Genomic DNA, 117,856 nt, shown 5'->3' on the forward strand with positions numbered 1-117,856 from the left:
TGTGAAAGAACAACACAAGAGAAATGTATTAGAAAGATATTAGATATGTATTAAAAATATTTGCACCATCTCAACACAGAATACCCATAAAACAATCAGTCAATTAGCTGCAAGTAACACTGTACCTAAACAAAATATCAAAGGGAAATCAAGAGAAAAGTGTCGAATTTGAAGTGCATTTCAGAACACACACACACACACACACACACACACACACACACGTATCAAGATAAAGTGTTTCACTTTTAGTTCATACGTAATGATTGATAAAAGTCTAATCATAAAATAAATGCAGGCTATAACAAACTGAACACATGCCTGCATTGCAACATCCTGTATGTATCAAGTAGATTGCAAAACATTTGCAACATTGCTACAATCCCAAACTGCTACTTTGTTTTGTAACACTCACCATCCGTTGTTACCTCTGTCCCACACTGAACTCACTGCCTCACAGCCAGCAAGGAGACAGAACATTAGAGACTCTCATCAGAAACTCATCACTAGAAGTTTTCCTTGACTCAACAACATCAAGATGATCGATAGAGAAGTTGCACTTGAAGCTTTGTCCGTGCTCTTCAATGCCAATGTAACATCTGTTCAGAAACAGTCGTCACAGGCTAGCTTTGCAAAAGATGACTCTGTTGGACATGGTGCTGCCGGAGCTGCAGCAGCACCTCAACTGCTGTCCGTCAAGCAGCTCATCCCTACTCTCCTGGATGCCGATGAAACCAGGTAATTATGGAAGAAGGGATTTTTGGTAAAATGTATCCAGAGACAATGTTTCTGAGAATGCATTCTATCTATTCTAACCTTCCTTAATAACTTGATATCCTCAAAGACATTATGGTGTCGTTCACACTGGGGTTGTAAAACAGATTTTCTTTTTCTGCAATAGTTGTCAGACAATTTGTATGTTAGATTTTCCCATTGCCATTTGCAACACTCACAATTCTTTACATTTCCAATCTTTCAAACGAAGACTATATTCAAAAGAAACTATATTCAACATGACGAAACAACCAATTATCCGGTTTGCTTCCTCACAGCAAGGTTTCAAGATCCAACTATACCCGCATCAAAAGTGTCCTCCAAAGTGGTAGGCCGGCATCAGACGTCTCCACCTTGGACTTCCAGGACACCATTGAAATAGAAGGACCAACAAAGAAGTGTCACATCATTGATGAGGATGAATTCTTCCACCCCAAATTCGACTATGATTTCACCCATCTGAAAGACACCGAGACATATTACAGAGGTGGGGAGGTGTATGAACGCCCATGCGGTTGGACCCGTTTCGCCATCAAGGTTCATGTTCCTTTTACTATATTACTATTTGAATTTTTATTTTAAATCAGCATCAGTCATATTCTTCAGAGCATCTGTTAGGCTACATTATAATCTGGCTACTTAAAGTGATTCCTCTTTAAAGAATGCATTCATACTCTGAAAAAGTTCCACAAAATGTGTGTTTTCAGCTGAAAGTTAATACATTTAGCCACAAAAAAAGAAAGACAAATTTAAAATCCTAGCATTAATGTAGACAGGTGATTCATTTTGTATTGTTGTAGACATTCACAAATGTTGTGTTCAAGATAAGATGAAACTTTACTGTCCTCCAGGAGAAACCGGATCATTGCAGCAGCAGATAGTAACAGGATACAGCAAATAAAAATAGAATATAAAGAGAAAAATGCAATAAAAACAAGAATATAGCAAATTGGGGTTATATAAACATCTGAGCAATTTCAATACTAAAACATGTTAAAGGATAATACCTTAAGTCAGTAGCAGCGGTCCAGGTTCCCCTCCCCCTTCTGCACAGAGTCAGCATAGTTACAGATATCAGCGCTCGTTTTCCTGCTTCAGAAGAAGCCATTTGCTGCCATTCATTCTTGTCCAGTATGAAAAACAACTTCCACAGAGCGAGAGAATCCATCACAGGAAACATGAAGCCTTCATTTGGTTTGGCCAAGCTTTCTGTTTTCTCCTTATTTCATTGTGCTGAGTTGAGTGTTTTCATATCAGCGCTGCGTTACGGGCCAAAGGTGTACAGAATGCTCTAATATGCACCAACAAACCCCTTAACTGCACTGCTGCATCTTTTAGTATGACAGGGGGGCGGAGAACAGCCAAAACTCCAGGTGACGTCACATTTACATGTTGGCATCTGTCACATTATTGACTAATGCTTATTGTTTCATCTCAGGTTCTGGATAAATACTCGGGTGGAAATGCCTGGCTGGGAAAATCATGGCGTAGCACACAGTCAGAGCCAGGGGAGTGGCCTGTGTCCTACCATGGGACGTCCCAGAAAGGTGCTGAAGGCATCATCGAAGGACACTACGAGGTTCATTTTTATCTCCACTATTAAATGCATAAAAAGTGCTGTAACAATTGTGAAGAAACATATTTGTGTGTGTATTGCAATTATTTGTGCATTACATTATATCTATAAACTCTTGTGAAATTGGTTTAAAGCAATATTCATCTTAGTTTTATGGGGGTTAGGGTATTTGGCACTTGGCCACCATGAAAACCATTATACCATGAATTGAATATGTTCACCAAAGTGTTAAATGTAAGTTTTCAGGCTATTTTCGTGGCCTCATTCAAATGAATGGGAAGTAAAAATCCAGAATGCTATAAACTCGTCCAGCTGCATCCAATCTTAGTGTGTAGTTTGTGTAGTTTATATGTTAAAATGTTAAAATATATAATAAATGTTAAAATATATAATAAACATAAAATATGGAAAATTGCTTTTTTAGTAGTATAGTTTTTTAGATATATCTGATTAGTTGATTGAAAGTTTATAAATACTAATTTAATTGCATTTAACAGGCAGGTTCAGGTCAGGTGTATGGCAGGGGGATTTATTCCACTCCACTCATCTCTGAGGCGATCTACTACGCCAAAATCTTCACCTCTAAGAAGAATGGCAAGAGGTACAAAGTGATCCTGCAGAATCGAATCAACCCCCAGTACAGGGAGAAACACAACAAGGATAAGTACTGGCTGGTTCCCGTCCCTCATGGAACATCGGATGAAGAAGAGCAGAAGTTGGTAGAAAGAGCCATTCGTCCTTATGGCCTCCTACTGAAAGAAGTCTGACCAGGCAAGAAAGTTCAGGAGAAAAAATAAAGAAATTCCTCCCCTCCTCTTCTCTCTGTGATTAATGTTGATCTAAAATCTCTGGCTACTTGGCTCACTTGTAATCACTAAGGTGTGAATATTTAGACTTAGACTAGTCATATTTTCACCAGAATACAGCTTGTACTTCATGTTATTAATGATATACTGCTCAATAAAAAATACCTTTGACCACACCATGATGAAGTTTCATATGTGTCCAGCTATAGAGTGAAGTGTCTCTGTTCCAGATGATTGTGGCTCTTGTTGACCGTATGGCACTGTGGTGAAAACAACCAAGTTTAATTCTCAGTTTCTTTGCTGGTTCACCTTGTCTGGAACTGATGTGGCAGTGATGTAGGAGGGCTATGGCACTAATATGAAAGCAGGTTGTTTCAAACAGTCAGAGGAAATAGCTAACTTTTCTCTAAGAGCGACGTCAAACACCGGCAACTGTCATGCAAAGAGAACCTAACAATGATGAATTTGACAGGATATGGTTATTCAACATAATGTTATCTCACCAGACATTATATTTTACTATAGCAACATACCGGGACACCTTCCTCGTCAGCTTGAATCTCCTTCGCCTCCGCCCCTTCATCCTGAATCCCCTCCTCCACCGCCCCCCCAGCCTGAATGGCCGCAACCACCGTCACCTTAGTCTGAATCACCACCTCCTCTCTCCCCCTACTATCCTAACTGTCTCAGTCCCTTCTCACCACCTGATTCACCTGATACCACCGAGACTGACGTGGAATGAGGCCTTCAGTCTTTAAGCAACATGGCTTCCTTCTGTTCTGTTCTCTGGGCCGGCTAAGGCCTGGTGCAAGCTCTCTAAGCCAGAGGTTCTCAATTGTTTTACAGCCAAGGTACAAGATAGAGAATATACCGGGGAGCCCCTCATTCTGATTTGTGATTTTGGGCTATATAAATAAAAATTGACTTGACATGTACAGTATGTCCCTTGGAATAATCTGACGTAGCCTATTTTTTACACTTCTATAGTCTTAGTCATGTGAAAGAACAACACAAGAGAAATGTATTAGAAAGATATTAGATGTGTATTAAAAATATTTGCACCATCTCAACACAGAATACCCATAAAACAATCAGTCAATTAGCTGCAAGTAACACTGTACCTAAACAAAATATCAAAGGGAAATCAAGAGAAAAGTGTCTAATTTGAAGTGCATTTCAGAACACACACACACACACACACACACACACACACACACACGTATCAAGATAAAGTGTTTCACTTTTAGTTCATACGTAATGATTGATAAAAGTCTAATCATAAAATAAATGCAGGCTATAACAAACTGAATACATGCCTGCATTGCAACATCCTGTATGTATCAAGTAGATTGCAAAACATCTGCAACATTGCTACAATCCCAAACTGCTACTTTGTTTTGTAACACTCACCATCCGTTGTTACCTCTGTCCCACACTGAACTCACTGCCTCACAGCCAGCAAGGAGACAGAACATTAGAGACTCTCATCAGAAACTCATCATTAGAAGTTTTCCTTGACTCAACAACATCAAGATGATCGATAGAGAAGTTGCACTTGAAGCTTTGTCCGTGCTCTTCAATGCCAATGTAACATCTGTTCAGAAACAGTCGTCACAGGCTAGCTTTGCAAAAGATGACTCTGTTAGACATGGTGCTGCCGGAGCTGCAGCAGCACCTCAACTGCTGTCCGTCAAGCAGCTCATCCCTACTCTCCTGGATGCCGATGAAACCAGGTAATTATGGAAGAAGGGATTTTTGGTAAAATGTATCCAGAGACAATGTTTCTGAGAATGCATTCTATCTATTCTAACCTTCCTTAATAACTTGATATCCTCAAAGACATTATGGTGTCGTTCACACTGGGGTTGTAAAACAGATTTTCTTTTTCTGCAATAGTTGTGAGACAATTTGTATGTTAGATTTTCCCATTGCCATTTGCAACACTCACAATTCTTTACATTTCCAATCTTTCAAACGAAGACTATATTCAAAAGAAACTATATTCAACATGACGAAACAACCAATTATCCGGTTTGCTTCCTCACAGCAAGGTTTCAAGATCCAACTATACCCGCATCAAAAGTGTCCTCCAAAGTGGTAGGCCGGCATCAGACGTCTCCACCTTGGACTTCCAGGACACCATTGAAATAGAAGGACCAACAAAGAAGTGTCACATCATTGATGAGGATGAATTCTTCCACCCCAAATTCGACTATGATTTCACCCATCTGAAAGACACCGAGACATATTACAGAGGTGGGGAGGTGTATGAACGCCCATGCGGTTGGACCCGTTTCGCCATCAAGGTTCATGTTCCTTTTACTATATTACTATTTGAATTTTTGTTTTAAATCAGCATCAGTCATATTCTTCAGAGCATCTGTTAGGCTACATTATAATCTGGCTACTTAAAGTGATTCCTCTTTAAAGAATGCATTCATACTCTGAAAAAGTTCCACAAAATGTGTGTTTTCAGCTGAAAGTTAATACATTTAGCCACAAAAAAAGAAAGACAAATTTAAAATCCTAGCATTAATGTAGACAGGTGATTCATTTTGTATTGTTGTAGACATTCACAAATGTTGTGTTCAAGATAAGATGAAACTTTACTGTCCTCCAGGAGACAAGGGCGGATATTTCATTTCACTGTTGGGGGGGACAATAAACAGAAACATTTCTCAAGAGCAATTCCTGAAGGGGACACCAAAGGTGCCACCAAAAGTATTGTTGTATTATATGTATATAGAGGTCCATTATGAAACATTTCCATAAGCACTTCATTCCTTTCTTATGAAGATTTTATCAAATTGCCTTTGATATTACTGGGGTCTTTCTACTTGGCGTTTCGGTGCACTGAAAAATGATCGGATGTCTGTTTTTCTTTTCTCTGCCATTTTAACTGACCTGGCTGGCTGACAAATAGACACACACACACACACACACACACACACACACACACGCACACACAGCATGCAGGTTATTTACAGTAGTAGGTGAGATGCAACACCCATTAAATGAACTAAAGCTAATATATGCCTAATTAGATTTAGTTTTCCCGAAAAAGCAGATCTCTAATGTTTTGCTGTCAATGTGTAAAAGTCCAGAACACTATGAAGCCTGCCAGAAACTTACTTCAGGGTCTTTTTTAAGAATTAAGTCTTCATTTATTTCCAAAATTTTAAACAAAATTACATAGTGGCAGCCATTTTACATGCAGTAAGAAAAAAAGAATATACTTAGAACCTAATTACGTAGGGTAAGTTAATCTTAAATATTATATTATAGAAATATTACTGTTACCATCTACAAAAGATCATTTTGGTATGAAAACCCGCATTTTCATTTAACCAAGTATCCTGTATCATAAATACATGTCTGGCATTTGTAACAAACCAAACCGCTTGAAAATCGGTCGAAAATTCAGCGAGTTATGAGGATTTTAATTGTGGATAGACCTCCTGCCTCCATACACACACATGCATTAGGAGACGCGGCTGCTCCGTACCAACACGCTGACGCACGAGATTCAACCGCGAGGTAACGGAACAAAATGTAGTCTGGTTACAATTGTGAATGTGTTTTATTCTATTGAGTGGTAGAAGTAAAGAAAAATGTCTGACACATCCTTTGTTTTATGTTAACCTTTGCGAAGCAGCTACTTACTGGAGGTCAGCCATCACTGACACACTCCCAGAGATCCTCCACAGACACTCGTACCGAGGACTAATGTGTGTGAGGGTTCGGGGAGGCAGGTAGGCAGTGGACCAAACCACTGTGAGGCATATGAGAGGGGGGGCGCAATCTTTAGAAACTTAAAAACGCATTGTTTTGTGTCTATAATTAGCACAAGTACTTTCAATGCATATTATTATATTATTTAAAATGATATAGTTATGTTTACAATGATATATTGAGGGGGACAACTCTCTGTTTTTCCCAGGAAGTGGGGGTCCGGACCCCCCTGTCCCCCCCGTAATTTCCGCCCATGCCAGGAGAAACCGGATCATTGCAGCAGCAGATAGTAACAGGATACAGCAAATAAAAATAGAATATAAAGAGAAAAATGCAATAAAAACAAGAATATAGCAAATTGGGGTTATATAAACATCTGAGCAATTTCAATACTAAAACATGTTAAAGGATAATACCTTAAGTCAGTAGCAGCGGTCCAGGTTCCTCTCTGTTTCTGCACACAGTCAGCATAGTTACAGATATCAGCGCTCGTTTTCCTGCTTCAGAAGAAGCCATTTGCTGCCATTCATTCTTGTCCAGTATGAAAAACAACTTCCACACAGCGAGAGAATCCATCACAGGAAACATGAAGCCTTCATTTGGTTTGGTCAAGCTTTCTGTTTTCTCCTTATTTCATTGTGCTGAGTTGAGTGTTTTCATATCAGCGCTGCGTTACGGGCCAAAGGTGTACAGAATGCTCTAATATGCACCAACAAACCCCTTAACTGCACTGCTGCATCTTTTAGTATGACGGGGGGCGGAGAACAGCCAAAACTCCAGGTGACGTCACATTTACATGTTGGCATCTGTCACATTATTGACTAATGCTTATTGTTTCATCTCAGGTTCTGGATAAATACTCGGGTGGAAATGCCTGGCTGGGAAAATCATGGCGTAGCACACAGTCAGAGCCAGGGGAGTGGCCTGTATCCTACCATGGGACGTCCCAGAAAGGTGCTGAAGGCATCATCGAAGGACACTACGAGGTTCATTTTTATCTCCACTATTAAATGCATAAAAAGTGCTGTAACAATTGTGAAGAAACATATTTGTGTGTGTATTGCAATTATTTGTGCATTACATTATATCTATAAACTCTTGTGAAATTGGTTTAAAGCAATATTCCACTTAGTTTTATGGGGGTTAGGGTATTTGGCACTTGGCCACCATGAAAACCATTATACCATGAATTGAATATGTTCACCAAAGTGTTAAATGTAAGTTTTCAGGCTATTTTCGTGGCCTCATTCAAATGAATGGGAAGTAAAAATCCAGAATGCTATAAACTCGTCCAGCTGCATCCAATCTTAGTGTGTAGTTTGTGTAGTTTATATGTTAAAATGTTAAAATATATAATAAATGTTAAAATATATAATAAACATAAAATATGGAAAATTGCTTTTTTAGTAGTATAGTTTTTTAGATATATCTGATTAGTTGATTGAAAGTTTATAAATACTAATTTAATTGCATTTAACAGGCAGGTTCAGGTCAGGTGTATGGCAGGGGGATTTATTCCACTCCACTCATCTCTGAGGCGATCTACTACGCCAAAATCTTCACCTCTAAGAAGAATGGCAAGAGGTACAAAGTGATCCTGCAGAATCGAATCAACCCCCAGTACAGGGAGAAACACAACAAGGATAAGTACTGGCTGGTTCCCGTCCCTCATGGAACATCGGATGAAGAAGAGCAGAAGTTGGTAGAAAGAGCCATTCGTCCTTATGGCCTCCTACTGAAAGAAGTCTGACCAGGCAAGAAAGTTCAGGAGAAAAAATAAAGAAATTCCTCCCCTCCTCTTCTCTCTGTGATTAATGTTGATCTAAAATCTCTGGCTACTTGGCTCATTTGTAATCACTAAGGTGTGAATATTTAGACTTAGACTAGTCATATTTTCACCAGAATACAGCTTGTACTTCATGTTATTAATGATATACTGCTCAATAAAAAATACCTTTGACCACACCATGATGAAGTTTCATATGTGTCCAGCTATGGAGTGAAGTGTCTCTGTTCCAGATGATTGTGGCTCTTGTTGACCGTATGGCACTGTGGTGAAAACAACCAAGTTTAATTCTCAGTTTCTTTGCTGGTTCACCTTGTCTGGAACTGATGTGGCAGTGATGTAGGAGGGCTATGGCACTAATATGAAAGCAGGTTGTTTCAAACAGTCAGAGGAAATAGCTAACTTTTCTCTAAGAGCGACGTCAAACACCGGCAACTGTCATGCAAAGAGAACCTAACAATGATGAATTTGACAGGATATGGTTATTCAACATAATGTTATCTCACCAGACATTATATTTTACTATAGCAACATACCGGGACACCTTCCTCGTCAGCTTGAATCTCCTTCGCCTCCGCCCCTTCATCCTGAATCCCCTCCTCCACCGCCCCCCCAGCCTGAATGGCCGCAACCACCGTCACCTTAGTCTGAATCACCACCTCCACCGCTCCCCCTACTATCCTAACTGTCTCAGTCCCTTCTCACCACCTGATTCACCTGATACCACCGAGACTGACGTGGAATGAGGCCTTCAGTCTTTAAGCAACATGGCTTCCTTCTGTTCTGTTCTCTGGGCCGGCTAAGGCCTGGTGCAAGCTCTCTAAGCCAGAGGTTCTCAATTGTTTTACAGCCAAGGACCCCTTACAAGATGGAATATACCGGGGACCCCCTTATTCTGATTTGTGATTTTGGGCTATAAAAATAAAAATTGACTTGACATGTACAGTATGTCCCTTGGAATAATCTGACGTAGCCTATTTTTTACACTTCTATAGTTTTAGTCATGTGAAAGAACAACACAAGAGAAATGTATTAGAAAGATATTAGATATGTATTAAAAATATTTGCACCATCTCAACACAGAATACCCATAAAACAATCAGTCAATTAGCTGCAAGTAACACTGTACCTAAACAAAATATCAAAAGGAAATCAAGAGAAAAGTGTCGAATTTGAAGTGCATTTCAGAACACACACACACACACACAAACACACACACACACACACATATCAAGATAAAGTGTTTCACTTTTAGTTCATACGTAATGATTGATAAAAGTCTAATCATAAAATAAATGCAGGCTATAACAAACTGAATACATGCCTGCATTGCAACATCCTGTATGTATCAAGTAGATTGCAAAACATCTGCAACATTGCTACAATCCCAAACTGCTACTTTGTTTTGTAACACTCACCATCCGTTGTTACCTCTATCCCACACTGAACTCACTGCCTCACAGCCAGCAAGGAGACAGAACATTAGAGACTCTCATCAGAAACTCATCACTAGAAGTTTTCCTTGACTCAACAACATCAAGATGATCGATAGAGAAGTTGCACTTGAAGCTTTGTCCGTGCTCTTCAATGCCAATGTAACATCTGTTCAGAAACAGTCGTCACAGGCTAGCTTTGCAAAAGATGACTCTGTTGGACATGGTGCTGCCGGAGCTGCAGCAGCACCTCAACTGCTGTCCGTCAAGCAGCTCATCCCTACTCTCCTGGATGCCGATGAAACCAGGTAATTATGGAAGAAGGGATTTTTGGTAAAATGTATCCAGAGACAATGTTTCTGAGAATGCATTCTATCTATTCTAACCTTCCTTAATAACTTGATATCCTCAAAGACATTATGGTGTCGTTCACACTGGGGTTGTAAAACAGATTTTCTTTTTCTGCAATAGTTGTCAGACAATTTGTATGTTAGATTTTCCCATTGCCATTTGCAACACTCACAATTCTTTACATTTCCAATCTTTCAAACGAAGACTATATTCAAAAGAAACTATATTCAACATGACGAAACAACCAATTATCCGGTTTGCTTCCTCACAGCAAGGTTTCAAGATCCAACTATACCCGCATCAAAAGTGTCCTCCAAAGTGGTAGGCCGGCATCAGACGTCTCCACCTTGGACTTCCAGGACACCATTGAAATAGAAGGACCAACAAAGAAGTGTCACATCATTGATGAGGATGAATTCTTCCACCCCAAATTCGACTATGATTTCACCCATCTGAAAGACACCGAGACATATTACAGAGGTGGGGAGGTGTATGAACGCCCATGCGGTTGGACCCGTTTCGCCATCAAGGTTCATGTTCCTTTTACTATATTACTATTTGAATTTTTGTTTTAAATCAGCATCAGTCATATTCTTCAGAGCATCTGTTAGGCTACATTATAATCTGGCTACTTAAAGTGATTCCTCTTTAAAGAATGCATTCATACTCTGAAAAAGTTCCACAAAATGTGTGTTTTCAGCTGAAAGTTAATACATTTAGCCACAAAAAAAGAAAGACAAATTTAAAATCCTAGCATTAATGTAGACAGGTGATTCATTTTGTATTGTTGTAGACATTCACAAATGTTGTGTTCAAGATAAGATGAAACTTTACTGTCCTCCAGGAGACAAGGGCGGATATTTCATTTCACTGTTGGGGGGGACAATAAACAGAAACATTTCTCAAGAGCAATTCCTGAAGGGGACACCAAAGGTGCCACCAAAAGTATTGTTGTATTAAATGTATATAGAGGTCCATTATGAAACATTTCCATAAGCACTTCATTCCTTTCTTATGAAGATTTTATCAAATTGCCTTTGATATTACTGGGGTCTTTCTACTTGGCGTTTCGGTGCACTGAAAAATGATCGGATGTCTGTTTTTCTTTTCTCTGCCATTTTAACTGACCTGGCTGGCTGACAAATAGACACACACACACACACACACACACACACACACGCACACACAGCATGCAGGTTATTTACAGTAGTAGGTGAGATGCAACACCCATTAAATGAACTAAAGCTAATATATGCCTAATTAGATTTAGTTTTCCCGAAAAAGCAGATCTCTAATGTTTTGCTGTCAATGTGTAAAAGTCCAGAACACTATGAAGCCTGCCAGAAACTTACTTCAGGGTCTTTTTTAAGAATTAAGTCTTCATTTATTTCCAAAATTTTAAACAAAATTACATAGTGGCAGCCATTTTACATGCAGTAAGAAAAAAAGAATATACTTAGAACCTAATTACGTAGGGTAAGTTAATCTTAAATATTATATTATAGAAATATTACTGTTACCATCTACAAAAGATCATTTTGGTATGAAAACCCGCATTTTCATTTAACCAAGTATCCTGTATCATAAATACATGTCTGGCATTTGTAACAAACCAAACCGCTTGAAAATCGGTCGAAAATTCAGCGAGTTATGATGATTTTAATTGTGGATAGACCTCCTGCCTCCATACACACACATGCATTAGGAGACGCGGCTCCGTACCAACACGCTGACGCACGAGATTCAACCGCGAGGTAATGGAACAAAATGTAGTCTGGTTACAATTGTGAATGTGTTTTATTCTATTGAGTGGTAGAAGTAAAGAAAAATGTCTGACACATCCTTTGTTTTATGTTAACCTTTGCGAAGCAGCTACTTACTGGAGGTCAGCCATCACTGACACACTTCCAGAGATCCTCCACAGACACTCGTACCGAGGACTAATGTGTGTGAGGGTTCGGGGAGGCAGGTAGGCAGTGGACCAAACCACTGTGAGGCATATGAGAGGGGGGGCGCAATCTTTAGAAACTTAAAAACGCATTGTTTTGTGTCTATAATTAGCACAAGTACTTTCAATGCATATTATTATATTATTTAAAATGATATAGTTATGTTTACAATGATATATTGAGGGGGACAACTCTCTGTTTTTCCCAGGAAGTGGGGGTCCGGACCCCCCTGTCCCCCCCGTAATTTCCGCCCATGCCAGGAGAAACCGGATCATTGCAGCAGCAGATAGTAACAGGATACAGCAAATAAAAATAGAATATAAAGAGAAAAATGCAATAAAAACAAGAATATAGCAAATTGGGGTTATATAAACATCTGAGCAATTTCAATACTAAAACATGTTAAAGGATAATACCTTAAGTCAGTAGCAGCGGTCCAGGTTCCTCTCTGTTTCTGCACACAGTCAGCATAGTTACAGATATCAGCGCTCGTTTTCCTGCTTCAGAAGAAGCCATTTGCTGCCATTCATTCTTGTCCAGTATGAAAAACAACTTCCACAGAGCGAGAGAATCCATCACAGGAAACATGAAGCCTTCATTTGGTTTGGTCAAGCTTTCTGTTTTGTCTTTATTTCATTGTGCTGAGTTGAGTGTTTTCATATCAGCGCTGTGTTACGGGCCAAAGGCTACATGTGTACAGAATGCTCTAATGTGCACCAACAAACCCCTTAACTGCACTGCTGCATCTTTTAGTATGACGGGGGGCGGAGAACAGCCAAAACTCCAGGTGACGTCACATTTACATGTTGGCATCTGTCACATTATTGACTAATGCTTATTGTTTCATCTCAGGTTCTGGATAAATACTCGGGTGGAAATGCCTGGCTGGGAAAATCATGGCGTAGCACACAGTCAGAGCCAGGGGAGTGGCCTGTGTCCTACCATGGGACGTCCCAGAAAGGTGCTGAAGGCATCATCGAAGGACACTACGAGGTTCATTTTTATCTCCATTATTAAATGCATAAAAAGTGCTGTAACAATTGTGAAGAAACATATTTGTGTGTGTATTGTGATTATTTGTGCATTACATTATATCTATAAACTCTTGTGAAATTGGTTTAAAGCAATATTCAAATTAGTTTTATGGGGGGTAGGGTATTTGGCACTTGGCCACCATGAAAACCATTATACCATGAATTGAATATGTTCACCAAAGTGTTAAATGTAAGTTTTCAGGCTATTTTCGTGGCCTCATTCAAATGAATGGGAAGTAAAAATCCAGAATGCTATAAACTCGTCCAGCTGCATCCAATCTTAGTATGTAGTTTATATGTTAAAATGTTAAAATATATAATAAATGTTAAAATATATAATAAACATAAAATATGGAATATTGCTTCAAGTTTTTTAGATATATCTGATTAATTGGTTGAAAGTTTATAAATACTAATTTAATTGCATTTAACAGGCAGGTTCAGGTCAGGTGTATGGCAGAGGGATTTATTCCACTCCACTCATCTCTGAGGCGATCTACTACGCCAAAACCTTCACCTCTAAGAAGAATGGCAAGAGGTACAAAGTGATCCTGCAGAATCGAATCAACCCCCAGTACAGGGAGAAACACAACAAGGATAAGTACTGGCTGGTTCCCGTCCCTCATGGAACATCGGATGAAGAAGAGCAGAAGTTGGTAGAAAGAGCCATTCGTCCTTATGGCCTCCTACTGAAAGAAGTCTGACCAGGCAAGAAAGTTCAGGAGAAAAAATAAAGAAATTCCTCCCCTCCTCTTCTCTCTGTGATTAATGTTGATCTAAAATCTCTGGCTACTTGGCTCACTTGTAATCACTAAGGTGTGAATATTTAGACTTAGACTAGTCATATTTTCACCAGAATACAGCTTGTACTTCATGTTATTAATGATATACTGCTCAATAAAAAATACCTTTGACCACACCATGATGAAGTTTCATATGTGTCCAGCTATGGAGTGAAGTGTCTCTGTTCCAGATGATTGTGGCTCTTGTTGACCGTATGGCACTGTGGTGAAAACAACCAAGTTTAATTCTCAGTTTCTTTGCTGGTTCACCTTGTCTGGAACTGATGTGGCAGTGATGTAGGAGGGCTATGGCACTAATATGAAAGCAGGTCGTTTCAAACAGTCAGAGGAAATAGCTAACTTTTCTCTAAGAGCGACGTCAAACACCGGCAACTGTCATGCAAAGAGAACCTAACAATGATGAATTTGACAGGATATGGTTATTCAACATAATGTTATCTCACCAGACATTATATTTTACTATAGCAACATACCGGGACACCTTCCTCGTCAGCTTGAATCTCCTTCGCCTCCGCCCCTTCATCCTGAATCCCCTCCTCCACCGCCCCCCCAGCCTGAATGGCCGCAACCACCGTCACCTTAGTCTGAATCACCACCTCCTCTCTCCCCCTACTATCCTAACTGTCTCAGTCCCTTCTCACCACCTGATTCACCTGATACCACCGAGCCTGACGTGGAATGAGGCCTTCAGTCTTTAAGCAACATGGCTTCCTTCTGTTCTGTTCTCTGGGCCGGCTAAGGCCTGGTGCAAGCTCTCTAAGCCAGAGGTTCTCAATTGTTTTACAGCCAAGGTACAAGATAGAGAATATACCGGGGACCCCCTCATTCTGATTTGTGATTTTGGGCTATATAAATAAAAATTGACTTGACATGTACAGTATGTCCCTTGGAATAATCTGACGTAGCCTATTTTTTACACTTCTATAGTCTTAGTTATGTGAAAGAACAACACAAGAGAAATGTATTAGAAAGATATTAGATGTGTATTAAAAATATTTACACCATCTCAACACAGAATACCCATAAAACAATCAATCAATTAGCTGCAAGTAACACTGTACCTAAACAAAATATCAAAGGGAAATCAAGAGAAAAGTGCTAATTTGAAGTGCAACACACACACACACACACACACACACACACACACAGACACATCAAGATAAAGTGTTTCACTTTTAGTTCATACGTAATGATTGATAAAAGTCTAATCAATGCAGGCTATAACAAACTGAACACATGTCTACATTACAACATCCTGTATGTATCAAGTAGATTGCAAAACATCTGCAACATTGCTACAATCCCAAACTGCTACTTTGTTTTGTAACACTCACCATCCGTTGTTGCTGGTAGTCCTCGCCCTTCCTCTCAGAAAAAGACCGGCCTTTTTTTTACATAATCTGGATGCTTGGTCTCGAGGTGCCTCTTCAATTTGGCAGGCTTCATCGGCTCATTGGCAAGACACTGCAGGCATATAAGGCCTCCCTTTCACTTCACTTCACTCATCATATTTCCTTACTTTTGTTTTTTGTTTTTCATTTACTTCATCTGTAGCCGTAACCGGTCGTTTTAAAAATCTGTCCATCTTCGTAGCATGCTAGCTGCCGGAGGCGCTCTCTGACTGACGTACCAGTTATTGTTGTTTCCACGGTAACGGGTGACGTGCTTGACTTTTAAATTATACATTGAACTGAACTGTCATTAATAAAAAGACTGAACTGGGACTATCATAGACAAGAGATTGAACTGTAATGAACATGAACACGCTGTGGGAGAAAACACACACTGGTGTTAATGTGAGGTGATGTGTGTGTGCAAAGCCCATGACCCTAGGGGCCTGTTTGTGTGTAACTCATGCACAAATTCAATGCAAGGTAATGTGTATGTGCGATTTAAATCTCAACATGAAGAGACCACCAATGTGCATTATCTGGTTTGCTTCCTCACAGCAAGGCTTCAAGATCCAACTACGACCTAATTGGTGGGATGGCATCAAACGTCTCCACCATGAACCTCCTTGAAATAGAAGGACCAACAAAGAAGTGTCACATCATTGATGAGGATGACTTCTTCGACCCCCAATTCAACTATGATTTCACCCGTCTGAAACACACCGAGACATATTACAGGTGGGGAGGCGTATGAACGCCCATACGGTTGGATCCGTTTCGCCATCAAGGTTCATGTTCCTTTTACTATATTACTATTTTAATTTTTATTTTAAATCAGCATCTAGACATTCATAAATTTAAAATTCAAGATAAGATGAAACTCTGTTTACCCCCATGGAACAATTGGGTCATTTAAAAAAGACAAGTAAATGTTAAAAAATGTAATTACATTTTGCATTGATTCCAAAATAACTGGGGGAAGTTAATGGGCTGTAACTATAAACTAGAAAAGGCAACATTTTCTGAAGAAAATTTAAGTGTGCTTGCTTTCCTAGCAACAGTCCCTTTGACTTGGTGTTTGTACATGCACTAGGTGGTGGTAGTAGTAACAGTAGTAACAGTAGTATTAGCAGTAGTAGTAGTAGTAGTGGCAGTAGTAGTAGCAGTAGTAGTGGCAGTAGCAGTAGTAGTAGTAATAGTAGCAGTAGTAGTGGCAGTAGTAGTAGTAATAGTAGCAGTAGTAATAGTAGTAGTAAATAGTAATAGTAAATTGGAAGTGTTCCAGAGTTACAGTCCACTCTTCTAACTCTCTCTCCCTGAATCCCCCGCAGCAGACGAGCCATAGCCGCGGCGTCAGTGCTGCATGCATCGGTTAAACGGCGATATGATATAAATGTATAGATTTCACTTTTCACGCTTTAGTTTAATACAATGCATGATACTGGTCACTCTGCTCTGGAAAATACTTATTGGACAAACCGTGGGACAAAATGAGTGCGCTGCTGTCCCGGTGTGTAGATAAACGTCAATGGTGGAAAAACCGGATCTTCTCTGTCACAAACTCCTTCCTATAGCAGAACTTGTGCTGCCATTAAGGGTTGCCAGATCAGATATAAGTATCAGCTTAGATTTATAGTTCATATCTCCGAAACCTCGAGACAGATCTCTTAGAAAAATACAAGCACACTCGCCCGACGTGGAACGCACATTTTGATGTATGATATGTCTATGTAACGTAAAAACTGTAGAGGAAGAAAGGTGCCAAAAAAAGTCTGCCAGAAAAAAGACAATAGTAATAGTGTGCTTTGCTTGCAGCAAGCACACTAATGACACCGCTATTCTCCTTCAAGTAGAATGCATTCATGGAAAGTATGGGGAAAATATGGATTGCAGCATTATTGTGTGCAAAATAACAGCAGAATATGTTTGATATGAAAATATACCAAACATACGAAATATATGCACATTAACAAGTCTACAAAAGGCCATACATGTGTACAGCATGTGCTAATGTTTGGCTGCCCACCTCCCCCAGGGGCGGAAAACAGCCAAGACTCTAGGTGACATCACATTATTGACTATTGATTATTGTTTAATCTCAGGTCTTGGATAAATACCCGGATGGAAATGCCTGGCTGGGAAATTTACAGCGTAGCACTGATCCACAGTCAGTGGATGAGGAGTGGCCTGTGTCCTACCATGCGACATCACACTCAGGCGCTGATAGCATCACCAAAGGGCACTACAAGGTTCATTTTTATCTCCATTATTAAATCTATAAAAAGTGCTGTAATAAATGTGAAGAAGCAATGTTTAACTGGCCCCATTCAGTAAATACCCTTTTAATTGATTTGCAAAACATCATAAAGAATATTATTCTTGTCCTGAGCCATAAAATATGGGACCTTTAAATTTACAAACTTTAATTAAAAACATATTCAAAAGGCAAATCTGAAAAAGAAGAGACTGCAAATGAGCATGTGGTTCACATTTCTTGTACTAACACAAAGCAGTGTCTGTATGTATGTGTATATTGTGATTGTGTGTGCATTACATAGAAATGCATCTCTCTTTTCTGACATTGGTTCAGTTGCAGTGATTAAATCTCATTATAGGGTTGAAAGTTGATAAATTAATTTGCATTTAACAGCCAGGTTCAGGTCAGGCGTATGGCAGAGGGATTTATTCCACCCCATTCATCTCTGAGGCGATCGTCTACACCAAAACGTTCACCGCTAAGAAGACAGGCAAGGAGTACCAAGTGATCATGCAGAATCGAATCAACCCCGAGTACAGGGAGAAACACAACGATGATAAGTACTGGCTGGTTCCCATTCCTGATGGAACATCGAATGAAGAAGAGAAGAAGATGATAGAAAGAGCCATTCGTCCTTATGGCCTCCTACTGAAAGAAGTCTGAAAGTTCAGGAGCAAACATCAAGAAATTCCTTCACTTCTCTGTTTCTTATCTCTGTTGCCATGGTTACACCTTCAAAAGACCAGAGTCACAGTTGTGTGTGTGTGGAAGAAAAATTAACATACATGTTTGAACAGCTGAACTGGGGTCCCCTCAGAGAATGTACGGTTGCATGATGAATGTTCACCTCACTGATAACCCTTGTGCCATAACTTACTAGGCCAGAGGTCTCTTGACACAAGTGGCTCCTGTCCCAGACTATCTGTAGATTCTCTAAACTAAGACATAACATATGTTGTTGTAACTCTTTTCTGTGACCTGTTCCCATGTCAGCACACTCTGTGCGTCCTTGAAAGATACATAAAGACCAGCTCAAATCTATTCTCCTTCGAAGAAGTGTATGTAGCCTCCATGCTGTGTGCATCTCTTCCTCTCGAGACTCCTTTTAATAAATATATACTCAAGTAAGACGAATCTCTGACTCCAGAACTTTTTCTTCAACAAATTGGCGTTGTCGGCAGGATCCCAATACAGCACAAACGGGTAAGTAGGAATTTTATTCGTCTTGCCCGGGAGATGCTTGACGGGATCCAAAAAGAACTGAGCACTAGAGTGAGCACTTATGTGGGGGCGCCCCTCAGGAAAACTCTTCTCGCCCAGGGCTAGGACGCTCGGGGAGCTAGAATGATACAGGATACCTTTGTCTGACATGATACAGGTAACCCTTGTCTGATATCGGTCCATGGGATGGACGTAGTTTTATGACCAAAATCCTAGACCTGCTTGGAGCAAACAGGATTGAAGGGAAGACACGATATAGGCAGGAGGATATTAAATACACATATGGGTTCACTCACAAAGTGCAATTGGAAATAAGAAAATAAGAGTCAAAACAAAAGAGGTGTCGCATTGAATATATACACCCTCCCTTTGCATGTAGTGCAAGTACTGTTAACATCTCTGTTTTAAGCTTTTAAACCTTTCAGATTGGACAGAAGGAGAGGAGAGTGGGTTATCAGTAAGTGAAACAACCACAGCTGCAAATCGTAAGTCTCATTATTTGATTATTTTAATTGGAATAAGAACAATAACGTCTCTCACTGCCCTGAGCCGGAAAGGGCCCTGCAGGGAGTGAGAGTTACCTTGACATTCCTTAAAAGATAAAGACGAAAACTTTCTGAGAAGGCATTTCATAGTGCACAGGAGTTTGTGTGTGAGAATATACTTGATACACTGTGCGGTGTTCATCTTGTTGAATAACTCCGAGAACTGGCGAGTGAGTTTTTAATGTCTTGATGCAATAATGTTTTCATTCTTTCTGACAAATGCAATGTTTTGATGCTGTATTTAATGCAATGTTTTAATGCTGTATTTAATGCGATGTTTTAATGCTGGATCTGATGCAATGTCGTTGCTGTGTTATGTTGCTGAGTTCCAAGCTGTGATTTATGCTGGGGTTTTAGCGTAAGGTTTTCAACACTAGATTTAAAATAAGGTTTTATATGGGATTTTAAACTGTGTTCTACTGCTGAGTTCCTGAGGCCGTTTGATATAAAATTTTGATTGACGTAGCAGTTGGTGTGTCGGTATAGTTTCAAAATGGGTAAGGGGCAGTCAAAGTTAAAGCAGGAGTTGAAGTTGGAGTTGCCAAAGGCAGAGAAACGGAGAGCAAAAGATATTCTGAGGACCCACCGAAAAGAACAACTTCTTGTTTTCTCACCAGGGTCACCAGCAGATATTGTAAGCAAAGAATTGGGACAGAATTACGTGATCCCATTCACACATGATTTAAACAGATGTACAAAAGGCAAGTGGCCAAGCGATGGGTCTTTTGCCCCAGAAAAGCTAGAATTTATGGAAGCTGTGACAGCTCGATCAAAACAGATGGGCTGGGACCATGATTATGTACAAGCATGTGTTGTAGGATGGAGAAAAGTAGCAAAAAAACATCCCATCTCAAAGCCTAACACAACCACAACTCCAAAGGTTCCTGAGGCAAAAGGAAAACAAACAGTAGAGATAAACAAGGAAAAGGAAGAGAATAAGGCCATTGGGCCAGAATTGATTGAAATAATTGATAAAATCGTTCGCACCACGGCACCAGAATCACTGTCTCATATCGTGTCTGCTCTCGGGGTAAGAAATGCAGAGGTTACTAGGATACAAGACAGATATCCAGATAATCTGTATAAACAGGCTTCTGTAATATTGCGTGTCTGGGCGCAGAGACAGAATAAAGCAACCCCTGAAAGCCTTTTGAGGCACTTGAGAAATGGTGGAATAAATTGTGATCGGTACTCAGAGAAACCAACAGTAGAAGTGGACAGTGTCAAACTCTGTCCCAAACAACGCGTAGAAACACCAGTAGTGTCTGATGATTTTATAGAACTACTCGCATGCGCAGAGGCTATAAGGCAGCAGAGATCAGCACAGGCAGGAGGACAGAATCAAAATGAAGAAGGGGAGGTCAGTCCAGAGGTGGCCATTCAGGAGGGCAGAGCTGAGGGCGGAGCTGGGTTGAACGTCAGCCCAGCACAGGCCTATAGTTACACTAGAAGAGGACCTAGCCGCACACACCGCATCCTTAGAAGACAACACAGGCCATGTTGTAAGACTGACACTGAAACTGACACTGAGGAAGACAGTGAAGCCGATCAGATTAGAAGACATAGATCGGGTCATCAATACACGTCAGAAAAGGATCTTAGAACAGAAACTAGATCAAAAAGAAATAAAACCAAAGGTTTCCCTCCCAAAGGCATTCCACCAAGAGAGATCAGAAGCAGTAAAACACGTAAGAATAAAACACCTACATTACTCCCTCCTCGGGACCTTTCTCAAGAATCACTTGCAGAATCAGCAAACACACAACCAAAACATGAGGAAGCTCCTACACCAAAACATGAGGAGGCTCCTAAACAAAAACAAGACGAGACTTCTGTATTGCTAGCTCCTAAATTAATGGTAGGTGAAACATCAATTCTAAAGCCGTGGACTCCGATGGAGGTACGGCAAATGCTACAGGAAGCTCCAAATGCACTAATTAGGCCAGCGGCATTTCATGGCTGGCTAGTCCAGATAGTCAACCTCTACAATGCCCTGATCCCTGATGTGCGTCAACTGTTAGCATTGGTGTACACCAAAAACTGGAGAGCTGTCCAGAAAAATTTCCATTTTCCTACTGGGGACAGTAAAGGGGATTGGCTACCACAAACGATAGGAGACAACTTCTCCAGGGATGAATGGATGGAAGGGACATGCCTTCAGGCTGTAAAAGACAGTTCTAGGACTCTTGGGGACTTTAGCAAAGTAACAACTTGCGTACAGGGAAAACAGGAAGATACCATGGACTTTATGCAGAGATTCACATCAGTGTGGGAAAACAGTGCAGGTATAAGTATAACAGAGCATAGCCATCTAGCAATCCAAACACTGATGAACTGTTTGCTTCCTGAAGTAGCAGCCGCCTATAAATTGTCCCTCAAAATGTGGCAAAATGAAGACTTCAACACGACATTAACAGCCCTTGCCAACATGACTAGGGACGGCATTTTCGATAGAGGAAGTAAACCTGGGGTACTACAGACCATGGTTCAGCAACCATGGGCTCCTGAGAATCAAAACACACAGACTTATCAAAACACACAGTTCACACCGTGCCCCGCTCCACCCATACAGTATATACAATACACACCAAACAGACCTTTCAAGTCAAATCGAAAGAAAGATAAGTGCAGAAGTTGTGGTAAACCTGGACACTGGGCTAGGGATTGTAGATCTAAAAATAGAGTGGTGCAACAACAACAGCGTGCTTCTCCCAACCATGAGCCCCAGGAGTTAGGACCAATGGTAAAACGTCTAGAAACACTTCCTAACACTCCATGCGGGCAGCTAGAGTTTGGATCGCTGGGTCAACACTGTTACACACTTACACCTCCTCCCCAGACGGACATAGATTCGAAACTTCTTCATGTGTCACCAGTACCATCGCACCGTCACAAACCTCACCTGGCACTTTCAAAAGTCCCTGAAGAACTGTGGGCTAAACACAGTAATCACGTGGGTTTTCTCAAATCCGCACCACCTCATAAAGTCTCACTGCGTGAAGGTGTCCAATTGCCGTGTCAAAAACAATACAATTTGCCTCATGAAGCTGTACATGGAATTAAACCAGTTCTTGATTCGTTGCTAGCACAAGGCGTCCTGGTAGAGACTGTAAGTCCATGTAACAGCCCGATTCTACCTATTCCGGAACCTGGCAGACCGGATGCGTGGAGATTTGTGCAGGACTTAAAAAAGCTTAACGCCGTGGTAATTCCCATTCCACCCATCGTGGCAGATTCCAACACCATTTTGTCTTCATTGCCGGCAGATTCCAAATTCTATACTGTGGTGGACTTATGCTCTGCTTTCTTTTCCATTCCATTACATGCTGACAGCCAATATTTGTTTGCTTTCACATTTCAAAACAAGCAATACACCTGGACAAGGCTCCCCCAGGGCTACACGGAGAGTCCTGCAGTGTATGCGGCGGCATTAAGACGTGATTTAGAGCATCTCCAACTGCCTCGTGGAAGTACGTTGTTGCAGTACGTGGATAACCTGCTGATAGCCTCTCCCACCAAAGAGGCTTGCGAAACAGACTCTGTCGTCCTCTTGCAATGTCTAGCAGAAAAAGGTCATCGAGCCGCCCTAGCCAAGTTGCAGTTTTGCTTGCCCACTGTTTTGTATTTGGGCCTTGTGCTGAGCGAGGGACAAAGACTGTTGTCCCCTGAGAGGGTGAGAGCTTTGTGCTCACTTCCACCCCCTGAAACGAAAGCACAGATGTCGTCGTTCCTGGGAATGGCTAATTACTGCAGACAATGGATTTATGACTACGCTCGTCTCGATTCCATTCTCCGTGCGGCAACACTGAAAGCACAGCCAGAAATCATCCAGTGGTCTCCAGCCATGAATGACACGTTCAATGCTCTGAAACAAGCACTCACTAGTGCTCCGGCTCTTGGACTGCCTGATTACACTCTGCCTTTCCATCTATATGTCCATGAGAGAGATGGTTTTGCAACGGGGATTCTCACTCAGAAACATGGCACCAGCTACAGGCCCGTAGCATACTACTCAGCTAAACTCTGTGCTGTGGCTTCTAGGTGGCCGTCTTGTCTTAGGTCCATTGCTGCTGTAGCTTTGATGATTGAGAAGTCATCGCCCATTGTTTTGGCTCATGACTGCATTGTATTTGCTCCACACGCAGTAGTGCACCTCCTCACCACATCCGCAACACAACATATTACTGCAATGCGCCGCTCGGGTTATGAAACCGCGATACTAGCCAGCTCCAATATCACGGTTAAGCGAGCTCCACCTCTGAACCCGGCCACATTTGTTCCTACGGTTGACGGTTCTGATGATATGCTGACACATGATTGCGCTCACGTTGTTGATACATGCACTTCACCGCGTCCTGATTTGTTACAGACCCCGATAGATAATTGTGATTTGATTCTCTATACTGACGGTTCTGCATCCAGACCCTCAGACAGCAACCACATTGCTGGATATGCCATTGCTGATGATTTCAACATTCTTGAAGCTCAGGGGTTACCTGCAGGTACATCTGCACAGGCAGCCGAGGTTTTTGCTTTAACTCGGGCGTGTGTATTGGCTAAAGGTAAAACTGCAACGATATACACTGACTCTAGGTACGCTTTTGGAGCAGCACATGACTTTGGCATGTTATGGAAAATGCAAGGGTTTGTAACTTCTTCAGGGAAACCAATACAACACGGAACGTTGATTCATAATCTGCTTGACGCAATTTTGTTGCCAACCCAATTGGCAATTGTGAAATGTGAAGCTCACACAGGTGCTTCTGATCCAGTTTCAAAGGGTAATGCGGCGGCAGACGCTGCCGCTAAACAAGCCGCCCTTTCGGCCACCTCCGTGGTGAAACAACTGTCTCTACTACTCCTCCCCTGATACCCATCCCTTCTTTAAATGATGTAGCTGGTGCCCAATCCAGTGCTGATGACAAAGAGAAGGAGTTATGGATTAGGAAAGGTTGTAGTTTCAAAAGGATGTCTAGCTTGTGGCTCCGCCCTGATGGTAGGGTTGTCTGTCCCCGTTCTCTCCTCCATGTGTTGGCCAGGATTGCCCATGGACCCACACATGTAGGAAAAGGGGGGATGAATCATATCCTTCAGTCTCAATGGTTTGCACCAGGAATAACAGCAGCAACCCAGTCTGTAGTATCACGATGTATGATCTGTCTACAGAATAACAGAGGTAAAGAGACGATAAAACATGACCACTTGCCACCACCATCAGGTCCGTTTGTAAATATGCAAATAGATTTTTCACACATGCCACCAGTTCAGGGTTTCAAATACCTTTTAGTATGTGTGGATAGGTTTTCCAAATGGGTAGAAGCTTTCCCCACTAAGAAGGAAGATGCCTCATGAAAGACATCGTGCCAAGATTTGGTATTCCAAAAAGTATAGATAGTGACAGAGGCACCCCATTCACCTCCAAAATAACACAACAGATGTGTCAGGTGTTAGGGATAGATTGGAAACTGCATATCCCTTACCACCCACCAAGCTCTGGCCAGGTAGAGAGGATGAATGGAGTTTTAAAAGAAAGACTGACTAAAACTGTCCAGGCAACAGGATTAAAATGGCCAGATGCATTGCCGCTTGTGCTTTATTCAATCAGGAGCACAGCCAACAGAACTACAGGTTTGAGTCCAAATGAAGTTCTGATGGGATGGCCAATGACCACAGGTGCAAGCCCGCCATTAACACCTCACAGAGCTACCCTGTTATGGACAGATGAGTTCATGAGAGAGTATCTATTCTCTCTAACTAACATCTTGAGAAAACATCATTTGCAGGTTTCTTCTAGGTTACCGGAACCCGGGGAAGAGCCGACGCATCCCTTCCAGCCAGGGGACTTTGTTCTTGTGAAAACACTTAATAAAGTCTCTCTCTCACCTAGGTGGAAAGGACCGTATCAGGTGCTGTTAACCACCAGGACAGCAGTTAAAGTGGAAGGCAAAGCTGAGTGGATTCATGCCACGCGATGCCGAAAAGCAGCGTCCAGCGAGCAGACACCAGAAGGGCCCGGGACTGCAGAGCAACCATCTGCTGCATCCTCTTCAGGATCCTCAGTGCAGGATGATGACATCCTGGGGGTAGTTTCTCCAAAGCTACACCCGACACCGCACTCAAAGGCGCTTCCTGAGAAGATTCAAGAACCTAACACTGTTCTGAATAAACTGAACAGGTCATGTCGTGCACCTCTAGGAGAATCGGTATCATCACAGAGAAATGCCAACGGTGTTCCACACACTAATATGTACATGAGATTGATGCATGACTTTGCCAACACACTCAACAGGTCAGGGTGTTATGTTTGTGCTCATATTCCACATACAACAGGAGAAGGGATGCCTTTAATTCCAAGCCCATTGTCAGGACAGGATATGGTAGGATGGGTTTGAGCAATGCAGAAAAGTCCTTATTTCGGAGGTCAGGTTGCCTGTGCAGAATTCAAACAGTATCAGAACTTACTGAAGTGACCGCTACTGACTATTGTGGCCATAATGTGCGACAGGTTAATTTCGCTGAATTAGCCCTCTGGAGATATAGTTTCCATTCATTACAATCGCCGGTGTTGACTTTAAACCCTTCTTATGTGCCAACTGGGCAGTACTGTATTTCTCGGTATAGGCAAGGAGAAACATCCCAAGTTTTCCTAGGTAACAGTACATGTGACTATTACATCCCATCTAGTTGTGGGACATATGAGAGTATCCCTAAGTGGTGCCCTCAAATGCGTATGTGGTAGTAAAGCGTATGCTTTTCTCCCAACCAATTGGACAAGTTCCTGTTATGTTGCATATCTACTACCTCATATGTATGTTAACGAAACTCTGATCCACAGGCACTCGTATTATCCCCACCGTGTGAGGCGAGAGGATAGGATCAGTGAGGGCAGGAGATTCATGACAGGGCTACTACCATGGTACGGTGCTGTAAGTAATGCTCATGAAATAGACAGACTGGCAGCAGATTTGGAGAACCTCACGGGACAGGCCGAGGCGGGTTTTGAATCTCTGAATGAGGAACAAAAAGCTAACAGACTAGTGTCATTACAAACTAGAATGGCCCTTGATTATGTTCTGGCTTCCACTGGCGGAGTATGTCACTTAATAGGACAAGAGTGTTGTACTTACATACCAGATCCCTCTGATAATGTTACCCATGTGGTCCATCACCTAAATTCTCTGTTGAAAGACATGAAGGCGCATGATTCTCCCAGTGCAACGGTCTGGGATCTCATTGACTGGCTTAAACTGACTCTCGGCCCCAAATTGTGGTTGATATTTCAGCCCCTGATCATAGGGTTTGTGGTCCTGGTCAGTCTGGTGGTGGTTATCAAATGTAGTATCTCTCTCCTGTTGTCTCTAATGCAGAAACCAGCTCGTCAATTTGTTGTTCAAAATGCTCAGTGCACCTCTACTGACAGCAGTAAAGATGCCTCTCTGGCTACAGGGTCGGCCTCAGAAATGGACTGGGCTCCATTTTATCATGATGATTCTGATTCAGATGCTGAATTGCTACTCTGGAATGAGGTCCATACTACTGCAGTGTGATTGTGATGAAAAGGGCCACAACAGGCCAGGTCTCTGAAGGAAAAGTCGAAACCACTCTGCATCGTATGTGCTAGCACCTCTCCACAGTGGTGACCCTCTACTGAGTGTAAAGCTCATGGGTTGAAGACGACGTACCTTTATTGTATTCCTGTTATGATTTCTATCCATATTAATTGAGGCTTGCTTGTATCTCTTAGAAGTAATATTTTCCTCACTGTTTAAGTGAAGTATACATAGGGTAGGATGCATCTTGCGTTGTTTTGTTTTACTCTTACTTGCCAATCTGTGCCGAAGGATGCTGCTAACGTGACTCTTTAATTCCAGCATCTACCTCAAACATCATAAGCTTGGCTGTAGTTTTGTTTACAAAAAAAATCTTCCCAGTGTGATTTGGATTTGATTTGTTTCATGATTTGAGTGTTACGAGAAATTATCTTGATAATCATATTATAATATGTGTGGTTTGAATTACTATGTTATCATTTTATAATGTGTGATTTTACTTTTATTCTACGTGTATGATTTCTGAAGATCAGCAAAAGTATGACACTACGGTTTTTCCTCTGTATAAATGATTGAGGTTTTCCATAAGTGTTTGCCAATTGAAAATAGAGTAGCCTGCCGCATAGGTCTTTTACCCAACTCATGTCCAGTGTGAGGGGGGAGGTTTGGCCTTATGCTGGCCACGTGACTTGGGACCTCTGTCCACGGTATTATAAATTCTTGGTAATTTGTGATCAGTTTGTTTGGGACTGCTGGACAGAACTCCTAGGGCATGTGGAAGGTTAGTTAATTTATTTTGTTGATTTCATAATCAACAAGGGGGGAACCGTGGAAGAAAAATTAACATACATGTATGAACAGCTGAACTGGGGTCCCCTCAGAGAATGTACGGTTGCATGATGAATGGTCACCTCACTGATAACCCTTGTGCCATAACTTACTAGGCCAGAGGTCTCTTGACAAGTGAAGTGGCTCCTGTCCCAGACTATCTGTAGATTCTCTAAACTAAGACATAACATATGTTGTTGTAACTCTTTTCTGTGACCTGTTCCCATGTTAGCACACTCTGTGCGTCCTTGAAAGATACATAAAGACCAGCTCAAATCTATTCTCCTTTGAAGAAGTGTATGTAGCCTACGTGCTGTGTGCATCTCTTCCTCTTCGAAGACTCCTTCTAATAAATACTCAAGTAAGATGAACCTCTGACTCCAGAACTTTTTCCTCAACAGTGTGTCAACTTTTTCTGTGATCAATGTTGATTTACTGAAATGTTTGGCTACTTGGCTTGCTAGTTAACGTTAGTAACCAAACAGCTAGCAAACACAGTTTACAGGGCTTTATTATAAAATGCCAGAGCATGTGTTGTCTTATGAACATAAACCAAATTAGTTGTAGCCTATACATCGCTATATCACAGCAGTTCATGCAATATATTCTGTTGCATAACTCATTTGCATATGAAAGGATTAAGGGACATTAAATCACAGCTAAGGTGTGAAAATTTAGACTAGTTACATTTTCACAAGAATACAGCTTTTACTTCATGTTATGAATGATATACTGCTCAATAAAAAATGCCTTTGACACACCATGATGAAGTTTCATAGTGTCTCTATTCCAGCAGAATTTGTCTCTCTTTCCCAGTTTTTTGGGATCTGTGGTGTCAGTTTTGTGCGGTTGGGAGAATATCATCAATTTGCTTTTTTTTTGTGTCTTTGATGCGGAGGTGCATTGTGGGACAGGTCATCACACCCTATAGGATTCTCCTGAGGGAAGTGGTGCTGGGCCAGAATGAACAGGGCCTCAGTTTGAACCCTGGGCCAGCTGGGAAAAAACTAGGCAGCCAACCACAAAATAACGGCACAGAGACACCTGAAAAAGCGAGTCTCTGTCCACTTCCAAGTCAGATAGCATGCTTTTCTGTTTGACAGGTGAGTAAAAAGCTCTACCTGCTGACTGACACTAATATGAAAGCAGGTAGTTTCAAACAGTCAGAGGAAACCACTTACTTTTCTTTTAGAGCGACGTCAAACACCGGCAACTGTCATGCAAAGAAAAGCTAACAATGATGAATTTGAAAGGATATGGTGATTCAACATAACATTATCTCACCAGACATTATATTTTACTATAGCAACATACCGGGACACCTGATAAGGCCCCGTTATACCGCTACTAGCTAGCGTGTTAAATGCTATGTTAGCCATGCTAGCATGTGTTACCAAGTCATTAGGCTACATCCCCCCACCTCGTTTTAACTTTTCCAGAACACAGAATACAGACGTTAGAGCTATAGTGGTACTCGTAAAGCTTTACCGAGGTTTACTGTTATTTCTCGGAATCTCTGAAGACTTTCCCTCCCAAATCCACATATTTCACCGCCGCCATCTTTGCCTCATTGAACTGTGGGATTGACGTGAGGAGAGCGGCCGCGCACTGGCCTTTCAAACATTTCAAGGGACAGGATACCTTTTTATCTCTCTCTCTCTCTCTCTCTCTCTCACACACACACACACACACAACATCATACTTATATATCTACAATATTATTTGTTAATTGGATGCATTTAACATTCATATATTATAGAGGTTCAAAGTCTCTCTCTCTCTCACAGTCACTCTCTCCCACACACACACACACACACACACACACACACACACACACAAATAACATTATCTACAGTTGTATTTGTCAGGCTATACCGTCATAAATTTACAGCACCATATGACAGGCATCAACATTCATCAGCTATTTATTTCTCTAACCCTTTTTCACAAGCATGTATCAGGGGACTTTTCAGAGAAAGAGCCTAACTAGATTTAACTGATCAACAATCAGCCATAGATCAGAATGATGTAACACAAACAAGTAAGTAGGTAAGCAAAACAAGACATACAAAGTTTTAGCAAGACATAACAGCCTACCTATCCCACATAGCCTAACCTACCTGGCAGCACCAACCTTAGACTCTCCAAGCATAAAAGGAAAAACTCCCAAGAAAACTGCATTAGGAAAAAGATGGAAGAAACCTTCGGCGGACCAAGTCAAAGAGCGCGTAATAGGTGCCGGGACAAACAGCTTAACATGGACAGTGACAATGACATGAGAAAACAGATGATGCAGAGAGAGGCATAAGCGGCGGAGAGATGGGCCACGGTCAGCGCTGGTGTCCACAGAAACAAGGGCAGCACTCGCGATCCATAACGAGGTACAAATGTTACGCCCCTGAACTGAAAGAGGGGAAGAATAATGTAAAGAATTACAGACACACGATGCCTCTTCCTCAAGACCAAATGTGTAGGTCAATGCAATCAATCACACATTTCTTTTTTTTTTTAAAGATTTATTTTATTTATTGACAGAGAGATAGTGACAGGAAGGTATGGGAGAGAGAGAGGGGAGGACATGCAGCAAATGACCGCAGGCTGGATTCGCGCTCTACTCGGTGAGCCACCGGGGCGCCCCCAATCACACATTTCTTTGATTAGACATGACTAGCAGGTAAAACTGATTAAACTGAACCTGAATATAATATTAATATATTATAGTTATAGTATACTAGTTATACTAGTTATAGTATACTAGTTATTATAGTTATATTAAAGTAAAATAACCAAACCTGTATTTGAGAAAAGTAAAATAGCAGCTTTGTGAAAACGCTACTTTGCAGTATTGTAGTATTTCCCATGCAACATAAACCATTTTTTCTATCCATTACACAAACTATGAATGTGTGAAACTATGAATGTGAAGCAGGGCGATGCTGGAGTGTGTCAGGTTTCATGTCAACATATCAATAAAGAACAAAATAATTTATTATTGCGGCCAGAAAGCCAGCTTGTTGCATTTTTGATGCTCGCTGTCAGTATGTCCAGCTTCATTCAAACTACTTGCTGCTATCTACTTTTCATACCGTTCTGCTGTTCACTCACTCGTAATGTTGTATGTTAGGAACCGGTAAAGTAATTCACTTATTCCCCAGAAGCTGAAAATCCTGTTTGCCCACAAGGATCAGGTTCATTGTAAGTGACACTTAGATAAAATTCCACCAAAGCCGCACTTACTGTGTAATCTTGCCTTGCTTGTTTTTTTTTTTTTTGGGTAACTCCACAATCAGGATAAGGAAGCAGTACTACGTCTGCCTATAAATATGAACCTCTGTCCCACACTGAACTCATTGCCTCACAGCCAGCAAGGAGACAGAACATTAGAGACTCTCATCAGAAACCCTCAGTGATTTCTTTCAAATACTTTTTTCCTGACTTTTCCTTGACTCGACAACATGAGTCATAAGAAGATCGATAGAGAAGTTCTACTTGAAGCTTTGTCCGTGGTCTGCAATGCCAATGTAACATCTTTTCAGAAACAAAAGTCGGAGGCTGGGTTTCTGAAAGATGGGTTATCTGGAGGAGCTGCAGAAACATTTCCCCTGCTGACTGTCAATCAGCTCATCCCTACACTCCTGGATGCCGATCAAACCAGGTAATTATGGAAGATGGGATTTTTGGTACAATTATCTAGAGATAATGTTTCTGAAAATGCGTTCTATCTATTCTAGTCTTCCTTAATAACTTGATATCCCCAAAGACATTATGGTGCTGTTCACACTGGGGTTGTAAAACAGATTTTCTTTTTCTGCAATAGTCGTGAGACAATTTGTATGCTAGATTTTCCCATTGCCAACCTGACAGCTTCACCACAAAGCAGCTATAGGCCCTTTTCACATCGTCATGGTAACAGCTAAACCAGTGCATTAAAACTTCCTGTGGCAAGTTTCTTTTTGCGACTTATTGACAAACCAATCCAACAAAAGCAACAAAATTGTAATGGTTATTAGCACTAGATACATAATGTAACAAATTAAAAATGTTGGGCAGGTTGTGGATGATTTAGTGAAGGCCACAGCTGGCAACAACCTATTGAGAGAATGCATTCTGCAAGGCAGCATTCAACTGCGTAGGACTGGCTATGGCTGCTATACGATTTGCGACACTCACAATTCTTTACATTTACAATCTTTCAAATCAAGACCATATTCAAAAGGCAATTTAAATCTCAACATGAAGAGACAACCAATTATCTGGTTTGCTTCCTCACAGCAAGGCTTCAAGATCCAACTACGACTGCATCAAAAGTGTCCTCCAAAGTGATGGGCTGGCATCAGACTTCTCCACCTTGAACCTCCAGGACACCATTGAAATAGATGGACCAGTGCAAAAGCGTCACATCATTGATGAGGATGATTACTTCGACCCCAAATACGACTATGATTTCACCCGTCTGAAAGACACCAAGACATATTACAGAGGTGGGGAGGTGTATGAACGCCCATGCGGTTGGACCCGTTTCGCCATCAAGGTGCATGCGCTTCTATTTTGATTTGACTTTAAATCAACATCAATCAGTCATATTCTTCAGACCAGATAATCTGGCTACTTATCTGACAAGTCTGATTCCTCTTTAAAGAATGCATTCATACTCTGATGTGTGTTTGAGAGGGTTTGCCTTAAAGGAATAGTTCACCCAAAAATGAAAATTCTGTCATCATCTACTCACCCTCATGCCAAATGAAACACAGGTGAAATTTGTTAGTCCATATAACACACAGGGAGGTTGCCAGCACAACTTGGTAGCAGCCTTCTCCAAAACAACTGAAGTCAATGGGGACCAGTTCTTTAGTTCCAAAACAAAAACAGCCAAATAATCACACTGTGAATAGAAAGACCGATACACCATTATTTGTTGCAAATCAATCAGCTGTAGTTAAGATTTGCAGTAAATTATGGTGTAAATATACTGCAGGTCTTTTTGGAGCTCTGAAGAACCGGTCCCCACTGACTTCAATTGTTTTGGAGAAGGCTGCTATGGAGTTGTGCTGGCAGCCTCCCTGTGTGTTATATGGACAAACTTCATCTATGTTTCAACTGGCATGAGGGTGAGTAGATGATGACAGAATTTTCATTTTTGGGTGAACTATTCCTTTAAGGTATAACTGCACACTGCAACTACATTTTTCTATACATTTCAATTTTTCTATTTTGTGTTCATGATAAGATTAAACTTTTCTCCCCCAGGAGAAACTGGGTCATTGTAGCAGCAGATAGTAACAGGATACAGTAAATAAAAATAGAATATAAAGAGAAAAATAGAATAAAAACAAGAATATAGCAAATTGGGATTATATAATCATCCAAGCAATTCAATACAAGAACATGTTAAAAGATAATGCATTTTTCAGTAGCAGTGGTCCAGGTTTCTCTGTTTCTTCACACAGTCAGCATAGTTACAGATATCAGCGCTCGTTTTCCTCTTTCAGAAGAAGCCATTTGCTGCCATTCATTCTTGTCCAGTATGAAAAACAACTTCCACAGAGCGAGAGAATCCATCACAGGAAACATGAAGCTGAACTTTCTGTTTTCTCAGGAAATAATCCCTCAAAAACACTTTACCGTCACATCCATGGCTTTTCATTTAGGGAGTCTTTGTTAGCCGGGACAGCAGTTAGAGGATAAGTTCGGCGATTTTGGACCTCTATATAATTTCTCTCTTACATACCTGTAGTACTTGAACCCACAGAGAATATTGGCGCCTAACAATGAGTCCAAACAGGATTTGTCAAAAATATTTCCAAAATAATTCCAAAAAAGCCATCAGATTGTAAACAGTAGAGTTTGGTAGAAGGCGATCCACTGAGTGCGGTGCTGCTGCTTTCTATTTAAAAAAAAACAACAACCAAAACTTGGCATCTGTTGGCATCTGTCACATTATTTCCTAATGCTTATTGGTTCCTCTCAGGTCCTGGGTAAATACTCGGATGGAAATACATGGTTGGGAAATTCAAATCGTAGCACACAGTCAGTGTCAGGGGAGTGGCCTGTGTCCTACCATGGGACGTCCCAGGATGGCGCTGAAGGCATCGTCGAAGGACACTATAAGGTTCATTTTAATTTAAAAAAAGTGCTGCAATAAATGTTAAGAAATAAATTTGTGTGTGTGTGTGTGTGTGTGTGTGTGTGTGTGTTTGTGTACAACTGGCTATCCCTGCTGTAGGAGTCCCAACACATCCAATTCTTGAAAGGGGAATACTACCACTATAGGAATTTAAATTTCCCTCTGTTTATGTTCATTTATGTTCAAAGATGTTTAATGGATAAATTAAAATGTTATCTTGTTTGAGTGATTAAATTTCAAGTAATTGCATTTTTTTTAAATCCACGCTTTTTTTTACAGGCAGTTTTGGACTATTTCGACTATTCGAGTAAACACATCACAAATGGTCCTGGTCCTGATTGGTTCCCCTCACTATTGCTAAATCAGGCCAATCTTTCAATCAAGTCAGTTTGCTTCATTTGAACTGTCCCTCCACTTCAAATTAATTCAATAAATACATAAGTAAGTAATAAGTACATTTATTTGCAAAAGATCATAAAGAACATTATTCTTATCCTGAGCCATAGTATATTTGAAAATATGGAGCCTTTAAATTAAAAAAGTTTCAATTAAATATTCAAAAGGCAATTGTCAACAAGAAGAAGAGCAAATGACCATGTGATTCACATTTCTTGTAGTAACACAAACCAATGTGTGTATGTGTGTGTATTGCGTTTATGTGTGCATTACATTCTATCTACAAACTCTTCTGAAATTGGTTTGTTTTAGATATATCTGATTAATTGGTTGAAAGTTGATAAATACTAATTTACATTTGCAATTAACAGGCAGGTGCAGGTCAGAAGTATGGCTATGGGATTTATTCCACTCCACTCATCTCTGAGGCAATCTACTACGCCAAAACCTTCACCTCTAAGAAGAATGGCAAGAGGTACAAAGTGATCCTGCAGAATCGAATCAACCCCCAGTACAGGGAGAAACACAACAAGGATAAATACTGGCTGGTTCCCATCCAGAAAGGAAAGTCGTTGGAAGAAATGCAGAAGATTGTAGAAAAGGCTGTTCGTCCTTATGGCCTCCTGCTGAAAGAATTCTGACTGGGTGAGAAAGTTCAGGAGAAAACATCAAGAAATTCCTTCACTTCTCTTCTTTCTGTGATCAATGTTGATTTACTAAAATGTTTGGCTACTTGGCTTGCTAGTTAACGTTAGCAACTGAACTGCTAGAAAACATAGCTTACAGCATATATATGTACAAAGAAGAACTGCTTATAGCCTACGACAGTGGGCCTTATTATAAAATGCCAGAACTTATGAACATAAACCGATTTAGCTATATACATCGCTATATCACAGCAGTCCATGCAATATATTCTCCTGTTGTGTGATGTCAAAACTCATTTGCATATGAAAGGATTAAAGGACATTAAAATGACAGCTAAGGTGTGAAAATCTAGACTTTAGACACAAGAATACAGCTTTTACTTCATGTTATTAATGATATACTGCTCAATAAAAAAAATACCTTTGAACACACCATGATGAAGTTTCATAGTGTTAGTGTGAGTGAAGTGTCTCTATTCCAGATGAATGTGGCCATATGGCACTGTGGGGAGCACACCATGGTGAAAAAAAGACCAAGTTTAATTCTCTGTTTCTTTGCTGGTTCACTTTGCCTGGAACTGGCTGAAAAAGTGGGCGTGGCAGTGATGTAGGAGGGCTGTTTCCAGGCAACCGTTCACCTGCATGACATCTAAAGGATATCCTGTTTATCCAGTTTCCTAAGTATTCACAATGGAACATATTCTCAAAATCTACAGTAGTTTTTTGGATCTGTGGTGTCAGTTTTGTGCGGTTGGGAGAATATCATCAATTTTCTTTTCTTTCTTGTTTAAAATGACTTCAGCGGGTCTCTTTGATGCAGAATAAACAGTGGCTGGAAGCATAAAGAAATGAGCTTTTGACCAGAAGGGCCCCAGTTTGAACCCTGGACTAGCTGGGGAAAAACTTGGCAGCCAATCACCAAATAAAATGCGAGTCCCAGTCTCCTTCCAAGAGAAATGCAGTGTGGTTCTTTAGGAGTCAGAACGTAATCCAAACAACTACAGGAAACCACACCAAAACATACAAGGTTTACAAGTATGTTGTTCATTGCTCAATTGTTATTCTATACGGTTATGGGAATAAGGAGGCAGATGCTGACATCTGATAGACAGCAGTTCCTCATGCTTGGAAAGCCTGGCATAACAAAAAGAACCGAGGGCAAACCGCAGTCTGGACTGATGCTCATATTCATTTACTTCCTCCTGTTTTTAACTGGTATGAATGCCAGAGAAGAAGAGACAGACAAGTTCATCATGTTTAGCGAAAGTTACAGGGAGTGGTATCATATTTGTTTTGACTCCCACCTGTAGTAACCTGGCAGGATGACAGGTCACCAAAACTCTGTCCAATAAACGAGCCACGTGTGAGTCATGTGACTGTTGTTTACAAGCCCTGGTCTGTTTGCAGTTGAACAGTGTGAACTTAAACAAGCCAAATACAAAAATGCAACCACGTCAACTTTTCCACCATGGTTCAGAACAAAGGAAACAACTGTAGGTGATCACACCCTAAGCTTGTGCTGTCAGTCAGCCTAAACTAAATAATACAACTGCTTTCTAAATCTTGTTAGTACATCTTTGTTGAAGGTTATAAGCTACTCTCGGGTCATTGGCTTGGCACTGGTGTTTTTGCCTACATTTTTTTTTTTTTTTCTTTTCTCAAATCTTTTTATTGATTTCGCACCAGTGTTGTAGACAACAAACAGTGACATATCCAAGATGTATGAGTGAACTGGTTTCCGATTTGACAGACAAGACATATAAGCAATATGCAAGACATATAAACAATAACAAGAACATGAACCAACCCTCAGTTCTATCAACTCCTACCCAACCTTCACATACTCAGTAACCCTTCCCACCCAAATACTCAATAAAGGGCTTCCAGGTAATTGTTTACCTACATTTTTTTGTGCCAACTTCTTACTTCCTACGCCGTACTCAGCTCTTCTGCAGAACAGGTGGATCCCTGAACTGACAGCCATAACTCTTACATCAGGCGAACATTCACGAAAGCCTGAGATGGTTGGCCTCCACATGCTGCACATGCAAATCACATAATTAGGGGAGAGCGGGGCCAGTTGTCACATGGGTAAGTTGTCTCAGTGGCTTTATTTCTGAAACTAAATATTTTAGAGCCAAAAGCCCTATTAGCAAATGTTTATTTTCTTAATAAGAGGTTACCTATGTTGAATACAAACAATCCAAGTCAAAACACTCAAACATAAAAAAGGTTTTGATATCTGAAAGTAAAAAATGAAAATCTTACACACATCTTACATTCATTCTTTTCTGAATAAATATAATTTTGGTACCGCAAACCTTTGGCTTGTGTAGCAAGTGGCCTCACTGCTGGTCCAGCCTCACATACAGCCACAGAGGGAGATTATTACTGTTTCTTTAAGTGACTAAGGAGACATTTTGCATCATAAAACATCAAATTAAATGTGTATATATTACATGTACATTAATATATCATACTGTTAGAAATTGTGTCAGAATTTGTGTGTGTCTGTGCAGCCCAGGATGAGTGAGGGAGGGATTATTTTACCTGGTGTGTGGTGGGTGTCAATTTCTGAGATGAAGTATGCTGTTTTAAATAAAACCGTATGTTTTTCATGTTATTATAGTATTTATACTTAAGAGGAAATGGAATTGAGTGCATGATGACAGCACATGTCTATGTGACAACATGCCCGACTTGGGGTAAGCTGTCACAAGTTGTCAAGTGGTATTTCATCAGTAATAACTTTTGCTTCCAGTAAATTGTTAAAAATAAAAAAATCAAATTTTTTAGAGAAGACCTTAATCTGTCTAGAACAATATATATTATATCTCAGTCGTAAGGCACTGCTGAGAAATACACCAATGAGTAAAGAGTGTGACAAAATGCCCTGGTCTCCCCTACATCACTGATTAACCTGGAAATCATATTTGATTTGGTTCATTTCACTGTCACATTTTTAGTACTTTTCAGTGGTGGTTCACTTAATAACAAAATAAAACCATCCAGACTAATCCTGTGTATCCATATGCAACAAGCAGCTGTTCCAACAGCGTACATTCACACAAGGCTTAATGTATATTTTCCAGGAGGGGAGAAAATATTGCTGCTATAAGCAGATTTGTGGGAAGGTGGGAACTGGCAGCATGTTTCAAGGAAATGTACATGTTATCAGCAGGCCGAGCAGAGAAGCGGAACAGATCGGACTATAAATGGGGGCTCCAGCACGGTCCAGACATTAACACTGTACGCCTGCAGGTTGTTAACATGGCTGCCTTGAAGTTCACTCTGGGTCTTGTGGCCCTCCTTGTGGTCTCTGCCTGGGCTGAGGAGGAGGTGAGCAACTTCCTGTGTCTGTGGAGTGTCTGTGGGTTTTCTGAAGATGAATCTAGTAACACATCGAACACCAGTAACACGTTTATTCTCTTTTGTTTCCTCTCATTTTGCTGTGTGACATCTGGATTTTTCTGTGAGTATGAACACATTTTATCAGCTATAAAACACAATAAACCACCACTTATTGTTTGAATAGAGAGCATCATGCTGGACGAGTTAAACTCAATTGCATGCAGTGGATTACTTTAATTGTCAGAGAACCTGGAACAAGAATGAACTGGTATTATGATATTACATGTCAGAACCAGAATCACTGTAATAGCCAGGTACAGCACTGTATATCTCAGTGAGACATATTGACAACTTACAGAGTGTCACAGTACATGGCACAAGGACAACAGGGCCTCACATATAGTGCAAAGGAAAAGTGCGAGATATATGATGAAAAGTAGACTATTGCAGTCTACATCAAGGTTATTATAGTTTTGCATTTTTCATTAGTTTTTATTTTTATTTCGTTTTGACTTTTTGTTTTCAATTTCAGTTTAGTTTTAATTCGTTTTCAAAGCAGGTTTGCTAGTTTAGTTTAGTTTTTATTTTTTGAAAATGCTTAGTTATAGTTTAGTTTTTATTCGTTTCAGTGTTAGTTTTAGTGTTTTTTTGTAATATGGGGTATTTGTCAGGGGCAAAAGGTCAAAAAAAATTGGAAAAAAAAAATTGGAAGATAGACTTCATATCCCACAATACTAGGCTTATGTATGAAATAAATTGACAAAGACGAAAACTAAAGACATTTTCTCTATAATTTTAGTTTATTTTAGTTAGTTTTGTAAACACACAATACAGTTTCAGTTAGTTATCGTTTTTTTATAAAGCCTTGTTTTTATTTTTATTTCAGTTAATGAAAATGTTTTTTCACACCTAGTTTTCGTTATTTCGTTAGTTTTCGTTAACGATAATAAGCTTGGTCTACATAAATACATTTAACTATCTAGGTGATTTCTTACTAATAAATTATGTAACTTCCCTAATTCAGGTTGGTCAGTCTGTCTCCGAGCGCCTGTGGAAGGCCAACAAGGATGTTGGTAAGACAAAAAGCATTTCACTACTTTTGGGCAAAACCCTCTTATCTCCAGCTTGTGTATTTTTTGTTTTGCTTGCTTGAATTGAAAGTTTACATTACAGTCATTCATGTGTTGAGTGAGTTTCATGACTGTTAGACACCTTGAAAATCTCTTAAAATAAAATTTCCAAATACGTGAGCATCAATGAGAAAATAAGCATTCCTACTCCTGATGCCTGCAAACTTTGGGAGATATGTGTTTTTTTGTTTTTGTTTTTATTTGTCAAGCCACAGTCATATTATCTACAGGGGGAATCACAAACCTGAAAGATGTTATTGCATATAGATTCTATGATTATATTAAGTTTATTTATATAGCACCATTCATACATAAAATGCAACTCAAAGTGCTTTACATAAAATAGATTGATTAAAACAATAGATTAAAAACAGTAAATGGACCATTACATTACACATTTAAAATTACATTAAAATTTCAAAATCAAAAATAGTCCAGCATAGGAATGACCCTCTATGCCAATGACAACAGCAATTCTAAAATGATCAACTCATAAAGTGACAAGCAAAGAGTAAAACAGAAGAATAAAAAACACTGTAAAGGGTTAAAGGCAATGTTAATTAAAAGCTATAAGTTTGAAGGAGCTCACTGAACTCGCCTGTCTGATATCTGTTGGTAGGGTGTTCCACAGTTTGGGGGCATGATTGAAGTAACCTGCATCCCCAATCTTTTTATGACTGCAAACTTGCATTGAACGCGCCTCTCCTGAACCCACCAGTGCACACGGAGGAGGAGCCCTACGTCCTGGACGACATCGCTTATGACAATGAAAACGAGAGGAACGCTGACCCCTGCACGTCCCGCGGCTGCATGTGGGGCAAGTCCAACGACGGCAAGGTCTACGTGCCTTACTCCATCGCCAACCAGTACTGTAAGTAGCTTTAACACTCTGACATTCATCCAAAGACTAAGAAAAATGAACAATGCTGCCTTGACTGTAAGAACGTCCTCCTGAGATTTACCTTTACATTTTCATATAAAATAGATAAACAATGTTAGATGTGAAAACGCAACCAACCCTCCAACTAGCAACTACCCTCCAATTGTATTTGAATGGTTTCATCACAACATGAGACATTCACCATTTGGAAAATTTGACACTTACTCAAAGAAAATGACTTCTGGCTTTAAAGTAAAATCCATTATGTAATATTATTGTTGTCAGTCATCTGAAGCCGTTTGAAGAACATTTTAGAAGATGTAATATTTTGGAAAAACTGAGCATTCAACATTGGTAAATTCTTTTCATATTTTTCTTTCTTCAAAACAAACAAAAATTTCCAGAAAAACATTTCTGGAATTAAACTTTCAAGCCAAATAGTTTAACATGCACACGTATGTCGTCTCTTCTCAGCCTCCCGCGAGCTGTCAATCATCGAGCGCGGCCTGCAGTCCTTCTCCAGCTTCTCCTGCATCCGCTTCGTCAGACGCACCAACCAGAGAGACTACCTGAGCATCCAGTCCCTCAATGGGTAACATCTGTGTGTGTGTGTGTGTGTGTGTGTGTGTGTGTGTGTGTGTGTGTAGGCCTATCATTCAGTCCAACTTGTATTTTGCGGAATGTTAATTGTAATATAATGGATATCTAGCTATCAGAGGCGAAATCCTGTTTTTTCCATCCTCTGACCATCTTGATTAAAAAATGTCTGAGCTGAAGTTCCCATAAACTCAAAACCATTTGAAGGATTGGAATCCAAAACATCTATATCCATTTTGGATGAAAAACATACTCATTTTGTTACTCAATATATCCAATTTACAATTAAAAGTGTTACGATTTTGTGGCCTTGCTAATAACAACACATAGATAGGTAACTATAATTTTACACTGTCAAATTGTGGATTTTCCCCTTTGTGGGTATCACATTGATTTTATATAGATAACCTTCATGCCTCAATTGCCAAATTTTGTAAAAATATGTTTTCATTCTTTAATTTTCACTCATTATTACTCCTATTTACATGAATTACTCCTTTAGCATGCAAACAAAGTGACTCCTATTGTTACATAAAGACTGATACACAAAATTAAAACAAGTAATGTTACTTTCTAAAGCAGAGTGGGAAACTTAAGTCCTTGGTTGACAAAACGATCACACTTTTACGGACTGGATCCTATTTTAGAACTAACTGAACGATATACTCTACAACTCTTCAGTTCATTGGTTAATATGATAGTTAACCTCCTGGTTCATATTTGTCTGGCTGCAGATGCTACTCGTTCGTCGGTCGCCGTGGAAACGCCCAGACGGTGTCTCTGAGCCGTCAGGGCTGCGTCTACCACAACACCGTCCAGCACGAGCTGCTGCACGCCCTGGGCTTCAACCACGAGCAGACCCGCTCCGACAGGGACAAGCACATCCGAGTCCTGCTGCAGAACGTCCAGTCCGGTCAGCACACACACACACACACACACACACACACACATACATGATCATGATCCATCCTTTGACTACATTCTTTCCCAAACCACTAACCCTAACCTTAACCCTTATCCTAATACAAACCTAATCCTAACCCTAATTCTACTCTTTGCTCTAATCCCAAATCCTAATCCTAAACTAATTTTAACCTTAATTTAATCTAATCCTAAATCCAATTTTACACCTAAACCCAAGTCACAATCCTAAACTAACTTTAACCTTAATTTAACCTAATCCTAGATCTAGTCTAATCCCTAAACCAAAATCATAATCCTAAACTAACTTTAACCTTAATTTAACCTAATCCTAGATCTAGTCTAATCCCTAAACCAAAATCATAATCCTAAACTAACTTTAACCTTAATTTAATCTAATCTAATCCTAAATCTAATCGAACCCCTAAACTCCAGTCATAATCCTAAACTAGCCCCTTAAAGAAGTGAGGACTGGCCAAAATGTCTTCAGTCCAAAGGTCTAAAACTCAAACTATTTTTCTCAAGGATAGCAAAACATGCAAAACACACACACACACACACACACACACACACACACACACACACACACACACACACACACACACAGTTTACCATATTTTTATATTTTTTCTGCTTCTTTTTACCCTCCAGGCATGGAGCACAACTTCAACAAGATCAACACTCTGAACCAGGGAACGTCCTACGACTACAACTCTGTCATGCAGTACCACAGGTTGGGAACGCCACATCAACTTCTTCTTACGTCTTTATTCAGATAACCATTCGCTGATTTTATAATCATTTGTTACGTTCATTTAACTTTGTATGCTCGTTCTTGGGAGTAACATCCCCTAACTCCCTCACTTGTTGAATACATGTTGAAGCTGCTGATAGACAATGTTGAGTATTTAAATTTGACTAATTTCATGCCGAAAAAGTGCAAATATCCAGCGTTTGCCCCAAATTTTATTCTTGCCAGGGTGGAAAAGCCTCTGAAACAGCACTGAGAGAGTTATTCAGTGTCTTCTTTTAAACCCCTCCTTAAGACTAATTTCTTTCAGCTTGCTTTTACGGTAACTTTTATTTATTTATTTATTTATTATACTTATTTTCAGTTTGTATCTTAAACTGCTTTTATCTTAAACTACCAGTACTACATTTTTCTCATTTCTCATCTCTGTGTTTTGAAAAGTGCTCTCTAAATAAAGTGTATTATTATTATCATGGGGCACAGATGTGAAATGATCAATTCTCTGTAAAAAAAAAAAAAAAAAAAAAAAAAAACAGCACAGAAATGAACTATGTCAGTTGAATTTTGGTGAGACGACAGAGTCATATTTTTTGCAGCACAATCCTCTGTTTATCGCCACTGTTGCCGAAGAGCTGAGGACCTCCAATATGGCCGCCAGAGGGCACCTTGCATCACCTGAACGCTCACTTAAGTGTGTTCTGTGTTATCCCAGGTACGCCTTCTCCAAGAACAACCAGCCCACCATGGTTCCCATCCCCAACCAGAACGTTGAGATCGGCAAGGCCACCCAGATGAGCCAGAACGACATCACCAGGCTCAACAAGCTGTACAAGTGCTGAACAGTAAGGGAAACACGACACCTGGCATAAAAACCTCTGCTGCAGTACATTTTCCCTGTAGGAATATCTGGGGCCACCCATAGGAAAATGCATGAACGTGTATATGATGCGTGTATGACTTTAACATGAGAAATTTCTGTTTCTTTTTCCCAACAGGTGACCGAAATGGCAAAAGAAAGATCACCTGACTGTTTTAAACTCTGAGGTTGTTTTTTTTCTCTTTAATGAGGTTTAACACTGTTTTGTGACAACCGCTAATAAACCTTCATTTACACATTCTGTCAAGACTTGTGTGCTCTTTGTTCTCTTAAACATACAGAGATGTTACGAAAACCTGAGGTTATTTTGTTTTTCGATTTTTAAGTTTGTATGTTGTAAAAAGGAAGATATGAATGTGTGTGTTAAGTTATGAGCATTTGAATGTTGTAAGGATTTGAGTGTTAACATCGATAATTCCCAAAATGCGTAATATCTATTTTGTCGTTTACCAGTAGACTCTTATATTTACCAAAGCACAGGATGTGATGCAGCGATGCCTTGTGCTGTTTAGGGTGTTTGTCTACACAGAAATCTGGCTTGTTAAAGGAAAGCGGATTGAGTGAGAGGAAGTATGTCATTGAGGTTATCATAAGAGCAGTTCCCATCAAGACGTCCCATTACATTAGACCCACAACACCAGAAAGAGGAACGATAAATTCTGGCCTCTATACTGTCAACACTGATCAGAATGAGGTTCATGCTTAGCTCAGAAAATTAGTTATTTCTACTTCTAGCATGAGAATGACAATGAAATAACAACATGAACACTTTATTGATCCCTGTAGGAATATGCTTACCCTGCCATTTATATTCAGTGATAGATCTGAATGCTCTGAATGGATACATGGTAACATGCAGAGATTTGGATAACATGCAAGTCAATGAGAGCCGTCAGTCTCATGCTTACCTTACCTTTTTGTTTTATTCTTGGCTAACATTTCAATTTGGTTTTGTCTTTGTTCATTCACTAATCAGTTAGATACAAATGACAATAAACAGTTCAACCAATTCTTATAGACAAAACTTCTTCAGCAGCCCCTAAAAGAGTTTCACATCCACCCATCCAACCTGTTTCTCATTTCTCACTTCCTCACTAGTCAGGAGTTAAAAACATTATCAGAGTTATATTGCAGGAGCATGCATATATTGGGTAATATCTGTCAACCTCTTATTATTTACTGTGAACTGATAAATGTGTCTTGTTGTCTATCAAACTCAGCCAACACTGAAAATCTTTCAAGCCAAGCATCTGGCTCAATATCATACATTCACAGAAGATTAGAAAGGCTCTTATTCCATCTTTATTAACTTGCTATGGGAATACGCAATGTGGCGTCAAGGTGAAATACTCTAATCAGTTGCTTCATTTTCTTTTTTTTTACTCCATTTATTCATTAAACTGTCCTAAATATCCTAAAAAGGACAGTTATCCGGTGCAAGTGATGCTTTATAATGCAATGTTGCACCACTGACCACGATTCTTCCCCCTGAGGGATAGAGGTAAGTATCAACTGCTGTTTTTGACCCCTTGTTTAACCAAGTTGATTAAGAGCACATTCACATTTACAGGAAAATATGAGGAGATATGAGCTTGTTTGTGTCTTGCTGCAGGTTATTGGTTGACATGGCTGTGCTGAAGTGCATTGTGGGTCTTGCGGCCCTGCTGGTGGTCTCTGCCTGGGCTGAGGAGGAGGTGAGCCTCCTTCTGATTGTTATGTATCTCATCTACTCTGATCTGGAGAGAACTCACTGCAAACCGGTTTCTCTGTCTTCCCTTTTTTTCTATGTTTGATGTCTGGTGAACTCCCAATTCTGTAAGTTTACATCTGTTTTACATACAAATGCAGTATTGACCTCAAGTTAAAATGCATCAATTATTACAAAAACACTGGCATATTGAAGTTTAAAATTGTATTACATAGAATATTTTATTTAAGTTATGTAATTATGCTACATAGTCTATATATTTGGGCAGGGCACCAAGAGTGAATGACACTTGACTAAAGAAAAATATGACTATCAAATAACTATTACTATCAGAAAAGTAAAATCATTATTATATAGTACTGATTTACCAATGCTGCATTACTCCCTCCAGATAACTCCTCTCTAATAAGGCCTCCAATGTTTCTTTCAGTTATCAAAACAGGAAAAAGAAAGCCATATAAACCCTTGAACACACACTGTAACGTGTTGATCGTGTTGCTCTTTAATTAGAAATTCCTTAATTATGCATGCATAAATTAAACTGTAAGTTGTCTGCCCCTGGTTATCAGTGAATCAAAGTTGCAATGAAAATTCAAGTTGTAATGTGACAATCAATAATCAAGCCTAATCAGCTTTATCTCAATACATGTGAGCCACAGGATCCTGGCATTGAACTAAGATTGCATACAGTTTGCAACAATATAAATGCATTACGCATTAGTGTGATCACAGTGTTAGAACTGAACTTTTTTGTGTGATCAGTGACCAATCGCTGAACCTAATGCTTCAATCGTTCCTTCCTGTAGGTCGCTAAGGCTCTGACTACTTCAGAGCGGATTGAGAGAGTCAACAGGGATCTGGGTAAGATGTTTTAGAGTTTCCAGAGAGTTTAGTTTAGTTCACTTTTTAAACCTATCAAATCCCCTTGTTTTAAATTGTCTCAAAACACACTTTTACAGACTGGCTTTTATATGTAATCTTTTGTTCAGTTCTGTTATGTTCTATAATGTTTATCTTAAATTTTCCTTTTACCATAATAGTTTCAGTTTATTCTGGTGCGATGTAAAATGTCTTTTGTTGTTTGTTGTGTCTTATGTTGTTTTTTGCTTTAATTTTTTTTCTTATTGTTTTGTTTTTGCCTGGTTCTAAATTGTATTGTATTGTGATACGTTTAATCTTGTTGCCTGTAAACCTTGTCTTAGAAAAATGCTATATAAATAAAATTATTAGTATCATTATTATAAACCTTAATGGGAAAAACTCTAACTAAAGAACATGCATAAACTCAATAAGGGAATAATTTTCTTATGTTTTTTATGTTTGTTTTTTAGTAAACTGTATAATCTTGTTGTTGTTGTTGTTGTTTAGGTTTCTATAAGACCTGCACACTTGCACACTTATATTTCTTTTCCATTTTGCATTTTTTCATGCATATTTTGCTGCAGTCCGGACTCCCGGTGAGCCCTACATAGAGGACGACATCGCCTATGAGTCTGAGGCTGAGAGGAACGCCGACCCCTGCACCTCTCGTGGCTGCATGTGGCCCAAGTCCTCTAATGGAAAGGTCTATGTGCCCTACACCATTTCCTACGAGTACTGTAAGGAGGAAATAGCACATTTTTTACCTTAAATCAAATGGTTTTTTTCATTGCACACAATCGCTAACTGTCTATTTTTAGCAAGTTTTACCCAACAACTTTTGAATCTCGAACAAAAACTTGCATTTAAAAGTCTTATGCTTAACATGTCGGTGTCTGCATTTGTGTCACAGTATATGCTGTAAAAGTTGTCAGTCACCAAGACAAATTCTTTTACATTTATTGCACTTTGTGATTACAGTAAAGTGATTCTGATTTTGTCATGTAATATCATAGTACCATATGATTCTTGTAGCAGGCCCAATACCAGTTTAAAGTGATTCTTACGTTTCTGTTCTCCCAGCGCCCCGTGAGTTGTCGGTCATCGAGCGCGGTATGCAGTCTTTCCACGCCGTTTCCTGCATCCGCTTCGTCAAACGCTCCGGCCAGAGAGACTACCTGAACATCCAGTCGCTCAGTGGGTAAGGACATATTTCACATAGAGCAGGAATTGCTTTGCTCATCTGGAATTGTTTTAGTTTGTTTTCCTTGAAGATAAGCTGTTCTTTTTATAGGCTTCTTTTTTTTATTTTCATCTCTTGGGATATTTTTCCTCTGTAGTTTATTGGTGTATTATCACTTTAATTTGGTGTTTTACCACTGGGCAAATAACTAAACTAAACCAAACTAAACAAATCTACTGCTGTCAAAAGTTGGTGTCCTTGAATGGATTGAGTATTGTATTGAAATGTTGCAGGTGCTACTCCTCCATTGGCCGTCGTGACAACGGACAGACTCTGTCCCTGCGGCGTCCGGGCTGCATTTACCACGACACCGTCCAGCACGAGTTACTGCACGCTCTGGGCTTCCACCATGAGCAGGCACGCTCTGACCGAGACGAGTACATCCGCATTCTGCTGGAGAACGTCACCTCTGGTTTGTCTATATACAACTAACTATTATAATTATTATAACTATACAAACACAGCAGTTATATTTACACTTTAGGAATTTAGCTTATGCTCTGAGCTGGAGGGACTTACAATGGATGCAACAGCAATTTTTATTTTTTATTCTTTTTTTTTTAAAATCCCTGTTCTAATCTTGTCTGTTTCCTTCTTTATTTTATCTTTATCCTCATATCTGGTTTAATTTGTCTTTTTATATCTTATTTTTTTTATCCCAGTTTGTAACCCTGTCTCATTATATTCGTATTTTAATTTATTTGATTTCATTTGATTTGATTTCATTTTATTTTGTTTCATTTAATCATAATTGTACTGGTTTCATTTTTAATCTCGTCTTCTGTTCTATGTACTCGGTGTACTTGTTTATCTTAACTGTTAAGCACTGGAAAGCACTTTGTAACAGTTGTTATAAAAGGTGATATATAAATAAAGTTTATTATTGTGTTATTATGATTATGATTATTATTATCATCATAATTATTATTACAATAAGCTTTAATTCCTAGATCAACAACATTACAAGCAACCAGCAATAAGGAGTGGCAGGGTCAAAGCTCCAGCATCCACACAACAGATGTATAATGAATACAGACACAGACAGACACATGCACAACACATCTGATGTTAATTCTACTCTCTGTTCTACTTCTTTAGGAAAGGAGCACAACTTTAACAAAGTCAATACTCTGAACCAGGGCACCACCTATGACTATGGCTCTGTTATGCATTACAGCAAGTGGGTAAAAAACACTGTGTTTCTTTGGTGGCTACTATTTGCATTTGTAGTGGAGAGCATGAGAAATAGCAATAGCAAGTGCTTCGACTGCCTGGACAACTGCTTGAATGTATATGTTATTACGAATTTATCTGATGAGGTAAAAGACAAGGATGCTCAATCTCACCCAGGTACTTTTAAAAAGAAATCCCCCAGATTAAACTATTAAGTATGTATATTTTCTGTGTAAATCCTGTTGTCTGTTTTGTTTAGCCCATTGCTGCTCCTTTGTAGTTACTGGTTTTGCCGTCTATCTGCCGATCATTTGGTGGTTTCAGGTACGCCTTCTCCAAGAACAACCAGCCCACCCTTGTGGCGATCCCTGACCCCAGTGTTCAGTTTGGGACGGCCAGTGAGATGAGCCAGAAGGACATCACCAGGCTCAACAGGCTGTACTGCTAAACAGTCGTGGGTAAATGCAACTATCACAACAGATTTTGTCAGCCGACACAATTTCTCATATGAATTCCCATTATTCATTATTAAAGGAAAGGAGTAAGTGATTTATGTTTGATTGTTTCAGTTTGTTTTGTGTTGTTTGAAAGGGATCTGGTGACAAAAGAACACAGTCAGAGCTCGGGTTTAGTTAGTTTAGTACATAATAGCAGTCAAAAAATGAATTCCTATCAACCTACTGACTTCTTTTCACTATTCCATGTATATTCCATGTTTCCTCTACAACATTCCTCAATCTGTACTGTTGAAAAATGTGTCATTATTGTAAATAACTCTATACACATGGGCTGCACTCCAATTCAGGAGTTAGTGAAGTTATTCAACTGACAATTCAGTTGAATAACTTCACTCTTTATTTGTATATTCAAGATGAGTTTTCAGTTCTGGTGCCTTCTTCAGTGGCTGACATTATTGTAAATACACACAATAAACATTTGATCAGAAAAACAAAAAGATTCTGGGAATAAGGTGCTATAAGCCTTTAACGTTTGTTTTCAAACAGGTGACCAAGATGCTGCTGAGAGTACAGAGTCAAGTTTCTCACATATGTGGTTAAAACTATCTGTTGTTGTTAAAACTACAATGTACTGTAATCACCATCAATAAACCTGCATTTAAACATAAGCTTGTTCATTTACTTCAGAATTGTGTTTCTAAAAATTTTGGTCAGTACTGGAAATGATTTGTCACTCATAATCAATATGATGTCAAGATTTGAGTATTAAAATGACACCAAAAGGGAGTAAAGCCATTATTTTTAGAGAAGGCGCAGCTGTAAAAATAGAGTTGGGATACATTTGATTTTGGTCCCTCACAACTGTAAGTTGTTGTAAGTTCAACTGAGCTATAAACATAACATACAAAACTTCATAACTAGTTTTCACTTTGGATTTTGAGCCATGCTCAATTGTCCTAGTCCTTGTTTTTATTCCTTGCATGGAAAAAAGAATGAAATCTGAGAGGGAAACAGTAGCTGGACACAAAAAAGAAAGTTTTTGTGGGATTTAGTACATGAGGGACTCCAGACTGGGTTTGTTGGCAGCAAGAAGGTTGTGAGTTTGTATGTCTACCCCTTTCTGTGTGGAGTGTGTAAGTTCTCCCTGTGGGTTGCGTGGGTTTCCACCCACAGTCCAAAGACATGCAGGTCAGGTGGACTGAAGACACTTGAAGACACCATATGCATGAGTGTGTTGGTGTGTAGTCTGGTACATGATGCTATGTAAAGCCCTTTGAGACATGCTTGTGATAGGCTATATAAATAAGGGGCTATACAAAATAATGATAATAACATATAATAGTATAAATAATAATAAAATAAATTAGACTAGACACTGGGCAGCTAAAAATTCATCACATTATAATTTAGGCAGCATTTACCAGATGCCATTATCCAGAGAGACTTACAGTTAGTGTAACAGTAAAATAAGTGAACATTCAACAGGGTGAGAAAGATAATTCAGCATGCCATGAAAACAAAAAGTGCCACAACATTAAACAAGAAAAGTAAGGTAAAAACATCACTCCTAGCATCAGTTATATTAAGTCATTATTGAACATTTTAACAGAAGGGTAAGAAGAGGTTCCACTAACGGAGGCTATTTTGTTGCATTTTGCATTTTTTCGTTGTGATCACTTTTTGCTCTATTTTACAATCTTATATCTAAGTTCCTAATCACATGTAAATAATTCCACAAATCTGACCATAATGATCATAGCATGTATTCTGTTTGGCCAGTAGAGTATTAGCACTATAAAGATGCTTTGTCTTTAATATTTTAAAATTGATATTATTTCTATTTACATGCTTTAGTTTCTTTTAACTCGCATCCTGTTGCACCTTTTACTCTTTGTACACGCTTGTTGTTTGATGCTGCAGTGACCCAGTTTCCCCTCAGGGATCAATACAGTTCAAGTTACCTTATTTTACATTTTGAAGTGTTCCGTTTTAAGCTTAAACTTAAACTACCCATAATTGCACACATGATGATTTAACTGAATTTAATTGAGTATCAATGCATGCGTGTAGAGCAAGTAATAAACAGCATAAATATTCATTCTGGTCAGTATTTGAGTTTAATATTCAGTATAGTCAGATGGTCATTCTCATTAAACATTCTCCTGGTGAAGAAAAATAGGAAAAACCACAATTCATCCTGCTAGCACTGCTAGTCTATCTGCATAGTATGTCTCAGCATGCTGTAGCCTGTGATGCTGGAGCAGTTCATGTAAAATATCCTTTATGTAAAAATGTTTTTGTCACTAATCATTATTGTTATCAATGATTGTTTGCCACAACAAAATGAGCAACCCAATCATTTCCCTGTATTGGTTTGATATAACTGTCATTGTATCGTCAACTGCTTTGGCAACGTTGTTACAGTCATGATGTCAATAAAGTATCTTTGAATTTGAAATGACTGGCAACGTATTCTCACATCATTTGCAAGGACACATGCATCCAAACAAGATTAGAATAGTTTTTTTTAGGTAATGGAAAGTCTCAGTATTAATTCCAACTTGTTATGGGAATATGCAAGGTGGCATCAAGGTGAGATATTCTTATCAAGCCGCAAAGTTTTTTCTCATTTCAGTGTCCAAAACCAGACTCTTATCCAGTCCAGCCTGCACTTTATAAAGCCGTGTGAAACCACAGTGAGCTGGATTTCTGTCAGCACGGGCGCTGTAAGGATCACTTTCTTACCTAGTAGTCTATTTGTCAACATTTTATCAGTTTTTCATTCAGTCATGAGTTGTTGTTGATGTCTTATTAAACAGGTTCTTGGTTGACATGGCTGGTTTGAAGTTCAGTCTGGGCCTTCTGGCTCTGATTGTAGTTTCCGTCGGGGCTAAAGAGAAGGAGGTGAGTTTTAGAGCCTGTTCTGTCTTTCTGTACAGGTCGATCTTTCCTTCTCAGCTGTTCTGTTTACTTTTAATTTGCTGAATAATCACTATTTTTCAGTTTTTCTACAGAAACTCCTGATATTAGATGTGTATTTTTATGTTTTATGAATTTCTCTCTTTCCCTCTCTCTTATTTAGACTATGTCTGAAAGGATTGAGAAAGCTAACCGAGATATTGGTGAGACAATTTACAATTCATGTCCTGTTAACACATCGCACTTAAAGCTGCACTGGGTGAGATTTTCTATGTAAAAATACAGTCATCTTATCAGCCTGCCGCAAAGAAGACTGTCCCATCCAGCCTAATTGAGACGCCTTGGAGTCACCGTATCTGCCCAAGTTAAATTCTGGTGTCTGTATGATCACTGGTGGGAAATCAAAAAGTGACGAATCAAAACATTCAAGTGAAATCCAAACTGTCCAGAGAAAGCTGGACTGACGATGAGTTACAGGATTTCTTGCTGCCGATGTGTGAAAATTGCATAGTGCAGCTTTAACGTGTGAAAACCTCAACAGAGAAAAGTCATCATTGGACCGCAGGATGTCAGCTCTCTCATGCTGCTGATTTCAGAGTGTGTTTTGAATGTTTTGAAGCAGTCGGTTCTCCTGCTGGGCTCTATGTGGTGGATGACATCGCCTACGACTCAGAGAGCGAGAGGAACGCCGACCCCTGCACGTCCCACAGCTGCAGGTGGGGGCAGTCCAGTGACGGCATGGTGTACGTGCCCTTCATCATCGCAAGCCACTACTGTAAGTTATTATGAATAAGTCTAATTAAAAAGAATTATGGCAACTCTATACTACACAGAGCAAAGGCCCATTCACACCTGGAGCAAGATAACTATAACTGTAAAAAGATTTAAATCATTCCAAATCAGTAGACTGTCTGTGTTCCCACTACAGCAAGAACTATAAAAACATCCAAAACCATAACTAGAACTATATTTTTGGATCGATCTCAGAGCGATTTTTTAATTGCAGAGTCAACTGTAAAACATTTTCATTAGATTTCTGACAGTGTATATAAAATTCTACATATACTAATACATATACTAATACATATACTGTACAATATATGTCAATATTACATAAATGATCATGTTAATATATTTTCTACATGCATTTACAGATATTTACATACATGGTAGGCTACAGAAATACATTTGACATGGAAAACATTTAAGTGTCTCTTATCCCAGGGTTAGAGCATTATCCAAGAATATTTTGACATATGAGCTTAACCCAGAATTCACTATACTGTACATCAATGTTTTTACTGATATTATTATTATTATTATTATAGAATATATTATTCATGAATATAGACTCTGTGGTGTATGTGGCCCTATATGGCCATATGTTTTAATAATAATAATTATAAACGTTTCAAAAACACAGTTACAAAGTGGTTTACAAATAAAAGGGGAAAATGAATGAATAAACATATACATGGTAAGACAACCGTAGAGTAAAAACCAGTGACTTAAAATAGTTTAAGATACTTTAAGATACTAAATGAAAAAAGTTTAATAAAAAATATATACTGGAAAAAAAATCACAAGTGAGTCTTAAGGAGTGATTTGATAGAAGACACTGTAGTTTTGGGTAGGGATGTAAACATTTGCATTAGTATTGATTCTGTGTTTACCGTAGCCTCTGTGCCTTGTCTCGGTTTTCTACCCGCAGCCTCTCGAGAGCGGGCCATCATCGAGCGCGGCCTGCTGTCCTTCCACAGCGTCTCCTGCATCCGCTTCGTCCCCCGCAACCAGGAACGAGACTACCTCCACATCCAGTCTCTGGACGGGTTCGTCCTCCGGGTTTTCTGGCTTTATGTTTTTTTCACCCCTGTCCCTAAGAGTCTCTGCTTTCTGTAAACAAGGGAGAAGGGTTTTGCCATCCATTATTCTGATTTTAGGCCTTGAGTTTAGTTTAGTTCAGTTCAGCAAAAATAAAATAATTAAAGGTGCTGCATGTATCATTTTTACACACCAATATATCATTCTCAAATGAATAGTGATACCTTAGTATAAGACTTGATATTATACAGAGGTCGAGATGATTGTTCTCCTCTATCCCAAACAAGTAGTACTGTTAGTGCTAGTGTTTCTCCCTCCCTGAAGAGGATCGACATGTTGGAAGTGATTTTTCCATCTTCCTTTCTCTCCTTCCACCACCTGCTGTTTTCTTCTGAAAGCTTTAGCTCTATTTGCTCTGGAAGTTCAGCACCCTGTTCTTGTTTCGCGCCATAAAGCGATCCAGCAGATTTCCCTCCAAATCCGACCAGGTGGAGAAACAATGGAAAATGCAGAATAGACTGCCAATCTCCTTAGTGATGGTTTCATTTGTTTACAGTAACTATACTAACGTCTCCAAATTAATGTGGTAATGATTTATCGATGTTAAAAAGCCACACGCAGCACCTTTAAAAGCATCAGGTTAGCCAACACATATATCACCCAATACATATATTATTCTTCCAAAACACATCTCAGGTGTTATTCCTACGTGGGTCGTCGTGGAAACGGCCAGCCTCTGTCTCTGATGCGGCAGGGCTGCCTGTACCACGACACGGTGCAGCACGAGCTGCTGCACGCCCTGGGCTTCCACCACGAGCAGTGCCGCTCCGACCGGGACCGCTACATCCGCATCCTGCTGGAGAACATCACTCCAGGTGGAACCGCACACTATGACACACACACACACACACACACACGTTATGCTGCACACCCTACATACATCCTTTTCCAACTTTTAATTCTTATATGAAAAAATGGGAAATTGATCCCAGACCAGGCACTCGTGAAGGTTTTAACTTTAAAAAGCCTTTATTAAAACTGGCTAGAACATTTTAAAAACACTTTCGCCTTCATCTGGGTGTAGTTTCAAATAATCCATTCTTATGTTGTAATTGTCAGTAGCATTATGTTTCATACCCCTCATATGCCTCCATTTTTGTTAATACTCTCTTTTTGTTTGCTGTATCCTGTCGCTGCATCATAGTGTTTCCCCACAGAGAATAATGCTAATGCTAACAGGAAAAACACCCTAAATCTTGACAATCTTTGATTCCTTTATGACTATTGTTATTTCTAATCTTTAGTCTATTAACATTTATCCTCCCATGCACACGCAGTGACATACATACATACACACACACAGGGCACAGACACACACACACACACACACACACAAGCTCTGGCGCTTAAAAAAATGTGATGTGCTTGGTATTTCCTGTTTTATCTCTTGTTTTTGACCTTTGTTCTCAGAAGAGCACTTTGTGACTTTTGACTTGACTCATTTAAACTATAATTGGGTGATAACCTGTTGTCTAATGTAGAGTATTAAATGCTATTCAATAGAGCGTCGCTTTTATTTTCCCCCTGCTTCATCGGCAGGTTGGGAGTACGCCTTCGACAAGGAGAACACTCAGAACCAAGGAACCTCGTATGACTACAACTCCGTCATGCACTACAGCAGGTTGGTGACGCTGCAGCAGCAACACACACACACACACACACACATACACAGGGATTTAGGCCTAAACACACAGATAGTATAGAATATATCCTATTTATTGTCATTCTAGTGTCAAAATTGCATATAGCAGTTTTAAAATGGGGTATCTACCTGATTTTCAGTAATCCTAATTCATTCATCTTGTGTCAACTTGTCCTTAACTGACTCTTACCCCTTCGCTAACTGTCTTTAATTGTTTTTAATTGCCACCCCATTCCCTTTCCTTCCGGGTTCTCATGTATTTAGATATTGTGCACTTCTTTTTCTTCTTCTTCTACTTTTTCAGTAAACCTTAAAAGTCTTTTAGAGTGACTGTCACTTCTTTATTGCATGCAGTGCTTTTAAATCCCTAGAGGGGGGGGTGGGGGGGTGGGGGGTGGGGTGGATGTCTTGGTTTTATCTTTTTGTTTCTCCCTTATTTACTCTGGTTAATATTATAATTACTACTTATTTTATTTTTATTTTCTGTCATTGACTGTGCGTAGCATTGTTATTATATTATGCTATGTGATTTTTTCCTTTTCCTTATTGTATGCATAAAACTTTAATAAAGAAAAATTTGATCACAAAAAAAAAATGTTTTTAATTGCAGGTACGCCTTCTCCGACAACGGCCAGCCGACCATGGTGGCGATCCCTGACCCCAGCGTGGTTTTCGGTGAAGCCACCGAGATGAGCCAGAACGACATCACCAGGCTCAACAGGGTGTACAACTGCAGATAAACCAGACAGGTAAACACACACACACACACACACACACACACACACACACACCACAAATACAGTATCAACGCTATGTCATCTAAACAGCTAGCTTACATATCAGCTAAATGATAAAATAAATCCATTGTGCCTAATTCAGCTACTGTGCAACAACCTGGGACCAAACAAAATATTCTATTCTATTCTATTCTATTCTATTTGATGAAAGAGTATCATTGAGTTGTGTTATTTGTCATGCAGAATGTGTTTTTCTCTCGTATGTGTTCTTATTATTCTTATCTTTATTCTTGTTCACATTGCTATTGTTATTTTAATGTAGCCTATGTGTAATATATTACGTTCCAGTCTTTATCTTTATCTTTATCTGAGGGTTGTAATATTGAAGATAATAATAATAATCAATAATAATGAGGGATACTGTAGCTGTTACCTTGGCAATAACTGATGGGGATCTGAATAAACCGTAAGCACTTAACCACACATGTATAGTTCAAAATATTTGTGAATTAACTCTGAAATAATTCATATTTCAAACAGATGGAGGATCCATGTTCAGGACTTCTGCAGCGCTCAGGCCGGACGCTCTGCATGTACTGGTCACAATAAAACTAAATGGAAAACTGTGTTTCAGTGGTTTTTCATGTCACATTGTTTATCATGTCACATTGTTTATCATGTCACAAAGTGGGATTTGGCAGGTGGGGGAACCCTGTTTCGAGGGGGGGGGGGAAGATACATAATTGGTGGGTACAAAAACACAACAAAAAAACAGTAATTTAAAACAAATTTCCTGCATTTCTACACCACCTAACCTCTTGGATTAAGTCAAGAAACAGCAACCCTGTATAATGTTAACCAAAAATGTGAAATTATGTTATATTACTAGATTTCAGCATTGAGGTGCTTACATTCATGATTTTGCATAGGCATAGCCTAAAAACCTATTATTGGGAATCGCGAGTTTCAGAGCGACAGACACAGAGCGTCCCCGTAACCATAGCAACTCACTCTCACTCCTGCCTGCGTGCGCACGGCGCGAGAGGAGAGGGAGAGACACAGAAGAGCCGCGGACTGAGATTACTCTGAGCAGCATGCATGGGAATAAATTACAATATAATAGATTTGTGTATACTTCTCGCTACTCAGATGGTCTGAATAACTCTCTGCTGCACGGTGCTGCTCTGTCTCGTCTGTCCGTGTGCTGTCAGTGTCTCTTTTCGCACCGCGACTTTATCAGTTATGAATTTGTTTTTCACTGCGTGAGAAAATGGACCTTAGCCTCTGTCTGCTAGTGTTGCTTGATAAACTCACTTTTCTTAGAAAAGAAAGAGGTGATGAGCTGCGCCCTGCTCTGCTCCTGCCCTCCTCCTCCTTCCTTTCTTTTCTTTTCTGACTTCCTGATTCATCTGCCCTCTATCAGTTTCCGAACGCACAGCAAAATCACATCAAACCATTTTTTTTGGAGGGGGAGGGGGACATGGATTGGAAAATTAAAACTACTTTAATCACATATTGCATACTTTGTGGGTTTATTATTTTTAATTCTGAAGTATCAAATGCCTTTGCAGGATCTACAGAATACATTAATTCATACATCTTTCTGGAATTGTTGTGGGCCCTCTGCAGCTGTGGGCCCCTAGAATCGTCACCACCTTTCACCCCACTAGCGACGGCACTGGATGTATCTGAACCGATCACTAGTGACCGACGTATCTGAACCGATCACTAGTGACCGACGTATCTGAACCGATCACTAGTGACCGACGTATCTGAACTGATCACTAGTGCTCACATGCTTTAATTCCCCTTTTTACTCTAGTTAGAGAATGTGGTCATATTTGTAATATTAATTGTATTTCTAATATTAATTATATTTCTACTTATTGTTGACATTATCTATTTATACTAACCTATTTATGGTACCCTTTTATTAGGGTGGTCTTTCTTATACTTATTCTAATATTTTGCACTTCTCTTGCTATTATGTATGTTCTGTATTATGTGAGCATCTACCAATGTCCTCACATGGTCCACTTGACTGAAGATTAGCCTAGCCTACTATATGGCTTGGATTTGCCTATCTTCCATTGGGATCTTACTTCTATGTAGCTACATCTTTAGGTATGATTCAGTTGTGATTGACTCTCCTCTTTTTTGTATAACCTACAGTTCTGTGGTCTTTACTCCTATATGATATATATTTTTTGGAGTCTTGATATTGGATGCTATGTATAGATTTCTGGATGTTACAAAAAAACTTTTCTGATTGTTGATTAATCTTTTGATTGCCATACCTTGCCACCTGGATGGACCCTTTTACCTCACTAGGCACTGATTTGTTCCATGAGGTTACCTGATTACCTTGGCCCTATGATTGGACCATCTTATTTCCTGTTCCCCTTTATAAACATTGTATTGTTTATTCAGCTACCTGACGAAGGTCGCTTGACCGAAACGTTGTGTCACTTATTAAATTCTTGTAAGTGAAGACAGTGTGCGGGAGTCTACTGATTTGCACTTTGTCCTGCTCCTCCGACGTACCTGGTGCATGCGGTTGTGCAAAGATCACCTTTTTGTTTGCCAAAAATTCCTGACAAAAGCAAAGCTGAAACCTTTCTGAGGAGATGACATTCTGTTTTCTAATGGAAAGTTTGTGAACAATAAAAAAGTCATAATCTATACAGTTCTTATACTAAGCTATTTATAATACCAAAAGAAAAAAATATGCTATATTGAGAAATGCTTTTAAGTAATTGTAAAAAACTGGTCTGGTCGAACACCAGCTCCTTACTGAGGAGAGAAAAAGAAAATAGCAACCCTGCAGTCACAACCCTTCTCCTCTGGGAAAGCCAGCCAGAACGCCCTAAAACAGACGGCAAACTAGACTGCAAACTAGACTGCAAACCAGCCACACAATGAGCCAGAAAACCAGCCAAATGATCTAATTTAGGATCATTTTAGTGGCCAATTTGTTGTGAAATTTGTCTTTCTGCATAACCCTTCTGGACACACATGCACACACACATAGCATCCTAGACATATGCATTTCTGCAAAGAGGTCAGTGTGTCTGCAGCAGTGCGGAGGTTCAGTGCCTTGCCCAGCGGCACAGAGTCAGGACCCGATCACACATGATGCGTTTTAGCCACACAGTGCGGCCTTTTCTAGTTCTAGACTCACTGTGAGTGAAGCGTTTTTTGTGCTGCTTTTGCAATGCTGGCTGCCTTGTGTTTTCCTGCTCTAGGCGCCTTGCATTTTTGCACTTTGAAAACCCCAAGTTGAAAAAAGTTCAACTCGGAGCGGAAAGCCGCCCTATTATATTATATTATATTATATTATATTATATTATATTATATTATATTATATTATATTTGGAGTAAAGGTCAGTGCTGTATTACTGTACTATCACTTTTTAAAGATGTCTCATTGATCCATCATAGTGCACTAGGTTGTAAATTAAACATATAAAAAAGCAATACATATATAAAAAAATAAATAACCAACATAATAACATAATATGTATATTGAATTGTTTTTTTATTTTGAAGAGGAAAACAGATGGAGGTAGGTATGGTTCTACGATGTTAATCTCCACTGTAGGTGTTATCATCCTCTTCTTTTTTGATGCCTGTTTAATTCCTCTGGCTGTGGGCTTGAACAGTGACTTCAGCATAGTGGTCTTCCTGTTCAGGGTCAGGCATGAAGGACAGAAATTTCCAGAAAAATCTCCTGACACCCTTATTCTTCTTTGCCTTCTTCTTGCCGTGGGTTTGATCACTGAGGGCAGAAGCATCGTCCTCTTCATGTTCGATGGACGTCTTTGTTTAATTCCTCTGGCTGGAGGCTTGATGCATGAAGCATGGTCGTCCTCCTGTTTGATGTCAGTTGTGCAGGTCAGAGATTTCCAGAAGCCTCTGAAAAATCTTCTGATACCTTTCTTCTTCTTTGAGAAGCCATGGGTTTCATCACTGGAGTCTGAAGCATCGTCCTCCTGTTTGATGCAAGTCTTCGCCCTCTTGCTGCAGGTTTGATCACTGAGAGCAGAAGCATCGTCCTCTTCATGTTCGATGGACGTCTTTGTTTAATTCCTCTGGCTGGGGGCTTGAACAGTGACGTCCCAAGCGAAGTCTGCAGCAAAGTAAACTTCAGCATGGTCGTCCTCCTGTTTGATGTCAGTTGTGCAGGTCAGAGATTTCCAGAGGCCTCTGAAAAATCTTCTGATACCTTTCTTCTTCTTTGAGAAGCTGTGGGTTTCATCACTGGAGTCTGAAGCATCATCCTCCTGTTTAATGCAAGTCTTCGCCTTCTTGCTGCAGGTTTGATCACTGAAGGCAGAAGCATCGTCCTCTTCCTGTTTGATGGACATCTTTGTTTTGGCCCTCTGGCTGGGTGTTTGAACAGTGACGTTCCATGCAAAGTCTGCAGCAAAGAAAAATTCATCATGGTCGTCTTCCTGTTCAATGTCAGGTGTGAAGGTCAGAGAATTCCAGAGTCCTCTGAAAAATCTTCTGATGCCCTTCTTCTTCTTTGCCCTTTTGCCGTGGGTTTCATCACTGGAGTCTGAAGCATCGTCCTCTTGTTCGATGCAAGTCTTCGCCCTCTTGCTGTGGGTTTTCCAGAGTCCTCTGGAAGATCTTCTGCTACCCTTCTCTTTTTTTCCCCTTGGCTTTATCACTTGGCTGTCATCCGACTCAACTGCCTTGTTGATTTTGCCAAGGTAGTTTGTGGCCAAGTTGTGGGCATCTGCCGCCTCATCATCTGGGGTCAAGTTGTCTGAGGCCATAACCGGCTTTGTCTCCATCAAAGCCATGGTGGCCTCAGCTCTCTCAATGGCAACCCTGACTTTGTTTGCCAACTCAGTGAGGGTTGGCTCTTCATCTGCAACCACAACAATGTCAGCCTGCAAAGCAGAAGCTGAACATTCAGTGGTCGGGTCAGCTGGAGCACTGAGCTCCATAACAGCAACCTCCTGTGCCACAGCCGTGGCACTTATGTTCCTTTGGACAGAGGTAGAGTGGGAGGGCTGGGAGGTACCGGAGGCCTGGGTGGTACCGGAGGCCTGAGAGGTACGGGAGACCTGGGAGGTACCGGAGGCCTGAGAGGTACCGGAGGCCTGGGTGGTACCGGAGGCCTGAGAGGTACGGGAGACCTGGGAGGTACCGGAGGCCTGAGAGGTACCGGAGACCTGGGAGGTACCGGAGGCCTGAGAGGTACGGGAGACCTGGGAGGTACCGGAGGCCTGAGAGGTGCCGGAGGCCTGGGTGGTACCGGAGGCCTGAGATGTACGGGAGACCTGGGAGGTACCGGAGGCCTGAGAGGTACCGGAGGCCTGGGTGGTACCGGAGGCCTGAGAGGTACGGGAGACCTGGGAGGTACCAGAGGCCTGAGTGGTGCCGGAGGCCTGGGTGGTACCGGAGGCCTGAGAGGTGCCGGAGGCCTGGGTGGTACCGGAGGCCTGAGAGGTACGGGAGACCTGGGAGGTACCAGAGGCCTGAGTGGTGCCGGAGGCCTGGGTGGTACACGAGGCCTGGGTGGTATGAGAGGCCTGGGTGGTATGAGAGGCCTGGGGGGCACGGGAGGCCTGGGGGGCACGGGAGGCTTGGGGGGCACGGGAGGCCCGGGAGGTACGGGATTGCTGGGGGGCACGGGAAGGTACAGCAATGAACAATCTATTCCAAAGTGCTGACCTGGAGTTGGATGGTTCCGCGTATTCCAGCATATCCATTATTGTCATATACTCAGTCGACAACATCCAGAGTGCGTTCTCCACGTTGAGATGGAGTGTGGCCTCTTTCGGGTTGTCGGTGAAGCACAGCTCTGGGTTGGTGACCTTGACCTTGCTGATCAAATTGAGTAGCCGACTCCAGACTAGCCGGCGTTCTTCTCGGCAGCTGTATCGGCGGCCATCGTCCTGAGAGAGGGCCCCTTTGAGGACCCTCCTGACGGACTCCTTGCTCAGTATGAGCGTCTGGAAGAAGAGAACAAGAGAACAAGAGAAGAAGAGTAATGGTTAATTGTCATTTTATTTAATCTCCATGTCTCACAAATGTATCTATAGAATAGAAAACTCATTGAGGCAATTTGTTTTGCAGCTTAAAAAGCAGTTACAGCAGACAGCGCTTATTTCAACATTCAGCACACACTCATATCACACAGTAAAAGTGGAATCACCTTTTTCACGATAAAAAGCATACAGTGCAGCACTAATAATACAGTTTCAGAGTTTCAGTGCTTTGTTGTCAACAACCCTCAGGTGACATGCACATAGCAAGATAAAATACATACTATACAGCACATATAATACAATATGTACTTATCCGTCCGTATGTACTTATCGACATTAGAGGAACTGCAGCTTTCAGCCACTTCCTTATTGGCTTCAAAATTCACCCGAGGTTTTGGCCGCTTGTTCCAGACCACCTTGTCTATCACAGACTAAGCCAATGGGCTTCTACACTGTCATATAGGGGAGGAACACAATGTGGAAGAAAGCCAAAGTAGCATGCGGCTAACACTAAGTCTGTCTGGCTTTTTTTGGCCTCAACAACCACTTTTCCAGAAAGAATACATTCATCTAAGATAGATTTCACTAAATATTGATGTTATTAATAGTTATAAATTAGTTAAATATCATTAATTAGTAACTTCTGTCATGCCGGCGTTACCGCTAGGTGGCGCTTGGAGGTAAGACTACATTATATCTACTCAAGTTCTGTGTTAACAAAGCTATGACTGATGCACAGCATGGGACATGTAGTACAGTTAAACCTGAGAATCAGATTATATACTAGATTATACTAATTTCCATTTTCCATTCCATTTTCTCCAATTCAGTTCAGTTATTAGAGAGCTAGATAACAGGTGCATTCCCCACATTTCTCCACATTTCAAATTTTTTACATTGATAATATTTCCTAATATTAATTTGAGAAAGTTAAAGTATTTACTTACAGTCATCAAACTTCAGATTCCTTGAGGTTCTGTAGAAAAAGTCTTGAGGATTCGATTTCTGCTGTGTTATGGTTCGCTGTGAGTCTCAGTAGCCAAATGACCGACCGAAGCCTCAACGCTGGTATTTATTGGCGAATCCATGGAATGTTCAGCTTCATGTGTCATTGTGACTTCATAAGGCTCACCTCTGGAGTCTGCCTGTACAGATGAGCGCCTGTGTATTCCTGTGCAGAGCAGCTCATTGTGAGGTCATTCTGACAGTAAGCATCAAGTGGAACCAATAATTAAAGACCTCAATTTCATCTTCAGTAACATTGAATTATAAATTGAACTATCTCTATATCCATGATTCATGACTCAGATTCATGAATAACTACTGAAAAAGAAGTAGGGGCCACATCAGGTTCTGCAGCAGATCCTGCAGTGCATCAGGGACTTTTCAGTTGTATCTTGCTTTTGCATGTTGGCTCAAAACTCAAATGCATGTTTTAAAGAGTAATTGATCTACAACTGGCTATTAATACTGACATTAACTTGAAGTGTCAAGGTAGCCCAAATTGCCTTATCAATGCCACAGCTGGCAGATGGTTGGAAAAGGCCACAGTTTTAAGAGCAATCAAGCTCTGAAAACAATGAAGACACGTCCCAAAACTGAATAAGTCACCAAAACAGCAGATTCTGTCACACTGACCAAAGAAAACACTAAGAGCAGCGGTCAATACTGCAGTGAGCCTTTGTGTTATATGGATCTTTGGTTGCTAGTATAAAATATGCATAAGCTACTATAGATAATTTGCTTATTTTACTTATGCTTGTAAAACAGCATGGGACCTCTTGTTTTACTATGTACTATACTGGAAGAAAGGATTATACACAATATAAATACTGCAAATACTACAGAAAAGGCTTCCAAGTATTTTACTTGTTCACATTCTACAGTCAATACATTCATGTTTTTTTTTTTTTTTGCATAATTACTAGATACACAAAGTAAAATAGTTATAGAAATAAATATTCCAATACTGTAATAGGCAATACATTCGCAACTCTGTAACCAATGCGGACACACGAGAGAGAGAGATAGAGAGAGAGAGAGTAGTGTTTTGGCTCATTAACACAACATCTTTCTCTTCATTTTTTTTACTCTGAATGTTGTTAGCTTCAACTTTGGACACTTTCTGTCTACCCTTGTTTTCTGAGACAAAACAAACCAAAAAGCAGATTTAGAAATACCCCACTACTAGAAACAGCCTCTATTATGTTCAGCCATTCTTGTGTAGGAAATTGACAAATTGACAAAAATCAAATGTTATCATGGTTGAAATTTGTGTGTAATTGTTTAGGGCACTAATGCATTGCAAATAAGCAAGAAATGTTGTAGCCAACATTGATTTAACTGTCGAAGGAAAACACAAAGAGAACTCTATTTTATATTGGAAGTTTGACTATAACTTTCACTGTGGAAGGCTATTCAGGCTATTCTCAGATTTTGGGATAATTAAACAGAAAAATATTCCAATGTCAGTATCAACATCAACAACAGAAAAATCACAATTTCTTACATACAAAGCATAGAAACAGATAGAAATCAATTGCTTTGCACTGATCTGCACCAGTCAGCCACTGTTCTGTTCAGTGTGGTTTGACACCAATAAAATGTTATGAATATAATTAAAATGGGTGAAATACACCTTTAAATGTTGGCTTTCACTGGCATGAAAGTAAAGTTGATTATGGATTATTAGTGAGTGTATAATCTTACAAAAGACTATAAAACCAGTTGTATGTATACCAGGAAGATAGAGAAAAGAACAAAACAGCATTTTTCTTTCCAAACTGAATATACTGTACAGTAGAATGTTTTGTAATGAAACCCTCCATGTGAAGGCTGCTAATGGGGGATTTTCACTTTAACTGGAGGTCTGATCTGTTTTAACAGCCTGGGGGAACAGCGCTATGGGAATAAGCAATGTGGCATCAAGGTGAAACAGCCTTATCAGCAGCAACAGGTTTTTTTTTTTGTTTGTTTTATCTTCCATCATTTTTCACTCCAGTGTCCAAAAAATGTCTCTTATCCAGTCCAGATTACACTTTATAAAGCTGCGTAGAAGCACCGACCTCGCTTTGTACTGAGGATTACAGGTGGGAGAATCATTTATAATTTTTATTTTCTTTACGTCGGCTAAGGTTTTGGTTTATTTATGAGTTGTACGGCTGGTCTGAGTTTGGATTTTGGTCTTATTAAACAGGTTCTTGGCTGACATGGCTGGTCTGAAGTTCACTCTGGGTCTTCTGGCTCTGATCATAGTTTCCATCGGGGCTGAAGAGAAGGAGGTGAGTTATGGAGCCTATTCAAATCAAAATCCAATCAAATTTTATGTATATAGCACATTTCATACATCAGCGTAAACTAAAATACTTTACAAACAGTTAAAGACAGGTCAGGGTCATGAAATAGACCAAAGCCAATAACAGAAACAACATAACCAAACATTTTGAAAGTAAAAATATGGTGAAAGAAACAACTTATTCCAAAAAGTTTTAGGTTAGGTTTCAGGTAACTTAGGCTTTGAGGTTTGCAACTTCTATGTCTGATTAGAGAATGACTTTTATACTACTTATATGTACTAGTGTAGTTTAACTCCTGTCTCCTTATTACAGGTTGTTAAGACTGTCTATGAAAGGATTCAGGAAGCCAACAGGAATATTGGTGAGATGCTTTACAGTTGCTGCCATAATATCTCATATAAGAAATAAATAGAGAAATAGTTGTAAAATCTCAGTAATAGTAAGTAGGAAAAAAAATCGTAAGCAGAAAACCATTCTCTCTCTCTCTGTCTCTCTCTCACACACACACACACACACACACAGTTTGTCATGTGCTCGTTCTTTCTTGTCTTTATCTGTATTCATGTCCTTTATTCTGTGTCGAGTGCTTTGCCACAAATCTGTCCGTTAAAAAACACTTTATAGACAAAACTGACCCGACTTGACTTGAGCTGCAGGATGTCAGCTCTCTCATGTCGCTGATTTCAGAGTGAGCTGTGACTGTTTTAAAGCAGGTGGTCCTCCTGCTGGGCTCTATGTGGTGGATGACATCGCCTACGACTCAGAGAGCGAGAGGAACGCCGACCCCTGCACGTCCCACAGCTGCAAGTGGGACCAGTCCAGTGACGGCATGGTGTACGTACTTACTACAGTAAGTTATTTCAGATCGGTCCTTCAGAAGTAACAAGTAACGTCACGGCCCGTTTTTCACAAACCCCACTGAAACTTCTTTGAAATAGATATTAGGTTTTGAATTTTTGGAAATACGTCATATATTGAAGTTGCATCCTATGGTTTAGGTGCCTTTGACTAGGAATGCCAGCTGACATGAAAGTGAGAAAAAATCTAAGCTGTTGCACAACCGCCGGCCCTTTCCATCTGTTCCACTTTCCATCTGTTTTTGACAAATGTTACAGACCTATTCCATATGGTAAGTAACTACTAATATGGATCTGTAATTAATGCTGTATTACTATAATAATCCACACTGTTAACCTCCTCCAGGTGTTACTCCTATGTGGGTCGGCGTTTCAGCGAGCAGGCGCTGTCTCTGAGCCGGCAGGGCTGCGTCTGCCATCATGTGGTCCAACATGAGGTGCTGCACACCCTGGGCTTCAAACACGAGCAGTGCCGCCCCGACAGGGACCAGTACGTCCAGGTCCTGCTGGAGAACGTGATACCTGGTGGGTCTCTGGATGAACACACACACACACACACCAGTGGCGTAAGGTAGTTACGACGGGCCCCAGTGCACGCTATTATGATGGGCCCTAGTGCACACTAGTTACTAGTTATGAAGCACACACACACACACACACACACCATTAGGCGTATATATATTTTACCAACAATGTGTTGGATTTTACAGTCAAATGAGTTACTTAGGCCAGTGATTCTCAACCTTTTTCATATCAAGGACCCCTAATTTTGTCCACATTAGAGCCAAGGACCCCCATTTAATGAGATTTTGTCCCAAATCTGAGCATATTTTTTTTGCTAGATATGATTTTGTCCAGAATTCCATGACTGTCTGTATTGTAGGAAGAGAGATAACAGTGAAACTATGATCAAAACAGTCATTCTTCTTCATTCTCTAATTGTGTTAACTTCTTGTAAATTAAATAATGCTGAAGTTTAACAATTCATCAATTTGCTGGGGACCCCCTGGAAACCCCTCAAGGACCCCTGGTGGTCCCCGGACCCCACGTTGAGAACCACTGACTTAGGCTATTGTATTGGGAAAGTAGAGAGGTCAAAGAGAAAGCTTTCAGCACCATGGACAGCGCTCTGACACGGTAACATAAACAGACGGTCAAAGCGCTGAAACGTGAAAACAAGCATCAGCGCCTGAGAGCAGAGGAGCTGTCTATGTCACTGTGGTGCTGAAATGACCGCTGACTTTAACAAAAGGCATTTTTTGGTGCAATAACCTCACGAGTGCACTCCTATTTGATATAAAGGCAAGAGATGATAGTAAAATGAAGCCTATAGCACACGAGACAAAAGAGAGCTGCAATATTTAACAAAAAACACCATGTCCCGAAAACTGGCCAGCTACACACAGTCTGCATAAACCCCATCAAATGATGATTTTACTGCACAACAAACAGCCTTATTTCTGCCATATATCCTACATATAAAACTGTAAACTGTATGTTCATTCAAGGGAGACAGGGATATTGGTTAGATCTAATATCAGGATGCTGTGGCTCTGATTCTTGTATTTCTTACAATTGGTTGCGAGTAATGTTGGTGATCTGGGAATTTTAGCTTTTTCTTCCATTGCACACCGTGTAAGTCACTCTGGATAAAATCAGCTCAGTGCCTAAAATGTACAAGTCAAATGTAAATGAGTAAAATATAGAGAGGAATAAATCTATCAATCTCTAACAAAATGAGACCTGAAACATATCTGGGAATCTTATTTGAAAATGATGGAGTTTGATCGTACATTATATTGCCATGCAGTTCAATGTGATGAACATCAATTTGATTATTTAACATTTGATTTTGCATACAGATATCATTATACATCAATATCAAAATAATTTCTTATGAATATTGTGGAATTAATTCTGTCCATATCACCCAGCCCTACATTACAGTTTTTTACGATTGCTAGCAACCTTTTATCAGTTCTGTAGTCACATTTTCATAACTCTTAACACAGTTAGCACAACATCGGTCTGTTGCGGGCCATACCATTAACACATTTCTTGTTCCTTTGACACAAAATGCATTCAGTGAACACATTTTAAAAACTGTTGAATTTCTTTTACACACAAGCTCAACCAAGACCAAAACTATGGATTTTTACTGCCAAATTTACAAATGCTTGCACACTGTATGTCAGAACAGATAACATCATGTTCTAAACCTAACGTATAGGCTAAAGTTGAAGTGGACAGCAGTTCATATTGTATAATGAAACACAAATATATGTCCTATATTTTTATTTTTATTGCTATTGAGAAACAGCTGATTGAAGTCATGCAAATAGACCAATCACAGCTGATTCCCGTCTAAGTTGGAGACATACCTAGGTGTTGAGGTTCTTTCAATTGCATGACCATATAAAAAGGGGACCTCTTTGGACTGATCTTGTTCAATGTGGACACAGAACAATATAGAGCAGCAGAAAGAGAGGGTAGATTAGAAAAGGACTGTGTATTTTTCTTTTTTTTCTTCTGTGCCTTTTTCTGTTTGTATATTTTATTTTTACACAACTGTAACCAGCAGCTATATTACAGATTTTTGTTGATCTCTTGCAGTAATTTCCTATTGCAAATAAAGCCTTTACTGCAGCAATTCTGTCACTTATTCCTTTTTCATATACTGTACATTCTATAAAGTAAAGATGAGTCATTCACTTTTGATATAGAATGTTTGCAAAAAAGAAGACAAAAAATGCGTACATTTACTACACTCAACAAAAGAAAAATGTAGAGTGACTTCAAAAGAAACTGCAGTGCGAAAAACAATTGACTATCAATATACTGTCTATTGTATAAGGGTAGAACTGACATATGTAAAGTAATGTATTTTCTGTAATACCACCTGCTGTTAGTATTTTGTATGTCATTGTGCTGTGATTGACTAAATGTTCCTGTTGGAAGAAAACATGTGCTAGTGTTTTGAAAGAATTATTTGATTTTGAGACATGTTTGCAGTGTTTTGGTAGAGTTAGTGTATTCTGACAAAGTATTCTTGCATTTTGAAAATTAGTGTTGGTGTTTAGTTTACAATATGTGATTTTGAGCATAAAATTAACTGTTTTGCCAGCTGTGTGTTGTAGGTGAGTTGGTGTGTGAAGAGTTTAGAAAAAGTATTATAAGTATTGAAAAATGCTTGCTAGCGATAGTAAAAAACTGTAATCTCAATCCAATTAAATTAAATTCAATTCAATTCAATTCAATTCAATTCAATTCAATATGCTTTATTGGCATGACAGTTTAAAAACAAACAATATTGCAAACAATATTAAGAAATTAACCATCAATTAACCAATGAAATGAATCCCATCCCCTCCCATGTATTAGTGTGTGTGTGTGTGTGTGTGTGTTGCTGTGTATTCAGACCCCTCACTGTCCACTGACTATCAGGATTTTTGTGTTTATGTTATAAACACAAAGTTGTACTAATTAAGTTTGTTAGTTGTTTGTTTTCATTGTTTGTAACATCGCTGTATCGTACCTTTCATGACGGTCTGCAGCAGGACCTGGATGTGCCGGTCCCGGTCGGAGCAGCACTGTTCGTGGTTGAAGCCGAGGGCGTGCAGCAGCTCGTGCTGGACCGTCCCGTAGTAGATGCAGCCCTGACGGCTCAGAGACACCGTCTGGCCGTTGCCCTGGCGACCCACGTAGGAGTAGCATCTGTACAGATATGGGATAACACAGTACGGTAAATTAGCCTTTGAAGGCAGCAGGATGGCCTTGTGGTTTGAAGAACCATCCTGTAACCAAAAGGTCACTGAATCCCACAACAGCCGGAGTGTTCCCATCATGCATCCTGATGAAGTGTGCTTGAGCAAATGCCTAAAATGCAAAGGTAGCAAAAGTAGTAGGAGTTGTAGCAGTAGCAGTGGTAGTAGTAGCAGCAGTAATAGTAGCTGTAGTCATAGTTGTAGTAGCCTAGTAGCAGTAGTAGTAGTAGTAGTGGTAATATTTGTAGTAGCAGTAGTAGTAGTCTTCATTGTAATAGTAGTGCTGTAATAGTAGTAGCAGTAGTAGTTGCAGTAATAGTAGTCTTTGTCGTTGTAGTATTGGTTGTAGTAATAGTAGTAGTAGCAGTTGTATCAGTAGTAGCAGTATCAGTAGTAGCAGTAACTGTAGTATCATTAGTAGTAGTAGTAGTAGTACTGGTAATATTTGCAGTGTTAGTACTAGCAGTAGTAGTGGTTGTAATAGTAGTAGCAGTAGCAGTAGTAGTATTAGTAGTGGTGGTTGTAGTAGTAGCAGCAGCAGCAGCAGTAGTAGTCTTTGCTGTCATAGTATTGGTTGTAGCAGTTGTAGCACTAGTAGCAGTATGAGTAGTTGCAGTAGCAGCAGGCGTGCATTTCTGTCAGAAGTGCAATACAGTAAACTTGAGCGCATATATTTTTTAGCAAGGCACCAGTGGGAATTGAACCCCTAACCCTGCTGCTGTCATGCTCTACCCATTGATCTGCACAGGGGAATGAAAGCCCTAACCAAGCCAGTGTTATAGTGCCTTGCTCCACCTGCTGGGCTACAGGACACCACAGAGCTGAGACCTGCACACACTAATCCCCTCAGAGTGTTGATGTACCCCTCAAGAGACTGGATGTAGATGTTGTCCCTCTGGTTGGAGCGGGGGACGAAGCGAATGCAGGTAGAGGAGGCGAAGGAGTTGATGCCTCTGTTGATGATATTCAGCTCCTGGGAGGCTGGAGGTGAACATTAAGGGGAAAAGAGTCATTTTAAAACACTTGAAGAGAGTTGAGTAATCATAAAAAAGAACAAGCAGCATCTGTAGGGTCGTTAACATTTTCAATTAGTTAAAAAAGATATTCAGCATTGCTTTTGAGATTGACAAAAATGGCAAAAACAATCTCATATATACTATTTCTACTACTACTATTGCGGCTACTGCTACTGCTACTACAAGTACTACTACAACTACCACTACTGCTACTGCTACTACTACTACTTTTAACATTTTTTATTTTACATGTTTATAAAACTGTTACAAAAGTGCTTTAGAATCAATAATAAAATAGATAAAAGCCAATAAGATAAACAATAAAAATGGTATGCATGAATTAAAACTAGGGTACACAGAAGAATAAAACAGGGAAATACAGCAGGAATAAAACAGGTAAGCGCAAATTCTGAGTGTACAAATGTGTTTTAGATTTAAAAACATCAATCTGTTGGGTTTTGACGTGTCCATCCTTGTCTGCGTGTCCTTAGTGAACCTGGTCTGACTTAAAGGAACAATGGAGACCTTGTACAGAGAGCTGGACCAGGAACTCTCTGCTTGGTAGACTGCATCAAATACAGCAGTATGGGAAAACAGTCTATTTAAGGGATTATTTACTCACCACTATTATCTATCTATTATATTATTACTATTATCCTAATGCCACTACTATTAATTATACCACTATGTGAAGTGCTACTACCGTTACTACTAATGCTACTACTGCTATACTACTACCACTACTAGTACTACCACTATTAATTATAATACTACATCTACTACTACTACTATTACTACTAATACCAGTATTACCAAAACCACTACTACTGCCACTACTACTAATTATACCACTACATCTACTACTAATACTGCTACTACTACCACTACTGCTATTCACTACTCAGACTACTGCTACTGCTGCCACTACTAATAGTACTACTAGAACAACTACTACCATTACTACCATTATTACTATAACTACTACAGCTACCACTACTACTGATTTGATTTGATTTGATTTGATTTGATTTGATTTGATTTGATTTGATTTGATTTAAGTGTCAATTAATGGAAACAAAGGTGGAAGTAGAAAGGTGACAGGTGTGGAACAAGTAGAAAAGCAAAACACATACATACAGTAACACAAGTATTGACTACTACTGCTCCTACTGCTATACTACCTCAACTAGTACTACTGCTGCCATACGACTACTGTTGCTAGGACTATTACTACTACTACTGTTCCTCCTATTACTTCTAGTACTACTACCACTACTTAAAGTATTACGTCTGCTGCTACAACAATGTGGGACTCCCAACAAACAAATTAAGAGTACTGCTAAGCATAATAACAGCAATAACAAGTTATCAGCTAAATGCAGTTGTATGGAGATGATTTTTCAGTTCTTAATTACCAGCATTTCTCTTTCTCTCTCTGAACACGTACAACACATGCACACCTTCCCTCATTTCCCCTCTATTACAGCTATTTCAAATGATTTTATTCCTCTCAGTATTTACACATATTGATGGCTTTGTTAGCTCCTATGTCTTGGGTTTCAGTGTCATTTGGATTTTTTGTTCAATTCATGTCAATTCACATTTATCATCTTGATTTTGTCCTTCCTTTTGGAGTGCTTGGGGCACACTTTGTACTTCTTCTGTTTTTATTATTTTATTCCTGCTAGTTCACCTTACCTTTCCTTATCTAATATCCACCCAGATTAAAGCTTGTGTAAATGTTAAAACTTTAGTAGTGATAAATGAACAGCCGATATATGCTCAACACCCTGGCACACGTCCAGCACGATATATCATGATGCGATACGGCAGGCCCAATACTGTGTGATCCTGTGTTTAATTATTTGGTAAGGAATACAACACGTTAACTAAGATAAAAATGAAGGTGATCTAAAGTCAACATGTAGCTCTATCGAGGGTTTCATATCTGACAAATGGGAGATTCTGTAAGTTATCTAAGACACACCGCTGAATCTACAAAATGTGGAATATTTCACTGCTGTTGTGAGATAATTCAACTCATCATAATTTTAGATACATGGTTATTGGTGTGTAGATTGAGGTTCATGACCCTAAGGCTTGAAACTTAAAAAAAAAATTATTATGTAAACACATTACATGGCTGTCAGTGAGAAAGTAAGCATTCTTTTCTTCCTGAGGAATGAAATTTGCAAATTTTGTTTTGTCTGACAGTGGCAATTTGCATCATGTGCACTGTTAAATCTGTAGAATAAAAGTTTATTCACATTTAATCATGATAATGTTAATCAGTATGCACTGTCTCTTTAAAATGACTTATGTAAATGGATAAATATAAATATAACAGAGGTGAAATACATGAAGTGTCTGTTTTTATCTATTTGTTGGTTTATTTGGATTCTTATTAGTGTTTAACATAACAGCAAATACTTTCCCAGTGTTCCACATCAGAAACAATCCAAAATTAAACTCAGAGTTACTTTAACCACATTAGATGGGTGTCAGTGACAAAGTAAGCATTCTTTTCTCCTGAAAAATGAAATTTGCAAATTTCGTTTCGTCTGACAGTGGCAATTTGTATCATGTGCACTGTTAAATCAGTAAAACAGTAGTTTTTTTACATTTATACATGATTTTTATGTTAATTGATGTGCACTATCGCTTTAAAATGAGTTATGTAAATATTTGTTGGTCTATTTGTTCGTTTATAGTGGTTAACATAACAGCAAATACTTTCCCAGGGTTCCACATCAGAAACAATCCAAAACTAACCCTTCCTCAGAATTACTTTAATCAGAATCAGTGTAATTGTCATGTACAGTAAATGTAGAGGAATTGGTGACACATGAGTGAAACCATATGAAACAAGGCATAAGAAACTATAAAACAAATTTGGGGAAAGTGTCAAGTCACTTGGTTTGTACAGTATGATAAACGCACTTGTTTCAGCTCATCAGTAGTAGAGCATAACAGTATGAACACCAGCTTTCCTGCCTTGTTTTTGCAAGGCTACATGCTGCAAAACATTTCCCACCAGTGTCACATGTACAATTATTAGGAAAAAAAAATGTCATCAATTCAGTATGTTCATTGCCAATATGATACGAATCACCGTCATTATCTCCACTGTCATCCTCATTACAAACATCATCATCATATCCAGTACAAATGTTGCACCTATTGTATTTTGCAGAGTGAAAACAGCAACTGAACTGTTCAATTTCTTAAAGCTGGCGTTAACACACCAGAAAAGCTTTACTATTTAAATGAAGCGGTACATTCACATACAGTATATTTGTGAGATATACTATACATTACTACAGTATATAAAGCATACTGACATAAGGCAGGCTTATGCCAATATAACCTACAAAAAACGTAAAATCTGAATTATTTCTCTTTTAGAACAGTATTCTTCTGACTTTTCAATCCTTGATAGGAGTTCACTTATATAAGAATCATAACACTGACATTCGTTTTGTTCAAAGGTCAACCACAAAATTCCTGGCTCATGTGGGATAAAAAATGAAAAACTCCACTGTTTCAACATGTTTGTTGAAACATGTTTGTTGAAACTGGCCGACCTTCAAAGCAAAGGGTAGATTGTAAGAAGTCGGCACATCAAAAGCCTATTTAACTTCTTCTGCTTCACTCCTATATAAGGAACACTGCCGGTGATTTAGAAACAATTCGTCCAACCAAATATCCAGAATGAAGAGCCTGGTGTTTCTACTGTTGCTGGCTGTGGCGAGTGCCAGAGTGTATGAGCGCTGTGAGTGGGCCAGGGTGCTGCAGGCCTACGGGATGGATGGCTACTATGGCTACAGCCTGGCCAACTGTGAGTAACAGACTGTGAAGTGTGTGAAGTGTGTGTGTCTGCATGTGTGTTTGTGGGTGGAGGGGATTAAAGCTGAACAATTAATAAAAAAAAACAAAAAAACATTGAAATCACAATATGAACTTCTGCAATTTCCCAATCGCAAAGGCTGCAATTAATGTCTTAAGAGAGAGAGGATTTCTGAACAAGGTGTTTTAGAGCTGCAGGTAATCTTCAGTCCATGAATCAATACAGTATTGGTGAAAACCTTTCAACTTACTCAAACTCAGTACATCTGACATTTTTTTAACAAAATCACTTTTCTTTTAACAATTTTAAAGTTCTAAAAAATGTATGACAAGCAAAACTTGAATCGCAGTTTAAATCGCAACTGCAATATTCTTTCAAATAATCGCAATTACATTTTTTATCAATATCTTTCAGCCCTAGAGGGGAAGTCAAATCACATACAGTCCATACTGTATCCGGACCTGGATGTGTTGCTCATTTGTATGCACTGGATGTCTTACTTACTTAAACAAGGTTTTGTTGCCTGTCTTTGACCCTTCAGACAGGAGACGTCTGACTTGGATGATGTCTCTCTCTCTCTCTCTCTCTCTCTCTCTCTCTCTCTCTCTCCCTCTCTCTCTCTCTCTGTCTGTTGTGACCTTGCTGTGTTTGCTCAGGGGTTTGTCTTACCCAGTGGGAATCGGACTTCAACACCGAAGCGATCGACCACGACTCAGACGGCTCCACTGACTACGGCATCTTCCAGATCAACAGCCGTTGGTGGTGTCAAGACTACCGCACCCCCGGGAGCGAGAACGCCTGCGGCATCCAGTGCAGCGGTCAGTCACATGCACCAAACTTTTAGTGATGTCCAAACTCTTTGCACCTGCAGGTCCTCCCCCACAAAAAAATCTACCCATTTAAAACCAGTTTTGGCAGTTTTACAATAACTTTGCATAATTGCTGTCCATCTGAATCTGCAGAAATACCTTACACAGGGTTACTGCCTTACTCGGTTACTGCCTTACTCAGGGTTACAAACGACATTATCATGCGTGCTGACGCTGTACTTGTCAGTCAAGCCAAAAGATTTTAGCAAATTGACCACTGTGCATGATTGTTTGGCTGCCATTAAGGATTGGATGTCTCTCAGTTTCCTCCAACTAAACTCAGAGAGAACAGAAATTCTGGTTATTGCTCCTGATCACTTTGCTACACATATTAATCAGTGTATTGGTTCTCTTGCAAATAACATTAAACCCTCTTCTAGAAATCTAGGTGTTATCTTTGACCCATACCTGAATTTTAACTTACATGCAAAAAAACTTGCTCAATTCTGCTTTCTCCAGCTCCGTAACATCGCCAAAATTAAATCAGTCTTGTCGGCTAAGGATATGGAAACACTTATACATGCTTTTATTTTCTGTCTGGATTACTGCAATTCATTTAACTTGCCTCTTGTTTTATTTCCTTTTGTAAAGCACTTTGTAACTCTCGTTTAGAAAAGCGCTATGTAAATAAAGTGTTACTTACTTACTTACTTATTGTCCTGCTACTCTAGAAATTCCAATATCCCAATATAACCCTCCCAATGTATAACGCGGAGAGGGATCATTCATAGTGTAAACCAATGGGAGATCAGTTAGGGAGAGAATGGCAGTTTCATTTGATGGGAGGGGCGGGACAAAACAAAGCTGATGCACATGGTTTATTGGTTGGAATTTTAATGTCGCCTCCTGGTACACGATGAAATCTCCACTAAAGATTTTCTGTTCTCCAGGAAGTAAAAGTAGCCTAATGATGTTTTTATATAAATACAAGAAAATACATTTTGTTTGGCATAAATTGTCAAATAGTGGTATGGTATGATAACATTTTTCATTTCAGTGTGACTTTAACTGATCATTTGCAATTAGCTGCCATAAGCAGACTGACCTTTTAGCATTAAAAACTCTAGATTTAGAAATTTAAAAAAAATTCTGAATCACTGCCTGTGAAAATAGCGAAAGTAGTTCCTAGTTTTATCAATCTATACAAACTGCCTGACTTAGCCGCATGCACAACTTCCTTTAAAATACAGATTTCCTCTTTTTCTCACAGAACTTCTGACCGATGATGTCAGCATTGCTATCAACTGTGCCAAACGTGTGGTTCAGGACCCCAACGGCATCGGAGCATGGTAGGGAATACACATGACAAACAAATAAGGCTTCAGACACTTTAACTAGACTGTTATGCTTTTGTTAGTCAATGTACCTTTCCATATTATGAAAGAAGCCTCAGTAATGTATTTATGCTGGTTGCAGGGTGGCTTGGCGCAGTCACTGTCAGTACCGGGACCTCAGCTCCTATGTGGCAGGATGTGGCGTCTAAGACTTGGAACCAGGATAAACCAACACACACACTGTGGCTGCCATAATAAAGTCATCTATCCTTTCTTTGCTTGATGTCTAATAGAATTATAATAACACGTAGAGTTACCGAGGCTATATGATTCTTTTGAAATCAAGATTACTCAAGTCTTTACTCAGTGTCAGATTGTCATTCAATGAATGGTAATGGAGTAATTTGATTCACGCATTCAAGCAGCAGACCCTCATCAAGATTTGATTGCAACACAATCAGACACTACTTTCTGCTTTAAAGTAAGTAAAAGCAGTATCAATAGCAGTGCATATATCAACAAATAATAAAAGAATTTGACAGCAAAGATGTGTATTCTAAAATTATTTCACGGAGTAGCAGAAAACACACACTGAGAGAATCTTATGTACAAAGGCATAAAAATCGTATTTCATATAAAATCCTGAAGTTTCTCCAAGCACTTTGGAGGAAATTTCCACTGGATCCCACATGTTCTGGACTTTAAATGAGTCAAGCTAAAGTCCTAAATTGCAATGTACAGTAGTGCAGTGCTGCACTCTAACAGCTAATAAACTAACTGTCCAGGGCTATTAGTTTATTAGCTCTAATTGAGTTAATGTATCTCACAAACTTATGTGAATCCTTATGCCTATAGTGAAACTGAAAATGCCTTTATTAAATAATGTAAAAATAAACAAGTGGTGATGAATTATCCACCAATTCATACTAAATGCACTGGCAAAGTCAAAATGAAAAATGGTGTAATTAAATCTTGTGCAAATGAAACAACATTAGCTATGATGAATTAACAACCTATATGCAATATTGCTGCAGATGCAGTAGGCCTACATTATTATACATATAATACTGTATGAACCCACATGAAACGTCCAATAGGTTTTTGCTAACTTTGCAGCGCATTGACTGTAATAAAAATGAACGTGAGCCAAAGACAAAACGACCACAAATACACATCAGCAGCCAATCAGAACTGCTTCATACAAACTCAGTGTTACAGTCTGTTCAAGTGCTTGCTCTTGAGGCAGATATCAGCTCCACACTGTTTAAGATAAAGCTTTATCCATACGGTATATAACTGCAGCAAACCCCATTGTTATTACTGTTTAATCCAGCCTGTAATTATCACCTGATTCTGTTTGCATAATCTATGGAACTGACTGCAACTCCACTTCTGTGTAGTCTGTCCTATTTATTATTACCTAGTGTTACTGAGTGTTATATTGTATTTTGTATTTTTTGTATTTATTTATTTTCACGGTGAAACAATCATTCTACAAGACAAAAAACACGTAAAACACACATGAAGAAATCAAAAGAAACTCTTTAGGCTTGTGAGGGGATCTCACCTAAACAAGACAGTCAAAAAGAGGAAATAATAAAACAATTTGCATCAATAAAACAAACAAAGACTTAATATGTAAAATAAAATAATACAATGAAATAAATAAACTAAACAATATTGGTGTACTGACTATATAATAACTAATTGTCTGTGGATGCTGCTATCACCTGAACTTCTATCCATCTATTCGATTGCCAGGATGGGAGACTTATTAAAGTCTCTTCTACTGTAATTTTGTTAAATTTTTTTAATGATATGTAGATTGAGTTTTATCACCCTAAGGGTCTTGAAACGTATTAAAAATGATTATATAACACGTTATGTAAACACATTACATGGGTGTCAGTGACAAAGTAAGCATTCTTTTCTCCTGAAAAATGAAATTTATAAGTTTTGTTTCGTCTGACAGTGGCAATTTGTATCATGTGCACTGTTAAATCAGTAAAACAGTAGTTTTTTTTACATTTATACATGATTAGACTGAGGAATACTGAAAAATATACTCAAATATCATGACCATTAATACACCTCTAGGTTTGCTGAGCAATCCATGGGATATTAGTGCAGAATTTAGATCATTTTATTCTATCCTTTATACATCAGCCATTTCTTTAGAGATTAATGTAAAAAAAATAAAATAAAAAATACTACTACTAATGTATGCAAAAAGAACTTGATCTGCCACGTCTCTCTGCTGAAGAGGCTAAGACTCTTTGTGCCCCTATAGAGGAACTGAAGGAGGCTCTGATCAAGATGAAAAAGGGCAAATCTCCTGGATGGGATGGGATTCCCCCTGAGCTTTACCTCACATTTTGGGATGAATTGGGCCAATCACTGTTAGACATGATCGTATTCTCAATTGAAAGGGGTTCCTTCAATAAAAACACTAATTCCTCTATTATCACACTGTTACCTAAGCCAAATAAAGACCTGAAACAATGCGGGAGCTATAGACCTCTATCACTCTTAAAGTCTGATGTTAAACCATATGCCAAAGTTCTCGCTACCCGCCTGGAGGGCTATATGACAAAACTTATTCATAATGATCAGACGGGCTTTATTAAAACTTGTCTGGCATCTGATAATATTCGTTGTCTACTCCATGTCATTCATGCTGCTAAAGAGATCAGCTCCCCTTGTGCTGTTTTGTCCTTAGATGCTGAAAAAGCATTTGATAGATTAGAATGGGACTATCTCTGGACAGCAATGGATCGATTTTAGTCAGGAGTTTAGGCACAGATTTTATCAACATGACTAAAGTTTTAAATGCTAATCCCTCTGCAATGGTTATTACTGGTAACAATTGCTCCTCACAATTCCCAGTTTTACGTGGGACACGTCAGGGATGCCCCCTTTCTCCTCTACTGTTTGCCCTTTCTCTCGAGCCTCTAGCACAGAAAATCCGAAAACATTCATTAGTCCATTCCATCACTTTAAGTAACACCGAATATCTCTTTATGCTGATGATATTGTACTATATGTTGGTCACGCAGCCTCTTCAGTTCCTCATTTGCTTCCCACATTCGATCTTTTTAGCTCTTTTTCTGGTTACAAAATTAATTGCAGGGTTCATACAGTTTTTCACCAATGATTTTCAATGACTTTTCAATGACTCCACAACCTTTAACTTAATTTCCATGACCAAAAGAAATTACTTTATCTCAGCAGTACCACTGAAAATTTAGTATTGTAATAACAAATAAGTGCATTGTGCATTGAATGCCAGTGTTAACTACTGATTCCCAAGCTCACAGTACACTTTCTCTCACCGCAGGCAAATCTTGCTGCAATCTGGCTGTCTGGGAACATCGCTGGGAAAAGACGGCTTGTGTCCTTGGATGACATGAACGAGTAGTGCGAATTCAAAATTTTGAATGCCCATAGTATCTCAGCTTGAGGACTTTGTTTTTGGTTGAAACGTTTACACTTGTCTGTTTCTTTGCGGTGGAAACTGCAGTAGCATCGCTGGATGTCTTTGCAGCACCAGCACTTACGTTCATAAAGTCACTAATAGGAATTGGCTGTCTGCAACAGCGGCTGCGGTCTGTTGCTTTTTCCCCTTCACGTGGCTAGTAAGTGCGGCCTCTCCCATATTCAAAATATCGAAGGTTTTACAGGACAGCTTGCATGTAGCACATCTTGGGTCAGTGTCTTTTGCCAGACATACTTGGTACTTTTGCTTAAAAAGCCATCTGTTGTTGAAGCTGCACTTGCCTGCCATATTGTCGGCAAAGTAAGTTCGCTAACTGCTACGTTAGCAGAAAGCAACTGTAGTGGGCGGCCATTTAAATAGACCGCCTTGTTATGAGAATGGATTATGCTTGGCGTGTGTGGCGATCAGCTGGTAGATGACTGGCAACCCGTGACTTCTTTGTCCTGCCTGAATTAACGCGATGCTTCATTTCAGTCAGGAACACTTTAGTCACATTAAAAACCATTAAAACCATTAATTGCAACTAATGGTAATACAGTTATGTTTGGCGGTTATGGCTCTGCTCTATCTGCTCCCTGCTTACCCAGCAAGCATGTTGAAGGTATAGCAGGGGCGCCATGCAAATCTCCCCAACCACAGAACCATATACCAAACATAACTGCTGCAGCCAATTCTTAGTAAGTTACCAACTGATCAGTAATAGAAAGATCAATGTGTAGCAACAAGCTTGTGGCAGACCGCAAGCAGTGGCTTGAGACAAGCCTACATGAAAGGATGCAAGCATGCATCCTGTAAGAGGTCATTCTACAATTACATGATCCTAAGGTTAATCCAGTGCAATTTCCCTTGAAAATAGCTATTGAATCATAAGGCGTAATATGCAAACTGCAGAGTCTAGAAACAAGGGAAATATAACAGAGTCAGTATAAGTGAACCCAGTCAACCAACTTATGCAGCATCTCTTACACTGAATCGAAATTGGAGCTCAGCCAGCCACCCATAATGATGCATGCTTGCACCAAGATAAGAGCAAATATTCAATGCAAATACTCTTAGGTGAAGTGGAGCAATGGGAACTACGTCTCCCAGCATAGTTATCGGCGATGTGACGAAATCCCTGGGTCCATGCCGGAGTCTAATGGCCATTGACGCTGGCAGGAAAAGACTTTTCAAGGCTTGAAGCGGACATTATGCATGGCCGTCGGCTCGAAGTAATCTGAGCTCGGACTCTGGCTCTTTTGTGGAAGTCGCAGCAGTGTCGGTGGCAGGATGAGCCTCACAAACGCCATTCTTTCCTTGACAATGCCTTCTTGAAGTCGTATTAGTGGACTATTTTGCGAGATGGGAGCTCCGACAGCGGGCTTGGAGGCCGATGGTACTGCCTCCAGAGATTCTTCATCTGACAAAAAGCGAGACATAGCGAGCCCAAGAAATCAGCGCAACCAACAGCAACTTGTAGCAGGTACTGGTCATGAGCAGCATGACCAGTAACAGCACCAGTAGCATAAAGCTTTACTGAGCAGCAGAGTGTGTGCAGCAGTTGCGAAGTAAGAATCAGTATAGGAGGAGGCCATTTAAATAGACCGCCTTGTTATGAGAATGGATTATGATTGGTGTGCGTGGCGATCAGCTTCTAGCAAAGCGTGACTTCCGTGTCCTGCCTGAACTAACGCGATGCTTCATTTGTGAGATACACTATACATTACTATAAGATATATAAAGCATAATCAAAAGCAAAAAGCAAAATCTGAATTCTTTATTTTTTAGAATAGTATTCTTCCAACTTTTCAATCCTTCACAGCAGTTCACTTACATATAAGAATTATAACACTGCTATTCGTTTTGTTCAAAGGTCAACCACAAAAACGCTGACTCATGTCGGGTAAAAACTTTAAAACTCCACTGTTTCAACATGTTTGTTGAAACTGGCCGACCTTCAAAGCAAAGGGTAGATTATAAGAAGTTGCCACACCCAAAGCCTATTTAATTTCTTCTGGTTCACTCCTATATAAAGAACACAGAGGGCGATTTGGAGACACTTCGTCCAACCAAATATCCAGAATGAAGAGCCTGGTGTTTCTACTGTTGCTGGCTGTGGCGAGTGCCAGAGTGTATGAGCACTGTGAGTGGGCCAGGGTGCTGCAGGCCTACGGGATGGATGGCTACTATGGCTACAGCCTGGCCAACTGTGAGTAACAGACTGTGAAGTGTGTGAAGTGTGTGTGTCTGCATGTGTGTTTGTGGGTGGAGGGGATTAGAGCTGAACAATTAATTAAAAAATAAATAAAATCACGATTTCCAAAATCACAATTTCCAAAACGCAGAGGCTGCAATTAATTTCTTATGAGAGAGTTTGGTCCAAAATGGATTTCTGAACAGGTGAAACAAGGTTTTGCTGCCTGTCTTTGACCCTTCAGACAGGAGACGCCTGACTTGGATGATCTCTCTCTCTCTCTCTCTCTCTCTCTCTCTCTCTCTCTCTCTCTCTGTCTGTCTGTTCTCACCTTGCTGTGTTTGCTCAGGGGTTTGCCTTTCCAAGTGGGAGTCGGACTACAACACTGAAGCGATCAACCACAACTCAGACGGCTCCACTGACTACGGCATCTTCCAGATCAACAGCCGCTACTGGTGTGAAGATTACCGCACCCCCGGAGGCAAGAACGTCTGTGGCATCCAGTGCAGCGGTCAGTCACATGCACCAAGCTTTTAGTGAGGTCCAACCTCTTAAAATTCCAAACTCTTCAAATTGCACGTCCTCCCCCCAAAAAATCTACCCATTTAAAACCGGTTTTGTAATTTTATTGTAGATTTGCAAAACTGCAAAAATGCTTTATTGTCCTGCAGCTGTGGAGATCCAAATATATATCCAAATATATCCCTCCCAATATATAATGCAGTGAGGGATCATTCAAAAGTGTAAATCAATGGGAGGTCAGTTAGGAAGAGAAACGCAGTTTGATTTGATGGGAGGGACAAAGGGGCGGGATTGTGAATATGTGATGGTTTTATTGGTTGGAATTTTTATCTACGCCTCCTGGTACAACATGAGGCCACCATTAAAGATACACTGTTTGTGATTTGATATAAAAATACAAGAAAATACTTTTATACAATACTTTTGTCATTTTTTGGGGATAAATTGTCAAATAGGTAAACAAAATAAAAAGGCAAAAAACAAAAGTCATTTTTAATTTCAGTGTCACTTTAAGTGATTATATGCAATTGGCTGCCATAAGCAGGCTGACCTTTTAGTAATAAACACTTGTTAGTAGTTTTTATTATGTCCTCTAGATTCATAAATTAAAAAATCCACCTTCACTTCCTATGACAACAGCAAAAGTAGTTCCTTCTAGTTTCCTCTTTTTCTCGCAGAACTTCTGACTGATGATGTCAGCATAGCTATCCGCTGTGCCAAACGTGTGGTTCAGGACCCCAACGGCATCGGAGCATGGTAAAGACTGTATATAACATACAAATAAGGTTTCAGACATTTTAACTAGACTGTTGTGCTTTTGTCATGTGCCTTTCCATATTGTGAAATTAGCCTCAGTAATGTATTTATGCTGGTTGCAGGGTGGCTTGGCGTCGTCACTGTGAGTACCAAGACCTCAGCTCCTATGTGGCAGGATGTGGCGTCTAAGACCTGGAACCAGGATAAACCAACACACACACACACACATACACACACACACACACACACACACACACACACACACACACACACTCTGTGGCTGCCATAATAAAGTCATCTATCCTTTCTTTGCTTGATGTCTAATAGAATTATAATAACACGTAGAGTTACCGAGGCTATATGATTCTTTTGAAATCAAGTTTACTCAAATCTTTACTCAGTGTCAGATTGTCATTCAATGAATGGTAGCTTACATCTTTCACACATCCAAATGAAATAAATGTTTTCTGTGTATATTTTGTCCACTTTATGTAGAAGTTATGAGCAATAAATAGTAATGGAATAATTTGATTCATGCATTCAAGCTGCAGACCTTCATCAAGATTTGATTGCAACACAATCAGGCACTACTTTCAGCTTTATAGTAAGTAAAAGCTGCATCAATAGCAGTACATATATCAAAAATAATAAAAGAATTTGACGGCCAAGAAACGTATTTTAAAAAATTAGTACAACGGCATAAAAATGGCAGTATTTCATATCAAATCCTAAAGTTTCTCCAAGCACTTTGGAGGAAATTTCTACTGTTCTGGACTTTAAATGACTCAAGCTAAAGTCCTAAATTGTAATGTACAGTAGAAATACAAGGATTCAGTGTTTCCCCTGAATTTCATTCTTGGCGAGGTAGAAAAGCCTCTGAAACATTTAGACCATGAGACGATAAAACTGAAACCCTGAAATAAATAAACACGGAAATTAATACAAATATGCAAACAATATTCAGTTGCATTGCAGGTTTTACTGGATGTTTCTGTGTAGCTGTGGTCAGGGAAGACGTCATCCCGTCATACTGGCTGATATTTGATATTTAGTAGAAGGCCAACATCGACCCGGTCTATCGGCAAACTGATATATCGGTCTAACCCTGGTAGCTATACATTATTAAAAGCAAACTGAGAGGCTTTACTTGGTTCCACAGAATGACAGGCCTTGGGACATTTCCTTTCCTTTCCTTTCCTTTCTTTTCTTTTCCTTTCCTTTCCTTTCTTTTCCTTTCTTTTCTTTTCCTTTCCTTTCCTTTCCTTATCCCTACAGTCAAACTGAAAATGCCTTTATTAAATAATGTTTAAAAAAACAAAAAAAGGGGGTGATGAATTATCCACCAATTCATACTAAATGCACAGGTAAAGTCAAAATGAAAAATAGTGTAATTAAATCTTGTGCAAATGAAACAGCTCAACAGCCTATATATACTCAAAGCACAGCTACATTTGTCCAATGTTGTTGCAGATGCATGTTGGCCTACATTATTATACATATAATACTGTATGAGCCCACATGAAAGGTTCAAGGTTGCTAACTAATGCAGCACGTTGACTGTGATAAAACGAAAGTTACGCATGTAACTACGGTTCTATGAATTCTGGATGACCGCCAAAGGCAGTGCTTAACACTGGATATCCTTCTCACACACGCTCAGGTACAGTGTTTACCAACAGAGTGACGTGTGACCCAGGATGATGTAGGGCGCTACCAGCCCCATAGTATAAATGGCCCTGTCATCCTGAGTTTTGTCCCTACAGAATCTTCTCGTCAGGATTCTGAGTGACAAGAAACTCTGGCAGTAAATTTCATTCTATTTCATTCTTTCTGACCGCCAGAGGCAGTACTTTAACACTGGATGACTATTATCAACAAGGTCACGAGGAATCCCGCACCCACCTCACTGAGAACAGGCTGCGGGCTGAGGTAGAACAGCTGTCGCCATCGCTTGAGGAGCAGCAACATTGACCCTGTAGAATCTGGCAAAGGTGCACGGTGAAGCCCAGGTAGCCGCCACGCATATGTCACCTAGAGGCACGCCCATCAATGCTGCCCAGGATGTGGAGACACTCCTGGTGGAATGGCCCTTAATATCAAAGGGTACAGGAAGGCTCTTTGATCTGTATGCCTGAGCAATGGCTTCCACAATCCAGTTGGAAAGCCTCTGTTTAGACAAGGTGTGACCCTTCCTGTGTCCACCGTAGCAGACGAATAGTCCATCAGACTGGCAAAAGCTAGCTGTCACCTCTAAATACTGCCTAAGGACCCTTACTGGGCAGAGCAGTGCACAGGATCATACGCCACTAGCTCAATGCCCCAATTGACATAGGAGGTAGACAGCGTCTTTGGCAAAAAAGAGGGGTTAGGCCACAGGACCACACCCAAACCATCAGAGTTCCAGTGCATGCATGCCTGACTCACAGACAGGGCATGAAGCTCACTCACTCGTTTTGCTGAAACTATGGCCAGCAGAAATGCTGTCTTAGCAGACAGCCATTTCAGCTCTTTCTGCCCCCCAGGTTCAAAAGGGGGTTGGTAAAGGCCTTCAAGTACCAACGGTGAATCCCATGAGGGAACTTTCATCAATTGGGGGGGGCTTCTTCAGTGAGCCCCCTTTAAAAAAACGGGCAACAAGGCTGTGTGCTCCAACAGTCTGGTTCCCCACCCCAACATGCCGAGCTGAGATCGCAGCTACGTACACCTTCAGGTTCAAGACCGATCGATTGCCCACCATCAGGGACTGCAAGAACCTTAATACCATGGGCACGGGAACGCTCGGGGACCACCTCTTGACCCTTACACCACTCACTAAATAACTTCCACCTATTTGCATAAAGCAGCCTGGTGGAAGGCGCCCTGGAGTCCAAGACTGTCTGGACCACCGCCTGGTCACAGTCATTCTGAAACGGATCCGGCCCCTCAGAAGCCCTGCCATATTTGCACCAGAGCATGTCCACAACCTCTGGGTGGATTCTCCACTCTCCTGCAGGATGTGTGTGGCGAGAGAGGAAATCTGACACATTGTTCTGCAGGCCCAGTAGATAGATGGCCCTGAGGCTCGCCAGTCAAGGGAAGGCCCATAACAGGAGCTGTTGTGCCACCCGCAGTGACTGGACAGACCTGGTGCCCCCCTGGTGGAAGCCTGAGGAAGAGGCTGTATGTCAGGAGATAAAGAGAGGCCAAATGGGAGCACCTTGAACTGATAAGCCTGGCCTTGAAGGCAAAACGCAGGAACTGCCTGTGATGCAGTGCCGCTGGAACATGGAAGTATGTGTCCTTCAAATTGATGGATAAGAACCAATCTCCCCGCTTAACTGCCTGGAGAACGTCTGCAGTGCGCAGCATATGGAAGGGAAAAACCTTCATAAACTGGTTTAGTCCCCTCGAGTATCGGCCGCAAACCACCATCATTTTTTTGGACTTAGGAAGTACATTGAGTAGAACCCACCTTGCTGTGTTCGATGATTTACAGGCTCTATGGCATCCTTCTTCAGGAGGGCAGATATTTCTTGACTGAGAGTCAGATTTTGACTGAGCTTGGTTGGCGTCAGTATTGTAGATTTTACCCTTGGGAAAGTGTGGCCACCACCCAGGGTCTGATGTGTGCTCGTCCCAGTAACTGAGGTTCTGCTGGGAGAAGCGACCGACGCCCGGCCCCATGGCCTCATGCAACATTTCCCTGGCCTTTAGGGGCTCTGGGGGGCGCGCTGATTGAACATGCAGCCCCTCTCTGCCCTAGGTGCCGGTGGCCGGGGAAAACGATGGTGCTGGTCTGGTCGCTCAGAGGACCGTAGGCCCCATAGGAGCCACCAGGGTGAGCTGGTGGACGGAAGTGACGGTTATCCTGTCCTGGGGGGGGGGTCGTTGTCTAGCAAAGGATGTCAGACGAGCAAACTGACGTCTGGTTTGATTCGCCTGGATGCTTCGCTCCAGTGCCTGCTGAGCTGCAGGACCAAACATCTCACCTGGGACCACAGGGAGAGAGCGGAGGACCCTCCTACATAGCTGTGAAAGCGGAGACTGTGCAAGCCATACCTCACAGCGGGCAAGTGTTAATGTTGACATTAGCCTGCCAAGCTCTCTTGTCATGAATGCAAATGCCTGCAATGAAGTGTCAATAATGCTCTTGTTAGAGGAGTCTGCCCCTGAGGCCTGCAAGGACTGGGAAAGGGCCAATATGAGGTAGGACATTGAGTTCCCTATGCGGCCCATGCGAGCAGCAATGTCCAGATGTCCTGATGATATGGCCCTCATTGGTCTTCTGCATGAGAGGGACAGAGTTGGTGTCAAGTGAGTGCACTTGAAATCAATATAGGCAAAACCAAAGAACTTGTCATACCCAACAATAAAGGGGACAGTTTAAACCAATCCCACTTTTTAACAATCATTGGGCACCCTGTAGAAATAGTCAGTTGTTTCAAATATCTGGGAACCTACGTAGACAGCCACCTAAATTTTACAGATAACACAGATTATATTTGTAAAAAATGCAGCGATTATATCTACTCAGGAAGCTAAATGACTTTGGGGTGAGCAAAAATATCTTAGAAATGGTGTACAAGAACCTGGTGGAAAGCATCTTATCTTTTAACATGGTCATGTGCTATGGAAACCTTAATGTCAAAAACAAAGGGAAACTGTCGAAAATGGTAAACACGGCTAGTAAAATCATTGGGAAGACACCGGTGCAACTAAGCGACAAATATGTATTAAACACAAGGACGAAAGCTCTTTACATTACAAGTGATCCTTCCCACCCTTTGTACCCACACTTTGAGCTCCTGCCCTCAGGGAGGCGCTATAGGCAACCACGAGCCACCAAAAATGTGTATAGCAAATCGATTTTGCTGAATGCAATTAAAATATTAAATGCATAGGTAAGTTTCCTGAGCTACTCCTGTAGCCCCTCCCCCCAGGTAAATTTGCATATAGCCTACTTCTTGGTGTAATCTGCGCTGTACTTTTTGCATTTTTTGAATTTTGTGATAAGCTTTTTCTGTTATGTCTTCTTATGTTTTTATGTTTCTTGTGTTTTCTACAATTGTCTTGTTTGTAAAGCTGTATTGTTTGTAATGAAGCCAAAGACAATTTTCCACATTGTGAATAATAAAGTTTCTAACTAACTAACATCTTACTCCTAAAAGGCGTCATTTGATGAAAATTGTTTCATCCCCGATTGTGGCTCTTTCAAACACATGTACTGGGACTGCCCTGATGTAAAAAGATTCTGCAAACCTGTGTCTTCCACTCTGAGTGATATCCTTGATGTTACTATTCTTTACTTAGCTGGACTCTTAATTCTGAATGATGATTGGGGGGTGTTGAACACGATCATTGTAAAGGAAATGCAAATTCTATTACTTTGATGTTTATCATATTATTTTGTCACCCAGAAAACCAATCAAAATGTGATAAAAAAAAAAAAGTTTGTGAGATACACTATACATTGCTACACTATATATAGCACATAATCACACAGTAAGGCAGGTTGATGACAATATAACCTATGAAGAATTTTATTTTTAGAAAATTATTCTTCCAACTTGTCAATCCTTCACAGCAGTTCACTTATATAAGAATTATAACACTGCTATTCCTTTTATTCAAAGGTCAACCACAAAAACGCTGACTCACGTTGGGTAAAAAATACAAAACTCCACTGTTTCAACATGTTTGTTGAAACTGGCTGACATTCAAAGCAAATGGTAGAAGTCGCCACACTGATGCCTATTTCACTTCTGCTTTCTATTTCACTTCTGCTTCACTCCTATATAAGCAACACTGCAGGTGATTTAGAAACAATTCATCCAACCAAATATCCAGAATGAAGAGCCTGGTGTTTCTACTGTTGCTGGCTGTGGCGAGTGCCAGAGTGTATGATCGCTGTGAGTGGGCCAGGGTGCTGAAGGCTAATGGGATGCATAACTACCGTGGCAACAGCCTGGCCAACTGTGAGTAACAGACTGTGAAGTGTGTATGTGTGTGTGTGTCTGCATGTGTGTTTGTGGGTTAAGGGGATTAGAGCTGAACAATTCATAAAAAAAAACAAATAAAAAAAAAAACATTGAAATCGCAATATGAACTTCTGCAATTTCCCAATCGCAAATCGGTCCATGAATCAATACAGTATTGGTGAAAACAGACATTTTTTTAACAAAATCACTTTTCTTTTAACAATTTTTAAGTTCTATAAAACAAAAAAAACTTGGTGATGCTATGAATCGCAGTTTAAATCGCAATTGCAATAGTCTGTCAAATAATAGCAATATGATTTTTTATCAATATCTTTCAGCCCTAGAGGGGAAGTCAAATCACATACAGTCCGTATTGTATCCAGACCTGGATGTGTTGCTCATTTGCATGCACTTTATTTTCAGAATGAGATGAGGTGAAACAAGGTTTTGTTGCCTGTGTTTGACCCTTCAGACAGGAGACGCCTGACTTGGATGATGTCTCTCTCTCTCTCTCTCTCTCTCTCTCTCTCTCTCTCTCTCTCTCTCTCTCTCTCTCTGTCTGTCTTGTGACCTTGCTGTGTTTGCTCAGGGGTTTGCCTTTCCAAGTGGGAATCGAACTACAACACCGAAGCGATCAACCACAACTCAGACGGCTCCACTGACTACGGCATCTTCCAGATCAACAGCCGTTGGTGGTGTGAAGACAACCGCACCCCTGGAAGCAGGAACGCCTGCGGCATCCAGTGCAGCGGTCAGTCACATGCACCAAACTTTTAGTGAGGTCCAAAGTCTTAGCTAAATAGCTAATAGCTTAGCTTAAATCTATCCATTTAAAACCAGTTTTGGCAATTTTATAATAGATTTGCATATTTTCTGTCCATCTGAAACTGCAAAAATGACCTTATTGTCCTGCAACTCTGGAGATCCAAATATATATCCCAGTGTATCCCTCCCAATATATAATGAAGTGAGGGATCATTCAAAAGTGTAAATCAATGGGAGATCAGTTAGGGAGAGAAAGGCAGTATTATTTGATGGGAGAGGCGGACGGGGGAGGGGCGGAGGGGCGGGATTGTTCAAAAATATGTGATGGTTTTATTGGTTGGAATTTTTACCTACGCTTCCTGGTACACAATGAGGTCACCATTAAAGATACACTGTTTTCCGGGAAGGAAAAGTAATGAGATTTTGATATAAAAATACGGAAAAATATTTTTTTTGTCTTTTTTTTTGGCATAAATTGTCAAATAGGTGTATGGTATGACAGAATGAGCTAAAAAGGCGAAAAACAAAAGTAATTTTTCATTTCAGTGTGACTATAAGTGATCATATGCAATTAGCCGCCGGAAGCAGGCTGACCTTTTAGTAATAAACTTGTCAGTAGTTTTGTATTATATGGCCTAAAACATTTCTGAATCCACCTTCACTTCCTGTGAAAACAGGGAAAGTAGTTCCTTCTAGTTCAAATCTCTACCGTATTTTCATATTTCAAGGCTTTATATTTTCTTCATATTTCCTCTAAATTTTATCAATCCACATAACACTGCTAGCCTTAGCTGTATTCCTTTAAAATACAGGTTTCCTCTTTTTCTCGCAGAACTTCTGACTGATGATGTCAGCATAGCTATCAACTGTGCCAAACGTGTGGTTCGGGACCCCAACGGCATCGGAGCATGGTAGGGACTACATATAACAAACAAATAAGGCTTCAGATGCTTTAACTACACTGTTATGCTTTTGTCATGTGCCTTTCCACATTGTGAAAGAAGCTTCAGTAATGTATTTATGCTGGTTGCAGGGTGGCTTGGCGTGATCACTGTCAGTACCAAGACGTCAGCTCCTATGTGGCAGGATGTGGCGTCTAAGACCTGGAACCAGGATAAACCAACACACACACACACACTGTGGCTGCCATAAATAAACCATAATAAACTTCCTGGCAGTGTATTGAGACTTCTATCCTTTCTTTGCTTGATGTCTAGAGTTGCTGATGCTATATGATTCTTTTGAAATCAAGTTTTTGTCTACTTTATTTAGCAATTATGAGCAATGAATAGTAGTGGAGTAATTTGATTCATGCATTCAAGCAGCAGACCCTCATCAAGATTTGATTGCAGTGTTTATTATTTGGCCAACTCACAATCAGACACTACTTTCTGCTTTTAAGTAAGTAAAAGCAGTATCAATAGCAGTACATATATCAAACATAATAAAAGAAATTTACAGCAAAGATTTAAAGCACACTGAGAGAATATAATACACAAGTAGTACAAAGGCATAAAAATGGCAGAATTTCACATCAAATCCTGAAGTTTCTCCAAGCACTTTGAGGAAATTTCTACTGGATCCCACATGCTCTGGACTTTAAATGAGTCCAGATAAAGACCTAAACAGTAATGAACAGTATTGTAGTGCTGTTCTCTAAAAGCCAGTACCCTACTGTCCACTAGGAGGCAACATATCCTCACAGTACTAACTAGTTTGTTGGCCAATGATTTATTCTGGTATTCAACATCTTTCATGCCAAAAAAAAAAACAATCAAGGATTCAGTGTTTCCCCTGAAGTCTTGGCGAGGTGGAAAAGCCGCTGAAACATTTAGACCATGAGACAATAAAACTCTACACTGAAACCCTGAAATAAATAAACCCAGAAATTCAGTTTCATTGCAGGTTTTACTGGATGTTTCTGTGTAGCTGTGGTCAGGGAAGACGCCCCATCATACTGGCTGATATCTGATATTTAGTAAAAGGCCAATATCGACCCAGTCTAGCGGCACACGGATTCATCGGTCTAATCCTGGTAGCTACACATTGTTAGCAGCAAACTGAGAGGCTTTACTTTGTTCCACAGACAGGCCATGGGACATTTCCTCTGCTTCTAACCCAGCCTGTAATTATCACCTGATTCTGTTTGCATGGAACTGACTGCAACTCCACTTCTGTTACTGTGTAGTCCGTCCTATTTATTATTACCTAGTGTTACCGAGTGTTATATAGTATTTTGTATTTTTGTATTTATTTATTTGCACAGTGAAACAATCATTCTACAAGACAAAAAAACATGTAAAACACGTGAAGAAATAAAAAAAACCCTAGAGGCTTGTGAGGGGATCTCACCTAAACAAGACAATCAAAAAGAGGTAATAATAAACAAAGACATAATAAGTAAAATAAAATAATAAAATGCATATTGGTGTATTGACTATATAATAACTTATCAATTACCTGTGGATGCTGCTGTCACCCAAACGTCTATCCATCTATTGGATTGCCAGGATGGGAGAATAATTAAAGTCTCATTTAGTGTAATTTTATTAGATTTTTCTTAAGTGACATCATCTTGATACTAGTGGAGTGGTTTGATTTAAAAAAAAATCTTGACACAAAACTGTATTGAAAACGTGAAATTATCACCCCCATTATCTGATTTTCCACTTGTTTAAAAACACATTCAGTAAGATTTTTAAGACTTAAAATTAATGACGAGACATAAGACTGTCATTTTCTTGCAGTTTATGCTATAATCCCATAATTATGGTCTCAGTCGTAATAGGTAATAGTGTAGTGCTTTATTGTGGAGGAAAAGCTGTGGTGTAAGGTTTAAGGTTTAATTGAGGGGACTGAAAGTGGGTATGTTTGCCAGGAAAACATAAAGCCTCACAGGAAATGGCCTCTCTCTCTCTCTTCCTCTCTCTGCCTCTCTCTTCCCTCTCCCTCTCTCTATCAATCACTCTCTCTTCCCATAAAAATACCCTTGAAACTTGGCCTTTCGTCTCCATTCATTTCGTTCCTTATTCTCCTGTCCACTTCCCCATATGCAGCTATAAGCTTAAAAGACCCTTGTAAGAAAACACACACACACACACACACACTCACACACACACACACACACACAATATATATATATATATATACTGTATATATGTATCTCATAAAATTTTTACACTTCAGCAGTTTGACTTTGGGAGTGCATCTTCAACTTAGATGTGCATTTCAGTTTTTTAACTGAATCTCCTATCCAGAGCAACTTACAATGAGGTTTCGGTGTCTTGGTCAAGAACACCTCAGCATGGTACTGGTGCTGGTGTTTGAACCCATCTGATTACAGTACGATCCATCCATCCACTGGGCCTCCGTGCCGCTCCAGCCCCCTCTGCAGGGGAAACAGTGCCAGGCATCTCAACACTCAAGACTGAAGTCTGAAGTCTAAAGTCAACCAAGCACAACTGGATCACCGACATTCTTCAGTGATTGGTGCTGTGATTGACAGGCAGCGTGAAATCAGTTGCAGTCCGTCATCCCCGGCTGTGCTGACGCTGCCCTCAGGCTGGTGTCATGTCAGACGGACGACTCTGAGAAGAACTGCACATTGTTTACAGACGGAGCACCTGAAGCATGTCAGTATTGTTAGCAACATATTCCTCACGGGCAAATATTTACCATTTTGTGTATGTCGTCAGTCGTGCATTTCAGTAACGATGTACGGTGACGTCGTACTGGAAGGCCAGCCAGTATAGCTGTGTGTATTAACACTAGGGGGTATACATACATTATGGATGTGCAATATGTACATTATATCATTATTATTAGTTGTAGTAGTAGCAGTTGTTAGTAGCAGTAGTAGAAGTAGAATAGTAGTTGTAGTAGTAGTAGTAGCAATAATAATAGTAATAGTAGTAATACCAATAGTAGTTGTGGAAGCAGTAGTAGTAGCAATAGTAGTTGTAGTAGTATAGTACGAATTAGTTATAACAGTAGTAGTAGCAATAGTAGTGGTAATAGCATTACTAGTAGTGGAAGTAGTAGCAATAGTAGTAGAGGTGGTAATAGTAGCAATAAAAATAATAATAGCAGTAATAGTAGCAATGATAATAATAATAGTAGCCATAATAGTAGTAGTAGTAGTAGTAGTAGCAGTAGCAGTGGTAATAACAATAGTTGTAGTACTAGTAGTAGGAATAGTAGTAGTAGCAGTAGCAGTAGTATTAGATGTGGTAGTACTATCAGCAGTAGATGTAGTACTAGTAGTAATAATAGTAGTAGTAGTAGCAGTAGCAGTAGTATTAGATGTGGTAGTGCTATCAGTAGTAGTGGTAGTACTATTAGTAGTAGTGTTATCATGGATTTGCTAGCTTCTAATAGTCCTGGGTATTATTATTGAAAGTACTGAAAGATTTGCTGTGTGGATGGAAACAGAATGTAGGTGATATTTAAACAGCACGACTCGTCGGCAGAACATGCACACTGTAAGTTTCGGGAAGAGAATGTACTAGAGGGGTTGACAGCTCCATGCCACGCTGAAGTCGTCAAGTTTCTGGATGACTCATCTTGGCATCTGAAGTCGGAGCTGGTTCTGAACAAGAGTGTCATTCTCATTCTCTCTGATGCTCGGTGCCAAGTATCGGGGTTGTGACCCTGAGCGCTGAGAATAAGAGAGGCGAGAGGGGGCGACCCTGTCGTGTACCCCGACCCGCCCCATACGCAGCAGACGTGGCATTTTCTGTAACTCTCCTTCCACCCGATTCTCTATCTTCGTCTTATTTGTTTTCTTTCCTCCTGCTGAAGTCAGTGTTGAAAAAATGTTCATGTCAGTGTGTGTTCTGACTCCGCTGGTGAAATGCGTACATGTATGTGTGTGGTGTCTCAGAGGGAAACACCAAGAAACATTTCTCATTACACTGTGCACTAGGTGCGCTTAATTCTTGAAATTAAAGTATGTGTGGTAAATTCAAGCACTGAGTAGCTCAAGGTCAGGTGCAGAATGTTAGATTAAAATATGAGACCAGGAGACAGACTGTATCAGCTGAAGTTTAATTACAGTGTTACCTTCCTGTTCAAGTTCAAGTTCCTTCTATTGAAATGGAGCCAGGCTGGTGGAATTCATTTAAGTCTGACATGTGCAACTCATAACAGACTTGAGTGTAACAGGGTCTCTGTGGTGAAAAGGTTTGCTGGTTAGTTGTGGCTTATCTCACAATACGATTCGATATGCAATATGGGGTTCACGATTCGATACATCCACGATGCGATGTAATAAATAAAAGTAAAATGAAAACAAAGTATGACTGTGCAGAATTATGTTTATTTCAGTTACAAATCTTTTCTAGCAATGGCATCGGCTTGCAAGAATGTTGCCAACAATTTAAAAATGTCATTACACAGTGAAAATAATATAATTTGGATGGAGAGCTTGTGAAATTGCTGTCTCAATTGTGATTACTACAGCGGAATAAAAGTGAGCTAATATCACGATTAATTTTTCTGCTCCACGATATGTATTGTCACATTTTTGTATTGCAATATATTGAATTTCTATCTATTGTCCCATCCCTAGGGTTAGTGGAACCTTTCAGCAGGGTCTAAAGCTACACCAATACTTTGAGTGTAACGATATTACTTAAAATTATTACTAAAAAGGAACACATTAACCTCTTTGATACTCTTCCTCTTTGGTCGGTTTCATTGAGTGAAACCTTGAAGTGTGGAGTCACACTGACTGCAGCCTTTCACTATTTAGTAGAGGCACCTGCTCCCTCCTCTCTACAGATATTGGTTAGACAGAGAGAGAAGGTAGGGAAGAAAGGGAAGGGAAGAGATCTAGATAAAGTGAGAGAGAGAGAGAGAGAGAGATCAGAGCTCAGAGGGAAATAGAAGAAGACAGGACAGCGTTGACTTCAGTTCAGCAGGATGGAGGCTGAACAGAGGTCTGGTTCAGCCGCTGGCAGCCCCTCAGGGACAAGAAGACTGAGATGTGGCCCAGTTCCCACCTCTCCTCCCTTCCTCCCCTTCTCCTCCCCTCCATTTCCTCTTTCTCTGTCAGTGGAGTCACTATCTGCGCCCTGTGTGTCCTCCCATTTGAAGCTCTGGCCAGGATATGAGATCCGGGGCTCTCTTTTTTTCTTTTTTCCTGTCTGCCTGCGGGACGGCCCGGCTTTACATCCCAGCACACTGGGCCCAGTGATGGCCGCCCGGCCGCCCGGCCGCCCCCTCGGTCCACCATGCCCTCGGCGACAAAAAGGGAGCCATTGTGCCTGCTGTGTGTCCCAACAATGAGCAAGTCAATATGAGCCAAGTATTCCCAGAGGATTGAGGAGTGGGGGTGTGTGTGTGTGTGTGGGGGGGGGCATGGCTGAGGGACCCCGCTCCCCAACGCCGGCCCCATCTATCACTGTCCGTCCCCTCGTCTCCGGTTACACCGCTTTCTCCCAGTCCTTCTCTGATGGGCATCATGTCAGCTCGGCTCTGCTGTCCTGTCCTCACATCCCTCCTCACCCGTCCCACAGTGGGACCTGCGGACATGGTTTATGGGTCATCTATGGACTCATAAACCATGAAAGTGTTGGCACTCCCAACACATGCAGAATACACTGTACAGCCAAATACAACTAATCTATTTCGGATATGTCAATAGATTCTTTATCCTGTGCAAGAGCGTGATAAATAGGTTTAAGTATGAAACAGTTTGAGACGTATGAAGGAAGATCTTTTTTATTTTTACTGTTAACTGTGTTGCAGTTCAGTAAGGCAGAATTTGTTCTATAAAACCTGAGTCGCTACCCATCTGGTTGAAAATCAGGTTATACGCTGAATCTCCCTAAATAATATGCCTCTGCTCTGCTACAATTTGTGCTGTGCAGAATCGCATGTTCATCATGTGGAAGAGACTTCATCATATTAGCATTCACATGCTCTCGTGTGTCACAGATGTATGCCGCGCCCTAACTTCATTTGAGAGGCTGAGCGGGAGGCAGGCTTACCCATAAACCCCCATTAACCGGCCTGGTATCAATAGTTTCTCCTGTGATGCTGCTGGCCCCCCTCAAACACCAGTCAGGCCAATTACGGCAAACATGATTAGCCAGATTTGGCACCGAGTCAGCTTTCAATTAGGCAGAGTGAGTGAGAACAGTAGTTCCCTTCAGCTGCTTATAAACAGTAGTGTTTTCTTCGGCAGTAGAACACAAGCTAACTGTAACAAACCAGATCAAGAGGTCATGCTCACTGTACACTCTGACACTTCAAAGGCTACGTTCACATTACAGGTGGAAGTGGCCCAAACCCGATTTTTTTGCCCACGTGTGACGCAGATCTGATTTTTTCAGAGCAGTGTGAACCCAAACAAACACATGGAATCTTATCTTTTTATGTCAGATTTGGGCCACATTGGTACGTGCGCCTAGATCCGATACATATCTGATACGCAGAGATATGTCTTGAGTCTGACCGTCAGATCGAAATTCATGTGGTTTATACCTCACACTCCACAGCAGATCACTGTCGTCACTCTGCACTGGAACACTTCAGAAAAAGATGGAGGACAGCAACAACATGGAAGTCATCTTCATCAGCAGACGAAGCCTCATCCGAGCTCCACTGCAAATATTCCTTAAAATTGGTGCTTGGAACACACTTTCACTTTCACTTTCAGCTTCCATGATGTACTCTCTCGCAAATGTGACGTCATTTGTTGTTGTTCATTTATGCATGCTTCACAGTAGAGGTCTGTTCATACTGGTGTCGGATATGAGTCACTTTTCAAACATGAATAAGAACAGGTAAGACAAAAAAATCAGGTCTTAGCAAGAAATCGGAATTGAGCATTAAAGGGTAACTTCGGTATTTTTCGACCTGGACCCTATTTTCCCATCTTTTTGTGTCTAAGTGACTAAAGGGACAACAACGTTTTTCTTTACCTTTCTTTACCTATCCGGTCTGTGTGTAACTTCCTGCAACAACTCAACTCTCGCGAGACTTGAGCGAGACTTGGTTACACACAGACCGGATCAAGCGAAAGGTAAAGAAAAACGTTTCATTTCTCTGTAGGGTCCTTTCCATAATGTTGTCAGACACTTATAATAACAATCTGAGCCTGTCAGTGGCAAAAACAAGAACTTTTAGTGGACGTACATTGACGGTGCGATTTGCCCCGTCGGATTACATTGCAGCCCGTTTTGCGGCTGCTGGCTGACGTGATCTCGCTCAATACTGGACCGATTTCAAAAATTGTTGTCCCCTTTAGTCACTTAGACACAAAAAGATGGGAAAATAGGGTCCAGGTTGAAAAACACCGAAGTTACCCTTTAAGGCCTGTAATGTGAACACAGCCAAAGACGCTCCCTGTATCAAGATGTGAGCACTTAGTCTAAGAGTGGAATTATTTGAGTTCTGCGAGAAAGAAATCACAGCAGGAAGGTCCCGGGTTCGATCCCCGGCCCCGGCCCTTTCCGTGTGGAGTTTGACTGTTTGCCTGGGTTTCCTCTGGGTGCTCCAGTTTCCTGTCACAGCCCAGACATGTAAGTCTAAATTGGCCATAGGTGTGAATGAGATTGTCCTACTCTCTCTGTTGGCCCTGCAATCAACTGGCAGTCTCTCCCAGCTGTGTCCCTGCCTTCCACCCAATGCATGCTGGGAGTCTGAATAGAATTAAGCGGTTAGAGAAAATGAAAGCGTCATGTATCACTGAAGCTCCAAGCTACAAGACACACTGGATTCTTTCTTAATGAGCATCTTTTTCACCATCACCACCGATGCTCCCTGTTCTCTAACCTTAAAAAAACACCCACCCTAAAACACTTCAAAACTTAAAAATCAGCTATTGGTGATGTATCTTGCATTTCTGGGTCTATTTTTTTTTGTTTGGTGGTTTATTTTTCTTCCTAAGTGGATATAAGTAGATGAGATATTTCCAGCAGCTACAATGAAAATGTTTCAGCGATCTAAAACATCAACGGTAAACGTCAGGTTTTGGTGTCAGTCCCTCAGAATCAAAGAGCGAGGGCTTCTTTCTAGAGCCGCCATTTTGCACCGAGAGACGTTCAACAATCATACAGGGAGAAATCCATCGTAGAAGAGGAGAGAGACCAGTTTCTCCACCCACAGGAGCAGGAGAGAGACCAGAATGCAATGCAGGCGAAAGACATGTTTCTCACTGTTTCTCGGCTGGAAAAAACTCACTGTCCTGCCGTTACTATGCTATTGCTATCGCTCTCTCCACCTACACATGCTGAATGCAACAAGTTCATGATCGTTCTCTGGGGGTTGTTGAAAGGCATTCTGGGAAACGTAGGAAATAGCTAACTGAAGTAGAAGTAGATGAGGCAGGTTGAGGGAAAGTGGGTACAACAAAAAAGTAAATGGCAACATCACAAAATAACTACTGGAATGTATTGACCATTACAGATTGATGATTTATAACTGTGTAAGAGGATCTGAGGGGGGGTTATTTTTTTTTTTGGTCACAACCAAACACAACTGGGGGGGAGGGGGGGGGGGTTTCCACATCTCAGGAGCCCCGTAATCGCCACCAGCTAATGACGAGCTTCCTTTCACAGGGGGGAGGGATTATCTCCGCATGACAGCTCCATCTCCACTGATCTGCCTCAGATTGAGACACGAGTTTGGGATTTGACACATGACAAGACAATGAAAAGGGCTTGGTGGGGAAGGAAACAGGAATTTGCAGTTGAAATTCCGCTGAGAATTACTTCTGCGTGGGAAAACTGATTGACAGGCTTCTGCAGTTATGACTTGACCTGTGGGTTAAAACATTTGTGTGTGGGCTGAAGGGAAATTATAACACTATTACAAAGCTTTGGAGAGCAATATGAAAAAGAAAAAAAAACTCCTTCTGAATCTTATGAGGTTTAGTTAGGGTCAATATTTCAGTATCATCAGGTCACTCAAAAAGGACACATTATTTTCAACATATCTATGTGTATAATTTGAGCCAACACATATTCATGTTATTTTTCCACACAAGATCATAAATTCCGTTTTGTATACTGCTGTTTAAAAACCTTGTATATCCAACATGTCAAATTTTCTAGAACAAAGAAAAACAGCTTTGTTTTTAGCTTAACGACCATGCATTTTTGAGTTTATTCAGTGGGTTTTGAACATTTTTCATAAGCCCGAGGGTCGTATAAATTTCTTAATCCATAGAGGATCATGTAATCCTTCAATTTAACATGGAAACCAAACCAAAATTGTAACAACAAGGTTTTCACCCGACAGCGACGATATGTTGTGTCAGAAAGTAACAGAAATGTGTTTTGTCCCACACCAGACACATAGATGTGCTGAAAAAACAGATTTTTTTGGTTTAACATTTAAAAACACCAGTCAACACACTGCTCTGCTCTCATGGCCACCAGTGGAAGTCTAGCCTGCAACATTTGACCTACATAGGGACTTAATAACCCCATTCTGGATGACCAGGCTGGATCAGCATCCACTAATCCTAAATGCCACATCTGGGAGCTGAGAAGGCCCCTATCCCCTCTCTGCTTTTCTGGGATAAACAGATCTAGAGCCGAAGGATTTCCATTCTGAACACTGACTCTTGTAAGATTAACAGTAGGCTTTGAATCCTTTTGTTTTGGTTTGAATTTCTAGGCCAATTGAATCCTTAAATAAAACTACCTGCAATGTGGCTGGATATTATGAGGAGATGGTGAGATGTGGTTTTGTTGGCTGCATAAGAGAATCTTTTACATTCATATTCAATCAAAAGGCCATGTAGCTATAGTGGGCTATGTTAGGGGGTCCCAAACTCTTTCGTGTGAAGGACCCCCAGATAGATCCCCATTAAACCTCATTTGATAAAGATTTTGTCCAAAGGAACCCCGCGTGAGAAGACTGTTGTATTTTTGAATGTAGAATTGCAGAACTGTCCATACTGTAGGTAGGCGGATGAAAGGCAGTGAAACCTATGAACAAAACACTCATCCTGATACATTCTCTCACTGTGCTGCCCTTCACTGAGGTGAATAACAGTGAAATTATGCAATTCCTCAAAAATAGATATGAGAAAAGCTCCTCTGATGTTAGAAATAGCAGATTGGCTGCTCTATGGGAAAAAAGGTTTTCTAGTTATGAGGAAAAACAGATCCAAGACACTCCAAATTATTTAAAAAAAAGCATTTATTCTATGTGGCTGTTGATTAAGAAAAGTTAAAAAAAAGAATAGCTAAATAGAATAAAGGCTTTCTAAAATGTTTTGGGGTGCCTTGGGTGTCTTTCTTTGAAAATATTCCTCATTTTGATGGCGCACCTCCCTGGAATCCCGCATCAAGGACCCTCTGCGGTCCTTGGCCCCCAGTTTGGGAACCACTGGGCTGTTATGCGGATGGCAGAAATAGGGCATGGCCCCTATTCCGACAAATGCTGTTGTCAGTCAGTCAGCCAGTCGGGACGCACCTCCTTTCCAGTTGGGAGCGCACCGGGGATTCGCATCTGGATCTACGCGTCGGTCCACGCCTACAAGACTGCCCGCTTCTCCTCCGGCCGCCCGCACTCGGCTGTGGGTTGGACGTCTTTTACACCAGAGACCCGTCTTCCTCTCTCGCAGCTCTTTCAATTTGTCAGTCTCGTCTTTCTTTCAATGGCCGGCCGCGGTGTGCTTTGCATTCAGCAGCGCAATAGTTAATGAGTGCCGGATGCGCCCTCACTCCAGCAGACCGCTACAGTACGAAGATGGCGTCGGAGGGAGCCAGCGGGGAGCAGCCTCCTCCGGTACAAACACTGGCAACCACCGTGCTGGGAAGTGTCGACGCGGTAAGACGTGAGGGAATAAGAAAATACAAGAGCTAGATAGATGTTTTTATCGTTGTGGTGTCGAGGTGGGGAAGGAAAACGGGGGCGAAAGGCAGTGCGCATCTATTTCGCACTAAGCAGATGAAGCAACAGCGGTGGGCAGCAGGAGCCTCGCAACAATGTATCGAGCAAAAAAAACAAGAGCTCGCCTCGGTTTGGCTGATAAATAACGCAGATATTGTTTACCGGGGCTTCGTCAAAGGCAGGGTAATAAATGATCTTTTATTTAGTCACCGTAATGAGATCTTTTGTTCGGCTGTATCGGCTGCTGTGAAACCTTCATCCCTCCGCTGTAATGTTATCCTACGCTTGATTGAAAAGGAATCGTCGTTGGCTTCACAGGCTTTTGCTGATACTACAGTGGCAGTGATAGGTTCACATCCACAGACATTAAGTGGTTTGGTTGGCTACCTGTGTCTTACATGTGAAAATAGAGCTGTTTTTTCCAAGGCTGGTGTTTCATTTTGTCCTCTACTCAAGTGGGAAAAATCGACTTCGTACCACCCAGTTACAGATGATTTGCTGTGTGAATGTGGCTCGGAGGTTTGTGGTCGGGCTATGCAGCTGATCGCTTTTGTGGCTTCAAAATGGTCTTTCTCTGAAATGGCCCACCACCAAGTCAGCATTACGTTTGTTCTCCGGGCTGTAGCCTACCGAGAATGTCAGAATTGAGTTTCTCAACAGGTTTACAGTGATTGCTTGACCAGCGACCAGAGGATTGACGCGACGCAACAGCATCAAGTCGTAGTATTTGCTAAAAAAAAGTGTCTGTTTGCTGTGACTAACCGGGTTGAGCTTCACTTGTTTACACTCGACTAGCTGTGCTTTCTCACGCTTGCCCTTTCGCAGGTTGCAGCATATGTGCCAGGGCACCGGCTTGCTTCCCCTCTGTGCAAATTAATCAATGTGTTGCCCCGCCGGTGGGGGGCCGAGCCTCTCCCTGCCGGCCTGTCCACTGCTGTTATCGACCGCTCGGCTCATGCACAATGGCCAAGCTCGCTTTTGCCACTTAACTTTGAACAGCCTCGATTTTTGCCCCCGTTCTGTTTTATTGACTTGAGTTTGACAAGGTCACACACACACATCCAGTGAAACAATAAAACACGTCTTTGGTGCTGAGATTGAAGAGGCCGGGGCCGGTGGAAATGTGTGGAGTAGAAGACAGCTAAGGTCCCAGAGGGGCTGGAGGTGGGGGGGGGGGGGGGGGGGGTGGGGGGGGGCTGTGGAAATGGTGGAGAAAGATGTGGGAGAAGGGGGAGTGGGGGTGGATGGAGGGCAGAGACAGCGCGGGGGAGGAGGGGGTGGAGGCCCTGTTCACCGGACACCTTTCTAAATTGGTCTTAATTTCAGTGACTCAGCTAGCATAGCTGGGAGTACCATGTCAGCCAGCCACCTTCTGAGCGTGCTCAGTGCACTGCCTTGCTTAAACTGCCCCGAGGCTACTTTACATTTAGCGTCGGGGCGAACAGGTGCTGCAGAGACACGGGAGCCAAGCAGCCTCCTCGGCTCGGCAGTATATCTCTGTCTCACCGGTCGCTCTGCCAGGACCCGGCCTGCTCCTGCTCCAGCTCCAGCTCAGCGACGGGGGCTTCCACCTTCATGCCCCCCCCTCTCCCCCTGCCGTGGTTAAATAAAGCTCTTTGCTCTTTGCTCACCCCTGCCAGACCCTCTTTTGTTGGCCCTATAGGTGGGGGAAGTTTCTCTTGTGCAAGGACTCTGAAGGACCGGCCCACTTGGTCTAGAGAGGGGTCAGAGGTCGATGAGAGGCTCTCTGCAGGTCGCCTCCCCCTGATTCGCCGTCCTGCTAGTTATGTAGAGGAGAGCGTGTTTACAACCTGTGACCCACCTACCCAAGCCGCTTCATAAAGTTGGCCTGTTCAGCTTGCCTGGTGTCCAGCCCCCATAAATTTCAGTCTTTAGCACTTTATGAATTTGCATGGCGATTCATAGCAGTCTGGTCAAGCCTATCCACCACTGATTCACTGACCGAATTTCTTGCCCCAACCGATTGATTGGTGTTAGTTGTCAGTTATCAAAATCTTTGACCAATCCACAGTAGCAAAGCAGATTATTGTAATCTGGAACCACCTCAGAGCGACAACAGTCATGGCGGCGTTCACTTCCGAGCTTTTAAACACACTGATTGTTTTCAAGTCTTGCTTGTTCTCGTCCAATTCCTTTGCCGGCTGCCATTTTGGTAGTTGTTGTCGCGCTCGTCATAAGTAGGTTTGTCCCGCCTACATCGACCATCCAATCAGGTTTGTTGGATAGTATCTGTCTGAATTAACTGCCGGTGGATAGGCTTGGATCCAGATTGCTATGAATCACCATGCACATTCAAAAAGTGCTAAAGAGTGTGATTCATGGGGGCCGGACACCCCATCTTTTGGTCAGTCTGCGGCGTAACAGAGGCCTGAGAGTGGTTACCAATGGTTACGACGGACACGCTGCCATGTTGGAGGAGCGACAACAAGATGAATGGTTGTAATGTTATCGCCTCTTCCTCCCCGACAAATCAAAGAACATTTCTGTGCTGTGGTAAGGGATTCAAATCATTCTGTAAAAGGAGGGGGGCCTGGAGGACGAGGTGATAACATTACAGTCTCTCTGTTCCATGTCATTCCTCCAACTTGGTGGCGTTTCTCTTGTAACCGTTGGCAACCACTCGCAGGGTGCTTAACAGGCTGTCATTATACACAGTTTTGTACAAAGTAGGGCTGAATCATATTGATAAAAGTTGAATTGCGATTATTTGACAGAATATTGCAATTGTGAATTAAACTGTGATTCATATCATCACAAGTTTTTCTTGTCCTACATTGTTTAGAACTTTAAATTGTTTAAACAGAAGTGATTTTGTAAAAAAATCAGTGTCAGTGTGCAGGATTTACTGAGTTTGAGTATGATGAAAGGTTTTCACCAATATTGTATTGATTCATGGACCAAAGATCACCTGCAGCTGTAAAACACCTTGTTCAGAAATTCATCGTGGACGCTCCTCTCTCTTAAGCAATTAATTGCAGCCTCTGCGATTCGGAAATTGCAGAAGTTCATATTGCGATTTCGATTGTTTTCCGATTAATTGTTCAGCTGTAGTACAAATGTGCACACAGCAACAGGACATGAGTCTGTGAGAAACTTACCAGCATAATAATGCAATATGAATAGCAATATAATGACACAAGCCTTATTAACTGGTCAGGACTACCGGCGAGCCGCTGAGTGTCGGCCAGGCCGCTCCTGCCCTTGGCGCTCGGCACGCGGCTCATGGAACAAATTAATGGTAGCTCCCCTCACCTGCTCACTGTGTAGAAACGCCAGAGGGAGGGAGCACATTGACCGAGGCCGGAGGCTGGATGACAGGACAGCGTGGCTCAGCGCTGCGGTCCAGCGAGGCTTCTGGGGCGTCCAATTCTCTGAGTGGTGAAAACACTGCCGGGAAGCGGGCGAGTAGGGAATCGATTGGACGGCTCGGCGCGAATGAATCAATCCCTTGGAATCTCTTCTGCTTTTATTTCCAATCTCGCCTTGATTGCCTCAGAAAAAAAAAAAACGTGGTTTGACTAAACTGAAAACACGCGATTGACGTAAGACTTTCCAACCCCCTTGTCTAAAATGAAGTGTGTCCATAAGAGTGAACAGGCACAACACTTCATTAAAAACTGATTCCTTATTGTTGCATCAAAACTGTGATGTTTCAGTGTGTTAAGAAGGCCCTTCTGACCGAAACATCACATTTAACAGGAAGGTTTTTAAAGGAGAGAGAGTGCCGGCCTGTTCATCCCTATGGATTTATTACCCATATAAGGCAGCACCTCTGCTCCAGTCGTGTGTGAGCGTGAACTTTTTCCCCTTTGTGGTGAAATAAAGAACGTCACATGCGACAGCAGAATATAAAGGACACGCAGAAGGCCGCAGCTTGTTGAAATCTCAAACCTGCCCGTTCCCCAAGTCAGATTTTGCGTTTGATTTAAGAGAGACCTTTAAGATGCCTGTGGATCTGTGATGGAATGGAAACATCTTGGCTGCGGTTCAGACGCAGGCTCGTAAATCAGGCCCTCGCAGCCGGCTGACAGCCAAACATCATCAGAATGAGCAGGTAGCAATATGCCTGATGTGCACCAGAGGCAGGGAAGCCCTTTGCTTTCTCAATTTGCTTCTCTCGCTTTGGTTTATTAAGGTTTTATTGAACAAATAGCCTGGTGAAAAAGCTTCCAGGTATTGGGAATGCAGCTGGATACGCCCGTGCTTCCAGGAGGCTTTTCTCGGCAGACGGCCGCACCGGCCGCCAAACTCGGTGAATGGAAAATCTACTGTCACCGTGTTCCACCGTGTTATCTGTTGGCTTCTCTGCGAGGTTACGTTTTGTTTTGTTTTACTGTCCAGGCAAGAATTTCACTCATTTCGTTCACTCAGGCTATGCTTAGAATGAGTACAATGCCATTCACAGTTCCTTAACACAACATTTTGACACCGAGTCTTGGAATGCTGACCGACCAGATGCTGCTGCTGTGGCCAGGGATGAGATCAGGAACAGGAAAAATGGCAGTCTCCCTCGGAAGAATGGGAGATAAATGGAACTTGTGTGACCAAAAACCTGATGTCTTGAAAAAAGACCAAAAAAATGAAAATCACCCCCCGATTGATTTATTGCTTAGTCTTACATTTTATTTATTATTTTTTTACTAGAAAGACCAGACTGCTGTCAAATGACAGCTGTTTTGAATTTTAGCACTGACATATCTCAGCTTTCAAACGGTCTGTCCATGACTTTTCCTCGACCAATTTTCTGTACAAACCATTGTTCATAGATTGTCAGAATCAGGCAAGGAAATAGCCGTTGCCTAGTATAAATATAGTATGTTTACCCCCTTCAGTTGACACCTTGTTGGCCTTCTTCTGAACCCCCGAAATACATTGGCCTTTCTAATGTTTAAACAGCACTGGATGGACGTCATGGATGTCACAGAAAGCTAAAGATGAAATTGACCTGACCTAAAACAAGTCATGCCTTCCTCCTGTGAACTAACTGGACAGAGGAAACGCACAGCCATTTTCCTTTTACAAGCAGACCGGAAAAAGCTTTTAATTGACATAAGATGAAGCATAAAGTGGTCTGGTCACTCCCAATTACAGTCATCTTCACCCGTTCGCCCCGCGGTCGCTACTGGCCAAATAGGCGCTTAATGACCTAGCTAAATGTAATTAGACCTTAATAGCCTCAAGGTAGGACGAGACATCTAGCCTAATGTGAGGGCTGGACTTAATGAGACCAGTTGCAGACTGGGAATAAGTGGCACATTTGTCATGCAAGCAACTTTGTTTTTTATCCAAAGTTGGTGCCACATTGGCTGCATGTCTGACTTCTTTTTTTTCCTGCATCCATAAATAAAGTGATTTTCCTGTTTTTGGTCTGATTATAAGACGGGCTGTCGAAGAGTTTGGTTCCAAAATAAGAAATCAGCAGTTGCATGAGCTTCAGTTCCTAGATCACCAACATTACAAGCAGCCATTAGGTAGAGTCCAAGGATAAAGGAATGAAGCATAAGGAGAAAGGTAGAAGGAGATTTTTTTTTTTTTGTTTAATATTTTATTTGGAGGTTTTTCCAATATATAAGCATACAGAAAAATACCAAAAACAGAACACGTAGACACCCCCCCCACCCACTCCCACCTCCCCACCCCAACAAAACGCACTGACAAACAAAAAGCCAGATTACACATGAAATGTACAACATGGATGACTGTTAATTGTCCATACATGCCACATTGGTCCATGTCCACAGTGTCCACAGCTGCCACAGCAGAATGTCCACCAGGTCCAAAACTGTCCTGAAGCCTAAGGAGATGTTTTTTTAACGAAGAGAGCAAATTAGAATGAATAGAGGGGGAAGATGTTGGGGCGTGTATATGAAGCGTGTTTGTATGTTTCTGACATGTTGTGCTTGTCGTGTTTTCCAGAAATGTGAGTTCAACATGGATAATCTGAGCAAGCCGGAGCTGCTCACCCTGCTGAGTATCATGGAGGGAGAGCTGGAGGCCCGCGACCTGGTCATAGAGGCACTGAGGGTGAGTCCACACACACACACACACACACACACACACACACACACACACACACACACACACACATACACACACAGTTCTCCTATACTTATTAGCTAAGCCATTGGTGTTTTAGCCATTGTTGAAGGTTGAATTGAACTCAACCTGTTTGAAGCAGATTGCTTTTGTGAAATGACTGGAGATGAGATGATTAGCTGTAATTGTGACCCAGAATTGAGTTTGTATCACTTGGTTTAATGAATGATGAATGGTAATGAATGAATGATACTGAATGAATGCATTATCGCAAAATCTGAATCGGTGGCTCTATCCCCCGAATACGCAGAAGACTTGTGAGGCCGTGATGAAAGATACCGCCCCACGGTTTCTTTCCGGCCCTTCTAATTACCCACAGAGAAGCAGCCTCTCTAATTGCCTTTGTTGAATGGGAGCTGGCAGAGCGAGTGGTTAGGACTTTGAGAAAATAGTTCGGTGTCAGAAAGGCCGAAATGACCAAAGCCTTGTGTCTTGTTAAACTCGCAGTACTGCACGGATTCTTGAAGTGCTGGTTTTTGGCTCCTGCCGTTCCTACTGTAAGTGACTATTGAAACCCCATTTGAAGTGGGCTGCTTGGATAAGAGGTGAAGTATTTTTAACCGCTAGAGCTTGGAAATCTGAGCTAAAAACATGCAAAGCTCTCAGCGCTGTTTTGGACACGCAATAATAAGTTCTTCCCGAGGTGGGAAATGTCCACCAGCCAAACTGTTCAGTAAAATTTTGGCTATGGCTGGTGAGATTGTTTACCCTACCAATTCTCCAACTTGCTCTTACAGCCAAAGACATCATTCCAATCAGTACATTTTAAGTTCAATTGATTTCTTGACCCTGTAGACATGCTCTTAGGATTTGGAATCAAGTCTCTGTCTCTGTTAGTTTCATAGTTGTGGCTAAACAGCAATAATCGTCTAATGGCCGGAATCCCAGATCCAGATCACCAAAATCGAATTGATTGTTCCTTCGCCCAAGGCCGGTCTGTCCAGCACATTTAATGGAAATCCGTTTTTTGAGATATCCTGCTGACAGACAGACAAACAAAGTAACTAACAGGGGTGAATTATTTCCTCCTTGGCAGAAGTACTTATGAAACACAAAGTGTATGGGATATTGGTTTGTGATATATCATGAACCAGTTGTCTGCTCTGCTGCTTTCCCTTGAAAATAATGAGAAAACGCACACAAAGCCGGTGGAAAGGCAGAGCAGCGCCGTCTGACTCTGCTGTTTGAAACGAACCATAAAACCTGTAATGAGTGTTGAGCTCAGCAGCTTACAGCCTGCAGGTGGGCTACCTGCTACAGTACGTTCCCAATGTGCACAAATACAGTCTGCTGTCCATGGTGCGTTTCGTCACTTCTTTTGAATAGTATGCACGGTTCCCACTGGCCTTGGAAAATACTTGGAAGTTTGTGGATTTGAGTAAAATAAAATAAGGCTTTATAAAATGAATGATTCCACCAGGACTTGACTTGAGTAAAACATGATGCCTCTATCGTGTCTAATTTTATTCATAATTTCATGTCTTATCCCAAAACATGCCAATTTTGAGACCGAACAAGACCTTGAAAGTCATTGTAAAAGTCCTTGATTTTGATGTCCACGTGAGAGTGGGAACCCGGAGTATGAAATCGGTTAGTCACTGTGTCAGTGTTGTGTTACAGTCTGTTGTCCGTGGTCTGTCCTGCGCTGTCACCATGTGAGTCAAACTGTAAGGTTGTGAAAATGTAAATCTGTCTTCCTGTACTTTTACTGTCTTCGGCCATTAAAGCGATTCTCATGTATACATATCCTATAATGCAGACAGCGTGATGCCAAGGTGATGAGAGTAAGGATGAGGTTAAGTGGATGATGTATTGATCTGCGGTTACAGAATACTGATGCTGTACAGATGACGGCTCTATCTGGAGAGAGAGAGAGAGAGAGAGAGAGAGAGAGAGAGAGAGAGAGAGAGAGAGAGAGAGGGAGAGGGAGAGGGAGAGGGAGAGGGAGAGGGAGAGGGAGAGGGAGAGGGAGAGGGAGAGTCTTGCCCTTGTATTGGAGGTCGCTCGTCCTCCACAGGGGCAGGAATGGCAAGTTATTTCTGAACAAACCCTTGTAGGACTCTCTTTTTCTCACTCTCTCTCTAACCCTATCTCCCTCTAACTCTCTCTCTCTCTCTCTCTGTGTATTTAGGTCAGGATCGGCACCACGTTTTGCCCACGCTCCACTTTAAGCCTGTCCTCTTAAACTTTTTTTAATAGGCTCTTAATGTGGGACTGCAGGCTCAGGCCGGGCAGGGAGAAGAGAGACGCTCATATCAAACATTACATTTTGATGCCCAGAGCGACTTGCAACTAGGGCTGGGTGATATGGTTGAAATCAATATCACGATAATCATAAGGATTTTTTTCGATAGCGATATATTTCATGATATGGCTCACATATGCAAAATCACTTGTAAATTGAAACAAATGAATGTTCATCTCATTAAACCAAATGGTAATGTTATGTGTGATCAGGGCCTCTATCGATCATGTGACACTATTTTGCGGATGAGTATTCATGCTTTCATAAGATATTTATTTACACATAAGAACATTTTGAAAATTAGTAATGATCATTAGTAATCAGTAATAGCAATATGGATATGATGAGCAGGTAAAGCCAATGATTGTTCATTTTACTCAGCCAGAACAGGCTGATAAGTTCAGAAAATTTTATCAATTTTACGATAACCAAAATCCCAGACGATATCTAGTCTCATGTCACAATGTCGATATTATACGATATATCGCCCAGCACTAGGTGTGATGTCAAACAAAACTGAAATTTTCAAATAATATTCCTACCATGCCTCATTTTGTCAGAGTTTTTAAGTCAAATTTGCTTGTTATTATGAATTTAGACAGCAGAATTGTGTGCCACTGTATCCCAAAATCACCATATCATCACAATATACTATAATTCCACTGAAAGACGATAAACGATAATATTGAATTATCGCCCAGCTCTACTTGCAACCTCAGGTTCAGTGTGGCTCCAGACAGGACACACATGGCTGTTGTTGTGGATCGAACCTGTGATCCTGTGATTACGCAACACCCCCCCACCCCCACCCCACCCCTCCAGGCCGCCCTGCTGCTGCTGCTGCTCTGTTATTCGCTGCTGGCGAGAGATGCAGACATTTTGTTGGGTTTCTCTCTCCGTGATGCTGAGCCCATTGTGTGGCCTTACAGTGTTCGACCTCGCTGATACTGAGCAGCGCTTAGTTATTTTCTCCCTCGCTCGATATCGCAGCGTCGGGCTTCAGACACTGATTTGAATCTTCATTCTGCAAGGCAATAATTCTCTCCTCTCCTGTCTCTTGTGAGCAGTAATCTTCTCCCTTTCTTGTTCCATTCAGGTCCGTCTCTCTTGCTTTCTCTATCGTTTTTTCAGTTTCTCTTTCTTACACGTTGAATTTTGGACCTTGTGTGCCTTCTCTCTGTTTCTTTGTGTTGCTATTGCTCATTCTTGCTGTTTTTCAACCAACCAACCCCCCCCCCCCCCCCCCCAGCTCTTTTCCCCTGGCTCTATGGCTCCCTGCAGGCCCCCTCTCCCCTGTGGATGGATATCCTATCCGGGTTTCAATGAAATAAGCCTCCTCTCTGCTGCCCTGATGGCTCTCCCAAAACACAATGAGCCTGTTTGTTCTGTCGGAGATAAGCCCCATCAGAGAGAGAGAGAGAGAGAGGGAGAGACAGAGAGAGAGAGAGAGAGAGGAAAGAGACAGAAGGACAAGGGAGAGAGATGCCTACATACTCTTTAAAAGAAGTAGGAAATAAGGCAAGTGGACGATGCAAGCCCAAATCCCTCGGTTCCAGGCAGAGCGAAGGAGGATGGAGGATGGAGAGGCAGAGAGAGAAACCGAGGGAGAAATGGGGAGGTTTGATATCGTCCCTGACAAAGCAGGACAGTGTGACAGAGAGGATTAAGCCAACACCCCCCCCCCCCCTCCCCTCCCCTCCCTTTCCATTTCTCTCTCCACCCCCCCCCCCCCCCGCCCCTCAAATCGCCAGAAAGAAAAGCATCATCTGGCCACCAGCTGCACGCCTATCAAAGTCACTGCACAACGCCGTCTGTCTTTCAACTCAAACCACAAATCAAACTAACCAGCCGCTAATAAACGCCTCTTTAGTCAGCACTTGTTTACAGTGCCATGGGTTCATAACCATGGCAGTTACAGTGCTATGCTCTTCCCATTGAGCTGCACAGGGAATTGAACCCCCAACCCTGCCACTGCTCTCCGTTAGCGACACCGGACCTCTGAACCGCTCCGCCGTGCCGTCTTACCAAACGCTTGGGCCGAACGCCGGCGCTTGGCACGGCTACAGCGATTGTTTGCGGCGTTTGGGTGTTATTAAGAGGCTTTGGTGCCGGCGATTAATTAGCGTGTGGCTAAAGCTGGCTGAGCCGCCGTATCGGGTTTCATCCCGGAGAATAGAAAGGGGGCCGTAAGCAGATTAGCCGAACGACAGCGATCACATGATTACCGGGGCCGACGACGACTACACAAGTCAGCCATTCTTCTGCTGCGAGAGCCTCTCAGAGAGCGTTCAGAGGCCGCGTTCACCCGAGGCTCAGAGGACCGTCAGAAACTAACTTCTGTTAATCGGGCCGGCCAGGGAAACGGGTACATCCTCACTATTCTGCAGCCACTTTCACCATTTTACAAGCCAGGCATATTTTTTATAATGGAAAAGAACCTCCAAAGTGATGGCTGAGTAGCTGCCTAAGTGGCAAAGGAAAAGCAGCCAAATCCAAAATTCACCAGCATTCAGTTAGTGGCTGAGGGGAATTTCCCACCCTGGCTCGGAGGGATCATTTTTATATGGGCAGTATGTTTAAAACCACTTCAATGCTGAGATAGTAGAGACAATAGAAGGAGAAAAGTCAAAGTCATGATGGCCTTTTTTATCTTCTAGACATTTCTTTCAACAACCCTCTCCCATTCCTAGCCTGGCAAGAAGTGAATGTTTGAAAACCACTGGCGAAGAAAGTGTCTAGACACCAGCCAGTGAGCCATAATAAAGATTCTAGTCATGGTATTGTAAGACCCTCTGAATGAAAACCGTACACCAAATGGGTTTTGTATGTGACAATAAATAAGCGCTGGTCTCGAAGAGGAGAGGGGGAATCTTACAGACTGAAGTGTCCAGATTGAAAGTCTGTGCTTTTGTGAAAATGACTTGATGGAATGATTTCACTGGCAAGAAACGATCGTTTTAAAAGCCAATGAAAAAAAAGCAAATAGCTACCAGGCAGCGAAACTAGCGGTGGTACAAGCAGTAGATGCTCGATGAAAAGCGCCACAACCACTGATTTTACCAAAGTTCAACTCTTGGCCTCTTCATAATGCCCAAACATTGTAAATATACTACCAGTCAAAAGTTTGGACACACCACATTGTTCTTTATTTTTACTATTTTCCACATTTTGGAATAATAGTAAAGACATCAAACCTATGAAATAACACAAATGGAATTATGCAGTGACCAAAAAAAGTGTTAAACAAATCAAAGTAGCCGCCCTTTGCCTTGATGGAAAGGCAAAGGCTTTGGAAAGAAATTCATACATAGGATCAACTTCACTCTTTATATTTGTCTAAGAAACTAATTTCAAGCATTTAAGCGTAAGCCTTTAGATCAAAATAGCTTTAAGAGAATGAAAAACATAGAACATTCAATCAACTTTTTGACTGGTAGTGTTGCCGTTTGCATGCCAAGCGGTGGTGTTTGGTGGGTAGAAGAAGACACTAACACTGCCAGGGTTACCATGAAAAAAATGCCCAGTCATGGTATAAAACCCGTCCACCAAATGTTGCGGTATGTAACGAGCGCTGACCCGGAGGAGGAGGAGGAGGAGGGGGAGAGGGAGTGGGGGCGGTGCAGACGGCGGCGTTCGGGAGCCCAGATGGGACGTCTGCGTTTCCGCCCACCAGCAGCGGTCCGGCGTCATGCGGATGGGGTCATGTGATCCGCCGTATGACTGAGAGCCTGCAGAGCCGCTGTCAGCGCCGGCTCATACGTGCTCAGCTCAACTCAACACAACAACACAACACAACAACACAACAACACAACAACACAACAACACAACAACACATGCCCCGAGCCGTCAGCCTTTCTCCAGCGTCACGTTATCTCCGACCATCTAGCTATTTAAGGCATGGCCTGTTGCTGGGCTTTTCCAACGCTCCCCCCCTCCTCCCTCCTCCCTCCTTCCTCCTCCCTCCTCCCCCCTCTATCCCCTCTGTTTGTCTTTTTCTCTATCTCCGTCTATCTCGGCCTCTCTATCTCTGTCTCTGTTCCTGTAAATCTTTGCATTTTTTTTCCTCCGTTGCTCTCTATCTCCTCTCTGTTATTCTCTTTCCATCTCTTTTCTGTCTCTCTCTCTTTTCTTATCTCTATGGACGGACACTGTGGCTGCTCGTTACTCATCATTTCTGTCTCTCTTCCTTGCTGTCTCGCTCCTTACCCGTAAATCTTTTGGATTTCTTTCTCTCTGTCTGTCTGTCTCTCTGTTTCTCTCTCTCTCTCTCTCTCTCTTGTTTCCCTCTCTGTCTCTCTCTTTCCCTCTCTTTGTCTCTCTGTTTTTCTCTCTGTCTATCTGTTTCTCTCTCTCTGCTCTGTTTCTCCCTCTCTCTCCATCTCTCTTTCTCTCTGTTTCCCTCTCTCTCTCTCTCTCTGTCTGTTTCGCTCTCTTTGTCTCTCTCTCTCTCTCTCTGTGTTTCCCACTCTTTGACTCTCTTTTTCTCTCTCTCTGTTTCCCTCTCTCTGACTCTCTCTCTCTCTCTCTCTCCCTCTCTCTCTGTTTCCCTCTCTTTGACTCTCTCTCTCTCTGCTCTCTATCTCTCTCTCTCTCTCTGTTTCCCTCTCTCTCTCTGTTTCCCTCTCTCTGACTCTCTCTCTCTCTCTCTCTCTCTCTCTCTCTGTCTCTCTCTCCCTTCCTCCCTCTGAGGGCTGCAGAGCTAATCCAAAATATATTAAAATCACAGTATAGACAACTTGCGCGTCCCAAATCACAAGAAGCTGACAGAGAGCGATGCTTCAGAAAGCTTCCCACACAAAGTCAGTCTTGTGCTGTGCAGAATTCCTGACCTACAAATCAGGCTGAACATCAGAGAAATCATTTTTTCATTTGATTCAAACTGAGCACATTCCTCACCAACAGCATCTCCTTCTTCTTTTTTAGGTACTTTGTTTAGATATTGGAAATTAAATTGGATTGGAATAAGCCGCGCCGACATTATTCAGTATAGAAATCAATTTCATTTGTTGTCAATATTCAGCCCTACTCTCTCTCTCTCTCTCTCTCTCTCTCTCTCTCTCTCACTCTCACTCTTCAAATTTAATAACATTATTGACATGGCTCTCAATCAGAAACATTATTGCCAAGGTTTACAAAATGTACAATTTTCACAACAAAAACCGACAGTCAACAGTTCATACATTCAACCATATTATCTGGCTTGTAAACATGTACTGTATAATAGTACATGTTCATTAATATCTATAATAACAAGTATTTGGCTTGCAAACATGTGCTATATAATTGCACATGATCATAAATATTTATATTAGCTTAAACTGGTTCAAAAATTGAGAAGATGTAAATTTAACGCGAATCATTTAAAAGCCAGGGAGGGCGTGTCAGACATGTTCGTAACTGGCCTGTGTGTGTGTGTGTCTTTCTGTGTGTGTGTGTGTGTGTGTGTGTGTGTGTGTCTCCTCTCCTCTCCATGGACAGAAATCATGACTACTCATCTTGCATAGAGAGCCAATTAGCGTCCTGCTCTGATCTGTGGGCTGCTTAGCAACCAGACCCCCCCCCCCCCCCCAGCCCCTCCACCTCACCCACCCCACACACACCCACCCACCCCCTCGCCCACCCCCCCCTCACCCACCACCCCCCACCGCTCCGGCCTGCATAGCAACCGATCCCTCCTTCATAAGCTTCCAGGCTCGTGTTTCGCCGCCACCCACCGACATGCCACTTAGGAATGATGGTGAAAAGAGACAGAGAGTCAGCCTGAACCCCCCCCACACACACACACACACACACACACACACCCCCTCCATTTTGGGGAAAGTGGTATCACCCGTTACTGGCTGGTCTCTGGAGGGCCTGTGTGTGTTATGACAGACTTTTGGGGTGGGGGGTGGATTTTTGAAGTGCTGTCAGTCAAAGCAGAAGACGGGACTCTCCCATGGGAGTGAATGAACTGTCTCGGCAGAGTCTGAGTGTGTGTGTGTGTGTGTGTGTGTGTATGCATGTACACCCGTCTAAATGTTTGTGTGTGTACATTTGTATTCATGTATATGTGCTTACACATGCGTGTAAGAGTGTGTGTCTCTGTACATTTGTGCATGTCTTTATGTTTGTATGCGTGTGTGGATGTGTGTGTGTGTGTGCGTGCTCGTCTGTGTGTGTGTGTGTGTGTGTGTGGGACTGGTTCCTGTGTTTTAGAGGGTCAGTGCACACAGGAGTCTTCTTCTTCTGCACTGAGAAACAGAGCGAGGTTGGAGAAGAGCTTAGGAAGTAGGTCATAGCAAAGCAATCTCTCTCTCTCTCTCGCTTTCTCTCTCTCTCTCTCTCTCTCTCCCTCGCTTTCTCTCTCTCTCTCTCTCTCTCCCTCGCTTTCTCTCTCGTTCTCCACCCGCCCCCCATTTCACTCTTCCCTCTCTTCATTCTTTACATAATTACATAACATATGCCATTTGGTGGAGGCTTTTATCCAAAGTGCCTCACAGTGAGTGCGTACATTTATAGCACGGCTGTACCCCGGTGGGAATCGAACCCCCGACCCTGCCTGGTAGTGCCTTGCTCCGCCTGCGGGGGGGGGGGCAGAGCTGCTCCCGGAGGTGTGACGTCGGACCACCTGACCTGCAGGCGTTCCCGTGCTTTTGGGTCGAAAATGAAAACAAACACGGAGGTGATGAAGCGTCTTATTCGTCCGGCTGCTCATTTCTTTCAAAACACATTTACA

The 117,856-nt window shown here is 41.1% G+C and overlaps 11 protein-coding genes and 1 pseudogene across 14 annotated transcripts in view; all 12 read left to right on the forward strand.

Moving 5' to 3' along the window:
- Nucleotides 1-457: 457 nt before the first annotated feature.
- On the forward strand, nucleotides 458-3,432 carry LOC144538562 (uncharacterized). The gene is made up of 4 exons (XM_078283172.1): nucleotides 458-735; nucleotides 1,050-1,308; nucleotides 2,210-2,350; nucleotides 2,845-3,432. Exons 1-4 carry the CDS (start codon nucleotides 536-538, stop codon nucleotides 3,112-3,114), a joined length of 870 nt encoding a protein of 289 aa, XP_078139298.1. The 5' UTR covers nucleotides 458-535; the 3' UTR covers nucleotides 3,115-3,432.
- A 1,173-nt stretch (nucleotides 3,433-4,605) lies between these two features.
- LOC144538564 (uncharacterized) lies at nucleotides 4,606-8,850 on the forward strand. Its single transcript, XM_078283174.1, has 4 exons — nucleotides 4,606-4,886; nucleotides 5,201-5,459; nucleotides 7,731-7,871; nucleotides 8,366-8,850. The coding sequence occupies exons 1-4, from the start codon at nucleotides 4,687-4,689 to the stop codon at nucleotides 8,633-8,635; spliced, it is 870 nt and encodes a 289-aa protein (XP_078139300.1). The 5' UTR covers nucleotides 4,606-4,686; the 3' UTR covers nucleotides 8,636-8,850.
- A 1,312-nt stretch (nucleotides 8,851-10,162) lies between these two features.
- On the forward strand, nucleotides 10,163-14,357 carry LOC139933267 (uncharacterized). Its single transcript, XM_071927332.2, has 4 exons — nucleotides 10,163-10,412; nucleotides 10,727-10,985; nucleotides 13,257-13,397; nucleotides 13,873-14,357. Exons 1-4 carry the CDS (start codon nucleotides 10,213-10,215, stop codon nucleotides 14,140-14,142), a joined length of 870 nt encoding a protein of 289 aa, XP_071783433.2. The 5' UTR covers nucleotides 10,163-10,212; the 3' UTR covers nucleotides 14,143-14,357.
- Nucleotides 14,358-16,227: 1,870 nt separating this feature from the next.
- On the forward strand, nucleotides 16,228-18,552 carry LOC139933272 (uncharacterized; annotated as a pseudogene).
- A 12,835-nt stretch (nucleotides 18,553-31,387) lies between these two features.
- Nucleotides 31,388-35,790, forward strand: LOC139933268 (uncharacterized). 2 transcript variants are annotated; one of them, XM_071927333.2, is made up of 4 exons: nucleotides 31,388-31,688; nucleotides 32,306-32,564; nucleotides 34,002-34,142; nucleotides 34,925-35,790. In XM_071927333.2, the coding sequence occupies exons 1-4, from the start codon at nucleotides 31,489-31,491 to the stop codon at nucleotides 35,192-35,194; spliced, it is 870 nt and encodes a 289-aa protein (XP_071783434.2). In that variant the 5' UTR covers nucleotides 31,388-31,488; the 3' UTR covers nucleotides 35,195-35,790. The 2 variants fall into 2 exon arrangements, with proteins under 2 accessions (XP_071783434.2, XP_078139301.1); XM_078283175.1 differs by lacking the exon at nucleotides 34,925-35,790 and adding an exon at nucleotides 34,437-34,626.
- Nucleotides 35,791-38,444: 2,654 nt separating this feature from the next.
- LOC139933273 (high choriolytic enzyme 2-like) lies at nucleotides 38,445-43,669 on the forward strand. 2 transcript variants are annotated; one of them, XM_078283176.1, is made up of 7 exons: nucleotides 38,445-38,539; nucleotides 39,585-39,624; nucleotides 40,400-40,552; nucleotides 41,036-41,153; nucleotides 41,893-42,071; nucleotides 42,731-42,812; nucleotides 43,543-43,669. In XM_078283176.1, the coding sequence occupies exons 1-7, from the start codon at nucleotides 38,471-38,473 to the stop codon at nucleotides 43,667-43,669; spliced, it is 768 nt and encodes a 255-aa protein (XP_078139302.1). In that variant the 5' UTR covers nucleotides 38,445-38,470. The 2 variants fall into 2 exon arrangements, with proteins under 2 accessions (XP_078139302.1, XP_078139303.1); XM_078283177.1 differs by having other exon boundaries at nucleotides 38,471-38,539; nucleotides 39,576-39,624.
- Nucleotides 43,670-45,332: 1,663 nt separating this feature from the next.
- On the forward strand, nucleotides 45,333-49,815 carry LOC139923488 (hatching enzyme 1.2-like). Its single transcript, XM_078283178.1, has 8 exons — nucleotides 45,333-45,401; nucleotides 46,231-46,276; nucleotides 46,861-47,013; nucleotides 47,357-47,474; nucleotides 47,750-47,928; nucleotides 48,615-48,696; nucleotides 49,014-49,147; nucleotides 49,694-49,815. Exons 1-7 carry the CDS (start codon nucleotides 45,333-45,335, stop codon nucleotides 49,135-49,137), a joined length of 771 nt encoding a protein of 256 aa, XP_078139304.1. The 3' UTR covers nucleotides 49,138-49,147; nucleotides 49,694-49,815.
- Nucleotides 49,816-51,979: 2,164 nt separating this feature from the next.
- LOC139919450 (high choriolytic enzyme 1-like) lies at nucleotides 51,980-56,329 on the forward strand. 2 transcript variants are annotated; one of them, XM_078283179.1, is made up of 7 exons: nucleotides 51,980-52,051; nucleotides 52,230-52,269; nucleotides 52,686-52,841; nucleotides 53,778-53,895; nucleotides 54,584-54,762; nucleotides 55,487-55,568; nucleotides 56,200-56,329. In XM_078283179.1, exons 1-7 carry the CDS (start codon nucleotides 51,980-51,982, stop codon nucleotides 56,327-56,329), a joined length of 777 nt encoding a protein of 258 aa, XP_078139305.1. The 2 variants fall into 2 exon arrangements, with proteins under 2 accessions (XP_078139305.1, XP_078139306.1); XM_078283180.1 differs by having other exon boundaries at nucleotides 52,689-52,841.
- An 18,643-nt stretch (nucleotides 56,330-74,972) lies between these two features.
- On the forward strand, nucleotides 74,973-77,476 carry LOC139917017 (lysozyme C-like). The gene is made up of 4 exons (XM_071906036.2): nucleotides 74,973-75,102; nucleotides 75,768-75,929; nucleotides 77,191-77,269; nucleotides 77,397-77,476. Exons 1-4 carry the CDS (start codon nucleotides 74,976-74,978, stop codon nucleotides 77,461-77,463), a joined length of 435 nt encoding a protein of 144 aa, XP_071762137.1. The 5' UTR covers nucleotides 74,973-74,975; the 3' UTR covers nucleotides 77,464-77,476.
- A 5,323-nt stretch (nucleotides 77,477-82,799) lies between these two features.
- On the forward strand, nucleotides 82,800-84,429 carry LOC139917016 (lysozyme C II-like). Its single transcript, XM_071906035.2, has 4 exons — nucleotides 82,800-82,938; nucleotides 83,273-83,434; nucleotides 84,123-84,201; nucleotides 84,324-84,429. The coding sequence occupies exons 1-4, from the start codon at nucleotides 82,812-82,814 to the stop codon at nucleotides 84,388-84,390; spliced, it is 435 nt and encodes a 144-aa protein (XP_071762136.2). The 5' UTR covers nucleotides 82,800-82,811; the 3' UTR covers nucleotides 84,391-84,429.
- Nucleotides 84,430-90,022: 5,593 nt separating this feature from the next.
- LOC139917019 (lysozyme C II-like) lies at nucleotides 90,023-92,105 on the forward strand. The gene is made up of 4 exons (XM_071906037.2): nucleotides 90,023-90,155; nucleotides 90,748-90,909; nucleotides 91,756-91,834; nucleotides 91,957-92,105. The coding sequence occupies exons 1-4, from the start codon at nucleotides 90,029-90,031 to the stop codon at nucleotides 92,021-92,023; spliced, it is 435 nt and encodes a 144-aa protein (XP_071762138.2). The 5' UTR covers nucleotides 90,023-90,028; the 3' UTR covers nucleotides 92,024-92,105.
- A 10,479-nt stretch (nucleotides 92,106-102,584) lies between these two features.
- Nucleotides 102,585-117,856, forward strand: part of cttnbp2 (cortactin binding protein 2) — a 90,600-nt gene continuing 75,328 nt past the window's right edge. The window contains 2 exon segments of the mRNA XM_078283170.1: nucleotides 102,585-102,713; nucleotides 108,714-108,821. Coding sequence (XP_078139296.1) covers nucleotides 102,585-102,713; nucleotides 108,714-108,821 — 237 coding nt within the window.

Source organism: Centroberyx gerrardi, chromosome 4 (assembly GCF_048128805.1).
Source record: "Centroberyx gerrardi isolate f3 chromosome 4, fCenGer3.hap1.cur.20231027, whole genome shotgun sequence".
Classification (NCBI taxonomy): Eukaryota; Metazoa; Chordata; class Actinopteri; order Beryciformes; family Berycidae; genus Centroberyx; species Centroberyx gerrardi.

Bases quoted from the DNA above. Each gene is read 5' to 3' on its own strand.
- LOC139917017 (XM_071906036.2), top strand. From the start codon at position 74,976: ATGAAGAGCCTGGTGTTTCTACTGTTGCTGGCTGTGGCGAGTGCCAGA. The intron at 75,930-77,190 runs GTCAGTCACATG...TTTTTCTCACAG, and splicing joins CTGCGGCATCCAGTGCAGCG to AACTTCTGACCGATGATGTC. The intron at 77,270-77,396 runs GTAGGGAATACA...TGCTGGTTGCAG, and splicing joins CCCAACGGCATCGGAGCATG to GGTGGCTTGGCGCAGTCACT.
- LOC144538564 (XM_078283174.1), top strand. From the start codon at position 4,687: ATGATCGATAGAGAAGTTGCACTTGAAGCTTTGTCCGTGCTCTTCAAT. The intron at 4,887-5,200 runs GTAATTATGGAA...GCTTCCTCACAG, and splicing joins CTGGATGCCGATGAAACCAG to CAAGGTTTCAAGATCCAACT. The intron at 5,460-7,730 runs GTTCATGTTCCT...GTTTCATCTCAG, and splicing joins GGACCCGTTTCGCCATCAAG to GTTCTGGATAAATACTCGGG.
- LOC139933267 (XM_071927332.2), top strand. From the start codon at position 10,213: ATGATCGATAGAGAAGTTGCACTTGAAGCTTTGTCCGTGCTCTTCAAT. The intron at 10,986-13,256 runs GTTCATGTTCCT...GTTTCATCTCAG, and splicing joins GGACCCGTTTCGCCATCAAG to GTTCTGGATAAATACTCGGG. The intron at 13,398-13,872 runs GTTCATTTTTAT...TGCATTTAACAG, and splicing joins TCATCGAAGGACACTACGAG to GCAGGTTCAGGTCAGGTGTA.
- LOC139917016 (XM_071906035.2), top strand. From the start codon at position 82,812: ATGAAGAGCCTGGTGTTTCTACTGTTGCTGGCTGTGGCGAGTGCCAGA. The intron at 83,435-84,122 runs GTCAGTCACATG...TTTTTCTCGCAG, and splicing joins CTGTGGCATCCAGTGCAGCG to AACTTCTGACTGATGATGTC. The intron at 84,202-84,323 runs GTAAAGACTGTA...TGCTGGTTGCAG, and splicing joins CCCAACGGCATCGGAGCATG to GGTGGCTTGGCGTCGTCACT.
- LOC144538562 (XM_078283172.1), top strand. From the start codon at position 536: ATGATCGATAGAGAAGTTGCACTTGAAGCTTTGTCCGTGCTCTTCAAT. The intron at 736-1,049 runs GTAATTATGGAA...GCTTCCTCACAG, and splicing joins CTGGATGCCGATGAAACCAG to CAAGGTTTCAAGATCCAACT. The intron at 2,351-2,844 runs GTTCATTTTTAT...TGCATTTAACAG, and splicing joins TCATCGAAGGACACTACGAG to GCAGGTTCAGGTCAGGTGTA.
- LOC139933268 (XM_071927333.2), top strand. From the start codon at position 31,489: ATGAGTCATAAGAAGATCGATAGAGAAGTTCTACTTGAAGCTTTGTCC. The intron at 31,689-32,305 runs GTAATTATGGAA...GCTTCCTCACAG, and splicing joins CTGGATGCCGATCAAACCAG to CAAGGCTTCAAGATCCAACT. The intron at 32,565-34,001 runs GTGCATGCGCTT...GGTTCCTCTCAG, and splicing joins GGACCCGTTTCGCCATCAAG to GTCCTGGGTAAATACTCGGA.
- LOC139923488 (XM_078283178.1), top strand. From the start codon at position 45,333: ATGGCTGTGCTGAAGTGCATTGTGGGTCTTGCGGCCCTGCTGGTGGTC. The intron at 47,475-47,749 runs GTAAGGACATAT...GAAATGTTGCAG, and splicing joins AACATCCAGTCGCTCAGTGG to GTGCTACTCCTCCATTGGCC. The intron at 47,929-48,614 runs GTTTGTCTATAT...CTACTTCTTTAG, and splicing joins GCTGGAGAACGTCACCTCTG to GAAAGGAGCACAACTTTAAC.
- LOC139933273 (XM_078283177.1), top strand. From the start codon at position 38,471: ATGGCTGCCTTGAAGTTCACTCTGGGTCTTGTGGCCCTCCTTGTGGTC. The intron at 41,154-41,892 runs GTAACATCTGTG...GTCTGGCTGCAG, and splicing joins AGCATCCAGTCCCTCAATGG to ATGCTACTCGTTCGTCGGTC. The intron at 42,072-42,730 runs GTCAGCACACAC...TTTACCCTCCAG, and splicing joins GCTGCAGAACGTCCAGTCCG to GCATGGAGCACAACTTCAAC.
- LOC139919450 (XM_078283179.1), top strand. From the start codon at position 51,980: ATGGCTGGTTTGAAGTTCAGTCTGGGCCTTCTGGCTCTGATTGTAGTT. The intron at 52,270-52,685 runs GTGAGACAATTT...AATGTTTTGAAG, and splicing joins GAAAGCTAACCGAGATATTG to CAGTCGGTTCTCCTGCTGGG. The intron at 55,569-56,199 runs GTTGGTGACGCT...TTTTAATTGCAG, and splicing joins TCCGTCATGCACTACAGCAG to GTACGCCTTCTCCGACAACG.
- LOC139917019 (XM_071906037.2), top strand. From the start codon at position 90,029: ATGAAGAGCCTGGTGTTTCTACTGTTGCTGGCTGTGGCGAGTGCCAGA. The intron at 90,156-90,747 runs GTGAGTAACAGA...GTGTTTGCTCAG, and splicing joins TGGCAACAGCCTGGCCAACT to GGGTTTGCCTTTCCAAGTGG. The intron at 90,910-91,755 runs GTCAGTCACATG...TTTTTCTCGCAG, and splicing joins CTGCGGCATCCAGTGCAGCG to AACTTCTGACTGATGATGTC.